This window comes from Styela clava, chromosome 14 (assembly GCF_964204865.1).
Source record: "Styela clava chromosome 14, kaStyClav1.hap1.2, whole genome shotgun sequence".
Lineage (NCBI taxonomy): Eukaryota > Metazoa > Chordata > Ascidiacea > Stolidobranchia > Styelidae > Styela > Styela clava.
In genome coordinates this window covers 4,509,858-4,636,207 of record NC_135263.1, presented here as the reverse complement: position 1 = coordinate 4,636,207, position 126,350 = coordinate 4,509,858, and the positions used below count along the sequence as shown (strand labels likewise).

General features: G+C 37.2%; 9 protein-coding genes across 11 annotated transcripts in view; 3 read left to right on the top strand and 6 right to left on the bottom strand.

Annotated features, from left to right (window-relative positions):
* LOC120341440 (elongation factor 1-beta-like) overlaps nt 1-6,386 on the top strand; it is a 6,828-nt gene extending 442 nt beyond the window's left edge. Inside the window, exons 2-7 of one of the 2 annotated variants that reach the window (XM_039409944.2) lie at nt 1,852-1,974; nt 2,657-2,709; nt 3,558-3,692; nt 4,846-4,971; nt 5,693-5,760; nt 6,231-6,386. In XM_039409944.2, coding sequence (XP_039265878.2) covers nt 1,852-1,974; nt 2,657-2,709; nt 3,558-3,692; nt 4,846-4,971; nt 5,693-5,760; nt 6,231-6,317 — 592 coding nt within the window. In that variant the 3' untranslated portion in view covers nt 6,318-6,386. The remainder of the gene's footprint in view (nt 1-1,851; nt 1,975-2,656; nt 2,710-3,557; nt 3,693-4,845; nt 4,972-5,692; nt 5,761-6,230) is intronic. The other variant, XM_078120027.1, reaches the window with a different exon arrangement.
* A 4,204-nt stretch (nt 6,387-10,590) lies between these two features.
* LOC120340788 (uncharacterized) lies at nt 10,591-23,473 on the bottom strand. The gene is made up of 8 exons (XM_039409150.2): nt 22,747-23,473; nt 20,285-20,425; nt 19,547-19,721; nt 18,391-18,475; nt 16,887-17,052; nt 14,339-14,546; nt 13,493-13,632; nt 10,591-11,086 (listed from the first exon to the last, which is right to left on the bottom strand). The coding sequence occupies exons 1-8, from the start codon at nt 23,343-23,345 to the stop codon at nt 10,945-10,947; spliced, it is 1,656 nt and encodes a 551-aa protein (XP_039265084.2). The 5' UTR covers nt 23,346-23,473; the 3' UTR covers nt 10,591-10,944.
* A 5,783-nt stretch (nt 23,474-29,256) lies between these two features.
* Nucleotides 29,257-41,975, bottom strand: LOC120341462 (uncharacterized). Of its 2 annotated transcripts, XM_039409970.2 has the most exons (9): nt 41,429-41,975; nt 39,459-39,602; nt 38,334-38,490; nt 37,416-37,524; nt 35,101-35,269; nt 33,762-33,836; nt 32,720-32,861; nt 32,145-32,287; nt 29,271-31,578 (listed from the first exon to the last, which is right to left on the bottom strand). In XM_039409970.2, the coding sequence occupies exons 1-9, from the start codon at nt 41,905-41,907 to the stop codon at nt 31,479-31,481; spliced, it is 1,518 nt and encodes a 505-aa protein (XP_039265904.2). In that variant the 5' UTR covers nt 41,908-41,975; the 3' UTR covers nt 29,271-31,478. The 2 variants fall into 2 exon arrangements, with proteins under 2 accessions (XP_039265905.2, XP_039265904.2); XM_039409971.2 differs by lacking the exon at nt 33,762-33,836 and having other exon boundaries at nt 29,257-31,578.
* Nucleotides 41,976-52,148: 10,173 nt separating this feature from the next.
* LOC120341613 (uncharacterized) lies at nt 52,149-70,314 on the bottom strand. Its single transcript, XM_039410150.2, has 8 exons — nt 69,761-70,314; nt 68,510-68,656; nt 66,756-66,924; nt 66,163-66,229; nt 64,344-64,509; nt 63,716-63,938; nt 62,742-62,884; nt 52,149-53,199 (listed from the first exon to the last, which is right to left on the bottom strand). Exons 1-8 carry the CDS (start codon nt 70,282-70,284, stop codon nt 53,103-53,105), a joined length of 1,536 nt encoding a protein of 511 aa, XP_039266084.2. The 5' UTR covers nt 70,285-70,314; the 3' UTR covers nt 52,149-53,102.
* On the top strand, nt 53,546-60,972 carry LOC120344401 (uncharacterized). Its single transcript, XM_039413608.2, has one exon. The coding sequence runs from the start codon at nt 54,309-54,311 to the stop codon at nt 60,504-60,506; it is 6,198 nt and encodes a 2,065-aa protein (XP_039269542.2). The 5' UTR covers nt 53,546-54,308; the 3' UTR covers nt 60,507-60,972.
* A 5,873-nt stretch (nt 70,315-76,187) lies between the features above and the next one.
* On the top strand, nt 76,188-88,296 carry LOC120341204 (uncharacterized). Its single transcript, XM_039409679.2, has 8 exons — nt 76,188-76,689; nt 79,137-79,280; nt 79,886-80,084; nt 81,450-81,543; nt 82,577-82,742; nt 83,796-84,006; nt 84,653-84,795; nt 86,185-88,296. Exons 1-8 carry the CDS (start codon nt 76,208-76,210, stop codon nt 86,372-86,374), a joined length of 1,629 nt encoding a protein of 542 aa, XP_039265613.2. The 5' UTR covers nt 76,188-76,207; the 3' UTR covers nt 86,375-88,296.
* A 287-nt stretch (nt 88,297-88,583) lies between these two features.
* On the bottom strand, nt 88,584-97,651 carry LOC120341205 (uncharacterized). The gene is made up of 8 exons (XM_078119939.1): nt 97,479-97,651; nt 96,588-96,731; nt 95,477-95,672; nt 94,423-94,522; nt 93,349-93,514; nt 91,822-92,032; nt 90,372-90,514; nt 88,584-90,020 (listed from the first exon to the last, which is right to left on the bottom strand). Exons 1-8 carry the CDS (start codon nt 97,514-97,516, stop codon nt 89,903-89,905), a joined length of 1,116 nt encoding a protein of 371 aa, XP_077976065.1. The 5' UTR covers nt 97,517-97,651; the 3' UTR covers nt 88,584-89,902.
* Nucleotides 97,652-99,846: 2,195 nt separating this feature from the next.
* LOC120341394 (uncharacterized) lies at nt 99,847-109,241 on the bottom strand. Its single transcript, XM_039409891.2, has 8 exons — nt 108,303-109,241; nt 107,544-107,693; nt 106,640-106,823; nt 105,123-105,222; nt 104,256-104,421; nt 102,900-103,119; nt 102,134-102,276; nt 99,847-101,267 (listed from the first exon to the last, which is right to left on the bottom strand). Exons 1-8 carry the CDS (start codon nt 108,821-108,823, stop codon nt 101,087-101,089), a joined length of 1,665 nt encoding a protein of 554 aa, XP_039265825.2. The 5' UTR covers nt 108,824-109,241; the 3' UTR covers nt 99,847-101,086.
* A 3,148-nt stretch (nt 109,242-112,389) lies between these two features.
* On the bottom strand, nt 112,390-124,327 carry LOC144432032 (contactin-associated protein 1-like). Its single transcript, XM_078120042.1, has 8 exons — nt 124,265-124,327; nt 120,825-120,903; nt 119,635-119,757; nt 118,772-118,900; nt 117,873-118,033; nt 116,837-116,966; nt 114,248-114,430; nt 112,390-112,820 (listed from the first exon to the last, which is right to left on the bottom strand). Exons 1-8 carry the CDS (start codon nt 124,325-124,327, stop codon nt 112,816-112,818), a joined length of 873 nt encoding a protein of 290 aa, XP_077976168.1. The 3' UTR covers nt 112,390-112,815.
* Between the last annotated feature and the right edge of the window lie 2,023 nt (nt 124,328-126,350).

Below are 126,350 nucleotides of genomic sequence, written 5' to 3'. Positions count from 1 at the left end.
AATTTACATTCCCTGCAAATTTCGGTTCAATTGGACTATTTTTACTATTGAAATAATCGATATTTCTTGCCATCTGACCGTTATCCTTCACTGCCCTAACTTCGGACAGTCATTTTCTTCACTGCGTAACCGCGACGCACAGAGAGAAAGAGGCTTCCGATGCGGATGACGTAATCACGTCGTTGCGTGAAGATAAGACGCTCGATCGTCGTCGTAACGTAACATTGACGTCACGACGAAAATGCATTATTTGAAACTTCCGTCGTCCTATGTTTACATCTTTCGTTCGTCATTTTCGATACTTCAGATGAGTATAATAACACGTTAGTCATTTTAATCAGGAAATGCATACGTAAATATATCTGATGCAAACCGTTTCAATCCACAATGAAGTATTTTAACGGGCTTCTATCGAAGTCTTTGAAGTATTAATATTTTTATTCTGCGCGGTTATCTTTATAAATGATAATTTATATCAAACACACGGAAAATCCGATTGTGAAGTTTAATTTAAAATTCAACTTAATCTTGTAAACATGTAGGTCCCGTTTATTTGTTGGAGATTAAATTTATTTTTAATTTCGAGTGAATAAAATTCACCCAGGCCTCAATAACTGTCATTTCGACTACTAATCATAAAATAATGGTCGAGTCAGTGCACTGTGCCATATGGACGTTGGAATTTCCATAGTTTTATATATTCGATTTTTAACGTCATCGATTAAGTGTGACATGTATTTTCATTAATGTAATTTTGGCATATATTCATACATGACCGAACAAAATACAAAAATATTACATTGGAACGCCGTCTTTATCTTAACGGAAATTGTCATATTGGCTCCGTTGTGTCTGGCGTCAAAATTCATTTCCGCGACGCAGTGTGACGTCGTGTCGGAAGTGAGCGAAAAATAATCTACGTGAGTTTGACGTAATTTTTGACGCTGCGTGAAATCTTAATATTCTTACGGAATTTATAATTCAGAATTTTAGGTTTTATTTAAATCTCGTACGACATCTTGCGATCACTCAAATGAATTATATACATTGTTGTCGCCCTCTACCGAATGATGGTATTTTGACGAGGATAGCTTCAGTAGGAGCGACGCTCTGCGCCGTTGAATGGCGGGCAGTCAATTTTCGGCAAAATTTCCGTTTTTTCACCAAAAAAATAAAAATGCAACATTAAAAAAGATGAGAATAGATGTAGATATAACAGCGCAACCTATAATAATTAAAATTACCAATATACGGCGCGTTTTAGCCAAGATATGGCCGTTCAAAAATTTTGTCCGAAGTTAGGAACTGTCCGAAGTTAGGCGCTTTTACGGTATTGCTGTATTGAGATTTTTTGAACTTTATTCAGTTATTGGACATTCATTTAAAACTTTTTCCTGCGTTTTATGATTTGTAATTAGTGTATGAGGAAGTAAAGGCCTCATGGGTTTGATACATCTGGAAACCTGTCTTGACCTAATTTAAAAACTGCTGGGGCTGCAGCTATCTTTTTATTTTCTGGCAGTTGAATTGTAATTAAATTTTGCAAGGTGGTATTACATTACCGGTATTGCCATTTAGTTTGGATCGAGTGAAGTAGATACCATACCGTAACTGCTTAAATAACGCCCAACTAAAATGTGATGTGAAATTTGCGCAAGACGGACTTTCATTTCTATAAAAAATTGAAAATCTGGGTTCTATTTTCACATCACATTTATGTTTGGCGTTATCGAAGTACTCACCGCATTTGTGTTTGCGGATATTCAAGCAGTTACGCTTACTTCACGAGACCCTTTAGTTTTTTACCAACATGTTCACACAGTAAAATAAGATATTTGTTTTAAATTTTAGGTATGTTCCATCACAAGGAGATGTTGCCATATTTGAAAGTATATCCGGCCCACCCAATGCCAAGCATGTTCATGCGTTACGTTGGTACAATCATGTTCTCTCATACAAATCACAATTTGGAAGGTTGGTAAAACAGTCAAAACTTTCTACTATAATCCATAAAACATTGGTTTTACTATCGTTCTCAGCATTTTATTAAAGAAGTCTTACATATGCCAAAAGTTTTGTTAATTAAATTTGATGGTCAATAGTTAAGTATTTTCAACCCGAAGTTTCTTGTAAGTTGAGACCGTAGCTTCGTTTGTAAAGTGTGCCTAACTATGATTATCCTGCTGCAGACACCTTAGGGCAATTTGGACCCCACTGAAAATCGAAGCGCATCTGGTCGGGATAATGGTATTATGATTGAAAGACTGGTGATTCTGTCAGATCACACCTCACTCCCCAGTGCACAGTGATGAAACCTATTTACAAAGCTTTTCATGCTGAGATAATAATTTGGATCGATAGGACTGAGTGCACAGCAACATAGGGTTGGTGTAGTGTTATACCCTCCCAAGTCTGAGAATCAAATAAAATTTTGTATTGTGCGGTCTACATACATCCAGCGGCAGTGTAAGTAGTTGGAATCCTGCACTCGCCCTTACATAGTGTGGTGGCAATGTTTGTTGATGCATCAAAATGATGTGAATGGATTGATAACTTGTAAACTAGCGGCTCGCACGGCGAGTTATCTCAATTGGATTAGATCCTATTTATGTTGATTCATCTTGATAAGGTAAAAAACAGTCACTTTTACTTTCAGCCTTCCTGGAGTGAAGAAACCAATTGCTGAATATGGAGGTGCTCAGGCTGCAGGTTTGAATATTATTATCTTATTATTTTTACATAAAAGTGCTTTCATATTATGCATACTTCATACATATCCTAAAAAATGACTTTAAATTTGTCCATGTTCAGAACTTAACATAAAATCATCTATTCGGTTGAAACGTTATTGTACATATCGTTGTGGCGTACCTCTTTGTATTGTATTGCATATTGCGCATCCGTGTCTTAGGCCAGTAAGGTCTTGAACATGTATCCCGTCTCTGTATATCGTTCAATTATTATGCAGATACTGTTATATTTTTGAGGCAAATAAACATACATACATACTAACGTTTATGTGCTCAAAAACCAGCTCATGTACCCCAAGTAGTAGTGATTTAATATTTCGTATTATAAAACCACTTTATAATTTGAAAAATACTTTTTTCCGATCATAACATTTTGAATGCCTTGCCCACTTTGTAGTAACCTCGAGATTTTAAACTCAAAAATTTGAGAAATAAAATAGTGAGCTCCCGTGGCTACGGCAGTAAATCGAATACCACCACTTTTGCTGCCGTAACCATGGCATGTCGGCTGTAATAGCAGGGCTGCCCCTGATGGTGATAAATATTGGGTAAGTTGGAACGCTTTTTCGTATGAATACAGTTTTGATGTATTTGGGGTTAGGTTGAGGTTTAAGTAAATATAATTAAAATATTGTACATGATTTTGTTAATATACCGCTAATAGTGCCATGAAACCATGGCAAGAGACGCTGCGGGGCGTTCGTGGCAGGAGCTGCCATGAAGTAGTAAGAACTACGCCTCCACTTTGGAATAATCTCGAGATTTTAAACTTTCAAAATTTGAGAAATAATTTTTTTTCAATCCTAGCCGCTGCTGATGACGACAGCGACGATGGTGATGATGATATTGATTTCTTCGGCTCCGACGACGAAGAAGAATTAGCCGAACAAAAGAGAATCAAAGAGGAAAGACTCAAGCAATATGCAGAAAAGAAAGCTAAAAGTATGTTTACTTTTTTATAGGACATTTACCATTCTGAACACAGTTTTGTGTAGGCAGTAGCTACTGACATATAACTACTATTTTTGTAACGATGAAATCTTTCGGGCTCGACATTTGTCAAAATTATGCTGTGGAGAATGATACAAGTCTATTCAGTTCTTTTATAACGTTTTCTTACCTTTCACTTCGAAAAAAGCACTGTCATTGACATGTAAAAATCCACCATCTTTAGAATGGCATGGAGTCTTACCCTTATTTCAATACATTTCCATAGCAGGAAAAGTGACTAATCTGAGGCTGACATAATCAGAAAAGAAATTTCGATAGCAGCAAAGAACCAATTCTCCCAATCTCGATAGAACCAATTTTTTTTTTAAATTTGAGTTTTGAATTCCTCCCCCAGTGCACAAGGATGAAACCTATGAACAAAGTAATTCATGCTGAGATAACTCTCTGGATCGATAGGACTGAGTGCATAAATAGATTTTTTTTTTCAAATTTACAAATTTTTTTGGCATGGGGCCACACTCTCTTTATTACTTATCGATCTCGTTCGGTAAGTATGTTGTTAGGTATTTGTTTGTTACTTATCGATCTTTAGATCGGTAAATATGTTGATAGGTATTTGTCTGTCTGTCTGTTAGATGCATGCGATATCTCACGAAGGCGAGGTTAAATCTGCTCCAAATTTTGCATGTGCAGTCATCCTATCTCGAACCAGAAGCTGTTGATTTTGGATGAATTATGTCATATAACCAGCGAGCGGGCCAAATCCGGCCTGCTGGGTAGTTCAATCTGGCCTGCCTGATGCTGCCACATCAGGCGCAAATACCTTGAACCAAATTTTGATGTTAATAACCTATGTAATACCAAAAGGAATTTGTTAAGATTGCGATTCAATTTAGTTCTGTCTTGAGGCTTAGTGTTTTCCACTTTTGCTTTTGTAACACTGTAAATATTTTTCATGAAATGTAACTTTTACGTCACACTGTCATGGCCCACCAGTCTAGGTGCGTAAATATTTTGGCTCCTGGTCCAAAAACCATGCTCATACCTGCAGTAGATTAACAGAGCAGAAGGTTGAGAAAGTCATGTGGACATCCCTGAGGCAGCCAAAGTATCAAACCCTAACATCCACTTATTGCTGTTACAGAACCTGGCCCAATCGCAAAATCCAACATTATTTTGGATGTGAAACCTTGGGATGATGAAACCGACATGAAAGAAATAGAGAGAAAAGTTCGGACTGTTGCAACAGACGGTCTTCTTTGGGGGGCTTGTAAGTTTTGTTAATTTTTTTTAAATCTTAATCTTTGGCGCGGCAGCGTCATCATGCTAAGTGTGAGGGATACGTTCGCCACCGCACCTCTGATTTTGAATAGCTTATAATTTGCGTGAAAATAGATATAACAATACTAATTGACTAAACAAAATCAGTAAAACCACACCGAATACAAATTACTATTTCTATATTTCTTCTGCAAAGAAAAAAAAAATCTTCTACTCCGGTTGGGAAACGCTGTCTGTAATAAGAGTTAAAAAGAATCGGTAACATAATGATGCTCTTATGAAAACTTGATTGGCGTTCCATTTTAATTAAATAAGCATCTATTATGGAAGTTATTTAAAAAAAAAACTTCCAAGAGTTGCAATTGTGAAAATTTGGACTTCAATAAACGGTACTTTTGTAGTATGTAGACTGTCTGTGTTAGCCAAGTGAATATACCCCCTGCCTATAGATTTCAATCCCTTTACACAACTTGATGTAAAGCAGGCAAACAAAATTAGTTACCTACATATTAGTACAAATACTTCTGGGAGTGCCCAGTAAACACCACACAATGCACATTGGTTAGGCTGAACAACACTGCATTTCCTGACTTTCGTTAAAATTCTCGCTTTTTAAATAAAAATGTGAAAAAAATGACCTCTCAGTCCAAACCAGGCTTTACAACTCCAGTGCTTGACTTTCTATTTTTTATCATAATTATTGTTTCCAGCTAAACTCGTACCTCTCGCGTATGGAATTCAGAAATTACAAATATCGTGTGTCGTTGAAGATGATAAGGTCTGTATTTTATGGAATAATACTTCTTTATACCTCACCATGGTTTAGCAATATTAACAACCTTTCTCTTTCCTCAGAGGGTCGGTTGCCCTTGAAGTCTTGCCTGCCCCCTTCCTATTATATTCTATGATTATTGTTTGTTTGTTTATTCTTACTGCATCATGTAATGAAATATTCGGGTATAAAATTAAAAAAACAAAGAAATAAATGTGAAAATAACCTTTTTTCAAAACCCATCAGCAGCAGATAGAAGTAATTTTGCAGCATTCATTTCTAGTAAATAAATCATTTGGCGGGATTGTTTCTGGAATAAAATATTCCATTTATGTATTTATCTTATTTTGATAAAGTAATTTGATAATGTTAGATCTTGCATGGGCCGGACCAAATCCGGCCTGTTGGGTTATTCAATCTGCCCAGCCTGATGCTGCCACAAGCAATGCAGAAAATTTTCTTATTTTTTTTTAAAGGTTTCAACGGATTTCTTGGAAGAAGAGATCACAGCTTTCGAGGATTTAGTGCAATCTGTCGATATTGCCGCCTTTAATAAAGTTTAATACCACAAATACTAGGATAAATCATGCTCTCATCATTCGCTGGCAAAATAAAGTTCTAAACCAAGTTCAGCTATTTGTTTTTTATGTTTTTCTTGTATAAGTTTTTGTTGATTCGGTTTACGGCAGAGTTTTTTTAAACTGGGTTTGACTGAACGTACTCTTGGACTTAGGGTGGAATTGTTCCTGTTGTTCGAAGAAAGGTTGTCAGAAGCGGTTGTATATCCTGGAATCTGTTTATTATTGTGCCTACTTATTATTCGGAAATAGTTGTACATCTTAAATATAGGAACTTACACAATCAAACAACTCGTAAAATAGCTTGTCAATAACTTACATTTAGATCCAGGTAGATTCGTACACTTGGTATGCTTCTCTAAGTTTTTAAGTGCTTTTTGCTTATGAGCACGAAATACATTTAGATGTTATGGCAAATCTTGGTGGTTTTAGGGTAAATGTTTGCTACCACGACACCTTATAATGCGGTGTTTCCCAACCCGAGTCCGCGGTCTCAAATGAGTCCGCGGAGCGTTTGAATGAGTCCGCAACGAGCCAGAAATTCACTGCGGTTTTTGCGAAATTTAGCTATCAGCCAAGATACGATTTATGTTAGAATTTACATGAAACATAAAAAGCAAGTTCATTCACATAAAATTAATCGAGTCAATAGTTATTGGTTACCGAGTAGGGCTGGGCATATATTCGAATATTCAACAATTAGAATGGCAATTTACAATTCAAAAATTTGGTGACGGCTCACTTGCGCGTCGCGTAATCAAACAACTGGATTTCACAACTCACTTGTGGATTTCCGACGAAAACACGCGTCAATAGATACATACCGAAAGTGGTGTTTCTCGCCAGTTCGAACAACGAGGAATAATTTTTTTCCTGGTAGGTGTCAATGATGGCAACTCAAATATTCTAAATTAAAAAGCGGCAATACAAAATACTTATAATAAAACGGAGATCACCATAAGTTTCATAATGATCCGCGACCGATTAAAAACGCTTTTTTAGACATTGCAAATCGCAAAATTTAGGGTGCTACCGTAGTATACTAACCAGGGCCTTTTCCCTTACGATTCGTTGCTCTACTGTCTCCATATCGGTACGTACAGTACTGGAGCGCCGTAAGTATTGTACGAAAAACTCATCAGATTTGTCGAATTTACAAAAATACCAATCAAAACATAATCGAGCACTTCACCACGCATTTTTGTGTCCACGATTTGTCACGATGTTTCCTGGGTAGTATTGCTTTCATCTAGTCAACACAATCGCAGATTAAAATGATCACAATTAAATTAACAAGAGAGCAACGCTCAAATATATGAACACGTGGACTAGAGCGAAGCAGGGTTTACCTTTGACGTTACCGGTACCGTACCCTCAAAAAGTTCCGGGTTTTCAGTCGCAAGAATTTTCACAGTCAGCCGTCACGCTTGGCGGATTAAAAACTGTGTTCCCATAATTAAAAATTAATACAGCGCAATTTTGGATGAAATATTAGATCTTATGGACCTTTCCCCGAGCATCGTTTTCCTTGTTTACTTCGTGACATTGGCCAATCAGCAAGATGCAAAAAGTGACGTAACAATGCCCCCTTTCGGCATCCGCTCAGACACTTTTCTCACTCAGACAGATTTTCAAGTATGGTTGTAAACATTACCTCGTTTTCGCGTTTTTGAACTCTATTCGTTAGTTTTCAGTTGTGTTTCGGAAACTTAAATATAAATCAGATAATTCAATGATCACTCTGTTTTCCTAGGAGTTTTAATTTGATTGTAGTAATAAAAATTAGTGTAGAAATAGCTGTGATAGACTAGCCTGAAATTCTTTACCGGTACTTTTAAAAAAAAGATTGTTGCATGCGATGAATCATAATGATGGTTTATAACACATACCCCATTTTACAGGCGCCAACTCGCAAAAGCACTCTTAAAATAGCCCCGAAAATTTTGCAATGGTAAAGTATAGGAAGAATTATCCGGGGGTCAAAGGTCGGGGAAAGGTCCATAAGATTCATAGAAAATTCAGTAATAAATGAAAGTAATAGCCTTCTGGCAAAATAATCAGCCTTGAACCACTGAAAATTCCAAAGCAATTGGTTCAGTATTTGAAGAGAAAAGCGATTTTTTTATGATAATAATGACCAAAGAAAATAACAACAACAAAATTTTGAAACGATGGTTATGGCCACTAAACGTGTCCAATAACAAAGCAAGGCGATAAATATGTATTTTTGATTTACTAATATACTTTAAATATATTTTAATAAGTACTAAATCAAGTTGAACTTTCTGGAAATTGATAGCAGATAGTAGGATTTTTCTAACGGCGTTAACGAATTCGCAAGATCGCAAAAAATATGTATCAAAACTAAATATAATCGGGCAATATATTCTCACATTAGTATGTTCGCAGATTGCCGTGGCATTTGAAAGAAGTAATGCTCCCATCTTGTCGCAAGTCGACGCAACCGCTAGTTACCATAAAATACAATTAAAGTAAAATAGAAAACATTTTAAATTGTCGTCGTTGTCATGGATTGAATATTGTGCGACAGAAAAGGCCCATTATACACTGAAACAGTCGACTCTTTTAACGAACGCGTGATTGCAGCGAATTTCCGATTTTGAAATTTATTAAATTTCTGTTGTGTTTGGTTTTATTGCTTCTTCACCCAGAATACGGTTGCAATAAACGCACCTGGAGTCCGCAAAGGTTTATGCCGTTAAGAAAATAGTCCGCGACCAAAAAAGGTTGGGAAACGCTGTTATAATGTAATAAAAAGGAGTTCAGTCTTGCGAGCAAGTCTAAGAAAGGGAGTGAGTGTATATAAATGAATAAAAAGTTAGGGTGTTTTTGAATTTCACTAAGTGCAAGATCTGCGGCCAGGAATTTTTCATTGGAAAGTTTTGCTTGAATTGTCCGTTTTGAACGAACTGAATAAGCGGCGGTAATTGTACAGTATTTTCAATAAGCGACGTTCATCATGGGCGATACACTGATGCCAAATCAGATTTGGAATGATGACCAGACGAAAGGTTCCGGTCTCTTCGTGGGCTAATAATAGAGTTCACGTTTCCATTTGGCGTGAATCAAAAAACTTGGGAGTTTATGCCCACCTAGCTATATATATCTGAAAATAATGTCGCTCTAAGGTTGTTAAATGTATATGGGAATCTTGGGAAAACCCGCCTATTGTCGCAAATTTGGGAATCTTGATAACAGCGAGGGGGAGGGGATTGCAAATCCCCTTTTAAATTGTAAAAAAAGCATCTTTCCTTATCATACATAGCTATTTTTGTAGCTTGAAATGCTTTTTAGACACTCAAGACATCATGGAAACACACGTTTTTCGGCGTTCGGCCGGGTGCGCTAGCTGTATCGATATAACCTGGCGAATATAAATCTCAGAAACCCCCTCCCTTCGCAAGTTTCTGACTACGCCCAGTGATGAGCTGGAAAAATCGTAACAACCGGAACGCACCTAATTCGTGTATGCAATATATATTTACAACACGACGCGGACGCTGCCAGAAATTTTTGTCTGTCCCAAGATAGAGCCGAAGAACTACAATGAAATATAATTCATTACCTGAAATATGTCTGTTTATAATTACAAGAATATTCATACCAATTCAATACAAATGTTATTATCAGAATGTAACAGGACAAATTTTCACGGGGTCAAAGGTCGGCGAAAATCCACTACATGTTACTGCTGTACTAACTAATTGTTTGCCGCAATGTAAAAAGAATTATGACGTAACAAAACGTAAGTAAATAACTGAGTTTAACGGAGAAACTAAACTTTCCATGACTTAATTTTATTTCAACAACAGGAACGCAAATGCAATAAAATGTCCAACAACCGGAACGCCGTTCCGGTGCTTTCCAGCTGCAGCTCATCACTGACTACGCCCTGGCCTGATAAATTCACGCTCATAGCAGACTGAGAAATATGGTGGACGAATATTTCGCCACTACATATTAAAAAACGGCAGACAAAATTTTGATTCTCCTATGTTAAACGTTTTTCAGGTTGGTTTTATTTCAATTCTGACTCGGTAATTATTTTTATTCTGGCTTAGGATAGTTATCTTCGCACTTGCTACAGCATCCTTACCTTATATGCATACGTACCCACCGGCACAAAAGCATGGAGGAAAGAGTCTTGTAGAAACCTAATTGGTGGCTTAAGCTAATTCGAAAAACAATCCCGACAAGAAACGTTGTCATGTTCGGCTGTGCAATACAATACAACAGATGAATGTTAAATCACAAAACTAAATTTATTCTCCAAAATTTGACAACATGTTTTTGATTAACGTACCAAGAAAATAAAAATTTATCATTTTAAATAAGAAAACGATTTTGGGCGCTCCAGAAGTGTGTGTACCAATATGGAGGTAACTAATTTCGTTCGCCAACTTTACATCAAGTTATGTAAAGTGACTGAAACTTATGGACAGGGTGTATTTTCACTTGGCCAACACAGACAGTCCCCAAACTCGTAATAGAACTAAAATAAGGAAAATCGGAATAAAATTATGGCCTAACCCTAACTTGGTTCACACACTACGGGGAGTACTCGATATTGCATCACAACGTAACCAAGTTATCAAACTTTGTTTTGTTGGTTCTTTTCCATAATTTTTCTGGTGAGTTGGAAAACGTCTTCGTCTTTATCAGCGTGAATGCTTGGTGTGAGATTGTGCCTCCTCCATTCTATGACATTGCTAGACCACGAGGATCGAGTTGATCTGTTGACAAAAACAAGTAATAGTTGAACCACATTTGTACAAGCTTGTATGCGCCCAGGATCTCCGCTGATAGTTGAAGCCCACACTAAAGCAACCGGTTACCATCCACAGAAACTCAAGGATCTATAATGACAGCGTAATAATGAGTGGGTTACCGAAACTGCCAGTTTATTCAGGCGCTGCGCGTTTCGTAGACATACCTGCTTGAGTTACACGCTGTGGGTAATAGGATATTGTTCACTAAAATCCCTAAGGCTTCTTCAGGTTATGGAGTATAACATTACTAAGGTGACAGAATAACCCACGTGAAAAATTTCATCCAGATTGATCCAGTCGTTTAGACGCTACATCTGAACAGACAAACAGAACGACTGAAAATAAGGGTCTCCTAGAGCGGAGATACAATAATTCGTTGCGGCCCAATGTTTTCGTCAGTTCATAAGCATAAGTAGTTTCAGATGGATAGCTGTGGCAGGGTTGGAAGTACAATCCAATTTTTAGATTGAACTGACTTCGAGTTGGCAAAAAGTTTGACAACTAATCTGATTACCGTTTAGTTTTGGGTTTAAAAATATCCGCCCGACTTTCACGAAACCACCATTTTGCTCGTTAGTTTTTGTTTAAACCAGCGTTTCCCAACCTTTTTTGGTCGCGGACTAATTTCTCACCGGCGAAAACCTTTGCGGACTCAAGGTGCGTTTTTTGCAACCGTACCAAACACAACGGAATTTGAACAAATTTCAAAATCGGAAATTCGCCACAAAAACGCGTCCGTTAAAAGAGCCGACTTTTTTATTGTATATTGTATATCCTTTTCTGTCGCACTATATGCAATCATGACAACGACGAGAATTTAAAATGTCTTTCTATTTTAAATGTGTTCGTGGTAACTCACGGTTGCGTCGACTTACGACAAGATTATAGCATTACTTCTTCAAAAGCGACAGCAATCAGCTAACATATTGCCCGATTATATTTAGATTTGATAAATATTTTTAGTGATTTTTCAAATTTGTTATCGTCGTTAGGAAAATCCTACTATCTGCTATGAATCAGAAAGTATAACTCAATTTAGTAGTTATTAAAAATATATTTAAAGTATATTAGTAAATGAAAAATACATATTCACCGCCTTGCTTTATTATTAATTTAATGGTGATCATTTTAATTTGCGGTTGTGTTGACGAAATAAAAGCAATACTAATCAGTAAATATCATGACAATCCGTGGACACAAGAATGCGTGGTAAAGTGCCCAATTATATTTGTTTTGATTCGTATTTTTGTGAATTGTGAGCTGTTCGTACAACGCTTACGGCGCTCCAGTACTGTACGTACCAATGTGGAGGACTAACGGAAAATGCCCCGGTAAATATACTACAGTATCACCCGAAACTTTGCGATTTACAATGTCTTAAGAAGCGTTTTTAATCGGTCGCGTACAATCATAAAACAAAAGTTAAGGTGTTCTCCGTTTTATTTTTAGTATTTTGTATTGCCGCTTTTCAATTCAGAAAATTTGGGTTGTCACCATTGACACCTACTAGAAAAAATTTATTTCTCGTTGTTCGAACTCGCGAGAAACACCACGCGTGTGATCGTGTTTTTGTCGGGAATTCGCAAGTGAGTTGTGAAATCCAATTGTTTTGACCTGTCGCGTCACCTGTTACCAAATTTTCGAATAGTGATTTGCTATTTTAATAGTCAAATATTCCAATATATACCCAGCCCTCCTCAGTAACTAGTAATAATTGACTTGATTAATGTTATGTGAATAAACTTGCTTTTTATGTTTTATGTGAATTTTAACGTTAATCGTAACTTGGCTGATAGTTAATTTTCGCAAAAACGTTTGCGGCCCGCAGTGAATTTCTGGCTCGTTGCGGACTTATTCAAACTCTTCGCGGACTCATTTGAGACCACGGACTCGGGTTGGGAAACACTGGTTTAAACTCACGACTCAAACTCCCCACATTTGGAAGTCTACTGAAGCCCGAGCATCGATTTTCTTGTTTTTTTTATACGTAACAATTACCAATCAGCAATAAGTCAACAACAACTTAACAATTGCAATTGGTGCAGTCGCTCAGACACTTCTTTCGCTAAGTAGATACTTTAGTCTCGAGCACGGTTGTAAACATTACGTTGTTTTCGTGGTTTTGCGTGTTATTTGTCAGTTTGCAGTTGTAGATGAAATACCTCAATCATTGTTATGCTTTCCGAGGTGCTCTAGTTTGGTCAAAAATTGAAAGACTAGCCTAAATTTAGCTTTTATTACCTGTAAGCGGCATATGGTTTAATGTTTTTAATACTAAAGATGATAGTTTTGAACGTCAGTTTGTAAGCGCCAAGTCTCAGGCGCGGAACCGTGCATTACAGCTTAGGCTGCTATTTGGTTGATACTTACCGTAGAAACACTGATCCTCTCGTACATATCTGCATTTCAATGGAGGATTCAATATCATCCAAATGCTCTTTGATGAAATTACATGAAGCGTATCTTTCTTTCAGAAAGCTTGTGAGATCAGGAATGTGGTAAACTAGAAACTATAAAGCAAACAAATATATGTTAAATTGGCGAATTTACATCAACTATAAATTGGACGTGAGAAAAACGGATGATGTGAGTAAGTATGCATACCATGAACGATGATCTGTTGTCTAGTAAGACTCTAGTTACCAGTCTGGGTAGGCAACCATACCAACTATCCAGGGTGACTTTCCTGGGGGAATTATAAAAATACTCTGCGATGTAGCTTGTCTGATTTTTCATACTACATGGAAGTTGCGCAACATGGTGAAAAAATTGGAGCTGCGAAAATGTTTTTATTCCGTATTACAACGGGCAAGTAATTCGTCAATGTACAGTTATTAAAAACCAAATAGCACCACATGTTCAAATATGAATTATTCGACACAACCTTATACAGCTGTTTATTTAGTTAAATGTCATTGTATGTATATGTGCATGTTAATTTGTTTTTCGATAAAAATATTTCGGACAAACTTATTAAAGCATACGTATGCACAATACCATACTGCCTTAAACAAAAGAAAAGTAAGGACAAGGGCGAGGTATACGAAACTGTTTGTACAAGGGAGCCCACAAGAGTAGACAGCATATATTAGTAAATACAACACAACACAAAGTACACTGTATAAAAACATAATAATGAAAATATAAAATTTTGTTACTGCTTCTCTGATCGAACTGCATTCACTTCTGAATGGGACAAATGCTGTAGTTGCCTACCTTTTTCTCGTTCAGTATTTTTTTCACTTCGGTTATAAACTCTATCTCGCTCGGTGGCGATGCGATATAAATATGTGTGATGCCGGGAACGGTGAATTTTACGTCGTCTAGTTTCAGAAGAACCGCTTGGGCGACATCTGGCGGCTGTATTAAAGCTGCTTCATTGCATAACTTCTTTCTTGACGACCCAGCTTGCAACTCACCACATCTAAAATGAGAATTAAAATGAGTGTAAAACGGAAAAGAAGTCGATGTGAGATGGGAAACCTATTACGGACGCCTAACATGTTAGGTTAGACACGCGGTTGGTTATGTTGTATGGCAGCGGTTTCCAAAATTTATGTTCGTGCGCCGCCAAATTATCATGGAAAAAACTCCCGGTTCTCTTGCACGAAAAACAGATTTGCTCAATTTTGTGATCGTTACTGTTTATTTTATGCTTTTTAAAGTTTTTAAACATGTAGACATAAAGAATAAAGGCAAAGTCAACAAAACAACATAAGGTTATAGGATTTACACTTATTTATCCAATATTCTAATGAGAGGTGTTCGACTGAGGCCCTGAACGCATCTTTTTAAAATAAAATGTTCCATCATACATTACTGTAGTTATGTTTAACATAATTCTGGTAATTTTCGGCGCGCACTCAGCAAATTGCTTCTTTGGGAACCGCTGCTGTATATTGAAAACACGTTGTATGAAAATATAAATGGAGTGGCGTATGCCACCTGAACGCGTTTAATATGTAGTCTTCATATTTCATATTTACGTTACTATTTGTCTATAGTCTAGAGCAGGGGTGTGCAAAGTGCGGCCCGCGGGCCAAATGCGGCCCGCGAGAGAAAAGTGTGCGGCCCGCGGAGAAGTGCCAATTTTGAATGATGTGCGGCCAGCTAAACTAGTTTTTAATTTAGTTTCATCTGGTTCCCTTTGCGTTGCATAGCTTATATTCGAGTCCAATTTATTATCAATGCCTATGACGTTACAACGTCCAAACAACGAAGCGAACAACGCGATTCACAAAGCTGTCACTTGCCGAGCAGCGAACATTTGAAAGGAAAATGCGGAGCAGACGCTAATGAATTTGTGGGAACTGGCAATTGAAGATTGGGCAACTGGAAAGCAGTTTAAAAAAAAAATAATATTAAGAGATATTATATATATTAAATATTAAAACCTAAATGAGTTTTGGTTCCAGCCTATCAGTTGATTTTGTTTAAATCTAATCTAGAATAGGATTTGACAGCAAAGTATTTGGAAATGAATCCTGGCGTACTATACCGAAAACATCTCAACTAAGATAACTTTCCACAGTTGGAAAAAGTCATGGCTTCAAATATGGCACTTTTCGGTTACATGTTTTTTTCTGAAAAATGAGCGTCATATCGAATTGCTAGCACTTGCATTTAAGCAAATTTGGATAAAAGTGGTCTGGAAAAGAATCCAGCAGCAAATTTCTCACTGAATTCGTTTAAATTGGGTGTGACAATATATTTGAATTACAGTTTTAAGAAATTTATGCGTTTTCTGCAAGGAACCCTAATGATGACGACATGAGATTAATAACAAAAGACACTATTTTGTGCCTGCAACTAATAGAAAGCGTATGTTAAATGAAGGTGCGGCCCGCGGTTTTACCCAGGTATTGATATTTGGCCCCCCTGCGAAAAAGGTTGCACACCCCTGGTCTAGAGTAGACCATGGGTATATATATAAATATATATACAAAAGAAAACCTGAAACTAGCAAAACGAAATGATTTTCAAAGTGTAGCAAGTTAATATGTTTGAATATACAGGGTGTTGAAAAAGTTACGCAAAATTAAGGTAAAAATTTTCGTCATTGCAATGTTGAAAATGTAATTGGTAAAAACGTCAGTCATGAAATGTTTATATGGCATTCCACCGTAACTCGATACTGTTAAAAATGTCAGTCGTTGAATGTTTTAAGTAGCATTTCATTTTAACTTCTGTTAATTTTGAGTTACTTTTTAACACCCTGTATCTAATACATACTCCCAGATATATATACTCCCTTGATATATACTCCCGGATTTGAATGAAAACGTGCTAGAGTGGAGGTGCCCAGATGATCAGAGATAAGGGCAATAAAAAAGAATTAACTTTTTATATTTGCGACCGTAGTGTCACGGGTTTTTAATGTCTCTGTTTGTGCAGTGGCAATATACTTGTATATTCCTCGGTTTGCTCTTTCCCCAAACTCTTGATTTGGCATTATTGGCCTACTCTGGACTTCAACCACACATGTGGTGTGAGATAAAAGAGTTTTCGTGCTCTCTTCTCGTCTGGAAAGGCTGGCCGTCGGTTGCTTTTTAGTTGTGCTTGCAATCATTATTTTGCTGTCTTAATCGTTTAAGTATAAAGTTGCCGTACAATAAACAATCAATCCGGAATTTTGACTCTCCTGATTCATTCAACACAGTGAACAAAACCAAACTGTGACACGTAGGTAACAGTGGCCTAAAGCTGGCCCTAGTATTTATATCGTGTTTTAAAAAGATTGCAAGTCTTAGAAAACGCTTCTCACCTTTTCATCCAGTCTTTTTTATCATATCTCCAGTGAACAGTGAGGAATTTCGCTCCACCAAATTTTGTTTTTATAAAATCCTCCGCTACACTACGAAGATATTTTGGGGCGGGCGTGTGACGTATTATCTCAGAAAACACATCAGTGTCGCTCATCGAATGAAGATCTTAAAAATTATGATGAAAAAATATGATAATTGAATCATAGCTTGGTGCCGTGTTTTCCGGAAAATAAAACTGGGCTTATTTTCGGGCGTAGCCTTTATTCTCATTTGTCAAAAAAGTAATAACAAAGTAGAGAACTACCAGATTTTAAAATTTACAAAATATGAAAACCGATATTCATTTACTTATAAATAAACACGTTTTTATTCCAAATAACTGCAAAACATATAGATTTTCAATCATTTAAAACGTGTAGGTGGGATTTCTTGCTATCGACTAGGTCAAAAAAAAATTCGCGTTATTGACTAGGTCTGAAATAGACAATTCTCTTGTATCACTACTATATTTACTGCAGTCGGTACAATTTGAAGCAAAGTCTCGAAAATTTTCGGAAATTTATATTTCGAGAGTGCTTGGAGCGAAAGGAAGTCTAGATAACTCTCTCTAGTAATCTCGCTCGCAAGGCGACTAATAAGACCGTTCGGTAGACAGCTATGTGGTGTGTCTCGCGTATTTGAACGGCGGGGAATAAACTTTTTCAATGGAGGTGTCAATAGTTGCTCAGATTGTCGGAGGGCATAGGGTTGAGGAAGGCTTATATGAAAATCATTTTTAAAATTCAGGCTAGTTCTTGTTTTCAGGCTAGGTCTTATTTTCGGGGAAACACGGTACATCTTGTTTTCGAATAAAATACCTAGGGTGTCGCTGCTCGATAACAAGTATTGTTATTTCGCGTCTTGCGTCACCCTGGAATGACATTTTTTTATTCTCTGCTACATTGTATGAACAGTGCGTATTTTCAGCTTTGTGTTAAAAGAAACTATTGACTATTCGGTACTCTCGTGGTGTGTGTACCAGGTTAGGGTTAAGGCATAATTTTATTCTGATTTTTCTTATCTTAGTTATATTACGAGTCCGGGACTGTCTGTGTTAGCCACGTGAATTTGGCTCATGCCCATAGGTTTCAGTCCCTTTAAACAACCAGATGTAAAATAGGCGAACAAAATTAGTTGCATCCATATTGGTACACACACTTCTGGAGCGCCGACTATTCATTCTCACCAATCATATAACTCACAAAGCACGACAGACTGAAAGCCACTGGTAAAAACTCTGATGTTTGCACGATAATTAAAAATACTGTCGAATGGCACATTGATGCACAATGACAATCGTCTGAATTTCTAGTAAGCACATGTAAATTTGGCGAAGTTTAAATCAGCACTAATAAGCTGGTTTAAAATCACTACTAATTAATCTCATCCTTGGTAGCCCCCCCCCCCCCCCCCCCTTTCTTCGATAATGTGAAATTGTTGCTTGCCTGATGAACACTTACTTACCTGCTTGTGTACGAATGTGGGTTGGCGATGCTTTCAATCTGATTTTCATGTTATAATACGGAAGTGCGTAAATTGCGCATCTGCCCTGTGTAAGAAAAACATAGTTGAGTTGGGCACAGCGGCTGGCACATCGTTCTAGGCCAGGGTTGGGCAACTACTTTTCTGAGTGGGCCAGTTACTGATAGTAGACTTAGTTACTGGGCCGGAAACTCAATATGAAATACTATGAATAAAAACAATTTATTTACAAGAGCTAGTCCAACAGATAGGCTAACGTTCATATCAGAAGCACAAAGTAACAAACAATCAAGGTCATTATGACGTTATTTTTATCGATAATTTCAACGGAAATTTATATTCATAAAAACTATAATCGTAAGTTCAGCAGACACAAGTGGGTTGAATGAAACACTTCAGTGTGCTGGATCCGGTCCGTCTGCCGTTATTTGCCCACGTCCGTATCTGGTAGGCGTTAAGCGCGGGGTAAATATGAGAATCCTATTCTGTTCTAGTTTTGCGATGGTCATTACGTGATTCAGGAGGAGATATATATATAAGGCATGACTCGTTCAACTGTTCGTTAAAATTTAGATTTTGCAACCTGCTTTTCTAATTCTTTCCATCGCCAATTTTTTTAATAATATATCTCTGAAAGTTTTAACGTGATTTACTGATTGCAAATTCCGCGTTGTCCCTACTTCGCGGTAGCAATGGATAGTTCCCCGACTCCTGATCCCAGAAAGGCTAAGTGTCTGAAAAGCTGTCTTAGCGAAATGTGCATCTCAAAGGCTACTAACATTTTAATTGTTATCACATCGGTGAGGTCCTAATGAGTAATCGCGTAGTGTGTGTACCAGGTTGGAGTTAGGCCATAATTTTATTCCAATTTTCCTTATTTGGATTCTATTATGAGTTCGGGGACTGTCTGTGTTAGACAAGTGAATATACCCCCCACCCATAGATTTCAGTTCCTTTACACAACTCGATGTAAAGTAGGCAAACAAAATTAGTTACCTCCATATTGGTACACACACCATGAGCGCCTCCTAATGATTAGCCAATGTCATGTAAGTAAATCAGGAAGTCAATGAGTGGGCTTATGACCTGCTTCATTTTGCATTTAATTGAAAACGGTCTTTGGAACAATATTATTTACCTTGGAATTGAATATTGCCTGAATCTCTTTCTCCTTGTGTCCAAAATACGTTGTCGCTTTATTTTCCGGTTCTTTCGGGACTAAATTCAGTTTCGGTTCTTTCGGATTGTTGCTGTAAGAAAACCGGACTCCGGTTAGCGACTCCATTTCTGGAATTCGCTTTTTTGAATAATGCCTGAAATGAAAAGATTTCTGAGTCAGACCTTTTAAGATTCAGATATTTATTTTTGTCGTGCAACACCAGTTAACGATAGGAAAGAATAAAAAGAATGTAACAAACTACAAAACGGATATCGGCTTGTTGCAGTGGACGAGGGTTCGCGAAAGACTCAAAGAGGATTCAAGGGCTTATATTTATTTTAGTATTAATTTCAATTTTTCAATCAAAACTTTTTTGGTTTTAGGTTTCTTGCAAAGCTATTTGTTCAAAACTTGGGAGTTTGTCTGTTTGTCACATATTCTTCATATTCCCAATTGTATTTTATCAGTTATTTCATGCATAGCCCGGACATAAATGTTATTATTGTACTTTGAGGGTTGAGAAAGGGGGGAAGATCAAAAAAGATCGGGGGACTCTTGAGTCAACAAAATGATGTTTCACATGACTAGTTTAAACAACTTTGGGCAGCAGATTTTTATTTGACAACACATTGTCAGCCTAGTAAACACAATACCGAAATACTTTCTGATTCGGGATTTGTTTTCTACTATGAATACAATATATTCTGCAAGCTTTACCGTAATCTTAGGATGACATCAGCTTGGTTTCCACAAGCAGTCCTGAATTGTTGCATTGTGACACAGGAAATAAAACTACAGAGCGTGACGAAATCAACACGATGTGCCGGATGGATAGTAGTGCTCCCTTCCTCTCGTTGACTTGAAAAAAAAATACGACGAGATTAAGCGGCTTAGCGGATAAAGCGTTGGAATCAACTGTGTTGGCATTGCTGGTTACGTATTTCAGGTTTGAATCCCATATCCGCCACCTCACCAAGGGTGTAAATAAATTGGTTAGCAATGCCGAACTCTCCGAAAATAGTATAGTACCGTGTTTCCCCGAATATAAGAATAAGACCAAAAATAAGACCGGGTATTATTTCAATTTTCTTACGAAAAATAACACTAGTGATTATTTTTGGGGATGTCTCTTATTATCATTTATGAAAAAAACAAAATTACAAAGTAGTGAATTACGAGATTTTTAAAAATATAAAAAATAAAACCGATTTCCATTTACTTATGAATCACACGTTTTTATTTATTTATTTTTTATTAAATCCGCGCTATCGACTAGGTCTTATTTTCGGGGAAACACGGTATGACTAGATATCAGTGGATACCTGTGCACGGCTTTGTTTGGAGCGAAAGGCTGGAACGAGTGTCGAATAATAAAGAGGGCGCTCCGGAAGTATCCGTACCAAGATGACAATGATTGTGTGGTGGGTTCATGGTTCATTCAACAATTAAAATTTCTTGCAGTGAAAATGTTGTTTATGTAATTAAGGTAGAAAAATACGTCGCCCCGGAAGTGTGTGTACCAATATGGAGGTAACTAGTTTTGTTCGAGTTGTGTAAAGGGACTGAAACCCAGGCTCGTCCATGGGACATATTTTCGGTCCCATTCCCATCCCATAGCAATTATGTCTCATCCCATCCCATCCCATGGGATACCCATTGGAATAAAATTTGATTAAAATTGTTAAATTTAAGTTTAGCGTCCACTAAATAAGACTACTACATGCAAGAAGAGACATGCAAAACAAAACAATTTACGGACTTGATTAAATTTATATTCATAACTATTATACATATGTCCATCAGCCCCCTCACGAAATATATTGTTAGTGCTGAATATATTTCGCTTTTTATTCCTAACAAGAGAGCTATGCTCAAATATATGGACACGAAGTCCATAACAAAATGTTTTACCATCATTTTCCCCAAAATCATCGTGTCCCATGTGTCCCATGGGAAATACAAATGTGTGCTGCCGAGCCTGCTGAATCCTATGGGCAGGTGCAGGGGCGTAGCAAGGAATTTTCAAAGGGGGGGGGGTTCTGAAATTTAAGTTTGTACGAAATGTCGCACAACCTGAAAATAGTATGTGTGCCCGGTTAGGGTTCAGGTTGTGCGTCATCTTGGCACGAATACTTTCAATGCACCGAAATTTGTAATTGCCAAGTTTGACAGCAACAGGTGGGCCGGTGGCCGCAAAACGCGAGTTTCTAAGAGAACTGATGTTCTAAAAATTGCTATGTGTGATGTTTCTAGAAATCGAAACTGAATATGTCAGGATTTGCCAGGAATAAGGGCATCAAATGGAAATTGCGGACTGGATGGATGTTTCCCCGAGCATCGACTTCCTTGTTTACTTCGGGACATTGGGGGGTGGGGGGATGTTGGGGGGGGGGGTGTTGTGGCGGGGGTTTCGGTTAAGATGGTTAAGATATATTGAAAACTGACTTCATACCGAAAATGAAAATACAACGGGACAATATTCGGTAATAAAATTTTCCACTATGCCAACCTTTCCTAACAAGAGTTCTATCCCAGGAAGGAATTTCGTCATTCTTAGGAATAAACATTGTATTTGCTGTGGCATTACTAATATCCACAAATTATAAACTATTAGAACTGTACAAAAGCGAGAGTGATACTCCCTACTTGCACATAAGACTAGCTACGAATTCTATAAGTATCGATCCACTAACGAAGATTTCAGGCATAACAAAATGGGAAGTAAGGAATTTAACAAAAAAGGTTTGAGAAACACTGCACTATGAATTTAAAATGATGTAGGCGCGTCGGTGTGGCACATCGTGCTAAGCGTTAGGAATACGCTCGCCACCGCATCTCTGATTACTCTGCGTGGCTTTGCATGTTCGAATCCCATGCGGGTATGGTTATGTGCGAGAGGATTGCTGGACTCCTCGCCGCCGTAGTGTGTTTCACGTAATCGCTGGTCGGTTACGACTTCCTCCACCATAAATGCTTCCGAAAACAGATAACTGGCTGACTAATCCCATACCCGATCTGAACTGGTAACCGGATGAGAGGCCGTGATTCGCTATATAATTAGACTATCGGCTTATCGGCTTAAAAATATGTTAATCCTATCCTATCTTAAAGCGTTTTTGGGAAAGCTTAAAAAGGTAAAGCGCTAACGCGATTATTGTTAGAAAAAACTAAAATCCAACCTGTCAGTACGATGTTTGATGAATCGCGGAATCACAAGAGTTCTATTCAATCTGATCGCAACATAAATTGATTCCCTGAATCCTATCAATTGGTTGTTCGGTCCTCTCATTAAAATCGGAAACAAAAATCGATCCGGATTTAACCGGATAGTAGTTTTTTCAAAAACCGGTTTTATGGTTGATGTGGCGTGAGTGAACTTCTCTGAATGTATCTCTTCGTTTGACATTTTCATGGTCTCATATCCATCGTCAGAATTCTTGAAAACTTCCGAAAACGGATTCAGCTCACATATTTCGTCAGTTACTTTCCAGTTTTGAGCGTTTTCTAATTTTAGTGGAGGCTTTTCAATTTTTTCTTCTTTTTTAATTTCAATATCTTCAATCTTATTTGTACTTATAATTTTTGGTTCTTTCGAAATTATTTTTCTTGGACCAAATAGTTTTTCGATAGCAGCGTTTTCTTTCTCACTTTTTCCTCTCAATGAGCGAAAAGTGTCTTGCAACTGTATCCGATATCGCATAAATAAAAGTAAAACTCCAAAGAGAACCAGGAAAATGGTGGCACCGTTTCTTCTCATCATCCTTTTATTTATAATCATTGTTTAATTAGACAACTTAGCAATATTTTTTGGTTTGAGCTCCGTATTTTTCGCATTGAGACACTTTGCACAATGTTCATCCGAAATTCATATACAGTCTACATATTAATTACAACGGAACTGTTGAAAAAGAATAAACTTTGCCTATTTTGAACAATATATTTACACGATCGTCTTCAAGTTAACCCGTCTCTCGTTCCTATCACTAGAGTCTGAACGACATTTTTCCATTGCTACGTTGTCTTGCAAAGTCACATCTTCAAGTCTCCCGCCAATCGACATTTACTGATGTATATAGTTTCAATAAATGAGATGAGTTTTCATTACTTCTGCGTGAGCTGACGTTGCGCTGTGCAAATAGTCTTAAAATAATTCAGTGTACAGGCCAAGGAACCTATGGTTTATTACTGCCAGTCTCCGAACTAAATACCATATACTTCTACTTTCAAATCATCGTCTTTCAAATATATTCTCCAATCATGTACAAAATAGGTAAACAACACATTATTCCACTATACATTTCATGAGCTATTGGTAAATTATAACAATACAATAGGAAATCGTTTAAAACTTCAAACTTTTCATATATATAGTATACAGACTCACAATACGGCGTTTTATACCTGCAACAAGATTAAGTTGCCTTCTAACATAAATACGATCCTATCTTCCTGTCAATAACCTTTTTTAATATATTCTCCATACATAAATTGCCCCTATATTACATAGTTCGACTGTAACATAATACACAAAGTATGCAACAATGTTTTAACTCAGACTCAATTATGCTTTGCTACGGTCTTAAACGCTGCGGATAATTCTAACCGTCTGCAATATAAAAAAGTAGTAAATTGAACTAAAAATTATTTGTAATTGAACTACAAATATTCGCGTAGTAGCAATCTTAGTCTCTGTTACTTAAAGCTTGGTTTAAAGAAACACAGTCTATACGTAAATAAATTGGCAGCTTCCTGGCTTTGGTTGTAATTTTCATAGTATGTTACAACATTACGTTGAAATTGTAATAATTTTACAATCTTTTATTATTGCCGATGCTTAGAAGAGCCTCAGGCGTAGGTATGCGCTATTGTGGCTTTAATATCATATTATATCACAATTGTAAATGAAGAGTCATCCTTGTCACAGTTAAGCTACATACTGAGGGTTGCCAGATCCAATACGACAAATTTCATTATTATGCAGATAGTCATGGCAAAGTTGTTTTCCATATTTAGGCAAAATTCGAAATATACTTGACATAATGTATCACAAACTCCAGATTGGTTTGGAACAGCTGTTTTTCGAATTTTTTTTTTCCTTTCAATCCAAAATATAACCACATCTTCCATACGATTATGCGTCCGTTGTAGGGCCTAAGTGTTTATTAGTGATTTATATTTTTCTTTTCAACTTTTTATTTTTGCACCGAACTCACTTGTCAATCCAACTACAGTGTTTGCCAGTCTTACCTTTTCCTTTCTTACCCACCTAAAGTTCCAAGTCATTCATCTGCTTTAGACACCAGAGCAGTGGTTTTCAAACACCAAAGCACAGAGGAAGTTCTTTGAAAATTTTTCAAATTCATATATTGTAAATTTATATTTGTAAACAGTTTTATTTATTACGAGTGCACTTTCAGGGCCGGCCATGCGGGACCACATGTGAAACAGATTACGTGGGGTGCTGGGTAGAGTAAAAGAAGGTCTTCAGGATTGCGGGCATACTGCGGCCGCATATGTTGCATAGGAACAATGGCAGCATTGTGCACCCTATTGCGACTCTTATCTTTTCTCCAAATTTCCCTGACTAGGTTTTTGTCATTTTTATTAGAGTCAGAAAGCTGATTCATGTAAAAAACTTGTAACGAACGAAGAAGCGGACGATTTCTTAACGGACGATTTAAGACTGAACCCCTTGCTATTCATTCACGAACACTCTATTTTTAGTGCTCTGAGTTTAGTGTCCAAGTTGGTATAATGTTGGAATGTAAACCGGTTTACTTAACCTGGCCTTCCCGGCTGCAACAATGAATAATTGCGATAAGCGTCATTAAAATGTCGCACTCGTAATGCACTTCTCTCACACTTCTATACTTGTATGAATCATGTTATGAAGTGGAATTCGTGCTATGTTCTGGATTTTAAAATAAAGATATTATTTTAGCAGAAGGTTACAAGTAAATGTAATAGCCATCGGCGAAAATAATAAATTTATTTTAACCCAGAACAAGCAAGAATTCTTTTTCCTAATTAGCTCACCTTAACCCCTTGTCCCACAATATAAACCTACTCTGACTTGGAAAAGTAGGGTAGATGGGACACGACGTTTGAGACACCGATTGCGATGTCATAATGACAAAGAATTGAGTCAAAGATATTTGTTTTTCACATCACTTTTATTTCGATATGCTTTTTTGCTTCGAATAAGCTAATACGGTGCAATGTACATGATATGGAAATATGACAACTCATGTGATCCATCATCTCTCTTTCTCTCTTTCTTTGGTTGACTTTACGATCTTTATTGAAAATTCGTTACCCTCGCCAGGAACCTAATACACGACAGGTACAGGCAACATACCCAAACAGTTCCTCTCCGCATTCATGAAATGGTCCTCGATTTTCCGAGTGAGTGTTAGCAAAGTCAGTTTACAATGCCGCGTTCCTAAAGTTTGCACGGGGATTGAATAAAATAAATGGCTACTAATAAATAAACTATTAGCGCATAAGAAATGGGTTGTAACTTTTGTTTTAGTACCGTTTCCAGTTTCATTTAAGTGCACGAAACTCTGCTTTGTGCCGCGTGAAAATGCCGCGTCTAATTACCCTACAGAGAACCTATTTTCAAACATATCTACGTGGACTCATTTCCTCTCACATATTCTGTCTGCTTTCCTTGCAGTGCTGGATGGATTACGTAAAATAAGCACGTGCTTATGACACCAAGAAAAACGGGATACCACATCAATTTCTATGAACGATTTATAAATTGTTCAGTGTTTATTGATACAATTCGAATTGATCCGACAACACAGACCTAAATACTGGTCCGGTTGAAATAACATTCTGAAGTATCATCTTAAACCTCTCTATCAAAGTATGAAAACTGTATATAAAATCATGCAAGTTAAACGTAACTTAGCCCTCAATTAATGAATACTGATACTTACTTATTTATTTCCAGATATCATAGTACGCCAGTTTCCTCATTATTATATTATACACACCGGTCACTAAAGTCTTCAGTGCTTAAAGCCTGTAAAAAAAAATGATCCGGCTCTGTTTCCCTCAGTGACGACTATATTTTCGTGAAGTACGTTGAAATTTAGATCGGTTTGTTGCGTGTCCAAGCGAGCGCCCGTGGATGGCTTTCATTGACACGGTCTCTGTCATTCACCCAATATTCTCGCTAACAAACATGTCATCAAGTTAACTATTTATTTAACTATTTATACCTTCGGCCATTCTCTTTCAAACAACTGAATAAGATTCGGTGGTTGGCACTTCGGAATTCATGAGGAATGCTTGGCTTCTCGCAGTCGTATGGTGATTCACATAAAGCTAATCGATTACGCCTTTCTCCACTATGAAGCACATGCATCTGAAACATATAACTGATCAACTATTTTAATACCGATATGGACTAATAACCAGACGGGTGGCCTTACTATGTAATTAAGCCTTTTTATCGTCTTGGCTTTCTCCCGGGATAAATATAAAAAGCCTACCGTATCCTTACTCGTGTTAACTGTGCCCTGGACGTGGTCACATGTAGCGAAATAGTCAGTAGAATAACTGTGGATCGAACTTAACCATCGCATATTGCTTGCTTTAGCACATTCGCTAACCACTAATCTGCTGAAGCAAGCAATCTTGACAAATATAAATATACAGATACAGTAAGGTTGAGGGGTATTAAAATTGAATAATTAATTTGATTCTTCTTCTGTGGCTCGATTTATAATCGAACCCAACTCAAGGTTGAAAAAAATGGTGATCATGACTTTGGGCTGAGGAATATTTTGGCTGCGTGTCAGGAGTGTAAAATCCATCTATAAATAAATCAAATTTTGACAACGAAACCTTTTTAATCAACGGTTTTTACGACGACTTCGCTCGCAATGCTGAACACCTATACATATTCGCTCACCACTTGCAGCAAGCAATCTTGACGAATATAAATAAAAAGATACAGTAATGTTGACAGGTATTAAAAAGGAAAAATTAATTTGATAAAGGGTGACCACAATTTCTTCCTAAGAAATATTTTGACTGCGGCTCAGGAGTGAAAAAATATCACTACAACTACGAAATAATTGAATATTGACAACAAAAACTTTTTTATTCAAGACTGTTACAAAGGCTTCGTAAATCTAATGGCTTTCGACTTTCTCTAGAAGCTTTTCACTTTTTTTTTATCGGTACTCCCGAAGTATGTGAACCAAGATGGTGGACACAGAAACGTAGTATGTGTACCAGGTTAGGGTTACGCCATAATATCAGGTACAAATACTACGGGAGTCACTTGGCTAGTGCCCGAACTACTTGTACTTGAACTAAAATAAAGAAAATTGGAATAAACTTATGGCCTAACCCTAACCTGGAAGACATACTACGTTCCGTGTCCGCCATCTTGGTTCACATACTTCGGGAGTACCCCTTTTATCACCCTCGAGAGTCTGAAATTCGGACTCCTGGAAGTTTGAACTCCGTTTGGGGGGTTGAAGGACGGAACCCTTCCTTTTGAAAAGCATTTTTCTGGATTATACATAGCAATTTTCGTAGCTTGCAACGCTTTTCGAACCCTCAAGTCCCAAGTTTTCCTGCATCCGGCGGGACCCTCTAGCTCAGGGCTACTCAACTGGCGGACCGCGGTCCGAATCCGGACCTTTCGAGTATTGGATTTGGACCGCACCTTATTATTTATTTTGGATCATTAGCCCCACTTTTTGAATTTCCTATTATAAAATGACTTTCATAGTTTTGAATATATACGAAAAGAACTATAACACCATAATAAACAATTTTAATTTGCTACTAATCATTAGTCGGTCGAGGAAGTGCTCGTTTAAGGATGACGAAATATCACTTCTGGAAAGACCGGACCCAAATAATTTTGAAGTTTCGTTTGCGGACCTTCGATAAAAATAGTTGAGTAGCCCTGCTCTAGCTCATTAGTTCTCAAAGTGCTCCGTACGGAGCCCCAGGGCTCCGAGCGAGAAACCTAAGGGGCTCCGCGAGCTATTCGATTACTTATCAAAATACTGACATAGGTAATTTTAGTGTCCAAAGAAGCAATAACAGCATCGATAAATTTTGACAACCGTGGCGTCGGAATGCGGCAACGAGGCGGTAATTCAAATATGACATCATCTATAAACAGAAGCGTGGCCAGAATTTTTAAAAGGGAGGGTTCACAATTGGAATTGGAAATTCCCGCGCAACCTTCTCCGCGATTAGGCCACTCGTTAACGAAAAAAAGACTGTTTCAGTGGATAACGAGTTTTTTGATGCGTAAAATATTAAACCCATTGCCGATGTGAGCATTTAAAATGTCTTGTCATGAAATTTAATAGTGTTATCGTTACTCGCTTTTGAGTCGAGATTACTATTACAATTACTAAAATGAAACATTACGATTCTAAAATAACCTAATCTACTATAAATAGATTGGAATCGTATTTTTGCGATTCGTCAAATTTAAGTTGGTCTTTCAGCACCCAAGATTATTTTTAAGCAAGATATCTCCATTACAGAAATCCCAAGGTCGGCATTGAAATCTCAATGAGTAGAATTTACAATTGTGCAATCCATGACCGATGCGGGCATATTTAAAATGCCTTGATTATTGGCCTATTTGTGTTCAATGTAATTTTATTGCAATAAAATTGATTGATAAACTTTATATAACTCGGATTACCACGATGAAACGTCTGAAAATTAGACTCGAATGAATTCAAAATTTCGTCTGTGTCAAGTTTGCAAATACGATTCCGACTGCACCGCCCTGGTTTATGTAAATTGAAATAACACGCTAGGAATACGCATTGCCACTGCATCTCTAATTATCCTGTGTGGGTTCGCATCCCATGTGGAAATAGTTATGTGCGAGAGAATTTCTGAACTCCTCGCCGACGTAGGGTAGTTCACGTAACAGCTGGTCGGTTACGGCGCCCTCCGCCATAAAGGCTATGCTTCCGAAAACAATTTACTGGCTTACTAATCCCATACCGGTACCCGACCTGGACTGGTACCCGTACAAGGCCGTGGTTCGCTGTGTGATTAAGCCTTTTTATCGGCTTTCCCCTCCTCTGTATAAATATGTAAATCCTATTCTATCCTAAAACAAAAATTTAATATGGACTTAATTTTATTGCACATCAGCGACACCATGAAGCTACTTTTTGAAAGTAAATTGTTTTTGAATGAAGTTTATGAATAAAAATAAACAGAGTAATCATGTTATGAAATAGTCAATTCGTTAAAATTTTGAATATTTGAATTGCCATTCTGTCAAATGCATTAAACAAAATCAATTACTTTTATGCAGAAGAAGGTGCTAGAATATTTTATAAACATGCTAGTATTGAAGTCATAAAAAAGGATAAAATAATCTCTTTTCCTGAAATAAAAGTTATGCAATTCAAGAGTCTTGCTGCACAGGAACAGAAATGTAATGTTTCGTCTGACCAAAATCAGACTACCTCAGACAAGCAGCTTAAAACAATCAACAGTTACACCAATTGCTATTTCTAGGAAAGAGAATATTTCATTCTTATTTGTATTTTTAAGTATTATTGAAATCTTTTACAAACAACGCTACATACTGTCTGTATTTTTGACCGCGAATTGCTTTAAGGCATCTGCCAATTTTGTCACTCTAGAATTTAACCACGAGTAAAATAAAGAGAATGAATAAGAAGATAATTTTACACACAAATAAATGTAAAGTAAAAAGATGTTCTATCCAATCCAAGAGTTGTGCTGCACACTAACACAAATGTATTTTTGCAACGTTTCGTCCGACCAAAGTCAGACTTCCTCAGACATACATAGAATGGACCTCCAGAAGTATGTGCACCAAGATAGCGCACAACCTAAACATAGTGTGTGTACCAGGTTAGGGTTCAGGTTGTGCGCCATCTTGGTGCACATACTTCGGGAGCGCCCATAATTCAACTATCTGCTCAATCACAAGTTATTTTTTCACATTTCGACAAACATGACGATAACTGTTTATGTTGCCGTTTGAAGTCCAAAGCTTTTTTTAAAATTACAGTTGTTCGGTTTTTCCATAGTTTATATCCAGTTATAGACTTCACATTTTTACCCTGAGCAGTCTACTACAATTTGACTTCATATTACTTTGCCTTAACTATATATAAAAACTTTGGAATTTGAAATTCATTTTCAGTTTCAGCTGTTTTGTTCTTGTCCAAGCTTTTGTAAGCCTTGAATTTGTACTTCATCCACCGAATCCTCCCAAATGCAGTTTTAAGTATTCTGTGGCGTCTGCAGCTGCCGCAAAACCATGGCGGTATTTCCATGCCATGGCCGCTACGGCCAAACCTATGGCGACTGACTTTTTAGCTGCCACAAACCAATGACGAGCTGACATTACCGCGGCAGCAAATTAAAAACCAATGGCAGGTAAAATTTTGCTTCCGTTACCAAGGCGGGTGGGCCGTAAAAACAGGGCTGTTCCTTATGGTGACAAATATTGGGTAAGTTGGACCGTTTTTCTTATGGATGCAGTTTGGGTGGATTTGGGGTTAGGGTTTCAAGTAGATATAATTCCGCATAATCAATTGAAATCTGGTACAATATTTTGTGAATATACTGTTAATACTGATTACTGAATAGCGCTATAAAACCAGGGCAAGAGCTGCTGCGGTTTGTTCATGGCAGGAGCTGCCATGAAGTGCTAAGAACTGCGCCTCCTAATCCGAGCAATCTCAAAATACCACTACGATTCCGGTATATCTTCAAAAAACTTATCGAAAGAGACTGCACATATTCTTCTACATATCATAGTTGTTGGAAAAATATGTTCTTAACATCGATTTTCCGGTCAGTACATCACAGTGTAGCGCATAAATATTCCCGGTTTTTAGACTCCGGTCAGCACCGTATGTCAGCTGTACATTGGTTCATCATATTGACACAAAAGGTTCTTTGCGTCTGACGTCAGTCTCAAATGCTTCACGTTCAAAGACCAAGTTGACGTCGCTGAACTGTGAAAATGTAGATGTAACAATGTTATTGCGTATGTAGATGGATAAAACGAGAGAGATTTCCTCTCACAATGAATATACTGTATCTGTTGTTCACGAAGCAAATCGTTCACGTTGTTTATACTTAGGATTTCTCTCTCTCAAAAACCGGACCTGGAACTCCAGAAGTGTGTGTACCAATATGAAGGTAACTAATTTTGTTCAACTTTTTAACATCAATTTGTGTAAAGGGACTGACACCTATGGGCAGGGGATATATTCACTTGGCTAACACAGACTGTTCCTGAACTAAGTAGAACTAAAATCAGAATAAAATTATGGCCTAACCCATAACCTGGTACACACATTACGGGAGTATGCTTAAACTTGATAATTTGAAATATTGAGTGTTTGAAGATAGACAATATTGCTATAATTATAGTTGTTCAATATTTTTTAAAATCAAAACCTATTGGGATAAACTGAGTGTAAAAGGCTCCAAAAGGGCCCACGGGCCATAAATGGTTGGGAACCACTGCTCTAAAGAATTCATGTTATAAGTTTACTCGTTTAAGTCAAGTACATACCTCAAAAATACAATTCCCTTTGAACATATTTCCATTTCAGTTGTTGACAAAATATCGTTGAAATGCTTCATTATATTTCCACAAGAACCATGATGTTCAGTTATAAAAGCTTCAAGATCAGGAGAAGAAAGAGTGTTGAATTTCTATAAAGTCAAATAAAAGAAACTTTATTTAAAATGCCATGGTTGTTAACATTGATGATATTTTCGATAAGAATTTTTTGAAAATATTGGCAACGCTGTCTATATTTTCCTGTGCAGCATCACGTCTTTCGTTAAGTTTCATTGATCTAGATTTTGTTTATCTCTGATCTGTGAAAGCGGTGTGGGTGGCTTTGTTCATCAGATGTAATCGTGGCCATTCAAGGATATTCAGGATGTAAGGCCTTATCTTTACGCTAGTTACCATGTACCATGTAGGCCGGCAAGATGAAATCTAACAAATATTTTCAATTTTAATTAGCTTCACACTCCCTCAAAAAAGTTGTATACGCGATCTATACGTTGTCTGCGTTATCTATGCATATTTATATAGCCAACAATAAAATTCGAAAATAAAATTCAAAATCTACACACGTGACTCTCGAACAATATTCTTGAAGTGTTTGCAATCTTCTCTCTCTCAGATGGCGGTGATGCTATGTATATATCTCGTACGTTGGTCTCGTTTCGAATTGATAATATCTTTTTGAGTACGATGTCTGCAATGTCACTTCCGCTGAGAAACAATATCTTAGTTTAGTGAGCAGACATGTAATATTTAACGTAGAGAAAGATGGAGGCACGACAAAATTATACTTAGTTGCCGTGTTTTACTGAAAATAAAACAGGGTCGTATTTTATTTTCCTTTTGAAACATAACGCTAGAGCTTATTTTTGAGAAGATGTTTTTTATTTTCATTTATCAAAAACAAAATTACAAAGTACAGGATTACGAGATTTTCAAATATACAAAATATGAAAATCGATATCTATTCATTTACTTATAAATAACACGTTTTTTAAAATTCAGACTAGGTCTTATTTTCGGGGAAACATGGTAGTTAGTAACCAGTTTACCTTCGGTTAAGGAAGTAGAACCTTGGTTTGAGCAATCGTACAAAAATACATCATCAAATAATATTTCCAGAGTGAATATTCAAACACCTTTTATAAAATTTATTGTTGGTTCCTATGAACCATTATTAGGCAGTCTCTGCATTTAATGGTCTCTGTGTATGGATTGTCATCGTTGAAGGTATGTAGGATATATCAAAAATATCTTCCACGCCGGTGTGGCGCATCGTGCTATGCGTGCCACCGCACCTCTGATTACCCTGTGTGGGTTCGCAGGTTCGAATCCCGTGAGGGGATAGTCATGTGCGAGGGGTTTGCTGCGAGAAATTCTGATGTTTTCGAGGAGAACATATTACTTCGTTTAAATTCTGTTTAAGGTATCCAATACTATTAGGATACTTATTCATGAACAAATAATACAAACAACATACATGCATTAATATAAATTCTTAGATCTGTGTGGCAACTTGCGGAACCCTTGAACTGTAGCGACTGAATCTTAGGGTTTCACAGAAACCAGGTTGGAAAGACAACTGCCTTTCTATTATATAGGTATGCTCACCTTACTCCCAATGTCTTTTCACAAAATTTTTTTCGGGCTTTCGACAAATTTCCTTTTTTCAAATCAAATCTGCACCTGTTATTAGATACGTTTGAACCGTTTTAATTGTGCGGATCCAATGGTGATTTGTTGGTGAATATGTTGCGTCGTGCTTTAAAGGTTTTGACTTGTAACGTTTTGTTTTGACTTTAACTTGACTTTTGACGGTGTAATTAATTGATATGTCGAAGCAGAAGTAATATACAAGATAACTAACAGAAATATTGAATCTTTATCTTCTGGAGACAATTTTCACCTTCAAGTACCGTAACTTTGAAATCGATTAGTTACGAAGAAAAGAGAATTTTCCAACAAAACGTCCCCTCAACAACAACGATTTAGCAAAACTGTCACTACGTGTGCATTCAAAATTGTAGACAGTCGCTTAGTCAAAAGCCTTATTCAAAGTGTCTACACCTGACATGGACACACCGTTGAGTAATTTAATCTGGTCCGCCTGATGCTGCCACAACCAAACTAAAACCAAATTTTGATGTTTCAGCTAAAAAATAGCTCAAGGAATTTGTTGAGATTGCGATTAAATTTAGTTTGGGCACGAGGCTTATTGCTTTGCACTTTTGCTTTTGCAACGCTTCATAATAATAAAATATAACTTTTTACGTCACACGTAAATGGTCCGCCAGTCTGGGAGGACAAAATTTATTTCCCCTGGTCCGAAAACCTTGCTCATCTCACACCAAAGTGTGAACATTGAAAAATAAAATAAAAATAGAGAGGTATTTCATTTCGACTAACTATTGGGAGTTCAATACAAAGTTGACTTCGACACCAACCAACACCGAACACAAGTCAACAAAAAATTGGTCCAAGAAAACTTGCTATTGACTAATTTACTCTATTTTTGACCATAATTTTAAAAAAGGCTTGAAAATACTATATTTGATCCAACTCGATTGAAATTTATGTCTCACTGTAATCGCTGCATAATTGCATTTCTTAAAAAGTGCTGAAATTTTTTCCCGTGCTGACTACGCCTATGGTGCCCAATAAGAGATCCCTATTCCGCTCAAAGTCTTAGTATCTTTAGTACTCCCGAAGTATGTAAACCAAGATGGCGGACACAGGAACGAAGTATGTGTTTACTAGGTTAAGGTTAAGCCATAATTTCAAGTACAAATACTTCGGGAGTCACTTGGCTAGTACCCGAACTCGTAATAGAATTAAAATAAGAAAAATTGGAATAAAATTATGGCCTAATCCTAACCTGGTACACATACTACGTTACGCTGTTCGCCATCGCTCCCGTATCTTATATAAAAAAAGTTTAACTTCGTTTTACCTATTCATAAAGTCGAGTTCTTCGTATCTCCAATGAACACTAATGAATGGCCGCCCTTTGAATATAGATTTTGAAATATATTCTTTTGCCATGTTTGCAATGTACGTTGGATTTCTCGTGAGTTTTATAATTTCTTTCATCAGCAACACGTCAGGAGAATCTTCAAGATCTGTGATATATTAAAGAACACATTGAAACGTGGTGGACTCATGGAACCAGTTGTTGTGGGACAATATTCGCTTTCTCATTAACGACTAGACCACCGTTTCTCAGCAAGTGGGCCATGACCCACTACTGGCCACAGGAACTATTGATAGGCCACAGACCTATTGAAAATGACTAGAGTTGTTGATAAATTGAATTAAATTTGACGATAGTAGCGATAAAGTTGACGATAAATTTGACGGACGGAAAAAACACGTTGAAAATACATGGATGGAACGTAAATATCCAAATTAAAGAAATGTAAATATCCAATATAAGGCAGGCAAGATTAAATCTGACGAATATTTTTGTATTTAATAAGCTTCAAGACCCCTCAAAAAAGTGCTCATATGGGGCGCGCCCCACCGTTTGAGAGCGACTGTTCTAGAGACTGTAACTTCTATATTGATTATGAATTTCATTTGGACTCTCTTAAGTTCATTGTCTTGACCAAAATTATGCTTGATGTGAAAATGTGTCAACACTTGTGTAATCGGTTAATTTCGAAAGCTGGTTCTCGAGGAACGGCCTGTATATGCATGATGTCAATGTTTGGGTAACGCAATTTCTTTTCCATGTATTTGTGGTTTGCTCACTTGTAAGAGTCGCAATGGGTGATGGGAGACCGCAGGACTTGGACCGGAAAATCGACTTAACAAGTCCAGCTCATTAACTTAAATAAGCTCTCATGGTCAAACCATCAAGCTGCTTGTTGCGTAGATATTATTCAAAGCAAAGGCGCGAGCCGTATGTGGTAAACTAGTATACCCTCAGATCTATTTCATTTTATAATTAGGTTTATTTATTTCAACTAAATACACAGTGTAAAACTGTGTCGCGAGAGACCTCGTAAGATCTTCGAGCAGCGACACCCACGATGCTGATTCAACTTAATGAATAAATTTAGTTGATGCAAATGCTTCTAATTATTATTAATCTATAAGACATTAGAAAACGAGACACCAAAACAATTTAATAATATATGTCTATACCAAATTTGAAAAACACAAGTAAGTTAGTATTCTTTTCGTTAGTTAGTAGTCTGTAAGTAAGTTAGCTTAACAATCATATCCAAGAAAGTACTATTAAAGGATTGGTTAATTGCGATAATGTAACGTTGTTAAATATTATCACATTTCACAAAGATTACAAATTGAATTGAAGCGAAGACTCGCTATTACCTTGTCTAGGGCAATTTCAAAATTTGAGTAGTAAATATTTCTTTTATAGTGTGTACGTTCGGAGCAAAACGTGTAACAAATTCATAACAAAAACTCCTAAACTAGTGGTTCCCAACATTTTCCGTTAAATTCTTCCCTTTGCCTATTTTGGAACCTTCATCCTTTCCTTACTATGGATAGAAACTACTTGATTTATTTGATATGGATCGTTAGCTGATGTTATGCGCGAGTCGCATTCCCAGTTTTGTACAATTTAGGGCTTTTAGAAGTATGTGTACCAATATGAATGTGACTAATTTTGTTCGCCTACTTTACATCAAGTTGTGTAAATGGACGGAAACCTATAGGCAGGGGTATATTCACTTGGCTTACACAGACAGTCCCCGAACTCGTAATAGAACTGAAATATAGGAAAAAGGAATAAAATTATGGCCTAACTTTAACCTGGTACACACACTACGGGAGTACCCAATTTAGTAGGTCATGATGTGTGTATGAATAAGCAGCCTATTATAGTTATAATGATATAAAGAATAGTAGACAGCAAATACAAAGCAGAATACCTCAACAAGAACGACAAAATTCATCCTTGGAGAGAAAATTTTCCCCGTTTGGGAAACGTTGTATTACCGTGTTTCCCCGAAAATAGGACCTAGCCTGACAAATGAATTTTAAAAATATTTTTAATATGAACCCTCCCCTTAAAATAAGACCCAGTCGATGTCAACGTGTTATTTATAGGTAAATGAATATCGGCTTTCATATTTTTCATATTTGAAAACCACTACTTTGTAATTTTGCTTCCGATTAATGTAAATAAAACATCCCCCTAAAAATAAGCCCTAGTGCTATTTTTCGGAAGAAAATTGAAACAAGACCCTGTCTTATTTTCGACAAAACACGGTAATTAAATGATTCAGAATCACTTACTAACTAAAGATTGACTGAATTTGTATTTTTTGTTTTTTCCTTTTTTCTCCGTCTTACTCGCTCTAATCCTCAAATTGAAAAGAGGGTATGGAAAAACCAAACATCGAGCCTGAACGAAAAAGAAAAACATTTTTGAAACCTACTAATAACTCACTAAAACCTAGTAAAAAGTGGGCGTTTAAGAGGCGTGAACTAATTTTCTTAAATGAGTTGTGAAAAGAGAGGCGAAACACATAACATATTAATTGAAAGGGATAAATTTATTGTCAGTGTGAACTCGGCACTGTCGATGTAGCCGCTGGGCTTGAATATTCTCGACTGTTTTGGTTGAGGTTTTGCGAGGTGTTTTCCAACTCCAATTAAAACCATTAATACGTAAGAATCTTCGAATCTTCCGTAGAGAGCCCATGCCACTAATTCTAAAATATGAGATTTGAGAAAAACACCTCTGCTACGTTTTAGAATAAGAAAATTAGTAATTAACCAGTTAGAGTTCGTGTTAGGAAATAATCAATGCGTTACTATTAATTTCATCTAGTTAGTTATGTATCTCAGGGTTGTGCAACCTTTAGTACATGATGGCTAGATAGAAATAACTGGATAAAACCGCGCGACGTATCTTTTTTAACATAGGGTATCTAGTAGAAATTTAATCTTGTGACATGGTATATATAGATAATATAGTGGAATCAGGTATAGGCTACGCAATGAAAATGGATTGGAATTGCTCGTACGTACCATATTAAATTAAAAACTCGTGTCGCGGACCGCACATCATTCAAAATCGTCACTTCTCCGCGGGCCGCACAACTTTTTCTTGAAAGTCGCATTTGGCCCGCGGGCCGCTGGTTGCACACCCCTGATGTCTCGCATCCCATGTTAAGATAATTTATACATTTTATTCAATGGTATACTTACGTCAGTTTCAAAAATTTCATTAATTTCGTCGGTCACAATGTAATTTTGCATCTTTCCCTTTGGAATAGCAACGCTTTGACTCAAATACTCCCCATCTCGAGGTAATGGCATTCGCATATATTTTTCCTGTATTTTGAGATCTTCCTTCGAATAGTTTCTGAAATAAAAGGGCGATTTATTATTCATCGATTGGGTTTCTGCGGGATTAACTACTTATCATTTTTCTCTGCTTTTGCGCTAGTGGATCCGTATGTGTATAATGCAAGGATGTTGTATCAAGAGTGAAGATAACTATCCTGAGTGAAGGTCATTCTTCCTCAGACATACCTAATTGTGCGCTCCAGAAGTATGTGTACCAATATGGAAGTAACTAATTTTGTTCGCCTACATTACATCAAGTTGTGTAAAGGGACTGAAATCTATGTGAGATAGTATATTCATTTGGCTAACACAGACAATCCCCGAACTCGTATTATAACTAAAATGAGGAAAATCGGAATAAAATTATGGCCTAACGGCCCTAACCTGGTACACATACTACGGGAGTACCCATTATACAATTATAGTATACCGAAATATATTTATGTTAGTGTGCAGCAAGACTCTTTAAGCACTTGAACATTTTTGTTTTACGTTGTTCGCTAAAAACAAATTACGAACTTATAACACCGGCTAAGTGAACATATTGCATTTTCTGTACTAAATTCTGGAATTGAGACCCCAATAACAATATACCCTATTCCCGACATCCCTGCGAACATGGGATATATCCGTGACTAGAGTAATGTCGGCTATTGCTTTAGGTCGACGGTCCTCAGAAGACATAATGACAATTGGGGTTAACAACTATTTTTTGAAACACAACTAAAAACTGAGAAATAACGTGCAAAACTACCAAAAAGAAGCAATGTTATAACAACGCTTGAATATCTGTTTGAGCGGCGAAAGGAGCATCTGAGTGGCGGCATAAATTTTAATTGTTACGTCATTGTTAATTTATTGCTGATTTGTAATTGTTACGAAAATAAACAGGGAAATCGATGCGCGAGGAAACAAACATCCATTGCGAAATAAACTACGACAAGAAATAACTAAGCTGTATTAAAGACACGTAAAACACGAAACCTCATTTGTATAACGGCATCCACTTTAAATCCACATGTTTCTGCAAATTGGTCAATGGTAATACAGGATGCGAATTTGGAGAAGTTCTCAACGTCAAGTCTATGGCTCGGATGAATATAGGTGTTTCGATGTCCGGTCGCTTGACTGAAATAAAAAACAAAATGGATTTGTGAGGCTTTAGAAAGAATTATGTACAACTAATTAATTATGAATCATATAATATGAATTTGTCCATCTCTGTGGAAAAGGGCATGTAAAGAACCCATACAGTTGCAGAGTACTGCCACAGTTATTTGAAGGGTGAAGTCACGTTTATTTTTTTCAATCAGTAAAACAAATCGGCGCTCGAGAACGTGGGTGTACGTGTATACCAATATGGAGGTAACTAATTTTGTTCGCCTACTTTACATCAAGTTGTGTAAAGGGACTGAAACCTATGGGCAGGGGGTATATTCACTTGGCTAACACTAAAGTCCCTGAACTCGTAATAGAACTAAAATAGGGAAAATGAATATAAAATTATGGCCCAACCCTAACCTGGTACACACACTTCTAAAGTACCGAAAATCATACACAAATTTCGAGATAATGATGATTACACAGTTTTACTGCGAAGAGTAGCCGAGGGAACCATAGCTGGTCACCTAACAGCGACACTGTATCAGTATCAGTAATTTATTTTTTCCACCATTTGAAAATACGCAAGGTCCATATACAGAATAAAATAAAAGAAGAATAGCATTTCAGGGTGGAGGGAAACGCTGAAAAACCCAAACACTGTGATATTTTTTCTATTTAAAAAGATACGTAAATATATATTAATACCCTTGTACATATATGCACAGATACACACGCGTTCACATTCACACACTGCATAGATTAAGAGATTTCAATAACAATTATGCAAAACTTAACTACATAGGAACATACACATACAAACACTAATTTATTAAAATTATGCAAACGCAGATGGGCACACACAAACATTAAAGAAGTAATAATGCTCATCACACACACACTTACACGTGGGTTTTTAAGACTTTAGAACCAATTAATAAATATTTGAATGAGTGGAAGCACTTACACACAAACACATGAATGTGTGAGGCATTAGAACCAATTTAAAAATATTTAAATGAATAGGAGCACCATAGCTCACACACAAACACACACACAAATGTCATATGCTTCAGTAACAATTTGATTAATCAATTTGACTACCTAAACAAGTATGCAAAAATGCGGATACTCCCGTAGAGTGTGTACCAAGTTAGGGTTAGGCCATAATATTATTTCGATTTTCTGTATTCAAGTTCTATTACGAGTTCGGGGACTGTCTATGTTAGCCAAGTGATCATACCCCCTCCATAGGTTTCAGTCCCTTTACGCAACTTGATGTGAAGTTGGGGAACATAATTAGGTACTTTCATACTGGTACACATACTTCTAGAGCTCCCGCCAAAATGCGTGTGCACACACATTCAACCATTTGTTACAATTCATCAAAAATAATTATATGGGAACACACACACTGTACGTCATCAATCTTCTAAAAGTAAGAATCATATGCCTCCCATTTTATTGATAGGATTTACATATTTATCCCGGAAGAGAGGAAAGTCGATAAGGCGGCTTATTCATATGGCGAACCACGTCCTCTCTTCCGATCACCAGTCCATGTCCGATATGAGATTAGTTAGCCAGGTGTTTGTTTACGGAAGCATGGACTTGATAGTGGAGGAAGCCGTAACCGACCAGCGATTACGTGAACCACCTTACGCCGGCGCGGAGTCCAGCAATCGTCTCGCACATAATCATCCCCGCATGGGATTCGAACCTGTGAACCCACGCAGGGTAACCAGAGTTGCGGTGGCAATCTTATTCTTAACGCTTAGCACCATGCGCCACACCGATCATATGTCTCCCATTTTATGACATGCCACTAAATTGAAATCTGATGCTATAATTACCTGTCAGTAAAATGCTTGAAGAACTTGGGCATCACAATCGTCCTATTTAATTTAATAGCAATAAACAAGGCTTCTCTCAGTTCATACATCTGGTTATTAGGTCCACCTCGTGGTATAACCAATAAATATTTCTCCGGATTGAGTCTCATTTTTGGGTTTATCCATAAGGGTTGTATATTTCTCGGTGTCGCTGATTTTTGTTTGCTGTTTAACCCATTCCATTCTGTAATTGCACCTTCGTAGACGTTGAGTTTTGTCCGAGGGTATAGTTGTTTATAAGGACAATTTTCATTGCCTTTTATATTGTTATTGGTGTAACGTAATATAGCAGGTAAAACGACTTCTGCCATTTTTGGTCCAATGTGATATATCGCCATATTTCGTCCATTTGTGCAGAATTGTGCAATACAAATCATCGTGATCACAGTGCAAAGACAGAGCAAGACGTGGATATATTTCTTTCGCCGCATGTTGTTCATATTTGTATTTTTATAGATACAGTAATCTATATTCTATTTTAAGACTATGCTTTATTTTCATAATATCACCTGAAAATGAATAAATGTTTTTAAATTAGCTCAAATGTTTTTTAATTAACCAGCTTTGGTTCCCCGCGACCTCCATTCCCCGATAAATCTGTGTAATTATCATTTTCTCGTAATTTGTGTTCGATTGATTTATTTTCTTTACTGGTTGGAAAAAATAAACTTGACTTGACTTAGACCAACGTCAATGAGAAGTCTAACACAGTCTTGGAGAAGCTCGATTCATTGACTCGACTCGATTTTAACCCGAGTCATCATCCATCAAAGACTCGGAATGTTTCGAGTCATCTAAATCAGGGGTGCGCAATCTTTAATAGAGGAGGGCCAGATGCAAATAAATGAGTGAAACCGCGGTACCGGTAACTGGTGTTATAGTAGGTATAATGGGACTCGCATCGCTTGTGTTACTACATTTATGAGTTGTACGTGTCTATATATTTGAGCATAGCTCTCTTGTTTCAATAAAACTTTATTACAGCCAATATGTCTCCCTGTAGCAAGCTACCGGAGCGCGGACAAGCAATATATACATATAAAACGTAATTTGATATAAAGTATGCGCGACCACGACAATACCGTTATCTGATACCATAATAGGCCAGTCCGTCACCATTACATATTTTTGCGATTTTATCTCCGAAAGGTGCAAACTAAAAAATGAGCCGACGAATTGCGCAATTTTTGCAGCTCTGCTTTAAGAATATGTTCGAATAATCCCAAAATGTATGCACACTGTTTCAACCAATTCTATCATTGTATTTACAATGTAAGCAAAATGATTAAGGGTCCCTCTAGCCATTGACAGTCTTGAATACAAACAATTTCACCCTATAGCTTTACGATATCCAATATTGTTTTATATTATTTGTTAAGGTTAACATTGTTTGTATAAATTAAATATATACCCCCCCCTCCCCTCTTTTTGTATAATTTGAGGGCTAAAATCTCGGCTTGTTTATTCATTCCTTTTTTACCAAATCATATTTCCCTCGATTGCGAAACATTTTTGAAGTTTCATTTTAACCGCAATTTTATTATCTGTCTCAGGGATAAACCTAAACATCACTCTATCTTTTTGTATACTCTATACCAGGGCTACTCAACTGGCGCACCGCGGTCCGAATCCGGACCTTTCGACCATTTAATTTGGACCGCGTCTGCTTGTTTATTTTGGCATCATAAGAATCGTTTTAGTTTTAGATGATTTTGATACAACTTAAATACACAGCTTACAGTTTGTCGTACTGGTACCGATGTGCGACATTTGTGTCCATATTTGCGAGTCATTCATTGCTCTTGTATTTAATTTATTATTGCATTTGAAGTTTCGTTTATTTAATGAAATAAATTTTTTGTAATGTCTGGACCCCAGTAATTTTGAAGTTTCGTAAACGGACCTTTGGTGAAAATAGTTGAGTAACCCTGCTCTATACCATGGGTGTGCAGGAATTTTTAACGGAGGTCCATATATCCAACTTCAGACATCTATCCGAACCACACAAGAAATTTAGCGGAAAAGACAAGAGAATGCGGCTATTGCTCAGTCTCGCAGTGATAAATGCACCGGGAAAAACAGCAAAAGATTCAACGCAGCGACAAGAGAAAACACGTGAGTGCCCTCACAAGCATAAACTGTCGAATTAAGATTTTATGCTTGATAGGGAAAAATCTGTTGACAAGGACTACACTAAATAAATGGCTTGACTCTCAGCTCATGAGCGGCCGCCTGCAACTATTCTATCATTAGTTCATTCTGCGCTTAGGTGAACCTGCGAGGCGAATACGGTTAAATCCAGCTCACTTAATATATACGTATATAAAATCGAAACGTCGGCAAATCACATCGTTTTGGCAACGCCGATTACGCTGTATATATCCTTAACATGAACAGCTTAGAACAATAAAACGGCATTGACTCATAACTTCTGATAATATCCTATTTAACATTTGCCCAATATTTGTTTCTCATTAGTTCCAAACTTTCATTTTCTTCTCATCTTATTCATATTATTTACGTCATAAACGTTAATCATTTTCATTGTCACGTAAGAAGTAAAATCTTGTTAATCCAGTGTTAGATGTTTTAAACTAGAACCGTGTTATTATTTTGCCATAGTTATATTTTATGTGCTTAGGGAATGTGTATTTGAAGCCTGCGCTTTAATTATTATACTAACCATAGAACCGATTCGGAAATAGATTTTGCGGTCACGGAAAAGTTCTAAATTTATCACTGATTCGTTTAACAAATTCAACCTAATTTCAAATTTAGCCTCACCTAGGGTGTAATAAAGTAAGTAGGCGATGCTGAATGGGAAAGATTCAGTTTCTTTAAATGGTATTCCCGTAGTGTGTGTACCATGTTAAGGTTAGGCCATAATTTCATTCTGATTTTTCCTATTTTAGTTCTATTACGAGTTTGGGGACTGTCTGTGTTAGCCAATTGAATACTCCCCCTGCCAATAGGCTTCAGTCCCTTTACACAACTTGATGTAAAGTAGGCGAACAAAATTAGTTACCTCAATATTGGTACACATACTACTGGAACGCCCTTTAAATATTAGTAGCTACTTACAATTGCTAGATATCTGTGGAAGCGTCTACATTCTACATGGACTTATCGGGCGAATAAACCTGGTCTAAAAATACCAACTAAACCGTGAAACACTTGTGCCTATACAAATTTGGTACGTAAAGTTTTTTCAAGCTTTTTTCAGATAAAAAAATATGTTTCCACAAACGATTGCTATGTGCAATTTTAATCAATCAAACATTTTTTTTGTCTTTTCCATATGAACGAATCAATTAAAAATTTAGAAGTAAACCTCAGGGGAAGTTTAACTCCGAATGACATAAATGACATACGCAAAAACTTGATAACCACGTTAATTTTATTAATCTACTCTAGGTGGATAGATCTAAATTTTAGAAATACTTGATTCTACTAGATCGGTTGCCCATTAACTTTTTCATGTAAAGTAAAAACTACAAGAAAAACAAAAAAATTCTTTTCGGAAAGATGGACACTTCCACTTTGATAATTAAAAATGAAAATTGACATTCAGTATCAAAAACAGCACCATTATTCATTGTTACTACAGTCAAAGTTTAACTAATTTATTACTAACTCTAGCAATTTTTAAAATTTCTGTGATGCATCTGAAAATGTTTCTTTGGTCCAGAGGCGGGCCATGGCCCCCTCGTTGAGGACCAATTTTATACAAATTTGGTACTTTTTTAAGCTTTTTTCAATTGAAAATATTTTTCTAAAAACGATTGCTGTGCGCAATTTCAATCAATCAAACATTTATTTCGGCTCTTCTTAATTAACAAAGCACATAATGACCCACTTACGAATTCAAAAGTAATCGGGTTGTAACCCTCAGGGCCAGCTTGACCAAGAATGACCTTAGAAACGTAAGCGATTGCTAATAAAAAGCGTAGACAAAATCTTGGTGACCGCGTTAATTTTACAATAATCTGCCTCAAGCAAATCTTCAATGTCATAGCGATCTCGAAATAATTGTAAAGTTACTTTTGACTCATTGCACATCGGTTGTCAAATTTTACAAATACCTCTCTCATCAAAAGTGCGTACTAATGACTACCAGACTACAAATAACAGGCTTTTAAACTACGGTATATAACTTTTTTACTAAATATTTGCTGAGTTTAAAACAGCATTGTTCACGTGCTAGATCGGTGGTGTGCAAATTGGCCCGTGGGAAATGCGCCCACAAAAAAAAATTGTGCTGCTCACGGAAAAGTGCCAATTTTGATTGATGTGCGGTCCTCGAAACGATTTTTTAATTTAGTTTAATCTGGTACATGCGAGTGATTCCAATCACTTCGCGTTACAAACCCTATACCCGAGTCCGTTAAATATTGATGCCTATGACGTTACAACTCTTTTTTGTGCCTGCAACTACTAGAAAGCATATGTTAAATATAGTTAAGACCGCGGTTTCTTACAATTATTTGTATCTGGCCCGCCTGTATTGAAAGTTGCATGATAAAGAAAAAGAAAGATAAAGAATTCTTAACTTTTATTCTCTCATTTACCTTTTTTGAAATTATAAAAAATGTACCCGCTTTAACAATATTTTTTTCTATTTAGCTTTACCTAATTCAAGATTCACGCTAACCGATGTTCGCTTGCGCGAATACATCATTTTTTAACAGCCGCTTGGAATCAACCTTCAGAGCTAACTCTTGCGTTCCAAAAGTGTGTGTACCAATATGGAGGTGACTAATTTTGTTCGTCTACTTTACATCAAGTTGTGCAAAGGGACGGAAGCCTATGTGCAGGGGGTAATTTCACTTGGCTAACACAGACAGTTACCGAACTCGTAATACAACTAAAATAAGAACAATTTCAATAAAATTATGGCCTAACCCTAACATGGTACACACACTACGGGAGTACCCTAATCCAAAACAATATTCTCAAACCTTATGTAACTCTGGAAACTACTCAAGATAATTACTGATCTTAACAAACTAGCTTTCTCTACAATTACTCGGGTCGGCCTGAATCAGATATAAGCAACACCTGATAAATATATAGGCTGTCCATAAAATCCATGAAATTGCAAAGGGAATTTATCGATACCATATTATATTGTTTTAGTTCTCACAGATGTATTAAATGAAGTAAAAATACCTAAACAATTACTGATTAAAAAGCCACAAAAAATGGTTAAGATATATCGAGAACTGACTTTATAACAAAATTAAAATTGTAAAGAAACTTTACGTATACCCTGTACAATACATGTATTAGCTCTAGAATTACCACATTCTTCCAATTCGCTTACGAGACCAACTGAGCTAAGTTTCCCTTAAACTGTTGAAGCTGGTATCACGCTATAATCCTTCCCATCACATCCTCGCAAAAGAGCGATCTAAAACACGCTGTTGAATAATAGATATCCAATTTAATGTTATTTTAACTGTTACGAGATTTTTATCTGGCGGAATAAATTACATCGAAATGCCCGCGGCGTTTTACCAGTTGATATGCGTAACCTCGATCATAAAACCACGTCCTAATAACTGGTTTGTCGTATGTTCAATATTGACATGAGTTCGAATCCTAGGCGGTTCGTTGAAATCTTTTGCCGTCTACTTTGTCATACGAAGTTCAATGATAAAATAAATGTAATTTTCGGCAGTTTTTGCAGGTGTTAGTTTGTAATGAGCCTGATTCCAAACAATAATGTTAAATACCATATCGTCACGCTAATAACCGAATTGCGTAAGTCATTTTTAGCAGTTTTGAGAAAAACGTAAAAAACTTCCTAATGAAATTGTTATGCCATTGGGAGTCAATAATTTGCCATGGTTCAATTTTTTGATCGTAGCTGGATTTAAGTTAATTTGTATGACGCAGTCAAGTGACGTCATAATAGCGCACTGTGACTTAGGCAGAAATGTGTCTATGACTTTGGGACATACGCAATTTTGCAACTTTACTATATGCACCAGTCCGGGAAACTAAACATTCCAAAAACGAATGTAATTTTCAGCATCTACAATGTCTAATCCCAAAAATAGCTAATCAGTTTCAATTACATTATTTTTTATGTTTAAGAATATATATTTCAATAATATAACACGTTCTGCACACCCACCGAAATAAGACTAAGATTAAATATAAAGAGTAAAACAGCAATGCACCCAATATAAAAGCCAACCAAGGTGAATTGGACTCGGACAGTGAATATCATAAGTGCACGCCTTCCTATACTGTAGTATGGTGACCGTACATTTGAACCCATGTGTATATTCGCGGGTTCAATCTATATGCGGGTGCTAAACCCATGGGTTAGGGTTAGTATGGGTTCAAATATCCGTAAAACAACAAAAATTTCCATAGGTGCAATAGTATGCCGGTGCAATCGTCGTGGGTTCAAATGTACCTGGGTTCAAATGTAATGGAACCCTGTAGTGTGAATTTAAATTAATACGCGCTAAGCTAGAATCCGAGATGCAAAAACTCGAAAATACTTAGCGGAGGTTATTTTGCCTTTGTGACATCACAATAGTCCTGCGGTAACACTGATAATTCATTATGACGAAACAATTGCATAAAAGTGCATGTCATACTAAATCTCCATTTTTATGGATTTCGGAATTCTTAAAATAAAATCTGAGTTAACAGACAGTTGCGCAGCATTACATAAATACCTATTTTATAAAAAACTCAAAATCGCTAAAAGCCCTCGGTTATTAGCGTGACGATATGTAAAAATATTGTATGTTCATGAATTCCTAAAATTTTGATCGGTAGCAAATATAGTTTGTTGTCCCCTACAGTAGTATTATGAAGTAAAAACTTTAATAAATAAACTGAATATTAAGTCTTTGCATTCAGATAACTCGATTCACTTTGAGTGGTGACTACAATCCAACTGGAATCGAGGTGCAGACATGGGCCTTCTAAAAACTGCTAATTAACGGAATATTTATCGCGGCTTCGTTCATCTATATTTAGGGTTACCATATTTTTGTGACTTCAAATCGGGACGCCTCGGAAGACAACGACCCCTTAGCTGTGATTTTAAAACTTCACATTTTCCGATTTTACTACAGAGGCCTACATTCAAAGCTGTCTCGGCTGTCTTTATTGACCATATTGTTATTGAAATTTCACGCGCATATTCTCTGTCCAAATATCGGGTTCAGTTCGAAAAATAGGAAGGAATTGACGTTAACGATACCTGTACAAATAATTCGAATTTAGACTAATTAGTATTGGTTTTACATGCGATACGTCTGCTATCAACGGGAATCAGCGGGAAACGAACGCATTCACCTTCAGTAAGTAGGCTAGCACTGCGCTACACAGAAACAACAGTAACGAGAACATGTTTGTGTATTATGCTGGGAAAGCGGGACTTTTGGCTGACTTATCGGGACGGCGGGACAAAACGCTGAAAAGCGGGACTGTCTTGCCCAAAGCGGGACGTATGGTAAGCCCATCTATATTACACACTTGACAAAAAACTTTTTGCCGTTTTTAAGTACCATATTTTGAAATTATCATTTGTTAAGTGTTTTAAGAGTCTTGCTGCACACTGCACACTAACACAAATATATTTTTGTAACGTTTCGTCTGACCAAGGTCAGACTTCTTCAGACATACATAGTCCAACTATAACAGGAAGACCATTGAAGGATGGAAGACTCTTGAATCACTTAGGTTCGGTATATTTACTCTTGCTACAGCATCCTTACATTATATCCAGCGACACAAAAGAATAGATGAAGTAGTTAGTCTCGCAGAAACCAAATCATTATCATTTGCTTACTCCAACTTCCACGTGCAAAAGTTGTGTTTTTATACTCGAAATTCCATCTATATTGCACACTCAACAAAGAATTTTTTGCTGTTTTGAAGTACCATATTTTGAATTTGTTTACTGTAATTTTCTTGCGACAAAGTTTGCTTTGTTTTTTGCCGTGTGATTGATTTCTCAGACTAAATTGACACAATCTCCCTTGAAATCGCCCAGACAAATCATGAAACATTCGCACGAGACCGCAGACCATCTAGAAACATGATACAAGGTTGTCGTTGAGACACGGTTGTTAATTCAAATTATTGCTTCGGACAAAACTCATTATGAATCGAAAACTAAATTTACGTAAGAAGATACTACTTAAAGAGCTGGAGTCTTTCCGGTTTGAAATTGCATCCCTAATGCACGCATTATAGCATATTGGGTTGATTTAACTAACTTTAGTTAATTAACAGTTGGACGTGTTTCAAATCAAGATTATCCTAATCTTACTCGAACATCAAAATCAGAAACCAAGCTAAAGTAATAAATCGCGACAATTAGGCAATCTGTTGGCTACAATGACATCAGCGTCCTGCCCTTTGGATAACAAAACAAGTTTGTAAAAAAACACTTATTAGGAGAGGGATCCACTGGGCCAACAAACGATTGAGAGACGAATTACTTAATTAAATTCGGCATGCGTGCAGTGTAACTTGGATTTTGTCTGCTAAATGCTTTGGAACTGTTCATCTATATTTGTGAATATATCCCATTTCAATACATGTATTCGGAACTATAAATATTCAGTGTCAGCGTCAGATAAACAACATCTCAGCTAACAATCACAGAACTTTTTAGCGACCTAAACCAAAATCTTTGTAGAAGTTGGAGAGAATTTTTTAAATTTATTCTTGGCGCCAGTCAAATTACTATATTAAAATTTCAATAAAACAAAGCGATAGTTTGTTTAAATTTGTATCTATTATTAATTGCAGTAAAAACATAGCATACAATAAGAACAAAAAATGGGTTAATATCCCTCCCTGATTTTTTTATTTTGTTAGGACACCTGGGGATACAGCTGAATTCTTTTTGGAAAAGGTATTACTAGATTTTCGATATATTTTTGCTAGATTTCAATGATAAATATAAATTGTTTGGGCACTCGCGTAGTGTGTGTACCAGATTAGGGTTGGGCCATAATTTTTTTTTCCGATTTTCTTTATTTTAGTTCTATTACGAGTTCGGGAAGTGTCTGTATTAGCCAAGTGAACATATCCCCTGCACATAGGTTTAAATCCCTTCACACAACTTGATGTAAAGTAGGCGAACAAAATTACCTCCACATTGGTACATACACTTCTCGAGCGATAATTTGTGTATTGCTAATATTCATGAGGTATCATTTAAGCTACAAAATTTGCCTTGGGCAATGGAATGCGGAATGACTGTATTTAATGAGAGCGTTAAACCTCTTGCGGGTTCCCCATAGTCCGGATATATCAACTGTTAGTCATTTTGAAGTGCTGTGATAAAAAACATGTTGGTGTGAGGCTTCGGAATTGGTTACGTGGTTAGTTATAGCAAAAGGAATTCTCGCAAACAACAAAAGCCTGGTTGATCCGCCATGCCAGACTATTATAAATTTAGAAATCGTCGGAAATGACGTGAAAACAAAAAAAAACGAAAAAAGAAACGACTCCAATGGAAACGGTTTTAGAATTAGTGGTTGTTGAGTAAACGCTTTTCTGAAAAACTAATAGACAGATTGATTCGGAGTACTGGCTAAATGGCCTTTACTCATATTTTTCTTTGGTCCTTCAGTTCTCGATATTCTACACAAAATTATGCTGTTTTCAACCCTCAGGCATACTGTTATATGACATCTAATACGTAACTTAATATGGCATCTGGTACAATTATTTTTAACATTTGAATTCTGTTGACATTGCGTAGTCATTTGACCGTCGTTCCCTCATATTTAAGAATTAGTCTCTTATTCTTTCATCGTCAGGGAACCTCCATGAATGTCAATTTCATTTTACAAAATTGATTTTGTGATTTAAAAAAACCTGTTAGCGAATAGCCTCATGCGTAAAAATGTTAACTTGCATAAATCTTGTATAAAGCTCGAGTTCCGAACCCCAGACCTTCCGAATACCTTGTCGCGCCTGTGGCTTTATCGGACGACTGCTGAATCCCTGTGTGTTCTGTTGGATTGATTTTTGAATAAGTTTTATCTTTTATTTTACAATTATCATCAACGTTGTTTTAACTTATGAAGTTGTAGACCAGTCGTTTTCGAACGTTATGGCTCGCGGCCTCTTTCGGAGGCTTTCAGCACTCATGGCCCCCCTGTTTATCATTCCAGTTGTATTAATAGTGTTGTTTTGATTGGTAGATTCTAAGTCCCACCCCCATGTTCAAACAATTCATTCTCAGCAAAGTAAAAACACCCTCTGAAATAACCCTATCCAGTAATGAAACTAGGAAGAACGGTGAGTTTTCTTGTAACCTGAAAAGTAAAATCAGTTTTGCTTTTATCATTGTGGTCCCACTCCAACTGCTCTGTGGCTCCCTTGGTGGGGGATAGACGTGGTAATTCGAAATTTGAACCAATAATTCGAATCCGTCTACTTTGAAAATGAGCCCAAAGCGGTCGATAGAAAACAATTGTCGAGTTCCACAATGCTTGTGAGCAGAGCCAGCCTCTGGCCATTGCCACATATGTGATCGCAGTGGTGCGTAAACAGCTGCGCCGGAGAAAAGCGATTTTATCTCAACATCAGCAAGTACAATTCGCCTCCAATATACGTATGTATATTTCTTCCCCCTTATTATAAATTGACTTCAAATAATTATTCAAGAAAACAACATTCGATATTTTAAAATGTTCATTTTTTATTTAATTGATAAAAATTGTTTCTTTTTTACATCAGTAGTATGAATGTAATGACGCTTGTGTAAAACACAAAATTCACCATTAAACACTGCAACACAAAAAAAGTTTTCACCATTTCTCTCGATTTTGCAAACTGTTGCATATATGTTATATATCAGACTCCGTTTCCTTAATGTTTCCAAACTCAAAATTATGATCTTTTGAAACAGAAATGCAAAATTAATCATTGCATAGACGGTGACACAAAAACATAGTTAAAGGTTTTACTACTTCTCACGTTTTGATTTTGAAATCCTCCTTCACCAAGAAACCGCAGTAGTGCTGTTAAGTATATACATAACCAAATTAATTGCTGTGCACTTCATTTTCAAACTCAAAAAAATTCGCTTTTCTACCACAAAAATGCAAAGTTTACGTATCGTGAAAATCAAAAATTCGAACTGGCATAAAGCTAACGAAAAAAATCGTTGAATAGCGTATTTTAAATTTGGTAAAATTGCAAGCGAGGAAAACCGGTTGCGCAATACAATGACTCCGCACTGCCATGTAGCGGCTCAACAATCTCAGCACTGGGACTACAATCAAACAGTCCAGGTCAGGGTTTCCCAAACTTTTTTCAAAGTGGACCCCAATATGTGAATTTTTTTTGGCTTTTTGGCGGATCCTCTTCCTATGTCGTTTCAATTTCTGTGCCTAACCATTTTAATTGCTTTCTGACAGCAATGAAAAGATGAGATGGCTTTTTGATCGAATACAATCAATAAAGATCGTTGCGGACCCCTGGGCAGTCATCACAGACTCTCAGGGGTCCGCGGGGCATAGTTTGAAAAACCCCGATCCAGGCCATATAAAATGAAACAATTCTTGAACAATTAATGCTTTTCAAGCTGTTGAGAAAAACTAAGAAGTGTGAGTGTTCATCTATGAGTCTCGCTGTTTTGTTAGAATACATTTTCATCGTATTTAGGAAATACTCCAGCATCGTTGTTTATTGTTCTTGAAAAACGAACATTTGAAGACCACGTTGATCGTGCGGAACTGAAACAAAAAAGGCAGAGTGATCAGAAATTTAATTTTTCCATCATACTAAAATTACACTTTGTAGGAATAATATAATGATAAACGTAAAAACTGCATTCCAGGGTGAAGGGAGGCGCGTAGAACCTATACTACTGGTTAAAGAACATCAGCGACACTCGAAGATAGGATTTACATATTTATCCCGGGCGAGAGGAAAATCGTAAGACGGCTTAATCATATTGTAATGGACGCAGGTCGCATTTTGGTAGTTCTTGTTTATTTCTTTATCGTATTCGAGAGAGTGGGAATAGTAGCTATGTCGCAATATGTTTGTCTTGCACGCTATTGGCTGAGGCAATCGACCGACGACGACTCTTGTCCTATAGTTAGTTTCTTGTATTGCTCTCGGTTCTGCGTGAGCGGAGACGAGCTGTGATGGTGCAATCTGCAGTCATATGCTTTGCCGGTGTTTTAGGATTTAGTTGAGTGTGTTTTGTAGTTAGTAGATTTTGCTATGTTTATAATGTAGCTAGGGAATCATTATGTTAGGATATAGGATAGTCAGGGATTTATTGTGTATTAATGTTTACTAATTATTCTGTATTTTATTTAGTTATTTAATCCCGGAATCTATCAATATTTGTAATCAAACTCAGACTCTGACACAAACCCAGTGCTCAGTGTGTTAATCACAAACTCATACAAACTCTGTGCGTGTATTATTGAAATTCAAACTTTAGTTGAGCCACAAACTCTATGTGCATTGTGAATGTTGTTGCCGTATTCTGTCGTGATTTCAAGCGGAATATTACAACAAAGTTCTTTCAATTCGTGTGATCTTCTGAGGTGTTGGGTTCAAAAGTTCAAGACTGTGAGTGGGGACTTAATGTTACGAGTTTGCATTGCAAATTGTAGGAGAACCGGGACGTGGTACTTGACAGTGGTTGGGTATAAACGTAGCGCAGTTTGAGTCTCCAATTCCGGGCGTTACACAATTTCTAATAAAGATTCGTCTCCTACGTTTTACGTAGAGAATTTCAAATACATAGTTATTCTACAATTTCGAAGAATAATTGCATTCTATCGTGGACAATTTCATAACGGAATAAAGCTATTCATATTGCGAGATGTCTGATGAAGATGGTATTGTTTCTGAACTGCGAATGAAAAAGAAAAGATCTCGTGCGGGATATGAAAGCCACTTTACAAAGCTTCTGAAAACCATTGAGGATCTAATGCTGGACCCACAGAAATACAAAGAGGTTGTGGGTGCAAAAGAAGCTGTGGATGCTGCATTTGAGAACTGTATTAATGCTTGTGAAGACTTTCGAAATTCTGTCAATACCGGTCTGGAGATGGACAAGCTTGAGTTTGAAGAAGCGACTGTAAAGTGTGATGAAATTTTCAGAAAGAAAGCGGTATGTGATAAATTATATGGTGAATATTTGCAGCGATACAATGCTGCCGCCAGCAAAAATAACTCTGTGTCTAGTAAATCAAGAAAAACAAGTGTTGCTTCTCATAGAAGTAAATCTTCAAATAAATCATCTGTGAGATCATCAGTAGCTGCCAGAGCTCGTTTGGATGCCAAGCTAGCTGATCTTCAAGCTAAACGTGAACGTGAACAAGCTACTTTGGAAAAGGAGAAATTGAACATTGAAAAAAGAGCTTTGGATGCGGAATATCTTGCAGATGAAGCGAAATTGATAGCTGAGAGTTTCGAAGAAACTGAAGGATCTATCATGAGTTCTAATTTGGATAGCAATCAATTGGAGTATACAAGTTGTGCCTCTGAAAACTTGGTCAGTGGGATAGAGCCATTGACAAAACCTAAATTTGTGAACATTTATGATCCTAAATCTAATGTGCCTTTTGTAAAGACTGAACCCTCATCATTTGAGTTGCAGCCGATTCCTGAAAGAAAAATAGAGAACATTCCTATATCAAGTCCTGCTGTGGTTTCCCCTGTAAAGACAAACTTTTCTGATGTTCGTGTGCCATTGATGACGTCAACATTGACTAATGCTATAAACATGTCCAATCCTGGACTGCAGAGATCGTCCGAAGTTCCTGTCACATCGTTTGTACAATCTGGACATTGTGTTTACAATCCGGTAATGAGTGGCATGCCGGTGTCGAGTTATGCCCCGGCCACAGGTGGTGTGTCGGTGGCGAGCCAATTCCCAGTCACGAGTGGCGTGTCTGGAATGGGTGAATATCATCGTGTGAGCAGTGTTCCTGTCCAGAATGTCTACGGTTCGAGTGTAGCAGTGACATCTTTGAGCTCTCCTGCAATTCCTGTGTATCCGGTGGTTCCTACATGTCCAGCATCAATGGGTGAACATCTGAAAGTTGATCTACCTGAGTTCGACGGTGATCCACTGAGGTATCCAGAGTTTCTGAGTGAATTTACAGCAGCAGTGGATGTGGAAAATATTCCAGCAAATCGTAAGCTTATTATTCTTTTAAAATGTACGAAGGGCATTGCCAGAGAGGCAATTCGGTCATGTGTAATTACTAAACCATGGGAAAGGGGTTACAAGCGGGCCCTAGACATTCTCAATGAGAGGTTTGGCAAAAAACATATGATTATAGATTCCTTTATGAAAGAATTGATTGAAGGAAAACCTCTTCGTGATAATAACTCTGCTGACTTGCATAAGTTAGTAACATTAATGGATAATTGTGAGATTGTTTTTGACCAATGGGATTGTATGGATAATCTTAATAATAGTGTTAATTTGAAAAAGATTTTTTCCAGGTTGCCTGAAGATTTGCAGTCTGGCTATGCTAAGATTGCAAGCGGCATTTATGAGGTGGGGAGGGAACCAATGTTTTCCGATTTAAAGGATTATGTTATGCAAATTGCTCGTGGTGCTTCTACCATGTATGGGGAGATTGTCTGTTCGAATAGGGAACAGAAAAAGTCGAGAAGTCCTAAACGAGGGACTGTTCCCAAGACTAGGGATAGGGTGTCCTCCTTTGTGACCGATTCCAATGCTATACCTAGTAGGGGGGCCATTGCAAAGTTTGATTGTCCTTTTTGTGGGTCAGGTAATCAACATCCATTATGGAAATGCCTGAAGTTTAAGAAAATGACTCCTAAAGAAAGATCATTGTGGGTGGGCAGAAATGAATTGTGTTATAATTGCCTTTTGAGTGGTCACAAAGCAAATGAGTGTACCCGCAATGTGTTATGCAATGTTGATGGATGTGGCAAAAAGCACAATGTGCTGCTGCATTTCCCACCTCGGCAAAAGCCGGGTGGTTCTACTAATCCTGTAAGTTCTTGTTCAGGAAAAGAGACGAGTGCTCCGGTCAGTGGGGCCGGTGAGAAAGCTACATGTGGAGCAACTTCCTGTAGCGTGGAGGCTACGGGAGGGGTTGGGAATGTTAGACTCAAAGTGTTGCCAGTCACGGTCAGGGGTAAGGCCATAGGAGGTAGGGAGATATCAACCTATGCCCTGTTAGACCCGGGATCTACGGTGTCCCTTTGTACTAGTGGGCTCATGAGGGAGCTAGGTATAAGTGGGGTTAAAACCAATTTTTCTGTGCAGACTGTGACTGGTCATAAAATCCAAGAGGGGTTTGAGGTAGCGTTGACTGCAACGGGTGCAGGCAACTCCCTAGTGCTGGATAGAGTTCTAACTGTTGAGCGTTTGCCAAACTTAAAATCGAGTATTCCCAGTGTGCGTGATACTGAATTGTATTCACATTTTTCCCATGTTGATATTTCTGATAATACGGATAGGGAGGTCAAGCTTCTTATAGGCTCAAATGTCCCAGATGCCCATGATGTGTTAGAGGTTAAACGCGGGAAAAGGGGACAGCCCAGAGCGGTGAAAACCTTGTTGGGGTGGACACTGTTTGGCCCAGAGAGTGTTTCTAATTGTGATAATAATTTTGTGAATTTTATTCATTGTGATGATAATATTTTACATCGCCAATTGTGTCAAATTTATGAGCATGATTTTAATGATAATGCATGTGAATCTGCATCCTCACTGTCTGTTGAAGACAAGCGGGCATTGTCTATCATGGAAAAAACTGTTTGTAAAGTTAATGGACATTATGAAGTGGGACTCCCATGGAAGAATAAAGAGGTAAAACTTCCTAATAATCGTACCATGGTTGAGAAACAATTAATGTACCAAAGGAGAAAATTTATTCGAGACCCAGAATTGTTTGAGTGTTATAAGAGCGTGATAAATGATTACTTGGACAATGGGTATGCGAGAAAAATACCTAATGATGAATTGGTGACTAGTGACAAAACTTTTTATTTGGGGCATCATAGTACGAAACAATCAAAATTCCGTGTAGTTTTCAATGGGGCCGGAACTTTTCGTGGGGTTTCCTTAAACGATAATTTATTACAAGGACCAGATTATGCGAATAATTTGGCTGGAGTTCTCTTGAGATTTCGACAAGAAAGAATTGGTGTGATGGCAGATATCAAGGCTATGTTCCATCAGGTGAGAGTGAGGCCAGAAGATTGTGACTCGCTTCGGTTTTTGTGGTGGCCGAATGATGATTTGTCATCTCAAGCAAGTGACTATTCCATGTTGGTACACATATTTGGAAGCCGTTCAAGTCCATCAGTTGCAGGTTTCGCCTTGAGGAAATGTGCTTCAGATAATGAGCCGGGTGTTGAACAATCGGTAGTTGATACTGTGCTGAAGAATTTTTATGTTGACGATTTGTTGAAATCCTTAGCAAAGAGTGGTGACGCTATAAACTTGGTTAAGCAATTGTCTGTTCTACTGGAAAGTGGTGGATTCCATCTGACGAAATTTATCAGCAATTGTCGAGAGGTGCTTGAGCAAATTCCAGAAAGTGAGCGAGCAAAGACTTTGGTGAATTTGGATCTTGATAATCTACCGGTGGAACGAGCCCTGGGGTTATATTGGGATACTGATTTGGATAAATTCGTGACCAAGGTGAATGTGAAAGACAAACCAACTACAAGACGGGGTATGCTTTCTACCATGAGCCAGATATTTGATCCGATTGGATTTCTGCAGCCATTTATTTTGCCTATGAAGAAAATTCTGCAGAAATTATGTAAACAAGATTTGGGGTGGGACGATGAAATTCCTGATGGTGAAAAGGCTTGCTGGATGAACTGGTTGCAAGATTTACCGCATCTGGAAAGTGTTTCTATTCCTCGTTGTTTGAAATCATCAGATATGAATGACCCTAGTGAAATTCAAATGCATATTTTTTGTGATGCAAGTGAAACCGGATATGGATGTGCATGCTATATGCGAATGTTGAACAAGTCTGATGGAACCGTGCATTGCAGTTTTGTTATGGGAAAGTCAAGAGTGACACCTTCAAAACCAGTGACTATACCAAGGCTAGAGTTGACTGCGGCAGTGGTAGCAGTGAAGTTGGGTCAGTTTGTGAAGACTCAGCTGGAGTACAAAATTGATAGAGTAATTTATTGGACCGACTCAATGTCAGTGTTGCAGTATATCACTAATACGACAAGACGCTTTCATACTTTTGTGGCGAATCGTCTTGCTGTTATTCATGAGGGATCAGAGCCTTCGCAGTGGAGACATATTGACACGAAATGTAACCCGGCTGATATTGCATCTCGAGGTTTGAAACCGTATCAGTTGGACAAGGCAAAGATTTGGTTTGAGGGACCTGTTTTTTTGATGAGAGAAGAAAGCCTATGGCCAAAATCAAAACCTATTCGTGGCATATTAAATAATGACCCTGAATTGAAGCAAGATTTATCTGTGTATTGTGTCAGAGATAACTTGAAGGAAAATCCAATCAAGCATTTGCTTTCGAGATACTCTACTTTGGAGAAACTTCAGAGATCGACAGCTTGGCTTTTGAGATATCGATCTTATCTCAGATGGAAGGTGGCTAAATCTCGAGGTGATGGAGATGTCGGTCAGCTGAAAACAGGACATTTTGAGATTTGTGAATTACACTGTGCAATTGATTGCATAGTAAGATTTGTGCAAAGAGAGCAGTTTGGAAAACAAATCGATGCTTTGCATAATCATTCATCTTTGGAAGAAAAGATTGTCAGGACGCCAAAGAAGTCATTATCAAGAAATGAGCAGATGAGATCAATACAGAAACTGAATCCTATTGTTGTGGATGGGATCTTGAGAGTTGGTGGTCGTCTTGATCGTTCACATTTGCCATTGGAAAGTAGATATCCAGTAATTTTGCCGAGTGATAGTTATGTTACTAATTTGGTGATTGACATGTATCATGAAAGAGAAGGTCACAGTGGTACTTTGCATGTTTTATCTGCAATTCGTGAGAAATTTTGGATTATTAAGGGACATGCAACTGTGCGTCGAAGATTGAGCAAATGTTTTACTTGCTGTCGATGGAACTCTAAGGTGGGGGAGCAAGTGATGGCACCGTTACCAAAGGTTCGAGTGACACCTAGTGATCATGCCTTTATGGAAACTGCCTGTGATTATTTTGGACCAATATTAGTGAAGAGAGGCAGGAGTGAGGAGAAAAGATATGGATGTATGTTCAGTTGTATGGCCACACGAGCGGTTCATATCGAGATTGCTAAGTCACTGGATACTTCATCGTTCATAAATGTGTTTCAGAGATTTATAAACAGACGTGGACGACCAAGGAAAATGTACAGTGATAATGGAACAAACTTCATTGGTGCTGAGAGAGAACTTCGTGAAGGGATTCAAAATTGGAATCAAAATCAAATTTCTAAAGTTATGCAACAGCAAAACATTGAATGGTGTTTTTCTGTACCTTTGGCTTCACATACAAATGGAGCATGGGAAAGAATGATAAGATCTTTTCGAAAATTGATGAGAGCAATTGCTGGGGAGAGATTATTAGATGATGATGCTCTGCATACATTTACAACACAGTGTGAAAGCATTTTAAATGGGAGACCAATTTGTCCGATTGGAGATAGCCCGGATGATCTCGCAACTTTGAGTCCTAATATGTTGTTACTTGGTAGGCCTAATCCGAATCTACCTCCTGATCAATTCATGAAAGCAGATGGATATAAGAAGTCGTGGCGCCAGGTACAATTAATGACAGATTGTTTCTGGAAGAGGTGGTTGAAAGAATATTTGCCAACATTGCAGTTGAGGCAAAAGTGGCACAAGCCTGTGAGAAACTTTGCCATTGGAGATATTGTTCTCATTGTGGATGAAAAGACTAAGAGAGGATTCTGGCCGAAAGGGTTAATCGAGGAAGTATTTCCTGATTCAGATGGGCATGTCCGCAGTGTACGTGTGAGGACTGCGGATTCTTGTTACATGCGAGACATTCGTAAATTGTGTTTGTTAGAGGGAGTTGTGTAATTTTTGTATATATTGTTTTTCATGTTTTCATTTCGTGAAAATGAGACATGCGTCCTTTTGGTGGTCGGTAATAACCGTGGGATGTAGACGGTTCTTAGGGGCCGGTGTAATGGACGCAGGTCGCATTTTGGTAGTTCTTGTTTATTTCTTTATCGTATTCGAGAGAGTGGGAATAGTAGCTATGTCGCAATATGTTTGTCTTGCACGCTATTGGCTGAGGCAATCGACCGACGACGACTCTTGTTCTATAGTTAGTTTCTTGTATTGCTCTCGGTTCTGCGTGAGCGGAGACGAGCTGTGATGGTGCAATCTGCAGTCATATGCTTTGCCGGTGTTTTAGGATTTAGTTGAGTGTGTTTTGTAGTTAGTAGATTTTGCTATGTTTATAATGTAGCTAGGGAATCATTATGTTAGGATATAGGATAGTCAGGGATTTATTGTGTATTAATGTTTACTAATTATTCTGTATTTTATTTAGTTATTTAATCCCGGAATCTATCAATATTTGTAATCAAACTCAGACTCTGACACAAACCCAGTGCTCAGTGTGTTAATCACAAACTCATACAAACTCTGTGCGTGTATTATTGAAATTCAAACTTTAGTTGAGCCACAAACTCTATGTGCATTGTGAATGTTGTTGCCGTATTCTGTCGTGATTTCAAGCGGAATATTACAACAAAGTTCTTTCAATTCGTGTGATCTTCTGAGGTGTTGGGTTCAAAAGTTCAAGACTGTGAGTGGGGACTTAATGTTACGAGTTTGCATTGCAAATTGTAGGAGAACCGGGACGTGGTACTTGACAGTGGTTGGGTATAAACGTAGCGCAGTTTGAGTCTCCAATTCCGGGCGTTACACATATAGCAAAACACGGCCCCTCTTCCGGTTACCAGTCCATGTCGGGTATGGGATTATTTAGCCCGCGAAACCACGCAGGGTAATCAGAGGTGCGGTTGTGAGCGTATTTCTAACGCATAGCACGTGTCACACCGCCGAGACAGATATAAAGAAAAATGATAAAAATAAAATACCGCCACTTGAGATTGTATATAATTTTACATGGGTACCAATATATTGTTTTTAGATTAAGATAGTAAAGCAGATTTTGATATGGCGTACATATTAGGTGGAATCCAGGGTCTTTCCTAATTTACGATAGATGTAAAACTTTAGGAAACATCTTACATTAGGCATATAGCGTAGCGTGCACCGGAAATTTTGGTTATTTATCTTAAAATTATGACATGTGGTTTTTACTTCGCACAAGTTAGCTATTAGGGCATTGTGACGTCATAAGCATATTAAATAATAAGACTTGGGTATAGCAATTGCAACGCAAAGGGATTAGAATTGCTCGCACCTACCAGATTAAACGAAAAATAAAAACTCGTTTCGCGGGCCGCACACCATGCAAAACTGGCACTTCTCAGCGGATCGCATAAATATACCTCGTGGTCGCATTTGGCCCGCGGGCCGCAGGTTGCACACTTCTGGTTTAAAGGGTAAAAATATCTCGGCTTTAATATCTATGTGCAACACCTCGCCTAGGTAGATTTAAATTGAGTAGGCGATGCCGATCCTGGGCGATTACGGTCGTAAAATAGAATTTCGCTTTTCTGATCCTGAAATCATTTTTATTTTGTTTTATCACTTATATATAAACCCTGAAAGGCGGATAAAAATGCCGTACATTAGTCATAGTCATAGTCAAATTTATTTTTTCCCGTTCAGTAAAAAATAACATACGAAATAAACAAAATACAAAACACATTTTCACTGGGGAAGGGAAGTCGCGGGGAACCAGGAATGGTTATCGAGCAGCGAAACCCAAGGTTCAATATCTAACTTAAATATTTAAGGAAATTACGTTTTTAGGAAATTACATTATTGGAAATAAAAATAGCTCAATATAGTTGATTAATTCCAGTGAAAACCGGGGATTCCACAGTTATTCGCTGGCCTCGTCATAATATAATACACGGTAATTGCTAGTGATAATCTCTAATAATCGATGTCAGTTGGCTAATTTGCAAAATCTACATTGTGTGTACCATTACTATTAGTGATTTAGAAACTCTACTCCCCAATCTGTTGATTTAGATGTTAGTATCGCTGCTCAAAAAACAGTTTTCCCAGCGGCTTCCCCACCCCAAATTTTTCCTAATTTTTTGCATGATTTTTGACTTTTTATTGGTTGGGAAAAAAATAAACTTGACTTGAATCTTTACTTCTCACCTTAGAAATACGATTCCGCGCCCACAGATTTCCATCTCAATAGTAGAAAGAATATCATTAAGATGTTTTTGAATTACTGAACATGACTGATATTTTTCTTCCATATATTTTTCAAGATCGGTCGATGACGTCACTTGCCAGTTCTAGATCAATAAAATAATATAAAATACTTATTTGGTGACATCATTAATATATGTGACTCGGCGACCAATGGATGATTTCTCCATCTTTGACTTCCTTGTTTACTTCCGTAACAATGGCTAATAGGCAAGACGTCAACGAAAACGTAACAGTGAGAAATTTAAACTGCGCTGAGACTCCGTTTTCACTCTGACCATTTTTCAGTCCTTTTTTATTGCAGCTGCTTGAACAATTTTTATATAAAATGGGTATTTTGACGATATATTCAGGACGCACGACTGTTGCTCAAAGTAGGCATCAAAACCCGTTTTGGTAAAGTTTAATATTAGTTTTTCGAGGCTGCGTGCGGTGGGAGGTATTTTTGTCGATATCGGAAGTGAAGAGTAATCGTATTTTCAAATTTCCTCCAAATTCTAGAGTTGGAGACGTAATTTTTAATTATTAGATAACAATTTTTTAGCTGAACTCGAGACAGGCTTGCTTGAAGCAGACAAAATTTGTTATCTTAGAGTCAAGAGTCAGCCTTAAAATCAATTATTTTTATCCAAGGGCCGGATCACAGCATCAGATTCCGAAATTTTATCAAGGTACACACGGATGTCGTTTCGGAGATTTTTAAATGGCTCGAAGTCGGCTGTCAGATCTCGCACAGTTGGCAATATGTACAAAATAGTTATAGATAAATAAACCTCTCGGAAGTAAATTGTGTTTTTTTCTAGGGGGAAAATAGGTAATACGGATTCAGTTTCATGCAAGGCCTTGTTCAGAGTGCGGGTGTGGCAAACTTTATTAAAATTGAGAAAAACAAAAATTTATAAAACGTTCGTGTTTACCCTTTTTAGCTTGAGTATTCCTGAAACCTCTGCAACGATATTTCTAACGTTATAAGGTGAAGCAATGTAGACATCAGTAACATCAATTTCATCCAGGAGGGAATCAATTTTATTTTCAATTCTGCTTGCTAATCCATCTGCTTTCATATTGATAGCGTTTTGGCAGAATTCGAGTCTTTTGTCCCCACGCGGATTTTTTGAATTCTCAATGTCGTTACGACACCTGTAGAAAAGTGAGAAATAAATCTAAATATCTTTGCTGACCATGTGAAGTGTAGACGCGTAATCGGCGTGGAAGCTAATGATATGACAGCAATGAATTTCATCATTTAATGAAATTTGTCCAATCAATGAGTGACGTTTACTATCTTCGACCAAATGGACGAGCCTCATAGTAAACGCATTGATTTGAGTCGTGCCAACGGTTCTCCCTTAGTGTATGTACCAGCTAAAGGTTAGGCCATAATTTTATTCCGATTTTCCTTATTTTAGTTAGATTTAGAATTTTAATTAAAACAAAAGTATTCTCAGTTTAACCGCAAAGCTTAAGGAAAATCGGAATAAAATTATGGCCTAACCCTAACGGGAGTACCCGTGTAACACCTCATTGAAAATATGCATCATTTACCTTTTCAAATAATCTCCTTCGTTATAACGCCAATGGACGGTTAAAAAATTCCTGTTTCTCATAGTGGAATTGACAAATTGTTCTGCAATCTTGGAAATATATTCCGGGTGTTGTGTGTGCTTAATAACAAGCTTCATTAAATCGGAATCCTTTTGTTTTCCGGGATCTGTGGAAAATATGAAACAAAAATTAATATCAAACAGTGTTAAAATATTGTATGATAAACTCACAGTTTTTTTGCTTTAGTTTAATAACCGGGTTACGAATGCGGATCCCCTAAATCAGGGTGTGCAACCTTTAATACAGGAGGGCCAGATATAAATAATTGGGTGAAACCGTGGGCCGCACCTTAACATAGACTAGCTAGTGATTGTATGCACAAAAAATTGGGTTATTGATCTTGTGACATGCGTTGTTTGCACAAGCTAGCTGTTAGGACATTGTACAATCATAGGCATAGATGATAATAAGGACTCAAGTATAGACTTCGCAACACAAAGGGATTTGAATTAAACTAAAACATCCCATCCCGCACCCACCCAGCCGCACATCATTCAAAATTAGCACTTCCCCGCGGGCCGCACAGTTTTACTTTAAGGACGCATTTGGGCCGCAGGTTGCACACCCTTGTCTTAATTTATTTTAATTCCTGGGAACGCTTGTACACCGATTTTTATAAAACTAAGTGCTCAGGTAAACCTCCTTGCTTTGCGGCACCGATGCGCGACTTTTGTGTCCATATATTTGAGCACTGCTCTATTGTTATTTCTATAAAATTTATTGTTCATTACTACTTTTGATACAACTTGCTTGAATTTTTCATAGTTTTACTGGCCCATGAATACACAATTTTATAGTTAATCATCACTATATCATCCATCGATAGTAAAAAGCTGTAATCTACGAACCCTATACTTCAACAACATATCAATGCTGCGCAAAATTGTTTCATTCCAACTCTGGTTTCGACAACCTCCTTATCCCGCCACTCCCTAATCAAATTTTTAAAATATTTTCAATTAGCATTTGTCACCTAACCAAGATGGCTTGAAAGGCCATTGAAGGCTTGTTTGAATTGTATTATTGTCTTCTATACGCAAGAGGTTGCTAATGGACCGCTCCATGTACGAAATTTTGCGTACGTGAGAAAATTCATCGACGATAGTAAACAAACATTCGAACCTCTCTCCTTTATGGCCGTTGAACCGTTACTTATGATAACGTCACTCTCTCGCAAGCGTAATAGTCGTTTCGCTGTTTGTTTTCCTAACAAAATGATATTACAGGCAATGGTGTAGCGCAAACAGCTGCCGAGTAACGAAGCGGTATATTTGTGAAGTCAACGCAGTTCAACGCAGTTCTTGTTTGTTTATTATTTTGCGGGTAATTATTAGTGCGTGTTTACGCGAGGAAAATGAGCGCTCCGGCCGCGCAAATTACTTTCTTTCAAGTAATAACGTATTCCTTTGTATGTTTCTTAGCTTTCATATATTTACAGATATAAAACTCGTAAAATTGGAAATATGCCAAAAAGGAGTGACGCACAACCCGGGTGCAAAAACACTCGGACAAGCCTATATGCCTATATCGTGCTTGAAAAAGGCGCGGAAATGTCTTATTGGTTTTGTTTTGAGTTAAGTCCATAATAAGACGTGTACATAAAGAATGTTAACTCTTACTGACCAATCATATTAGAGCCATATTTATATTTATAATAAGTTTCATCCCGGAATAACAGGGTTTTAAATAACTTTGAAAACAGCGAAATTAAGTCTTCTGATTCAACAGTCACATTATATCACTCCCCCAAATCACTCACCTTCGTAATTTTTGTCAATTCTGATATCAAGTTCAAAGAGAGGTCTGGGATGTATCAGACAACGAGCCTGGAGTAGAGATTTAGTTAATTTAATTTCTACTAAATGAAAACAAAACTTAATTAGACATAAATGAAGTAATCACAACTCAGCTATATTAGCATTCCCTCATATTGGCCAATTTTGTCATCGTATAGGAAAGGGTACTCCCGTACTATGTGTGCCAGGTTGAGGGTTAGGCTATAATTTTATTTATTTACTTATTTTAGTTATATTACGAGTTCGGGGACTATCTGTGTTAGACAAGTGAATATACCCCCTGTCCATATATTTCGATTCCTTAACACAACTCGATGTGAAGTAGGCAAACAAAATTAGTTAACTCAATACTGGTACACATACTTCTAGAGCGCCCTTGTAGGCATGGGAAAATTAACAACAACAACATAAACAAGAAAAAAAAAGTTAGCAAAATGATCTATAGAAACCACTTCGTTTTAAGGAATGTTGGAACTGTATAGGAATGTTGTACGTTTATGAATTGATTTACCCCCCTCTCCCCCCGGGAAAAAAAAACCCCACCCAAATAACTTACCGGGGTAGATAGTTTCTCCGTTAACGTTGATGTGTTTAGTTTTCCTGAAGATAGTTTATTCGGAACAAAATGAACTTCGTTTCTGACAGATTCCTCTGTTGCCAGATTACTGGTTATTTGCATCCCAAATTCTCCTTCTAATTGAGCGATTCCTTTTGCATCGATCGATCTGGAGAATGGAAGGGCAAGTAGAATTATCAAATTTGATCATTCCTTTCAGTAAAAGCGTTTTCATGCGGAACGGAATTTTTTCTGCTGTTTTCTGGCGCTCCAGAAATGTGTGTACCAATATGGAGGGAATTAATTTTGTTCGCCTACTTTACATTAAGTCGGGTCAAGGGACTGCAACCTATGGACAGGGGGTATATTCACTTGGCTAACACAGACAGTCCCGAACTCGTAAGAGAACTAAAATAAGGAAAATCGGAATAAAATTATGGCCTATCCCTAACCTAGTATACACACTACGGAAGTACCGTTTTTCTGAAGAACAGAAGTCATAGGTAACCAAAATTTTTGTAATACCACAAAAAAAAATAGGGAAAAAAGCTTAAATACAGGGTGGCCATAAAGTAGCGCATCAAGATAAATATTAAAATTCCAAAGATACAAAAAATTTGGAATCATTCTAGCTTGATACATAGACTTCTCTGATTCATCATGTCAACATTCTAAAATTAGAATGAGTCACCTTGACTATTGACGTACATCAGCGTCATACCGTGTTTCCCCGAAAATAAGACCTAGCCTGAATTTGTAAATTGATTTTAAGCAATATAAGTCCTTCTTAAAATGAAACCTAGTTGATAGAGGCAAACTTTTTAATGAAAACTTGTTATTTATAAGTAAATGGATATCGGTTTTCATATTTTGTATATTTGAAAATATCGTAATTCTCTAATTTGTAATTTTGTTTACGATAAATGGAAATGAAAGACATCCCTCCAAAATAAGCCCTAGTGTTATTTTTCGAGTGGAAATTAAAATAGGACCCAGTATTATTTTCGGAGAAACACGGTAGTAGTGTGTTATTGTTGGTTTTATCTTATTGCACGACATTATGGACACCCTGTATACGGAGAGAAAAGTCGGCATCGCTTCCGTTACGGGAAGACTGACCACAAGGTTTTCTCAACAAGCGTTACCAGACGTTGGTTTTATCTTATTGCACGACATTATGGACACCCTGTATACGGAGACAAAAGTCGGCATCGCTTCGGTCACGGGAAGACTGACCACAAGGTTTTCTCAACAAGCGTTACCAGATAAGTTTTCACCTTGAAGTAAAATATAACAGTAAAATTTTGAATAAAATATCGCGTCTCATTGAACTCAAGAGAAATTAAACAAATAAAGTAAAGTCTTTCTGGCATCTTACTCTATTTTAAAGCACTAAAACTTTGAGAACCATAGATTTTTCTCATTTTAGTTCTAATATGAGTTCATGGACTGTCTGTGTTAGCCAAGTGAACCACTTTCCTATGGCCTGGTATCAGTCCCTATACACAACTTGATGTAAAGTAGGCGAACAAAATTAGTTACCTTCATATTGGTACACACACTTGTGAAGCGCCAAGCGTTTTTTACAACAATAACTACAACAATTTAACATATAAAACGATCTATAGGTCCACCCCGTTTCCAAAAAAAAATGTGCAACAATGCGAGGAAAAACGGTGTTCCTATATAATACAAGCGTTAATACAAGCATTTTCGAATAACTGCATTCATTAATAAACATAAAAACATTTTACCTTATATTTGTAATTGCATCTACTTTATGTCCGCATGCTTCTTGGAATTGATCTAACGTAATGCAGGAAATGAATTTGCAAAGAATCTCAATGTTCACTCGATGACCAGGGTAAATGTAACTTAATCCTCTTGATGCTGTCACTTGGCTGAAAAGGGTAACACTTTTTTTATCCGTGTGTCAATAAACTTCAAAAACTTTAGTTACATTACATGTAAAATGTACTACATCATAGTTTTTTGAACGTATTGACTTGAACTGACTAGAACAGTAGTCAACCTTTTCTCTTCCGTTGCCCATTTTCGTGGCACAAAAATTTAGTTGTCCAGTACCTTTTTTTAATGCAAGGGAAAAACTACACTAAAAAACGAAGGCTTTTCGCAAACGTGGACACTTTCACTTCATTGATTAAAATAAAAATTACCCCTCAGTAGCAGAAAACAGCATCATCATTCATTGCTACTATAAACAAAATTAACTATAGTGACACGAATAGAACTAGCAATTTTTAAAAGATCTGCGGCTCACTTAAAAAAAATTTCCGTGGCCCACTGGTTGAAAACCGATGGCTTAAGTCTATTGTCAGTGGGTATTTACCATCGCGTAATTCATCGCTTTGATGCTTCAAAGTAACTTTTGGAATTTCAGTTGACGCCCGTAACTTCGCTCAGAAATGAGTAAGTGCGCATGAATTTGCTTTGGGCAAATGTTCATATGAAATAAAAACAAAGAATATTTATAAATATTTATATTGACTAGGGTTCATAGATGGCGAGCTTGCGATAAGATTGGGAAACGAGAACTTCTCCAAACAGTTCTCCCGTTTCATAATTTTGCAAATTATTTCAGGATTTTGTTGAGGAGAGTGGGGACTTCGTTATATAATGTCATATTTGTATTTAACACAATATGAAAATGGTAATAGTAACGTGACGTCATAATATTTGTTTCTAGTTGCGTGGGGGATAAGGCCCAATGCCAAATCTCTCTCTCTCTCTCTCGGTATACCATTAAATACTGTTGATATTGTATCATTTTTTCAAAATGTGACATAATTAGTACGCCAGGCTTCATATTATGATGTCTTATTTTGTATCTGAAAAAAGATGCAGACGGTAAAGAAAATGTGACATCATATTCACTCGTTTCTAGTCGCGAGGAGAGAGGGGGAAAGGGTCATGACATAATAACCCACTGGCCAGTGTATACTGATGATTCTATTTTATTAGTAAAAAAATGTATCACGACTCACGTGTCTGTGAAATGCTTAAAAAATTTCGGAATCACGATCGTTCGATTCAGTTTTATCGCTGTGAATAAGGAATCCTGAAAACCGATAATTTGATTGTTCGGTCCTCCAACTAAAACCGGTAAAAAGAATTTATCCGGGATAAGTTGGAACATTGATTTATCGTAAATCGGTTTGACCAATTTTGTTGGAGTCAAAAAACCTTTTTCGTGAGTTAAAAAAGAGTCCTGCCGTGGTAATTCGTACAAATTTGGTTCGAGTTTTTCCACTTCCCAACCTACATCACATAAATGTAATCCTTTTACTGGCGTTGTAATATTAAACTGGTTTTCATATTGTCTATTCAACATAACTTTCAGTTTATTCGAAGCTAAATTATAAAAGTTCCCGGTGCTACTGTCTGTAGTTCCATGCCACGAGTCCCAAAACGCTTTTGAATATGTTAGGCACACAATTGTGAATCCATACAGTAATATATGTAGAGGCGAAGAGCACACTCTTGTCTTTGTATTTTCTTGTTGTTGCATACTTGTTTTAGGATTTTATTGCTAAGTATTATGTTACTATACTATATTAAAAAAATATATTTTCAATTCGAACCTCGACTGCATTGAAAGATATTGAATTACTGAGTTTCAAGCGGTGTTTGATAAAATTCTCTAAACGCCGAGGCTGAAGTCAAGTCAGGACCACAAGCCATCTATGTCTAGAATCAAGTTCGGGTCCCGTGAAATTTCAAAATCCGAGAACCAAGTCAAATCGAATCGTTTTTTTGCTATTTCAAAAACGAATAATTTTCTTTGAATACCGAGTCAGGTCTAATCGGTTGTTATACCAGTCCGAGTCGAATCCTTTCGCTGAGTTCATCTCGGGTCGAGTCAGTGACTCGAGTTTTCCAAACATTGGTTTATAGTAGGGGATAACTAGCGGTGAAGGCATTGGGCCAGTCTCACATGTTCTGTGACTCACGAACAAAGGAAGTTAAGAAACGGAAATTTCCCGTTTTCTAGGGTTTGAACCTCATCTTTACGGAGTTAACTTGCAGTATTACGGTATCGAAAACTGGAAATCGCTATGTTCACCACCCCAACCTAATGTGTAATGAATCGGATAGGCAATGCCAAACCAAAATGTAATCAGGAACATAGTAACTCGTTAAGCGGTAGAAGTACTCTGACTATTCGTCTCCTTGTTGCCTTGTCTGTTATTACAAACAATATAGAATATTATATCTGGACGTAAGTCTACACTTCCCCACCTCATCAAATCGTGTCACCACCTCAATATTATCATATTCTACAACAGCTGTTCTCAAAGGTTCCATTACATTTGAACCTACGTACATTTGAACCCATGACAACTCCACCTGTATGCTATTGCACCTATGGAATTTTTTTTGTTCCACGGATAGTTAAACCCATACTAACCCTAACCCATGGGTTTTAGCACCCGCATATAGATTAAACCCGTGGATATACGCATGGGTTCAAATGTACGGTATTTTTTTGGGCAGGCGTGAAGCTAAATAGAAAAAAAAAAAATAATGTTAGATTTGACCTTGCCCACCTTTTTTTGGATATTTACATTTCTTTATTTTGGATATTTAAGTTCCAATCACGCATTTTCACCGTGTATTTAATAAAACATACTTTCGCTTCACTATCTGTTTTTTGTGTCTTATTGTTAGCTAGATATTTTTGAGGTGGGGCGCGAGACTTAATCTAAAAAGGTCTCTAAAACTATGACAACCACTGTTCACTACTGTTCTATAAGATATAATTTTACAGCGTTTTCACACTTTCACCTCACACATGTCTCTTTACATGCAGCCAATTATGTGTAGGGGGGACTATTTTTGTAAGAACCGATATTCTTTCGATTATTACACTCAGACTAAATGAAGTGAGGGTCTCGGGGGCTGAACTGGAACTTTCACCTGCAAAGCCAACACTGTTAGGTCTAGCACGCTAATCACTAAGCAATCTCGCCCATCTAAAAAACCTAAAACCCTCTAGATACATTTCGAAATGCGGTACTACCGTAGTGTGTGTACCAGGTTAGGGCCGAATTTTATACCGATTTTCCTTATTTTAGTTCAATTACGAGTTCGGGGACTGCCTGTGTTAGCCAAGTGTGTATACTCTCTGCCCATAGGTTTCAGTCCCTTTACACAACTTGATGTAAAGTGAGCGAACAAAATTAGTTACCTCCATATTGGTACACATCACTTCTGGAACGCCCGTAATGCAAACTAACAAGCCGGAGAGATAATTTTTTTTAAATACACCTTTAGTGCTTTTGCTCTCCTCCCTTGCTATCAGAAGCCTCAGCTTTCAGTTAGTTATAAATGATAAAAAAGGAGACATAATATGGGAACCAGACTATTATTTGATATAGAAATCAAATTAGGTAATTATATGGTTTTTGAACGCAGTTTTGTCGCAAAATTAATTTTAAAATATCATGTTGTTCTTTGAACTGTATCATAATGAATTGAGCGCAATATATGATCAAGCCATGCCACTGCTCGAAATAGCAGCCACAATATAAAACATGTATGAACATGCATACTCAACGATGAAATTCTGAAAATGGGGAATAGGAAATGTACTGACGATAATCACTTATAATTATAAGGACGACTCTTTACGTACGTATCTTATGCGTAAGCTCACTATTGGAAAGTTGAAGTAAATATGACCTGATATTTACATGTTAATTTGATATCCAAATATTGATCGCAATAAAATATTTCAACAGTTTGTATTGTGCATTAGGTAATTTAATTGATTGGCAAACGGGAGGCCCGTAATTGTCGCAGTCATATTCAATTTGCAGCAGTTCAGTCCTAAAATGGAAAACGTCTAGTGCTACTATGCACGGGTGAGCAAGGTTTTTGGGCCAGGGGCCAAAAATTTCGCCCACCTAGATTGCCGGGCCATATAAGTGTGACGTAAAAAGTTACATTGTATAAACTATATTTACAGTGTTACAAAAGCATAAGTGGAAAACAATGCCAAAACTGAATTTTGATCGCAATCTCAACAAATTCCTTGAAATTTGGTTTTAGTTTGGCTGTGGCAGCATCGGGCGGGCCAGATTGAATCAACCAACGGACCAGATTTGGCCTGTTGGCCGTGGTTCGCTCATGTCAGACTATAGGGTGAGGTGTATTGCTGCATTTTCCACATGTTTCAATTAGTGATTTAAATCAGGGCTTTTTAAATTTAAATCAAACCTGCGGCGCGCGAGACAAATGCGGCACACAAAGAAAAATGTGCGGCCTGCGGAGAAGTCCCAATTTTCAATGGTGCGTGGCCCTGGAAACGAGTAATTTCGTATAATCTGACACGCGCGAGTAATTTCAATTTCTTGCGTTGCGAAGTCCATACCTGAGCTTGTGCAAAGTCATTAACGCATGTAATAGAATCAATAACCTAAATATGTGCTTGCAACTACTAGAAAGCCTATGTTAAGCAAAAAAAGCGGCCCGCGGTTTTACTTAGTTATTTGTATCTGGCCCTCCTGATTTAAAGGTTGCACACCCCTGTTTTAAATGAATGGCCTTCTCCATAGAGGGACATTAACTGCCATATAGATAGCATGATAAGGATGATTATATGTTCTCAATCGCAATTTGAATGATTTCTTCTCCATAGAAGGCTTTTGTACCATCATTTTGCCATCGATTTGTCTGGGGGCGGAGGATTAATAAGAAAATAGCAGTTATACGTGACCAATCATATTTATATGCCCGAAGGCTAAAATTTCTCTCGACTTTTGATTAAAAATAATTATATAAAATATCAAAGAAATTTTTTTAAGCGATGACGCGAATTGAACGGAAATAACTTTGTCGAGATCGAAGAATTAAATTGCCGACAGACGTTGTGCAGTTATGCAGATGCGAACACAGATAAAGAGGTTTGTTGAGCATAGCAGCGGGATAATATGTCGGAATAAATCGTCCATTTTGTCATTTTCTAGGGAAGAACTACAGAAACATAACTTTACATTCTGTGCAGTTTACTAACGTTGTTTAGTTTATGTTACCGCAATATCGATTTATCGATACATTAAAAATGGTACTCCTGTAGTATGTGCTATATCAAGTTAGAGTCAGCGGTTCAAAGCGGTATTGATCTAATTTATTTCTTTTTGGGAAGATACTAGCCACCTCAGCGTACGAAAAACATAATTATTTCGGTACTCCCGAAGTATGCGCATCAAGATGTCGCACAACCTGAACCCTAACCTGGTACACAACCTGAATTCAGGTTGGGCGCCATCTTGGTGCGCATACTTCAAGAGGTCCATTATTTCAATACGTCAATGCTTTCCGAAACATTACTTCTGTAGTATATGTACCACGGCAAATACGGATCAGGGTTAGGCCATAATTTTACTCCGATTTTCCTAAGAATTCCGGTTGAACTGAGAATATTTAGTTCTATTACGAGTTCGGAGACTGTCTGTGTTAGCCAAGTGAATATACCCCCTGCCCATAGGTTTCAGTCCCTTTATACAACTTGATGTAAAGTAGGCATTCAAAATTAGTTCCCTCCATATTGGTACACACACTTCTAGGGCGCCCAATTTAGTTAGATTAAAGTGCTTAAGTACACTGATTGTCGTTAGTTCTTGATTTGAGAGTACTACAGTTGATGGTATAATACTAGCCAACTTTCATTTTATCATTTGCCTCTTGGGAAATTTCAAAAGTAAAGTTAACCTCTAAGCATTAATTAATTCCCAAGCATTCCGGTTGAACTGAGAATATTTGGTTCTATTACGAGCTCGGGGACTGTCTGTGTTAGCCAAGTGAATTTACCCCTGCCCATAGGATTCAGTCCCTTTACCTCTATATTAGTAGATACACTTCAGGAGCGCCCCAAAATGTGTGTCGTTTATAGTGCGATCGTGCATTGCCAATTATGAACATTTGACACTTTTTATCAAAGTTCAACAATTGTTTTTTTGTGATTGTTATCGCCCTATGAATTACGACCACAGAAATATAAAATGTGCTTCAGGCATAGATAATAATCTTACGTAGTGAGACTAAACTCAATTAAACGTCCAATGAACCCAATAACCTGAAATATCAAAATGCCAGCTTACAATTGAGATTTTAACGAGTGTTAAAGATTTTAAGTATAATGAACTAAATCGCGTCGGGACTGATAGGAAGGAAATCACAATGTCTTCGAAAGAACTAAGTTTTTGGAAAAAACTATATTTTTGGTTCGGCTGGTTAGACTATCTACGTTAGTACATCTTGGCAAGGTTGTGGTGACATTAGCCTAGGAAAAACACAATTATTTTATTACGTTGGTCCTTTCCGTACTGTGTGTTGTTTCTATTATGATCGTGCATCGCCAGGTATGATTGTATCAGGTTAGGGTTAGGACATAATTTCAGGTACAAATACTACAGGAGTCACTTGGCTAGTCACCGAATTCGTAATAGAACTAAAATAAGGAAAATTGGAATAAAATTATGGCCTAACTCTAACCTGGTACACATACCACGTTCCGGTGTCTACCATATTGGTTCACATACTTCGGGAGTACCACATTTGAGCAAGGCTGTAGTGTCCTTAGCCTACAAGAACATTTTTATTTTATAAGGTTAGTGCTTTCCGTACTGTATGTGGTTTGTAGTACGATGGTGCATCGCCAAATAATGCTTGAAACATTATTTGTCACTTATTATTAAAGTTTAATAATTTTTTTTTGTGGTTGTTATCGCCTTATGGATTGAGACCACAGAAATACTAAATGTGCTTCAGGCATAGATAATCTTCTTACGTAGCGAGGTCACGTCATTATAGCTTTTCATTGGAAACCAATAACCTGGAGGTATCAAAATAACAGCTGGCTTCTTAATCTTCTTAGAATTGCAAGTTAAGAACTGCTGTTGGAAGTTATTTAAATAAGTTCTAATCTGATTAATCTTGTAGCAACCTGAGCACTTTACAGTCATGATTTGAGAGATTTGTGATTAAACCAATTTTTTTGTTTTGTGACATCTTCTTTTCTCCTCAGAGAAAGGATGAAGTAAATCTTTTGCCAACAGCATCTATGCACTTCAGCCGAGATAGAAAATTCGGTACTCCCTTAGTATGTGTACCATGTTAGGGTTGGGCTATAATTTTATTCTGATTTTCCTTATTTTATTTCCATGACGAGTTTGGGGACTGTCTGTGTTAGCCAAGTGTGTATACCCCCTGCCCATAGGTTTCAGTTCCGTTACACAACTCGATGTGAAGTAGGCGAACAAAATTAGTTACCTCCATGTTGATACACACACTTCTAAAGCACCGAAAATGCCGTGTATAAAAACAATTTTCCGACAGTTTTAAATAAAGAAAGAATATTTATGTAATTGTTGTTTTTGACAAATGTAATAACTGAATTCTAATTTTCAGATACTAACTTAATATCAGATATGAGCCAAACAACGATGTGCCTCAAGGGGGCGCAATGTGGAGTGATAGGAGTTGTTATGACAACGATTTTTATATGTACGATATTCTCCGGAAGAATGGATAACAGCTCGACATCAGATTTCCACAATAAATTTGATTTGATGCAAAAATCAACGAAACGGAAAAATTCGGAGCTCAAAATGAATGGAAATATTGATAAATGCAAATTAAAATGGAAAAACTCGAAAGTTAACAAAACAGCTTATGAAACTCTTTACGATGGCACTGCAATTTATCACAAAAACTATTTGACTTTGCCAAAATCGGTGAAACCGTTATATCCTGATCCGGTTATACGATTAAATCCGGATAAATTTTTACTTCCTATACCACATAACGGTCCGAACAACCAATTAATTGGACTAAGAGAAGCAACGTTTGTTGCAATAAGACTCAACAGAACGATGGTAATACCAAGATTCTTCAAACACTTTTCAGACGGGTAGGTCCTTTGTCTAACGTGTTAGATTTAACTATACTGAAAATTTAGGGTTCAAACCAACCTTCATGCATCCAACTTGGCAATTCTCATTGGGCAATTTGGCATTAGGTGACTCCAATTATAATCAGCTCGACGATATCTTTTGAGGAATATTTTCCTATATTCCTAGTATATAAAACTCTTGTTGACTAATTCGGTATCCAATTCGGCAATACTCATAAAATTATTAATTTGATGCCGCAAAAGAATTTATTCATTGTTTATTTTTATTCGTTATGTCTCGATGATTGCATGAGTGTGTGTGTGTATGTGTGTGCGTGGGTGCCTTAATTAGTTTTTATATTTTTGGGTGAGCGAACACGTACTACTTCTTTTATCAATACCTTTCCATCTAAAGTCTGTACGCTTCAAACCTCACTTAAGGTTTTGTTCGCTCTCCCGATTCTATAATCAGTTATTTTCTTCTTTTGTTTTATCTATTATTTCATCGTCTAAGCCGATTATGTAGTCGAAATAAACTTATACTTATATCGAGGACCAGGGGGTTCACACGGGTCATGCGAACCCATTCTTGGAATTTAGGGACGGGTTCGAGCAAACCCCGTGAATTCCACCATGGCTACGACCTCAATCATATAATTTGTAATATTTTGTAGGTAATAACGAATCGAAAATATTCCGATTCTTTATAAATGATATTTCTGTGTATAGCAGTGGCTTTAGTGTAGGATTTTATTCTGACATGAACAAACTACGACCCGTGGGCCAAATCCGGCCTGTTGGGTGATTCAATCTGGCCCACCTAATGCTACCACAGCCAAACTAAAACCAAATTTTGAGGTTTTAGATGAAAACAGCTGTTCATAAAGTGTAACTTTTTACGTCACACTTAGGTCCACACTTGCCCACCCCTGACTCTAATTAGAAGTGAAAGGCATCGTCCAAAAATAGAATAAATTACAAAGAGTCGGTTAACCCATTAAATCACGACTTGCCGACCGCTGACATTCTAGCCCGCATACCTATTATACTTAATTACAACATACTAATTATCCAATTGATTATTGCTCTTGGAGGCCGCCATCACCTAAGATGTGATTGATGCGGTTGAACTAATCTAAAACTAATCATAACCAAGCGTGGTAGAAACCGATTCTGTCAGACCAGGGTCGTCCAACCTTTTTGGCCGAAGGGCCACATGTAGTTTACTAATAAGTGCGCGGGCCACTTAACATGGTAATTATATTTTAATTTTGGTACACTGACTACAGGATGGAGGAAAAAACAAACAATACCCTCACGCCAAATTTCACAATTATTAGAACAATAAAATCTGTTGTTTTCCAACTATTAATAGGCCGCCATCAGTGGTTATTCCCGAAAGTTCTGCCAAAGACAAGCCAAGACGCTCGATCATTTTTATCACAGCAACAAACAAATCAATGCCCATAGTCGTGCCCTCCTCAATTGGGATTGGGCTGGGATTGGGCCTCAATTGGGCTGCGAGCTCTTCGGTAATTTCAAAATTAACTCCCCGCATGATGAGCTGTAGACATGATGTCAGTGCTTTCGTCAAGCGCCAAGGAATACGAATAAAACTTTCCCGCTCTTGCAAAGTTTCTGCTATAGAATTCCCCAGCTCTTCAACGCGACGAGAACCGTCTGTCTTGATAGGCTTATTTTTGCAAACGCCTTTTTTTATTTCCGGACAGAAAACATTGGCAACCCGAACAATACGATGCTTAACGAATTCTCAATTTGAGAATGTCTTCGATTGTTTTGCGATTATTTCTGCCTCGAAGTAGAACGCTTTTATGTATGTATATATTATGGATTTTAGGTATGTATATAGCGACTTCTATACCTTTATGTATCGATATCTCCTCCCATTTGGTTTCGATTCAAAATGCCACTCGGGGCTCGTTTGGAATGGCTGGCAAAGCGCATTTCAAAGAAAAAACAAATCGTTTGTTTCACATCTTTGCATACTTTCATCACTCGAATATTAGGTAATTCAATTTTATTTTTATCCAATTCTTAAAAATACAGCGCGGGCCACTCGAAATTCTTCCGCGGGTCACATATGGCCCGCGAACCACTGGTAGGACGACCCTGTGTTAGGCTATTTAGCGCCGAGTTTTCTGCAAAATTGGTGGACAAGCGCGCTGGAAAGAAATATTCCCAATACAGCAAATTTTGACTGAAACACCTGGTCTGTAGGTCTTAGAGTGTCCATGAATTTTCTTCACAATTTCAATTTTGTTATGAAGTCAGTTCTCAATATATATTAACCAGATTTGTTGTTTTTTGATCAGTAATTGTTCGAGTATTTTTCCTCATTCAATACATCTGTGAGGACGAAAGCAATATATGGTATCGATAAATTCCCGATAAATTCAATGTCAAACCAAAGCGATTCGTAATGGCGATTCTTTTTCTCTATTTAGTTCAGTGACGTCACGCAAAAGATGGTTTATATTTCCTGGACATCGGATAGATATAGAACGATACTGTAAATTCGTCTCATGCGTCACGATCGAGCAATTCCAAGAAGCCTGTGGTCGTCAACTTGATGCGGTCGTATTTTTGCAGTAAGTACTTTTTAATCAAAGTAACTAGGTTTATTTTTAAACCGGAATTTTTGTATTTTGACCACTCGTTCTTGTATGTTGTAAGCATATTTCGATCACAACGTCCACAACTTTAAAGCCCGATTAAAAAGTGCCGCACTCATATTCTACGTCACAGGGTGAGCTTGCACATGTATGTATGTATGTTTGTTTGCCTCAAAATGCAACAGTATCTGCATAATATTTAAACAGTGTGAAAGAGATGGGGTACATGATCAAGACCTTACTGGCCTACAACACGAATTTGCGACATGCACCCTTAACAAGTATAACTGCAGTTTAGGACTGCTGCGCTATATTAGGACAATAGACATGAAATAGGCTATACAAATAAAAGTACAGTACTTTTATGTCGTGTCTTCAAACTATTTTTTCCTGATTTTCAGTGAGGTGTGATGACTTATGTGTGTGTGTGTTTTCCATTTGTTCAAAATAATTGTCCTATATATTGCCGATTCACAAAAAAATCAAATCGCTTGAATATTTGATTCGAAATATATGGAATATCCGATAATATAATAATATTCAATCAGTTTCCAATTTATTTTTTAATTTATATTCCACAGACATACCACCGAAAATAATCTAAAGGGCTGGGAAAGGTATACAGGAATGAGATTCCGACGAAAAGTTGAAGGTTATCAATCCGGAAAAAATGACCCGGAAGAAGCCAATGTCGATTTCATACCAGATTTCCCAGTTCCTGGAGGTAGAAAATATAGGAAGTTCTTCGCGAAGGAAATTAAAGGTTTATTTGAATCAGAAGTGGGTATTTTACACCAATAAAAGAATAGTTTTAAGAATATTGTTGTCGTTTCAACCCCGGCCAAGTTGGCAAGAATTAAACAATACTTATAATTGGATAATTGTGTCACGCGTTTTACGTCTCCTTATCTTTAACGCGATCTACTTCGCTAAAATGAGAAGTTCACAATGTTCAACAGCGAATATATTAAAATAATACAATCCAACTAACTTTACACATGTATACAATACTATTCAAACTGACAATCTCAAACTAAATATCAGAAGTCGACTATCTGGTCAAGTCCATGCTTCCGAAAACTTATACCTGGCTAACTAATCCCATACCCGACATGGGCTGGTAACCGTACATGAGGCCGTGGTTTGCTATATAATTAAGTCGTCGGTTTTCCTCTCCCCCAGGATAAATATCTAAATCCTATTCTACCTGGGTTTAAGGCGAACCAGACAACTATGCGCTCTTTTTCACGCCCAAAGAAATCAATTAGAACAATTATACACTTAATTAAATTAAACTGCGAATAACGACAAAAAATGGAAGGGAAAAATAGGAAATCTTATCGCAATTGTAACATAAGTTCGCCTCAACTTACTGACTTTTCCAAACAGCAAATGGCTGTGTATACACGGTGACTTGCAGAGAGATTTGTTTGAAACGAACTCTTGTTGGGCACGAAACTCTATACAATGTTTTAGTATTATGTTGTTGTGATTGCTATTAAAATTCATTTTCTTGTTGTTATTATGAAATCGCTTTCCCTTTTCAACAGTGTATGCTAAAGTTGTTGCGGTTGGAAAGCTCATAGTTGGACTGCGGGCGAGCTGTACCAATTGCTATTTTAAGTAGTTAAAGATTGTTGCTGTCGCTAGAATGCTATTATTATTTTTTGGTCAACAACTTCTGTGGACTTTATGGGATCTTTTTTTCGTTTCGACGTTTGTGTGTTGATATCAACAAAATTTAAAGATTAAATTAATTGTAACGGTTACGGGACCGCATGTCAGTGGATATCGAAAGTAGGAAGGAGGTTTTCTTAAAGGGAAACGGTAGACTACGATAACGATACTGTAAAAGACGTGACTCGTATTTCAAGTCAAGTTGAAACTTGAAGCATGAATTGTGGCCACAAGACATGGAAAAACTGAAACAGTACGGGTACCATTACCGGTACCCTGATGGCGGCACTGGTGAGTTAGGGTAGCTGTTCCACAGTTTCGGCAACGTTCAAGATAACATTTTCGGGAAATTGTGGATAAAAAAAAAATCTTTTTGACTTTGTGTCCATATATTTGAGCATAGTTCTCTTTTTTATAATTAAACTTTCTTGCCACTTAAAATATTCCGATATTTTCAATTCATTACAGGCAAGATGCGTTGTCTACCCAGACCCACTATATAACCTTCATCTGAGGAAACCTCGCAAACGCAAGATTTCAGAACTTGTCAAAAACCTAGAAGGTGAGTCAGTACTTAGTCAGTCAGTAGTTTGTTTTGTCTCAAAATAAACATAAACGTGATACAAACAAAAACTAAGGAAAAACACGATAATGGCTCTTATTTCACGCTGAAGGGTGACGCAAAAAAACAATGTTGGTTGTAGAGCAGCGACACCTGTAAAAAAAGTATAACTTTGACACAGGTAGAATAGAAAAAAGCCGAACAAACTAACAAATATATGTAATTAAAGCGATGAATGTTTGAAAAATCAAATCCGTGAGAATAAAAAGCTCTTCCCAAAACACACTCTCTCAAATTGTTTGTTGGTCTTTTTCCATTACTGTCTGTTTGTCTATCCCTTTATTTCTCTTTTTATCTTTAGGATAGGATAGGATTTTCATATTTGTCCTGGGGGAGAAGAATGCCGGTAAGACGGCTTACATATATGACAAACCACGGCCTCTCGTCTGGTTAGATATTTGTTTTTGGAAGCAAATACTTGATGATGGAGAAAGCCGCAACCGACCGGTTACGCGAACCACTCTACGGCGGCGAGAAGTCCAGCACATTACTATTCCCGATTGGGATTCTAATCTACGAACATACACGGGGTAATCAGAGGTGCGGTGGCGAGCGTAGTCCTAACGCTTAGCGGGATGCTTTTTCAGAATAAGAGGTTTTCCCGGAACACACCTAATCTCCCCACTTGTCTCTTTCTGCATATCGGTTTCCCCTCCCCCACTGCCTGTTGTCTACCCTTTCTCTATCTCTCTATCGTTAAATGAGCTTTAACCAAAACACTCCAGGGTCACCCTCTCTCTATCTCTCTCTCTTGTTGATTTTATTTATATTATGTATATCTGAAGACTAGTATTTGCCCAAAAAATTAAGCCCACTTTCTGTCACCCACTTCCACTGTCTGTCTCTTCAAGTCTACTATCTTTATTTCGCTCATCTGTCTCCTTTCTCACATTCTCTCTTTATTCTGCCTCTCTCACTCTCCCTCGTTTCTTACTTATCTGACTGATTAGCAAATTTCTTTGTTATTTCACAGACTTTAAAAGGCTCACCGACTACCAGTTGTCTCTCTCAATAGCTGTGGCTTTGGGAAGTCCGGAGTATATCAAAAATATTTCTAAAGATTTTATCTCCAACAAGTTAAAAAATCGGCCTTTTGTCAGCGTGCATTGGAGATATAATGAGGAAGATTTTATGAGAAGGTAGGAGAGGGTGGAATAGTCTTAAATATTGATGAAATGAACCATGGATTCTCGTTTGCTTACCTGTTCAAAAGAAGCGTGAGAATTATATAATATATTGGGCGCTTCTGTAGCGTGGTGTGTATTGCTATGTGTCGCCTACCCAGACAAAGTCCAAGATATACGGTGTTTGGGCCGGGGTATCGCGTAGTTTCATACCACAATAACTTCTAGTAGGCGTGGCGTAACAATTTTATGCATATTTCTTTCCTAACCCCCATCTGACTACACCATCCAAAAATTACGTCACCTCGACGTCACGGTGACTCAAACTCAAACTTGCAAACCCACGCAGAGTAATTAGAGGTGCGGTGGCGAGCATATTCCTGACGCTTAGCACAATGATCCGCACCGCCGCGCCAAATAAACGGAAGAATGCCATAACGCGCAGTCGATTACCCATAATCGAGCGAGCAATTTCTCTCGTTTTCTCGTTGCAACGATCCCGATATGAGAGAGATCGCTGGCGTTAGGGAGTTCGTTATCGTCGGTGCAGATGACATTCAGGGGGATCGTAGCCATACTTTGACAATCTATATGACGTGATTGTGACGTGGTAGTGACGTAATTTAGGAATGACATAGTCAGGTGGGGAATAACATATACAAAAATATTTATGTCAAATCCACTAAAAAGTTACTGTGGTAAGAAACTAGAAACTACACGAGACCCTAAAACTGTTCGTAGGGGGTGCGGAAGCGCAAATTGTTGAGTTTGCACAACGGAAACGACTGCAAAGTAATCTGCGTGTTTTTCTGAGGTGCTGGGCATGGGGTTAGTTAGTTACTTGTTTTTGGAAGCATGGACTTGGTGGTAGAGGAAGCCGTTACCGAACAGCGGTTACGTGAACCACTCTGCGGCGGCGAGGAGTCCAGCAATCCTCTCGCACATTATCATCCCCGCATGGGATTCGAACCCACGCTGAGTAATCAGAGGGCGAGCGCTTAGCAAGATGAGCCACACCGCCGTGCCAAAAAACTTCAAATTAATATTTTTTTAATTCCTTTCATCCAGGTGTCAGCAAAACGTCTCAAATAATGAACTTAAGAAGAAACTTTGTCAGAATGCAATGCGCGTCAAACCGGAGCATATAGCACAAGCAATTGGAATAAAAATTTCAGATCTGAGTCGGAAAAAAATAAATATAAGCGATGTCTATATCGCCTCACCTCCGAGCGAACGAAAGTTGGTGGCAAAAGTCGCAAAATTATTGTTCGAAAAACAAGTAAGAATCATTTTTTTTAATTAGCAGACACAATAGAAAGAATATAGCAGGCCGTTCAAATGTCAATTGTGACCATATATTCGTCGGTATTTTTAACCTACTGGCCACATATTTAATCATATTCCTGACCTTCTGTCGATATAGCATCCCTGTAACCTTTTACAGAGGAAGGTATACAAATTGCAGTTGCGACCATAAACCGATTCCTCATTCTAACTGTTCAGTGTTCTCCCAAGCATGCGTTAATATATGTGGTTTAAGGCTTGGGCGTTAGAATTAGTTAGATTAAATTCTACGAATCCCATGCCCGCCATCTTGCCAATTTGTAACTAATTTTAAGGCTGGCGCTCCAGAATTATGTGCACCAATATGGAAGTAACTTATTATGTTCGCCCACTTTACATCAAGTTGTATCAAGGGACCGAAGCCTATGAGCAGGGGGTATGTTGACTTGTCTAACATGGACAGTATATTCAAACATATAATTCATATATACTGTATTTATGGTAGATTGCCGTAATAAACTAGGAGAAATGAGAAAAGATTTGCAAAATTATCTTCTTTTTATTCCAATCATTAGTTCTCTGCAAAAATGGCGTCTGTTCGGTCCTTGTTTGCTGTAACCTGAGTTTATCTTTATATCTAGGGTTGGCTGACATTTTCCTCTCTCGATTTGGATGAATTCATGAAGGCAAAGTACGATTCATGTGAAATATTAAAGTTACATTTTGAAGACATTGTTTCGACAATTGAGATGGAGATCTGTGGACTCGGGGTATCTTTTCTAGGGTAAATTTGTCATGATTAAGGTTGGGCATTTTCGAATACCTTGAGATTACCGAATCGAATCGAATATTTTTTCCGAATCGAATCTCGAAAACTTGGGAATATATAATTGTAATCGACTTTTTTATTGTAATTGGTCCTCCCAACAAATGAATTACTGAAGACATAAAATTCATATCTCAGATAGATTTCTGAGCGCTCACGCACAGTATCAAACATGTTTTATCAATAACTCATTACAGAAAATAGTCATATATCAGAATTATGTTGAAAAAATATGACTTCTATCAAAAAAAATTGGTGTATTCACCTCGATCCTGGACGGAAAGAAATAAAAAGATGTCGGCGATTCGAAATTTGCTCTGAACCGATTCGAATAATTTACTATTCGATTTGATTCGACTATTCGGTTTGGTTCGAAATTAAATTTGCACGTTTTAAGTCGTGGGTCGAATATTGAATCGATGTATGGCTTGTGCACTGATTTTGGCGCAGTGCTATGTACAAGTCCCGGGCCCCAGCGCTACGAAAGTATTCGTACCAAGATGACGCATAACCTGAACCCTAAGCTGGCACACATACTATGTTCAGGTTGTGCACTATCTTGGTGCACCCTAAGTCCTAGATGCCGAGATACGAGTCGAATCGATCCATGGATCATTCAAGTCTTGATTTCTAGTAAATTTTGAAAAATCACGTCATCAGCTGTAGTCGAATCGCTGGCGCTCTCGAAGTATCTGTACCAAAATGGCGCACAACCTGATAAATCTAACCTGGTACACATACTATGTTCGGGTTGTGCACCATCTTGGTGCCCCCCCAAGATAAGAGTCGAATCGAGTCATGGATCATTCAAGTCTTGATTTCTAGTAAATTTTAAAATTCACGTTATCATCTGTAGTCGAATCACTGGCGCTCTCGAAGTATGTGTACCAAAATGGCGCACAACCTGATAAATCTAACCCGGTACACATACTATGTTCAGGTTGTGCGCCATCCTAGTACACATACTTTGGGAGCACCGAATCGCAGCAGTTTCGTTTACAGGTCGAGCCTGACTGAGTCTCATTGCCACTAATAACATTGCAACCAATTTTCTAAAAATATGGTAATAATTTACAAAGGCTTCTTGTATTTAAATACGTGTTACAAAATGAATAGGAAATCAATTTGTAGTTTTGACTTTTAGTTCGTTAGTATGTATAGACATATATTATGTCGGGGGTCATTTAAAATTCACATTTCAAACATGCATGTATCCCGTCTTTTGCGGTATGTCGTTACCAGGATTGACTCTTCGTACGGAGAGTGTAACAACATGGATTGCGCGGGAGACAACTTTTTAATCACAATGTATATTGCAATGCCCACCCAATGTTCTTTTGTTTTTAGATCTGCCCGTTCATCATGGACAACTAGCGTCCAACTTGCTCGGAGAACATCTTCAAACATAGGCCTTCGACCTGGGTCTGATGGAGACATATTTTCAATGTCAGTTTCAGCTATGCAGGGAATGCTAATGGAGAATGAAAATATTATGGATCGGGATATGGCGCAAAAAAGCAAAAAAATGACCAAATAGAAGAAAAATAAAGGGAATTTGGCAAAATGACCTAAATGCTGAGCACTAAACTGTGTTGGCAGCATAGGATCGAGATTTTGGTCCCTTGTCAGTAACAATATTACAGTTATGTGCGTAAGTCTTAGGGCAGCTGTTCTCAACCACTTACTGACCGCGTACGACTTACAAATACCCTTTTTTGAGAGTCGGGAACAATGGCACAAGTAATGGCTGTATGGGGGGATTTTATGTGGCACAACAACATTTGTGACGTAACACGCAAAACGGACAAGGGCGATCTCTTAAAATAAGTTTGGTAGCACTATAAACCCCGTTCAGCGAATACATACAGTATGGAAAATAAAGGGAAAGCGTTGCAGGCCTATTTTTGTCAACTCAAAGTTTCATTGTTGCAATAATTCCAAGCTGCTCGCGTACCACCTAAAACGCTTTCGCATATCTCAGGTTAAAAGCCACTGTGTCTCAGGGTGACTCACGTAAACTTCATTATCAAGTCTCTGCATTTGAAAACACATAACTGCTTAACTATTCCCATATGTGACATAGACTGCAAGCAACACAAGAGGCCGTGGTTTGCCATATATGATATATGAAGTTGATTTATCGGCTATTCCCAGTTCAGCAGTTATCTTATGACTACTCCCATTTTACGTGTTTTACGCAGTACAGCTTCTTCTTTCTTTCTATCTCAAAAACAAAGTGCAATAAATGTGTTATATATGCCAGGTTAAAATGGATTTATAGACGTAAGGGACTTCGAGATAAAACCTTGTTCAAAGCCAAGACGCAATCAGCAAATCACTAGCCACGTAAAATTTATTTTTACTCAGAACAGGCGTAGTGATGTTGGTGCCTGTGCGACTATTCAACTATGAACTATACCAGGGTGGTCCAGGATTGGCAGCTCCGCGGGCCACAAAATTACTTTTGCATTGTTCGCGGGCTACAATAGTGCCAAGAACTTCGCTCATTTAACTTCGCCAGTTGCCTCAGTAAGCCATAACACTAGTCAATTCAGTGACATTAGTGATGCAACAATATGCCCAACGAATTTTTGGTTCATTTTATGACGAAAAAACAAAAATTGCGATTTTTTTATTCTTCTTCAAATGCGACGCGGGCCACAGATAATGAAGTTGCGGGCGACATGTGGCCCGCGGGCTTGGGTTTGGACCCGCCTGAACTATACCAAGATTCAGGGGCGCTCAAGAAGTATGTGACCCAAAATGGCGGACAACGGAACATAGTATGTGTACCAGGTTAGGCCATAATTTTAGGTACAAATACTACGGGAGTCACTTGGCTAGTCGCCAAACTCGTAGTAGAACTAAAATAAGGAAAATTGGAATAAAATTATGGCCTAACTCTAACCTGGTACACATATTACGCTTCGGTGTCCGCCATCTTGGTTCACATACTACAGGAGTACCGATTAATAAAGGTATCTTTATTTTACGAGCGTGTACAGAATAAATACACTGACTTGTATATAATTATAATGGTCAAATTTAGAGGGAGGAGAGGAATTCTCAAATATATAGACGCGAAAGCTATAACAAAATATTTTACTCACAATTTCCACTAAATCATTTCCTGAACGTAGCTGGAACTATGGAAGAATTACCTGTACCGATCCCAAGAATATTCTAACTTTCCCGTGCCCTGTGCCGATGATGATTCGTGCATCTAGTGCCAACGTGAATCGAAACATTAAATTATTCGAATCACAGCTGTAGTATCGATTTTTTTGCAGTATAGGCAGTCTACCGCAATTTATCAAAAAACATTTTTGAGATCGAGATCCCTGATTTCAGTTATGGAATCGCAGCACGACGCGCAATTTTTAATTTTGGTGGCGTCATTATCCAAAAATTCAAAGTGAAAAACATATCGTTATCTACACTGACGTGTTCAAATATATATATACGCGATCTGGTCAACAGGAAATAGATTTTATCAAAAAGCTCATGTGCCTATTATAGTGCAAAGATTTATTTCTTTTTGTTCTAAAACGCATTGTGAACACATGGAGGGATGTCTATTGCGTCTGTATCCTTCTATATCCTGTAAAATAAGACTCGAGCTTTTCAGGCGGTTTGGCCATAATCCAGTCCGTGGAATTTGGAGTATAGATTTATTGCCACAAAACAAAGTCAACACTATTATAAACCTAATGCAATAACGAAAACATTTCATCAGTAATAACAGTGATTGATAATTGCTTTGTGCGGGTCGATGAAGAGGGATTTTTTTCATCCTGTCTGACTCCTGACCCCTAGCAATTCGGAATCACGACTTCAACTACGACTCTGGACTTCAGGGTAACAAAATTTAGAGTACATTAGCTTTTTCTGATCAAATTATATTTTATGACCCAAATTTTAATAAATTAAAAACTCCAACACTGACTTCAGGAAAATATGAAAATTCGACTCCAGTTCGGACTCCAATACAACCAGGCAACATAAAATTTCCTTTCAAATTTGCATCCTTTGTTTTATTTATTTAAATTGATTAAACAATTTTTTTCGAGTTGATCCAGATGTTTATCTAAGATGACAAGCATTTTCATTTGATTCTGCTTACCGTCCAACTGGGCCTCATATTAAATTGTTAGGGGGTGATTACTAGTTGTTCAACGAGCACTGCATTTATTCTAAGTATTTCTGGTCAACCAGCTCAAACAGTTTTTTCTATACTTTGCTCAATATGTATTGTAATTTTGAAAGTTGCACAGTATTATATCCATTTTATAGCTGTAATATAAAATACGTATACGAAATAACGAAAAAAAAACGAATAAACAGTAAATTCAAGCAAACAATAAACAATTTGTACATTCATATTTTTCTTTTTTCTTTTTTTATCGTGAATTCACTCTCTATTTCAAATAAATAAATATTTACGTTATGTATTACACAGGGTGTGTATAATAATGATGATAACACTTGGACTTATGTTTGCGTATAATTTCGCCCAAAAGTTAATCTAGGACGCTTTGTACAAACCTAGGTCTTGCGAAGATGGGGCCTGATCGATGAGATTAGTCTCGCTTTTCATATCAACTTAGCACCTTAAACTCGTTTCAAGCAACTCCCTATCTGGAAAGACGTTTTGTGACTTTAGTTTCGTAAAATTTTTAGTTCCATTCTCAGGCGTGAGCCATGTGAGTAACCAAAAGCAAGAAATAAGCAATTTATTCAAGTAAATAAACTGGCAGTATTTTGATCACTTTTGGGGTTTTCCGACTGCGACCCGCAATAACTTCTCAAAAAAATCAATCCTTCAATCTCGCAACCTTGGACCACTCTGGCTAACTCTCTTTATGACACCCTAGTTCTGGTGACTGACATAAGGTTTGGAATCGAAAATTTTGACCTTCGGTGTAATTCAGTCAACAAGACTATTTGCTGGGCAATATCTTTGGTTCTTATGTGCGAGATTAAATTATCGATTAGTTCTTCATTCCCTTGCTATCTCTCCCTCTTTCTTTACCATATTTACGTTCTCAATCTTTTTTTACATTCTCTATCTTGTTGAAATTGATAGCATGAATATATCCCCGTCGAATTCTGGTCGTATGTTCGCGTCTGTAGACGTACTTCGAGCAAGATTGACACTATTAGTCCACGTGGAGCGAGCAGAACTGAAAAAAATGAAAAGTATTTGATAAATCAAATTTTTGGGCAGAGTTTTGTCTTTGATGTTGATTTTGGATTGAGTGAACATTTTGTTAGGAATAATCCAAAAAATTGGATAGTATAATTGGCGCACAAGAAGTGTGTGTACCAATATGGAGGTAACTAATTTTTTCCCCCTCTTCACATCAAGTAGTGTAAAGGTTCTGAAACCTATGGGCATGGAGTATAATCACTTGGCTAACACAGACAGCCCCCGAACTCGTAATAGAACTAAAAAAGGTCAAATCAGAAAATTGACTAGAGTCATGTCAAGAATTGAGTCGTTCGTGTCTATAACAAAATCATAACAAACTTACCCGAGAAAAGCGGACCCAAGTCCACAGATCTCCATCTCAGTTGTCGAAACAATGTCTTCAAAATGTAACTTTAATATTTCACATGAATCGTACTTTGCCTTCATGAATTCATCCAAATCGAGAGACGAAAATGTCAACCAACCCTGGATAAAAACAATACCAAGTAAATTAGTTACTTCAATCAGATGGTCAATGACTTTCTTTTTTGATTGTAGAGTTTGTTGATATTGTTCCCTAGCCTAAACTATGCGCGTGCTAAGACTGCGCTTTTTTTTCAACTGTCCCTTGCCAAGTTATTAGTAATTAAAAAACGTAAAAAATCTTGGTTGTTTATTATATTTTTTGGTCCAAACAACAACGGTAAAATCGATATTAAAAATTCCAGTGAAAGTTAGTATGATAACAAAAGACTTAACCTAGTTTGAGACAGATGCTTATATTTACAGTTGAGATGCGAGCCCCAAGAGATCCCCTGGTTAAATGAAAATCCAGAAAATGCCTCCAAAAATCGAAACACGTCACTCGACCAATTAACGGTCGACCGTTATATATAATCTTCAGTGTCAACATCTAATTGGTCGCTTGCGTATGAGCATTGCTCAGGATTTATTTGAACCTTTTGAATCGTTTCCCTTAATTCTTGTTGATGTTGTTATTAGAGTGATTGTTGTTGTTGACAAAAACGCTTTTCGCCACAACTAGGGGACTAATCGACTTCACGTTTGCAGTACTCAAAGAAGTTTTTTAATACTTCATTTTATTACTGACTTGAGGATCAGGTGGTTAAAAAGTATTGGATTTCACTATGCTGACATCGCAGGTGACAATTCTCGATTGTAATCCCATGCCCACCTCTCATGAAGGGTGTAATGAAATGGGTAGGTAATTTCGAACCGGTAAGTTCATTTCCGGTAAGTACCATTTCCGGTTCCTTAATTCTAAATTGCACGGACATGATTCTGGCTAATCTTTTTAACAAACCACTTAAAAGTAGGCTTACCATACGTCCCGGAATTTCGGTTCCAGATATACGGTAAGCCTACCTAAAAGGCTCGTTCCTTATACACGGTACGTTTTAATCCAAGTGGAAACAAATCTTTGTATTATAATAAGTACACATGCATTTAGGAAAATAAATTGAGGGCTTATCTTGGTCCACCTCAACCTATGCGGCCGCAGTGGGAACCTACGATTCTATAGACGCTTATTCTAATTATTATCACAAAATGCACCGATGGATCCATTTGTTGTTATTATGTTGTTGTTGGTATTCTATCTATACAAACGTACTCTGTCGGGTGAAGACTTTATATATTTACTTCCAATCTATATTAGGCCCCCACCCAGCAGAGTACACTTAAATAGAGCCGTGTTCGCATTAAAAGACATATAAAATACGCCATAGAAAATCAAACAATGCTATACTGTTAAAGTTGAAATAAAAGCTCACGTGCTTATCGTATAGCAATTTTGCGACTCCGGCCACCACCGATCTCTCGCTTGGCGGTGAAGCGATGTAAATATCTTTTATATTCAAATGATTTCGTCTCAGGTCTGAAATCTTCTTTTCAATAGTCTGTGCTATATTCCCAGGTTTTATGCGCATTACATTTTTGCAAAGCATCCTTTTAAAATCATCGTTCTTTGGGGAGTCACGACACCTAAAAAAGTGGCAAAATTTTGTATTAGGCAAAAATGCAATATTTTCAACCTTAAAGCATGGCATTTCGTACATTTTTGTGTCCCCTACACCAACTTTTCGAACCTGAATTTTGCTGTGGTACACATTCTTCTCGACTTTTATTCGTTACAGTAGGACGCTAAGAAATGAAGGATTTGGTAGTGACATTATAAAGATGCAAACTTACATTTCCCAAAACGATCCCGAAATACTTAATACTCCCGTCACTCATTGTGAAAATGAATTTAAGATTTAATACATTAACGTTAGATTTACACACAATGCAATACAGATCAAACGGTTTTAAATCTTTTGACGAATCATAAGATATCGCTCAAACTGGAGATACCTTTCACGGCACACTAATGCGTCATGGCTCACAGTTTGAGAAGTTCTGGACTAGAGTTCGCATAGCTGACCCAACCACAAACTATTGGCGAACTGTTTACGGGGGCATATACGGATTAGGGTTATGCCATAAGTTTATTCCGATTTCCTTAAGCTTGCCGGTTGAAATGAGAGTATTTTAATTCTGTTACGAGTTCGGGACTAGCTGTGTTAGCCAAGTGAATATACCCCTGTCCATAGATTTCAGACCACTTGATGTAAAGTATGAGATCAAAATTAGTTACCTCCATATTGGTACACACACTTCTGGAGCGCCTAATTCAGTTATGTTAAAGCGCCGAGTTACAATGGTTGTCGTTAGTTCTTGATTTGAGGGTAATACAGTTGACGGTATAATAATATTAGCCAACTTTCATTTTATCAGTTGCCTCTTGGGAAATTTCAAAAGTAAAATTAACCCTCACTTCTCTCGCATCTCTTTGCGATATTTTCACTTCTATTTTCAAAGTCCAAAGAACACAAAAGGTATGTTGATATAGAAGTTCGGATGTATACTCCTGGGATTGGGTACTCCCGTAGTATGTGTACCAAGATGGCAAACAGCGGAACATAGTATGTGCACCAGGTAAAGGTTAGGCCTTACTTTTTTTCCGATTTTCCTTATTTTAGTTCTATCACAAGTTCGGGTACTGTCTGTGTTAGCCAAGTGAATATATCCTCTAGGTTTCAGTCCTTTTATATAACTTGATGTAAAACAGGCGAACAAAATTAGTCCCCTCCGTATTGGTACACATACTTCTGGAGCGCCTAATTTAGTTAGGTCAAATTGACGAGGTAAAAATTCCCCTGAGGCAAGTCATTAAATACCAATGAGTATATTCAATCTTGGTCGAGTGGCAAAGAAGCTCATGTAAGGTGTTAGGCAATTGTGGTAATTGAACAACCTACCTCGTCATGAAATCTCTTTTATTAAATCTCCAATGAACGCTGACAAAAGGGCGACTTTTCAGTTTACTCGAGACAAAATTTCCAGCAATATTTTTGATGTATTCCGGACTTCCTGAAGCCTCTGATATTGATAGATACAACTGGTAGTCGGTGAATCTGCCAATGTCTGTGAAATAAACGAGAAAATTACTATTAGGTGAGGTGCAACACGTTTTAATTTAAATTCTGTACGTTTTAAACTTTTTTTGATATAGTTGAAAATGTCTACAAATATGCTCTTCAATATTTACTGATATGCAATACGCAATTGTGCCTCTTTTTGATTTTAGTAGATGTGAGCATTACAGTGGTTGACAAATACTTTGCTGGGAGTTGAGTATTCATTACATGGTACTCCTGAAGTATGCGCACCAAGATGTCGCACAACTTGAAATCTAACCTGGTGCACAACTTGAGTTCAGGTTGTGCGCCATCTTAGTGCACATACTTTAGGAGGTCCCATTACATATCAGTAAGCTGTAATCAGCAATTTATTTTTCCACCAATGCTAAAACTACGTAACGCACATATATATATATATATACAGTGTAGAGAAAATGAGAATAGCATTTCAGTGCGAAGGGAGATGCGAAAAAAACGGTACTATCGTAGTGTGTGTACCAGGTTATTGGGTTGGGGCATAATTTCATTAATTTTTCTTTTTCAGTTCTATTACGAGTATGGGGACTGTCTGAGTTAGCCAAGTGAATATATCCCCTGCCCATAGGTTTCAATTCCCTTACACAACTTGATGTAAAGTAGGCGAACAAAATTTGTTACCTCCATACTGGTACACACACGTCTGGAGCGTTGAAAACCCAATACTGGTTGTCGAACAAAGCGCGAGCGCGCATTATTAGGCGAACAAATTGGGTACATTTCAGAGAAAAATAAAAACGGCACAATGCCTCAAAAACTTCAAAATGTTGTCAGGATTTTTAACGCTCCTCAACATTGTGAGTTGGAGACGGTGTCTGTGTTTCGATAATGTAACTATTTTACAATAAATGTAAAATGTATGCAATGTGATTTTACCTTTTTGATTGGTCACCAGTTCCACATGATTCAGGTTGTCGTCTTGAGATTCTGATATGTTGAGGTTGTATAAGGATTTGGGATAAAGAACACATCTTGCCTGCAACAAGATAAGAATATGATAAGATTTGTCGCGGGGTAAGGAAAGCCGATAATACGGCCAAATCATATGGCGAACCACGGCCCCTTGTCCAGTTATCAGATCATGTCGGGTATGGAATTAGTTAGCCAGTTGTTTGTTTTCGGAGGCATGGACTTGATGGTTGAGGATGCCGTAACCGACCAGCGTATACATGAACCCACTTTACGGCGGCGAGGAGTCCAGCAATCTTCTCGCACATGACTATCCCCACATGGGATTCGAACCTGCGAACCCACGCAGGGTAATCAGAGGTGCGGTGGCGAGCTTATTACAAACGTCTAACGCACGATGCGCCACACCGCCGGGCCCAGCAATATAATATTTCAATTATTTTCACACTGTGTGTTGCGACGTACTAATTTCAAGTGGGACCCATAGACAGGGGAGTGCCAAACATTTCTTCTGCTTGGGCAAGTTTCTGATAATGATGTCTCTTATACCTAACTTCAAAAATAATTCGGGGGTTAAACAAATTATAAATGTTGTTATAAATGAGAATGAATGCAGTAAATATCAATTTAGAGTGAAATGTCTGTAATAATAATAAGTAAATCATCAAACTAAGCACCAAAATCACCCCTATAACGTGCTTCTCAGTGCAGCTACCTCTATGCCCCATACCCATAGACAACCCCCAAGTATAGAAATCGTGAAAAATATTCGACGATTATCAGAATGCTCTCGCTAAATTAACAAAAAAGTACAAAAAATTATGTTTTAATAATTTATGTTCCAATCCTCAAATAAATTGTTTAAAATATGGCTTCGAAGCAATAAACGCATCTCGCAGCATTTAGGATTTCTTCTTCCGCGCCCTTTTTTATACCGCGATTATTCAAGCCTTTCGTCTAGAACTGGAATGGTTTTAGCCATCGAGAAAGTAAGTCAAAGTATTTGTGAAATCGTACTCACATCTGAGTTCAACAAAGTTTTTATTTCATCGGGTTTGAACTTCCGGAATTTCCCGCCACCAGGGATTGGAAAATCTGGAATAACATTGACATTGATATTTTCCGGGTCATTTCTGGGGTGTTGATTTTTGACCTTCGATAACAATTTCATTCCCGAATAACTCTCCCATTGTCTAATATCTGATTTTTTGCTTCTCCTGTAAAAAATAAAAGTGCTGTTAGAATTTCAGGTATAGGGGTCGTACTCCACCAACGGTATAGAGCTGCGGTAAGCGAAAATATGAAAACTCTATTACAACATAAATAAGCTTGTTTCAACGTCAGGGCACGATTTACAATGGTAAGAGAAACTTGGACACAAAATGGTACCCTTGCTCAATTAGAGACTTTCGAATACAAGGGTTTAATACGATGCAAGCAAACGCATAATGATGTAATATTGCGACCATATAAGGAAAAGGTTCCTGTCTCCAATCCTTCTAAGTTACATTACTCAAAGAAAAACTGAACTATTTCTCCTGGATTCATGATTGTAAACTCGCGGTGCGATTGATGGTACGATGGCAAATAGTTTCTTGCGCGTAGCCCGGTAGGCCGTGCCCTATTTTTACATATTTCTGGTGCGCAAGTTTGTTCAATTTATAAACTGAGAGAAAGAGAGAGAGAGAGAGACTTTATTTTTTCGTGAACCAAAATAAAATAACAGTCATCGTAATAATAAAAGTAATAACATGTAATAAATTAGTTTGGTATGAACAGGAGAGAGTGATACGACCAGACGGTCAGCAAATTCAACTCTCCATTCACGCTATTATGTTCACTGAGTGGTCATCAGTGAGGCCAATAGGTCTAGCTATAAACCAGAAGTCAAAATGTATAATAAAATTATAAAAGGCTTTCAAGTCCTACACTTTTTTTCACGCAAATTGTTTTCTGTTTCGCATTTTTAAGGTTGGGTCGAAGTCAATTTTTTGTCAGCTAGAGCTGAAATTTAAATATTTTCAAACACGGAGTCGGTTTTCCATATGGCCCGGGGTTAGTTCCGGAGTCGGATCTAACTTTCGGCAACTTGTATTTTAGTATATGAGAGGTAATTAGAGTAGTAATCTTACTGTAAATGGACCATAGCATCAAGTTGACGGCCACAGGCTTCTTGAAATTGTTCGATTGTGACGCAGGAGATAAATCTACAGTATTTCTCAATGTCTAACCGATGTCCAGGAAATATATATTCTGTCTTGTGTCCCTCCACCGAACTAAAAGAAAAGTAACAAGAGAATAATGCTCAAATTTGTGGACACGAAAGCTCAAACAATGTCGTACCGGTATCAAACCATTTGCATTACCGGTAGTCAGACCACCATATCGCTGTGTACAATTGCATAACCGCCACATGGTGCGCTTTTTTTAATTTTGTTGACGTCATCACACAAAACTTTAAATTAAAAACGAATACCATGAAGCGTGCCCATAGAAATTTTTGAAATAAATAAAAGTAATAGCTTTCTAAAGACAACAATAATCTTTAACCACCAAAAATTTGAAGCAATTGGTCGAGTGGCTGAAGAGACAACAACAACAAGATAATAACTACAAAACGATACATAGGTCCATTTCGTGTCCAGAAATTTGTGAATGTTGCAAACATGGATTAGTAAGTTAGTTACAGAGGTCGAATAACGCTTAGTGATATCATTATTAAATAATTTCAGTGTCAAATATTTTCCAATTTTCATTGTTTCGATCAACCGATTTAACAAAATACGAACGATTTTTTTTTTTTTTTTTGTAATATAAGTGTATAACACTCTAATAATTAGTCTTTACACACATAGTCATCTAATAACTGTGAATCCTATGAATAACAGTGAATTTGGTGATGGGGACTAACTTAGATGACCGTATGGTCGTATCTCTACCTCAAGTCTTCACCAAAAAATCAATAAATCTCTCTCTCTCTCTCTCTCTTTGCTATCGGGTTAACATAATAAAGTAAGGCCAACCTGTCTGAAAAGTGTTTGAAGAATCTTGGTATAACCATTGTTCTGTTGAGTTTTATTGCGACAAACGTTGCTTCTCTTACTCCGGTTATTTGGTTATTCGGACCGTTATATGGAATAGGGAGTAAAAATTTATCTGGATTCAATCGAATAGCCGGATCCGGATATAATGGCTCCACCGAATAGTTTTTCCGATGAATTGCAGCGATGTCGTAAAGAGTTTCATAAGCTGTTTTGTTGACTTTCGAGTTTTTCCATTTTAATTTGCATTTATCAATATTTCCATTGATTTCAATCTCTGAATTTTTCCGTTTGATTGATTTTTGCATAATAATAGAACTATCCTTCAAAGCCGATGTCAAGGTTGTATTCATTTTTCCGGAGTACATCGTACACACATAAAACGTCGCTAAAACGACTCCTATCACCACACCTTGTGACGCCCTAAGACATAGCCTATTTTGACCCATTTCTGATATCGAAAAAAGTATCTGAAAAAGTATTTGAATCAAGTCAAGTTTATTTTATCCAATCAGCAAAAAATAATCGCATACAAACATTCAGAAAAAGAGAGATAATCAAACAATTTTACTTGGGAAGAGAAGTCGCGAGCAAATTGGCTTTTTTAGAAGTGTGCATTATCTTGGTAGCCCTCAGCTTAAGCGATACCCGGAAAGTCGCCCTCGACTTCGGAAAGATTGGTGATTCCTGATAATATTCAATGTTTACAAAAACTAGAGTGCGATCTGCCCTTATCACCATCTAATGATGCATTATATAGGGTGGAGAAAATTTTTCAAACTTCTATTCATTATTACAAAAATTACATTTTACAAAGTTTTGAAAGGCATATATTATATTACACAAAATATTACAGTAATCGAATAAAACCTAAAACGTATCAACCTAACACAATCTAGAATCAAAATAAATAGAAACGTATTGAAAAAGAAATGAGTATATACCCAAGCATTTTATTCGTGATTTCATCTGACTACCAAATTTTCTGCTTTTCCAGCGACCACTCTGTGTATTTAATAAGAGAAAGCAACAGCGTTTCAATCTTACTGCGCAAAAAAGAAGAGTTTGAGAATATGCGATGACGAAATATATCACCCCAGTGGAACGGAATTATCTTCAAATTTTATGATTTTCCGAAAATCGCACCTTTGTAATAAGTTCTAACATCCTAAGTTAAAAATGTACATAAGGCATCCTTACAAATGAAAACTAAAACTGACTTTGTAACTCAGAAAAAGTGATGTGTCAGAACAAAATATGATTTTACTGAAAAAAGGAGATTTTCATTTCGACCTGTGGGCGCACAGAAAAAACGAAATGACGGCAATTCAAAATTGCCTTCTGAACTGATTTGAATAATTTAATGTTCGATTCGATATTTGATTCGAAGCTCTCAGTCCACAGACAGAAGATCAAGAAACATCCATTACCGCATTACCGAGAAATGTAACATAAGCTGACTGCTCTGATGTATCAAAAAAGGTTGTTGGCCACTGGAATATGCAAAACCTAATCGACGCCACTTCTATTTGAATCCGAAGCTGAACATCAATACACCTAACCCGACTGTTTAAAATACCTGAAATAACTTTGTAACCTGACCTTATACTAAGCTATACGAAGTGAAAGTAAATAAAACACGTATTACCTCTCGAATGAGCCGAAGTATTAAACAGTTCATTTACAACGCACCGACGCTCAAGGGCAAAAGTGTATAGTTGTAATTACTAAATTACAAATATGCTGTCTGGCACGGGGAACTGGATTTAGCCTATAAGAGGCATCAGTCGCACCAGAAGTTATGTTTACCAATATGGAGGTAACTAATTTTGTTCGCTTATTTTACATCAAGTTGTGTAAAGGGACTGAAACCTATGGGCAGGGGATATATTTACTTGGCTAACACAGATAGTCCCAAACTCGTAAAAAAATGAAATGAGGAAAATCAGAATACAATTATGGCCTAACTCTAACCTGGTACACATACTACAGGACTACCCTTTTGTGAATTTACCCCCATTACCGAAATCAGAACTTCTTATTCAACAACTTCCTAATTAACATATCATTGCAAAATGGTAAGAATATGAGTGTATCATATATGCAATAAAGCATTACATAGAGTTTATGTAATAGACTTTAATTAGGAAAATGAAATGAAAATTCGCGAACCCTTTCTTTGAATGTCGTCATAATCATTGAACCCGTTCTTTAAATGTCGTCATAATCATCGAACTCGTTCTTGTCTGTTTTAGTTCCGCATGTTTTTTTGAAATGAAATAACCAGATGTAACCGGTTATTGAAATTTCGAATCCCGTAACTGCCTCACTCGAGATAAACATTACAGACCAGCGTTTAATCTTTTTATTATTAAATATATAATAGATACACATTTATATAAAATAGACAAAATATTAAATAGAAAAGTAAAAATGTCGTTCGAGAAACAGTACTAATCAATCAAGGCAGGCTCTGTTGACATGGCTGGTATGACCTGCGCAAATATTTTATAGCATACTTGCTGATACATAATGACGCAGATAAACCCGTAAGAAGAATAGATTTATCTTTGGCGGCAAAGCATATTATTCAAAAGTTGTGTGTTACCAAACAATTTCAATTTACAATTTTCTACCTATATTATTTTTAAGACAAGGCCGTTATCTATATATAATACATATACAGGGTGGGAAAAAAGTTTCGTCAGGGCAAAGTAACTGTTAAAAATCGTTAGTCGCGAAATGTTCAAATGCCATTTAACCGTAGGTCAATACTGTTAAAAAGTCGTTAAATGTTTTAAATAGCATTTGTGTTACTTTTTTAACACTCTGTAGCTCAATACGACACTTGTTAACAAATTTTTATTTGAACAAGACCATGTATAAGCAAATACTGATCCTTGAGAAGCTAATATTTTTGGAAGGATCGGAATCAGCATTGTCTAACTTAGTGATTTCCAACCTTTGTCGCTGAATTTCTTGCTTATTTCAGAGTGTTTTATTCGGCGCTCCAGAAGTGTGTGTACCAACATGGAGGTAACTAATTTTGTTCGCCTAGTTACATCAAGTTGTATATAGGGACTGAAACCTATTGGCATGTGGTATATTAACTTGGCTAACGCAGACAGTACCCGAACTCGTAATAGAATAAAAATAAAGAAAATCGGAATGAAGTTATGGCCTAACCCTAACCCGACACACATACTGCGGGACTATTTTTTATTCTTCCTCGCTGTGCATAAAAAGTACCTAATTTATACAATCTTCAATTGATCATTATTCCACCTCCACTCTAGTGTAAATAGTTTATATATACCGTGTGTATAAATGAGTATTATAGTAATATTAATAAAATTAGCAATACTACGACGAATACAAATTCCTTCTCAAGAGCAAAATTTTTGAAACCTAAATGCATTGAAATTTCATTTCCAATTTTATGTGTCTATTTTTACTTGTCAATAAAGTTTGTTTTTGAAAATTTGTTAAATCGCGCGAACGAAGCCATATCAGATGGCGCTTATACAGCTTTGCCTCGTTGCCGCTCAAAGAGGGTCTTGCATGAAAAGCGACGCCGAACCGAGGGATGATTAGGTTCCATATTCATGTCGCGACATATCTCGTTGTTTCTTCATCAATCGTTTAGTTCTTTTCTCTCTCATTTCCACAGAAGATAAAAATATATCACCGTCGAATTCTGGCAACGCCATTTGAAATTGTGACGTCAGCCTCATACTTTTGACATTATCCGTCCAAGAAGAGCGGGCGGACCTACAAAATTGTATTTGAACACATGATTAAAATTATAATAAGAGAGTGATGCTCAAACATATAGACACGAGGGCAAAACAAAATTTTTTTTATCATCAATTCCCCGAAAACTATAAGCGGTACGGAAACTTACCAGTACCGTATACGCAGTCCTGTTACTCGATCGCGGAAACGTTTATACAGCGAAATTTTGGATGAAATATCAGATCTCATAAGGGTTTATGGAAAATTTAGGAATAAATAAATAGCCTTCTAGCATAAAGTACAATCTTTAACCACTGAAAATTTGAAAGCAACTGATCCAATAGTTAAAGAGAAAGACGATTTTTCATAACGACAGGGAGTAACGCAAAGAACATTTTAGTGGTTACTCGTATGTTTTCTCAGGAATGAGCCACCTTTACATTTGAGTGAGTGCGCGTGACTTCGAGCTTTGTAAACAAACTTCTATCGAAAATACCGAAGGACGTTAACTTTCCAATAATTTCATGTTATAAAAATTGTCTTTGTTGATTTTTAATTGCGATATCATTCTAAGTTTTTAATTCAAACTATCGCGTCTCAGTAGCGTTAAATCCCTTGTAATTATTTTGGTTAACTAATTATTTAGTAGCATCCGGAGTTGACTCCGTACACAATCTAAAGCAATCCCCAAAATACAAGACTGCGAGTACATATTTATATTCGATTTCTAACATAATATTAGTTAATTAATTAGGTGAATCCGGAGTCGACTTTGTACACATCTTGAACTTACCCCCAAAAGGCAAGACTGTGAGTACATATTTTCATTCTGGTTTTTAACATAATATTAGTTAATTATTCAGTGGCATCCAGAGTCGACTCCGTACACAGCTTAAACTTACCCCAAGAATACAAGACTCCGAGTACATATTTCCATTTCAGTTGTTGACATAATATCATTGAAATGCCTTTCCAATGATGGACATGAGTTATATCGAACCTTCATAAACTCTTCCACATCGACGGACGAAAACGTCGTCATGCCCTGAATCAATGAATTATAAGGAATTTTAGAAATATAATCTGAAAAAGAGAGGAAACCCGCGATACGACAGATCGTCTGATTACTACTACGGCTGGCTATTTCGAATCGAATAGTAAATTATTCGAAATGGTTCATGCAAAATTTCGACGCCATCTTGCTTTTTCGTGCGCCGACGATCGGTGATTTCAGAATCAATCGAAAATTTTTATCGAATCCAATCTCGAATACTCGGGAGATCCGTAATTGCATGTGACTTTTTCATTGCTATGGGCACAGACGCTCAGACAATCTGCTGAACGTTCACACACAATAAGAAACAATTTTTATCGATAACTCACTAGGAAGAAAATAGTCATATGTCAGACGGCACTGTTGAATTATGGCTTGAATAAAAATAAATTGTGGAATTTACCTCTACCTTTAGAAAACAGAAAAAAAAATGGCGGCGATTTTATATGTTTGTCTGAAGTGATTCGAACAATTTGCTATTCAATTCGTAATGCCCAGCTCGAGTGGTTGATGATCCTATATCAATATTTCCAAACACTCAGATTTACCTAAAAATGGTCGAATTAACTAATACCCAAGTCAAATCATATAAATGACTACCCAATAACTTTTACCTGTCTGTCAAAAAGAATTTTCGCCACGCCCTCTATGATTTTTCTTTCGCTAGGTGGCGCAGCAAAATACAAGTGAGGGTTGTGTTGTAATTTTCCCTCTTTTCGGAGCGATATTATCTTATCTTCTATCGCCATCGCGATATCAGTAGGTTTGATAAGCAAAGCGTTTCTGCATAAAGTCAGCTTCATTTCGTTTGCGTGGGTGATATCAATTTGACATCTGAAAATAGATACTTGCTTTTAAGATATGAATGGATTATTAGAGGTTTATTATTGTTCATCACCATGGTTTCCAACAACTGTAGTGAAGCGGAACCCCAACGAGACATTCTGAAAGCAGCGGTTTTCAAAATTTTAAGCCGGCATTTCTTTCTAGAATTTGTCAAGTCTAACGACTCACCCCCAAAATAACTAGCTAATAACAAGCTACAAATAACAGATAGTAAGGCGGAAGTGTGTCTTATTCAAAGAACCCGTTGAAAATATGTAGTTAGAACGTAAATAATGAATTAAATGTAAATATCCAAAATAAGGCGGACAAGATCATATTCAAAAAATAATTTTATCTGATATTAGCTTCGCGCCCCTCAAAGAATTGTCTACGCCCCCACCCCCATGTGAGGCACGCCCCCCCCCCCCCGTTTGAGAACCACTGCTCTCGAGGAACTCCTGTGCAATAGTTTAATTATCTGAATTGTATAAACTATACATGTAAATTTCTATAACTTGATACAACGGTTAGTTTAATTTCAACTTAATTTCAGCCTAAAATATTTAGAGACTATCAATTGTTAAAATACCAAGAGAGCAATGCTCAAATATATGGACACGTTAACCAGAGCAAATCAGTTTTTACCCTTGACGCTACCGGTACCCTCAAAAAATTCCCGAGTTTCGCGTAGCAAGAATTTAAAAAATTAAACTGGACAGCCAGTGTTCTCATGGATAAAATAATACAGCGAATCATATATCTTGCACGAAATACCAGATTTCATACGAAATTTAGAAATAAAAAAAAGTAACAGCCTTCTGGCAAAAAATTCCATCTTTAACCACTGAAAATTTCAAAGCATTTGGTCGAGTAATCGAAGAGAAAAGCGACTTCTTAATACCTAGGTCAAAGAAAAAGAACAACAACAACAAAACAACAACAAAAATATCAAAACGATCGTTATGTCCACTAACGTTTTTATTAATAATGTTTTTTTTATGTTCAAGAATCTCAGCCACCATTAAAAATCGACACTATCATAGCGAATGGGAACAGCAACTGTGATCCCTTTATGCGGTCCTTGGCAGAAAAGATTTTTCGAATGCACCCCGGCAAAAAAACTTTGCCCATCCCTATTGGTTTACCTTTTCATGAAATCATCCTTGTTATATCTCCAATGGACGCTAATGAACTGTTTTTTCCCCATTTCCAATGAGATAAATGACTTCGCGATTCGTGAGATATATTCAGGACTTCTCGAATAATATGACAATGAAAGCCATAATCTCGTGTCTGAGCTCGTTTGTAAATCTAAAAATGGGAATGATATAATGACCAAATTGATTCAATCAGGATAGGAATTTCATGGTAATCCCAGAGAGAGAGGAAAGCCTATAATGACGCCTAATCATGTGGGGAAGCACAGCCTCTGGTTTGGTTTCCAGTCCAAGAAATGTGTAAACATAGCCTGGTTGACTCTAGATGCGTGCCAAACTTTTCTGTTGATCATGGCCAGTTTCCGATAATGATGCCCAATAAACCTAACTTCAAAAATAAACAAACTAAGATGTTATTATACATGATATTGAATAATTAAAAGGTCAGGAAGGAGTGAAATGTTTGTAATATTGTTCTATATCACGCATTGACCAGACGAGCATATTGGCGGGAAAGGATAGTCAGCCATTGCTACAATTAGTCACAGTAGGACAAGACTATACACGTAATGTCAACTTTTCTTGAATAAAAACACGTCAAGAAAAACACGTGTAATAACGCCAACTCTGCCAGCTTGTACCTGCTGCCCCCTACGGTCTGCTGCCCGGGGAGTTTGACCCATTTGGTTCTTCCCTTAGGCCCGCCCCTAAGTTAACGAAACAGACTTTTTATTTTAGCTATTCACTCTGACTCCGCGCACTCACACACACGACCCCAAGATAATATAAACAAATGAAACAATAGGAATAGAAAATTCTAGTCCCGTCACAATTACCAAAATATAAATAGCAAACCTGTCTTAGAAGAAATCAAACGTCCTTTGCCTTTGTTTTTCAAGTCAAGTCTCGCAAATTGTAGATTGTAGAGAGGTCTGGGATAAATAACGCATCTTTTCTGCGCGAAGAAAGTATATGTAAAAACCAAGCTATTTGTAAATGTTTTACAAATCTCACCATTAATGTATCATTTGTTTAAATACCAGGTAAACAACAGCCAGGGTCATGGAAACGAAGGTCACACGTCGGCACCGGTCATACCTCAACTGAGCACCCAGTATGCTGATAGCATCGGCAGACAATAAAGACGGTCAAGCGGAATGATATAAAAGTGTTCCGCTTCAGATTGAAGAAAAAGCAAAAGTTTGGGATGAAATGTGGCATCTCATATGACTTAGGGAAAATTAATAAAAACTAGTGAAAGCGTTCTGGCGGCTTCCACTATCTTCAAGGAATGGAAAATTGAAATCGGTTTAGGCTGTTGGGCGATAGATGCTTCCAGTCACTTCTTTCCGGTTTTCTTGTTGGCCTTTACCTTATTACATACGTTGCACAGGAACCTCTCACGTAACTATACCAACTCAAACTCAAGAAAATATTTGGCTAAACGATACACAGTGATACCTCGGTAGTCAAACATGATTCGTTCCGTATTGGTGTTGGACTGTTACTTATCTGTTTGAGTACGGAAACTTTTTTCCCAATAAGTAATAATGGTAAATATTTTAATACGTTCTCACGCATTCCACAATATTAGCAAAACGTTTACCTAAACAACACTAAGTGTTTATATGTGTACATAATAAATAAAAATATAAAATAATTTTATCGGTTACTGTATACGTTCAAGCAAATACTCATAGTACTTCATTTTGGCTTTCGTGTCCAAATTTTATTTGAGCTTCGCTTTTTTATTGAATGGTCAAGACTAAGAGGCAGCCGACATTCGCGGTTCGGGGGACGTCATCTCACTCGGCGGCGCGTTCGGGTGTAAGAACACCGAATTTCGGTTCGGTTCGGTTTTTTGGTCGACTACCGAATAGGGCTGGACATTTCGAACCGATTATTCGAGTCGAATAGTAAATTATTCGAATCGGTTCAAAGCAAAATTTCGAAATGCGCCATCTTGTTTTTTTCCTTTTCGCCAATGGCCGAGATGTACTCCTCATTTTTTTTTATCGAGGCCATATTTTTCCAACGCATTTCAGACATTTTCGGTAGTGCGTTATTGATTTAATTAACGTGTTTCTTATTGTGTGTGGATAATATGTCTGAGTGATGTATTCTACGTTTTCAGTTTTTCATTTGTTGAAAGGACCAATTACAATAAACTTTCGCATACAAATATATATATATCTCCCAAGTATTCGAGATTCGATTCGATTCGAAAAAAAAGTTCGATTCGATTCTAAAATCATCATGTATTCGAAAATGTCCAGCCCTGCTACCGAATTGTTTGGATATCTATTTGTTCGACTACCGAGGTTTCATTGTATATTTACACTTCATGTGGGCCTACAATAATAATTACTTACATTGGTACTAAATAACTCTGGAATCTCATCGGGTCGAAATTTCCGAAATTTAAATCCAGGATCAATTGGTTTCCGTGGGACGAGCTTAACTCCGTTTGATTTTTGTGCACCCGAAATATCCTGATTTAAAATTCTCATACCAATGATTGACTCAAATTTCTTCAAATCGGCTTCACTGTAGCGACTGCAATATAACAAGACAGTTTGATGATTAATGCAAAGCAGGTATACGCGGACGGTATTTCGCATGAGGCAGTCTTTGTGGCATATTGTGCTTATCTTTTGCTCTTGGTGAAAGTTGTGAAATTTCCTTACAACGTCATACAAAATTTTGATTCACATTATTTAAAACAGCCAAACTATGGATTGGTAAAAATAGTAATAATGAAATTATATTTATGTATAAGTCAGCGTCTTATTCTGTATACAAAAAACTTGTAAAGTGATGTTACCTTTATCGTATATTTTTGCTTAGGTACACGGTATTTTTTTTTTTTTTTCATTTTTTTTCTAAGTCTCAATTTAAAAAATAATATATTTTTCTCAAACCGGATTACCTCTTTCGCATAGAGATTTATAGACTCATAATTTAAAGACTCATCGCTTTCGCAGAATAATCGACCGCCAGTCGGCCACTGTTTTATTCACAATTCAAGTGCATGCATCTGGAACTATCTAACTGTTTAAATGCAGGGCGATCCTTATACCCCTGCCATCTATGTAACCACAGATGGACCCGCACTTCTATAGGCCCCGCGGTAATTCTAGCTGTAGATTGTTAAATTCAAACATTATAACCCAACATATTCTGCTTTATTGAGCCCGGTGCACTAAACACTTAACTTCTGTAATCGTTTTATTTTGTCCTCAAAATTTTACGTACATTTACGTTCTTACCACGTACCTTAGATGCATTACAGCATCGATTTGGTATTCACATGTTTGTTGGAATTCTTCCATTGATATGCAACTCATAAATCGACAAAAATCTTTGACTTCTAACCGATGTCCGGGATAAATGAATGTCATGGTACCGACGCCGCTTCCAATTTGACTTTAAAAAATAAAAGAGCAAAAAAATTACACAATGTATTTTATTTGGCATTCGATTCGAATAATAGTAGAAGCATCCAACGATATCTAACCATATGTAAGAAGCTAATTTTTTTGAATGGAACCGGATTCTTTCCGATTAGGCATTGCCTACTCATTTTATGATACTCCCGTAGTCTGTGTACCCGGTTGGGGTTAAGCCATAATTTTCTTCTGATTTTCCTTATTTTAGTTCTATTACGAGTTCGGGGACCGTATGTGTTAGCCATTTGAATATACCCCCAACCCATAGGTTTCAGTCCCTTTACACAACTTGATGTAAAAAAGGCAAACAAAATTAGTTACCTCAATATTGGTACACATACTTCTGGAGTGCCCATTCTATTGCACCCTTGGTGAGTTAATATTAAGAATGAATACTCAGCAGCAAATACAAAGTTAAATTCGCCCCGAGAAAGACAAGAATTTATTTCCGGTGAAGAAACTCATCTTCAATCGGGAAACGTGGGCTTAATAAAAGGCAAAGGGCTTACATGAAAACAGTAAAATCGGAAGCTTGATTTGAACTGAAAAAGTTAATTTTACAAAAAAATAGGCATTTGTCACCAACCTGTCGCTAATATGCTTGAAAAATTTTGGAATAACCAAAGTCCGGTTCAATTTTATTGCTACAAGAGCAGCTTCTCGAAGTCCAATAATTTGATTGTTGGGTCCATTCGCCAAAATTGGGAGGAGAAATTTATCCGGACGCAACCGGATAACCGGATTTTGATTTATAGACTTTATTGAGTCTCGATCCGGTATTATAATTCTCTCTTGTAATTCCCTAGGAGTGTACATACTTCTTTCATAAAAGTCGACATCCAGATTTTTAGAAGTCAATTTTAATTGACAGCCGGTGAATGGAGTAATATTGCCGTCGTCAGCAAGTTTATTCTTTTCTAACCGAGAATTCTTGCTTGCTATATCATTAGATGTCTTTCGCGAATAACTTGTATCCTCGAGGGAACGTCTAGTCACGTTTGTTGTTGTTTGTAGCAGAAAAAATAAGGCAGCAAAAGATGCCAAAGATATCATGTATGATTTACGTCGCTTAGACGGGTGTTGATCTCGAAATCGAATCCCGTACATTATGTGTTCAAATGCTATGTAACGAGACAGAAAAATGTAGTGTATTTTTTAGTAATAATTCGGTACGAAGTGTACCTATGGATCGGTCTGCTCAATTCTTACTCTTTTCATAACAAATGGATTAATCGATTATAAACTATGAGAACTTATAAACAAACAGAGCCACAGAACAGAGGAACATGGGAAAAATTCAACCCGCGGGCCAAATCCGTCCGTTTGGCAATTCAATCTAGCCCGCCTGATGCTGCCACAACCAAACTGAAATTTTGATGTTTTAGCTATAAATAGCTCAAGGAATTGAGATTGCGATTAAATTTAGTTTTCGCACGAGGCATATTGTTTTCCACCTTTGCTTTGTAATACCGTGAATATTGTTCCTAGAAGTGACTTTTTACGTGACACTTACATAGCCCGCCAGACTAAATAGGCAAAATGTTTGGCCCCTCGTTCGATAACCTTCCCCCCCCCCCCCTGCTCTAGAAGAGTAGTGCCCTTTTTCTGAGTTATGCGGGACTCAATAATTCATCAAAAAAAAATTCTAATTAATTTAGGTAAAAGAAACTATTTATATTTTATCGCGTTTAAACGTCTTAGCCACGCTTCTTCGATCTTCTTAGTAAACTCGGCGCTCATCTAAGCACCGGCACCGACGTATACCCATATTATATATTTTCATATATTTAGACTTGCTACCTTGTTAAATAACTGTAATCTAGCCCAGGGGTGTCCAACCTGCGGTCCGTGGGCCAAAGGCGGCCTACAAGGAAGAATTGTGTGGCCCGTGAAACAAGTTTTTAATGTAGTTTAATCTGGTACGTGTGAGTAATTCCAAGCCTATACCAGAGTCTAATTTTTTGTTATCTATGCCCATGGCGTTACAATGGTCTAACATCTATATTATGCGAAGCGAACAACACATGTCATAAAATCGATAACCAAATTTTTTGTGCTTGCAACTACTAGAGAGCCTATGTCAAATAAAGTAGCGGCCCGCGGTTTCAACCAGTTATTTGTATTTGGCCCTTCTGTATTAAAGGTTGCACACCCCTGCTTTATAGCTTGGCTAATTTGAGAATATTTGCATGCTTTCATTGTTTCTTATAAGTGCCTACTATTGTTCTATATCGACATCTTTTCTCTCGAGGTAATTTCAAAACTGTGTTTCATCTTTTCGCAAGACTTATACCAGATTCAGTTCGGAATCCATCCTACTTTTCAGATTTTGAATGTAATGAACTGCCTCCTGTATTAGAGGTTACACACCACTGACGAAGCCTATACTACCTTCCTACTGGCGGAATTTACTTTTTACGCACATCCAGCTATTGTACAAAACGCGCTATTCCTTCACATCTAAGCATAATAGGAAGTGTAGCTCTTGATATTTGAGTAGCTCGGCCGTAGCTTCACTCATAGATAATTCTTTTCAATTTTCGAGTGAGTTCTCGTTACCTTGCTTTGATGCAATTATTCTTAAAAAAAGGAGTATCTACATATACCATTCAGCGCGCTGGTGCTTGCGACCCTTCTTCCATCGTACCGTTTTCGAAACGTTGCTTTGAAAAAAAAAGGTGACTGAACCTCAAAAATCTGATTTTTCCATTAGCTTCCTATATAGAAAGCATTGAGATTGAAAAAAAAACTCGAGTACTCGAACTCGAATGCCGTACATTATATATTTAAGTATTATGTGACGATCCACAGAAATATAGTGTATATTCAATTTTAACTCGAAACGTACCCATGGATCGTTTTTCTGAATTCTTATTCTTTTTCCACAACTACGATTACTTTCAGCAAGATGATTGGAGCTATGTAAAACACATAACGCGACATTGGCCGGTTTTTGTAATCCTTCTCTCGGTACTCTTTATTTCCCTTCAAAATCTCAGCACATAACTTTGAAAAACGTTCAAAATTTTTCATTCCCAGTATAGCTACCTATAAAGTCATTGGGATTGCAGAACTTTTTAGTACTGGTATATTTTTCGCCCATTATTGAGCTCAGGCGTCTCAAACAACTTAAACTAACTGAGCTTCGAGTAATTAGTTTTCAGCTGAGGCTTTTCTTTTAGAAACGATAATTCAACTGAAGTAGAATATTGTTCTTACTATAAAACTGAACTGCTAACTCCAATAGGCACTAGAAGTAATCTATTACCTGTAATCCAGAGTTGATAACTTGAGCGGATCTGAGTACAAACTTTGACCCTGGGGGCATAATTTGTTGGGGATCTCATATCGCGAAAATCCTTTATTGATTGTAACGATCGTTAGAAGTTGCCAAAGGCGGTAATTAAATATCATTTCTATTAGTTTATTTGGGGAGGCACACGTTCAGGTTCACTCGATTAAAGGGCGCTCCATAAGTATGTGTACTAATATGGAGGTAACTAATTTTGTTCGTCTACTTTACATCAAGTTGTGTAAACGGACTGAAGTCTATGCGCAGGGTGTATATTCACTTGGCTAACACAGACAGTCCCCGAACTCGAAATAGAACTAAAATAGAGACATATAAATAAAATTCGGAAAAACCCTAACAGGGTACACACACTACGGGAGTACTAAATTTTCTTATAAATTACAAATCACCACCCCCAACAGATCAAATCTTGTCAGGAATATAAAATAGGTTCATGACATGAGGTCCGCTCGAAAACCAAATCGCGTTTTAATCGGGGCTGTGGAATCTGTCGGCTTAACATGATTTTATTGGTACTGAAACTAGAGTCGTGTTTTCAAGTTCAAGAGTCTGAATTTCATATTCCAAAAGTGTGAGATAGTATTTAGATATTTACTAACTATTAAACCTTGAAGGCCCCCTTCTTTCCTCTGAGTCAAAATATACTTCAGTAATAGGTCTGGAGTCCGATGTAAAATTTCCCAGACTCAACGCTCCAGAAGTGTGTGTAATAATATGGGGGTAAATAATTTTGTTTTCCTACTTTACATCAAGTTGTGTAAAGGGACCGAAACCCATGGGCTTGACTTGACATATTCACTTGACTCACACAGACAGTCCCCTAACTCGTAATAGAACTAAAATAGGGAAAATCGGAACAAAATTATGGCCTGACCCTAACCTGGTACACACTCTACGGAAGTACCCAATTTTTATGTGACAAACGATTGCGCAAATTCTGCAATATATAACTCAAATTTGGAGTTATTTTGTCAATATGGGTCTGGTCTAGGAATTCACTGGGTGAGGATGCTATAGAACTACGTGGGCCCCTCTAATTAATATGTTACTTAAAGTTCATCCCTTTTCTCGAAAATATAAAAATAAGTAAAACGAATTTTATGATATGAACTAATTTATTATTTAGGCTGCAGTATCATTTGGCACGCTCATGGTTTACTTGAAAACCAACTAAATTAAAGTTTGCACCGGGGCTTCAAATTCTAAGTTTGTCATTTACTTGTATCAGAATGATATTTACAAATTGCAGGGGATTTGTATTTCAGTGCCCTAGTTATGGACGCTTCGAAATGGAGGGACCAACCAAGCGGTGGGCCACGAAAGCGTTCAATGGCGGTGGTCCCAACAAACCGGTGTCACGAAAGAGTTCAATGGGGGTTCCAACCAATCGGTGGGTCGCGAAAGGGTTCAAGAGGGGGCGCGGTAAAATATTGTTTGGCATTAACTTATATTAAAATAAAATATCGACCAAATTCGAAATATTTGGAACCAATGCTGAGACCCGTCACTATCACAAAAATAGAGCCAAGGTTCGATCTTATGTGCGAAAATATGCGAGCACATCGGTATTATAAAATAAAGATATTGTCTATTTTATTGTTCTTCATCAAATAGTTTCTGTATTATTAAATTTTACTGTATTTCAGTGCCTCTTTCGATTGTTTTTTGGCATGATTGGAATTAAATGACTGAGAGCTGTCTCTTGTGGTTTCTTTGAAGATGTAAATTTCTGATTGCTGATGCATGAATATATGAGAGAAAGCAATTCCTCAATTCTTCAACGAGCTTAGGCTGCAAAAATTAATGAAGTATTACAAATGTAGCAACACACTCGTATGATATAATGTTAGAATAAATGATTTTCACATTTATCCCAAGGGAAAGGGAAGCCGATAACACGACTTAGTGCCATATGGGGTTACGCCACCTACCAGTCCAAATCGAGTTTAAGATTTGTTAGCTAAGTTTTGTTTCAGAGGCATCAACCTAATTGGTTAAAGGAGCTTTAATCGAACGGGGTTACGTTAAACACCCTACGACTACGAGGAGTTCAGCAATCATCTAGCACAGGAGTGTGCAACCTGCGGCCCGCGTGCCAAATGGGGCCCAGAATAAAAAAATGTGCGACCCGCGGAGAGGTGCGAATTTTGAATGGGTGCGTGCTTTTCAATTTAGTTTTCAATTTAGTTCAATCTGGTACGGGCGAGTAATCCCAATCCCTTTTGTTGCAAAGTCTATAACTGTATCCAATTTATTATCTATACCTATGACATTGCAATGCCCTAACGGCTAGCTTGTGAGAAGCAAACAACGCCTGTCATAAGATATGTTAAATTAAGGTGCGGCCCGCGGCTTTACCCAGTTATTTGTATCTGGCCCTCCTGTATTAAAGGTTGCACGCCTCATCCTCCGGGATGCTAACCTAGGAGCCTTAGTTTAAGCTTGTTCAGGTTAGCAAGCATAGAATAACGAAATCAATAAGATAAACGGCCAAATTCCAATTTGATTGTCTCAGAAAAAAAAAATCATTCTCAAAGCAGTAACGGGAAAGACAAATGCTATTTGCCCTTTTCACAACTCAAATGACTTGTATTGAGGATGCTTGTAGCAAGGCTTACTCGAAAATGAAATGTGCCAGTTGCCAGTTAGGGTTAAGCGTTTCAGGCGGGAAATCTCTATTTCAAACCACTGCCACTTTACTAAATAGGCTGGGTATTTAAAACTCCTCATAATAAATGAGTAACTGCAGTTCTTGTAAAAGATGTGTTTCTGGAGTTTTGTGTGTCTAAATCTAACTATATGGCTGATTACGGTTAATCGCTCGATGGGGAAGAACCAATCTGGGCTATTGACTAAAAAACGACTAAAATTTAAGCTAGTTATCCCTGAACGGCAATTCTAGCATGGCTCGCATATGAAAACCACTCACTTGATTTTCAGTCTGGGTTTTGTACATAAGGTGTGGATGGCTTGGGTCAGCCAAAAAAAAATTCCAAAACCCATTATAGCATGCGTTGATTAACTTTTCATTATCTTGGAGGTGAGAGCTGGAGTTTGAGTAACAATATTCTAAACCGCGGCCAGAATCGGCATATTGCCTATTCAGTAATTTTAGGACTCCACAGTTATGGAATCTGAGGTGCGATGCGAGTATGTACTAGTTGATTAAGCCGAGTGTTGCGATTGTACTAACTGCTTGTAAAAATGGAGAAACTTACCTTCACCCCAGCATTCAAGCTTGCCAAGTGTGTGCCATACAAATTCATTAGACTGATTCAAATCACCGAATCTGAGCTCTTTCACAGGTAATTTTGTCTTATCAGTGAGATAGCCTTCATCTGTGCCCTGAGTTCCACTGCCTGCGTCGCAATTACATTTATACTTGTTGTTAATGCAGGTGCCTGGAATTACAACACATAGTCTGGTTTTATCTTTGTAGTGAATATTTTAATTGAATTGTATTATCAGACCAACATAACGTCCTAGCAACAGATAGATAACTTAAATCTCATTCCTAATAGTAAATAAAACAAATGGTCTAAATTCGGTAAATTTCATCTAAATTTCAAAAAAGCTTCATAAATTTTTTTCACTAAACTAATTTAATCACTTGTTCATTCAGTGGTAACCTACCAGGGTTCACGTGAACCAAGGGCCGGCAACCAACTTGCCTAATGTTTAAACATGTTCATGGTTGCCATCTTGTGCCATATTTGGGAAACGCGAAACAACGAAAATGGGTTAGGAGGATGGGTTTTGAACTTAAATCTATATGCTACCTAAATATATAACCATATTAAGAATAAAAAAATATCTAATGCTGTAAATTTGACCACAAACACAACGTAGAACCATTTTTGGTCATCTTTTCGAAGATTTCTTAGTGTTACGTCAATTTGACGCTGTAAAATGTCTCCATAACAATCCTACAATGTCAATTGTTCTTCTAGTACAGCTTGGAACTGAGGAGTAGGGCATTAATGAGCTTGACGAACGAAAATTGTTAACCAGAAAATAGAAGGGGCCATTGAAGCGAAGTTGAGTCGGCCGGTCATTTCGACGAATAAATACAAATTTTCATCTGTGACGTGATAAGGAATGCCATTGTCAAATGGTTAATTATGACGATCAGAATGAACAACTTACTTCAGAAGCAACTCGGAACCGGTATACTTGTCTTCAAGGACAATTTAATGTGCTATAAATGTAATTTGGCAATAATGGAAGAATATCAACGTGTTAGGCTAAGATTCTACTTAAAAACGCGACCTTCAAAATTTCCTACCTAAAATATTAGTGAAAATAGTAAGTACCGGTATGTTTCAATGATTGTGTGCCAACTTCTCATAAGGCGCCGTGTTAGATGGCCGAGAACAATAGGCAAAAGATGGCGTCCATTGTCGGAGCGTTGCCTCGCTTTTGAACCTACAAACCCATGCAGTGTAATAAGAGGTGCGGTGGCGGGCGCATATGGCATCCAGTGTAGGTGTACGCACCTTAACACATGGCACGATGCCTCACATCGCCGAGCGATTAACATTGTCTCTAGAGTAGACTCTAGAGCAGCGTTTCCCAAACTTTTTCGGCCACGGAACACTTACACTTTTCATCTTGCCTCGCGGAACACCAAAAAATGAAAGGGTAAAATTGATCACAAAAACGGTGTAATGTAGCGGTTCCCAATGGGTTCTCGTGGCGAGTTGCCAAATGCGCTGCCAAAACTAACAGAATTGTGTTGAACATGCCTAAAATATGATTGAATATTTTACATATTGCATTTATTATAAATGTTTTATTGTTTCTTAATTTAAATGCTGTGTATATGGATCAATTCATTCATTTTACCAGGCTATGTCGTTTACTTCCCATTACGTAGTGTTTGCCTCTACTGTTACGTCTAATGGAGATAGAAGTACTTGCCGCAATTTTGTGAGCTGCAGAACTGCGGTTTTTTTATCTACTAAATAGAGCAAAAATGAGTAATTTTTTCAGCATTTCAAGTAAAACCAGGCAGGGATGGAGGAAGAATTGACCTTTTGCCTTTATTCTTTAATTTGACCTAATTGTTTGCCTATAGCAAATCAAAAGGATTTTTCTAAACTTGAAAATGAACTTAACAGTCAACAAGCTTGGCCGACGGTTAACGTAAATGCTACTACGCCGCCCAAGTAGTCCACTTTAGGCCGATGGTGACATGATATCGAACGGTCAATTGGCCGACAACTTCACGTTCCATTTTAGATGTAGTTTTTATTATTTTTCCACGGAACACTTCGAAGACGCTCGCAGAACGCTAGTGTTCCGCGGAACACAGTTTGGGAAACGCTGCTCTAGAGAGATCAGTTTGAAAAAACATTTTTAAAAACGGTTATCGGAGAACAATTTGAATAAGAAAATTGGTCTGATGGCGGTTAAGAATTTTATAAAACTGATATTCGTCTATTTTTTAATCGATTGGATTAAAATAAATTAAAAATACGTACACGTATTTTGCTTGTAGGGCTAAAAGTTCAAATTTCACGCAATTTAAAATCAATTAATGACGTCATAATAATGCAGTTTACATAAAAGTGACAGGCCTGTTGTGACGGTGACGGTGTCATTGTCAAAGAAAGGCCTCACAAATGGCGTACCCGGGAGCCACTCGTGGTCTAAATCCGGCGCCCGATATAAGACGTACAATTTTAGAGGTTTTCAACCAAGCATGACTTTGCCAGTTCGCTTCATTCAAATCCACAACAACAATAAAAAATTTTACTACATTGGTCAGCAGCAAATTATCTTTTATTTAGATGAATTCAACTAACCGGTCTCTCCACAAGCACAATAATCATCTCTCCTCGAAGTTGATCCTCCCCAATAACGCATTCTTTCTCCATCTCTGGAAACCCCCCAAGCATAGCCCCAATACAAAAATAGGGTTTGAACACATCTTGCCTAAAGAAATATGGTTGCGATAGTAGTATGCTCATGTTATTGTATCTTACAAATCACATCGTTTCTGAATCATTTCGAACCCGACTGGAATTATTCAACTTCGTGCTTTATTTGTATATCATTGTTAGTTTATAAAGCAGCCAATACACGATGAAAATGTTATTTCGGCGGTGAAGGACTGTTTAAGGAATGCCGTCTTGGCGGTTGTCGCGTCATGCCATCGCACTTCTGATCACCCTGCATAGGTTTTGCATATTCGAATTTTTTGTGGCATAATTATGTTCGAGAGGATTGCTGAAATCCTCGATTTCGCGAGGGGGTTCTCGCAACCGCTGGTTGGTTCTATCAAGTCCATGCATCTGAAACAAATGACTTGTTAACTATTCCCGTACTTATCATGGACTAGTAACCGGATGATAGGCCGTGTTGGCGTGTTCCCCCTATTAGATGATAATCAACTTCAAATCTTCATATACCGATTCTAAAATTTGCTTCAGCATGATTTGATTTGTGCGCGTGATAGAGTTTTCTTGAAAGGATTTTTAAAATCTATCTATTCTTGTATTTCGGAGTGCAAAGTCAGTTGTTTTTGGGAAAGATTTTAAATTATTGGGTAACAGTTAGCCTAAAGTCCTAAACTATTTGAATCACCACTTTGCTCGGGCTATAACTTCTTAGCGCTATTGCTCTTATCGCTCCTGTGTGGTTTCATGGAAACACACAGTTAGAAGTTTTAGCCAAAAATGCAGTGTTGTGCAAACGTAGTCCAAAGACCAATCTCGTGAAATTTAATTCTCGCAAAGCTCAATTTTCTCGCATTCACTCCATTTGTCAAAATAGCGTAAACTTTTTATTCCGATATGCAAAAGTAGATCATTAAATTAAAATATATTAAATAGCTCTCACTTTTATAAATTGCCTGCATTCACGTGATTGTTCGATAATTCCGATAATTTGCTCTCGATTCAAATTGTATCTCGGAATCCAGGAATAGCAGCCCATATCCCCACAAATGTTTTGAGTTGACTTTATTTCCTCCATTTCAGCATGTCGAATTTCGGTGATTGCTGAAATATAGGATAAGATTTTCATATTTATTTCGGGGGAGGGAAAGGTGATAAGTCTCAATTATATAGCGTGTGACGACTCTCGCCTGTTTACCAGTCCGTGTCGAGTATGAGATTGTTTAAAAAGGTATTTGTTCCAGATGTGAACCACCCTACGCAGTGAGAAGTCCAGCAATCATCTGGGAAATAAATATCCCCAACGACATACCCTGCGTCGGTTCACAGCTTGTGCATCTATATTCTCTAGGAAAGTGGTTTTGAACTTTCATTCTATAACGCAAAAACAAATTAAATCTAAAAGACAGAAGACTGTACCATACACTAAATATTTATATTTTAATAGTTGGGAATTTTTATCTAATTTGGTGATGAATCGAAAATTTTGAGAGCAGATTTTGCTTATATTTCAGAATTTTATAATTCGAAAAATAAATAAAAACATCTCAGAAAGCAGAGTAAAAGCATTGTGGGCGCAAATTAGGAAAATGAGAGTTGTTTCAAATGATTCACGGCATCCTTTTTTTGAACTTTTTAAGCAAAAATTTTCAAGGGTGAACTTTTATTGTCTGAGAATAGACCTTTGGATCACTTGAAAAAATTATGATGACAAAAGCCAATGATTTCACATGGCAAGGAATATAGTGGTGTTGAAAACTTTTACCGATTCAATGTTTTTTTTTCAATGTTATGAGTCAGAGTTGAATCAAACGAATGATTATAAATTAGACCTAACCATACCTTTTCCACTTGAAAAATCACAATAAACTTTAAATGTAGTCAGATCTATGAGCGAAATTAATGTGTAAAATCCAGATGTTATGGTTGTGTTACGCTGCCTCAGTTCATGACAGGTTGTGGATACATTGCCTGAAAAGTAAATAATATGTGTAATATGATCAATACTGCGTGAAAGAATAATCTTTAATTTTTTAAAATCAACCTATTAGTTTTGGTCAAACTGCATCTATTATCGGGCGCTGCAAAGGTCAGTTTGTTTAGATAATTTTTCTTACTTTCGACAATAAAATTAGTAGCTCTATTTTTTTCAAATCAAATTCAAAAAAATGGCTAATTTATTGGGTTTCGGCCCGAAGAATATCTGTGATATTAGTATACTTAATAAACCATAAAATATCATCTTACTACAACTTATTTCCTGAATGGAAGCTGCTTGATTCCTTCTCGTTAAAAAGTTACCAATTTCGCCCAGGTTAAATCGCACACCTCGTTTCAGAAGTCCATTACAAGTTGTTACACCTGGCTGAAACCAAGATGCATTGGGAAATAATGATGAATATTATTCAGTGTTATATGAACGTGTGGAGTTATAGAGTCCAATTTACGTTAGTGCAATGCTGAAATTTATAGTAACGAAGGTCGCCCATAGTTTTAGCTTAGGCGAATATATGGGCGAACAAGCTTGACGAAATGAACATATTCCCTTTTAGTTATAATAAATCAGCCAAATTTTTGGATGAAATATTGGGTTTCATAAGATTAAATAGGAGAGCGAAAAATACTGTTCCTTCTTGAAATATACCACGTTTTTGAATTCATTTATATTCACCTTAGAATTATATTTCTATCTACGTGTCACCTACCTTCGTAAACGCGAAAATCACAATAAACGTAACTGGGCAGATTACTGCCTTCAGACCGGATCAGATAGTAACCAGGTTCCGTGAGTCCGTGTACCTCCTTCAGTTCTTCACAACCTTTAGCGCCTGGATATTAAATGAATAGACTTTGTTAGAATAAGGTTGGAAAGACGCCTAGTCACACTTGTCCTTCCATTCTATGCATCTGTAACGGTAATGTATTCTCATAACCCCATATAGATAGGGTTAGCATATTTTTTTGACTTCAAAGCGGGACGCCTCCTGTAACTTTACAGTTTCCGATTTTACTACATAGGCCTAGATTTAAGCCATCCGGGCTGTCTTCATTGACCATATTGTCATCGAGAGTTCATGCACATATTTTCTGTCTAAATGTCGGGTTCAGTTCGAAAAATAGAAAGGAATAGACGCTAACGATACAAATGATCCGAATTTAGATTTTTTTTATGTACAGCAAAAGAAATAAAGAATAATGAAATAGTCTGCCGTTTTCGAGCATTGAGAATTTACTTATTCGCCCAAGCATGCTTTTCTGTAGATAACACCTTTAAAAAAACGTTGTTTAATGTTACATTCACGTGAACATCCGAACAGGACCAATTAAAATTGATTTTACATGTGATTTGTTACAGTAGGCTAGTGTTGCGCTACACAGCAACAACAGAAACGAGAACATGTCCGTGTATTGTGGTGGATGGCTGAACGCAAAAGCGGGACTTTTGGCTGACTTGTCGAGACGGCGGGACATGACGCTAAAAAGCGGGACGTAAGGTAAGCCTACATATGGATAGCCTGCAACTAACGTATTTCACGCGAAGTTAATAAATTTATGACATCATACATCAATGGATGACAATTTCTGTTATGACGTCACAGAGATTATTTTGTAACTTATGACGTCAAAATTAACATAGAGTTTTTGTTTACTCTGGGTGATAATGAAAATTATTTCCAATTCCCATTTCAGTTGATTGGCGTTATCCTATTAGCCTAACATTGTTAATTAGCTCTCAAGCGTTCGGAGCGAACGTACTGTTGCACCACTGATCCCTGTGTTATTTCAACGGTGCATTGTTAATATTCGAAATTATGAAATGCAGAAAACCGAATACCTTCAGAATACAAATTACTACAGAATACTAAAGTAGACAAGACTTCATCCTTTTACCTACCAAGCATTTTCATTATTTTTGTTTGCAGTTTTGTAACATTCACTTCTGGGCCTGTCTCCCCTTTGACACCTTTCATTCCCTTTAAAATAGGAAACAATTATAATAATTTAATAAAAGAAACAAAGGGCAGAAGGGGCGATTGGCGGGAAGATGAGGAGAAAAGAATGGCCGAGTAATGACCAGAGTGGTCTGGCAGTCACGGAAGAACTTGTCAGCGATTGCTCGATGTCATAATACGCCTTCGCTGATACATGAAATGTATAATGGCGTCATAAATGGATTTGCAAACTGCTTGAAACACGAAATTTTAGTCAGGGTAAGAGTAGAATGTATAATAAGTTGAGTTTGAAAGCACTTTAAGAGACTAGATGCTGTGATATCAAACCCGACGTCATATTACCCGTTTGTAGTCGCGAGAGGGAGGGGATCCATGAACCAATTAATAAATAAATTTATCATTCATTTTTTTTAAATCAGCCGGTATGAGATAAAAAAAGATCCGATAATGGTAGAATATATAATGACCTAAAAAAACTCAAGTTTTTCAAATATAAACAAATTCATTTATTTATCCTTCTTTGATTATTTAACCTTCCAAACGTAAAATAAATGAGAAAAAAATTATTAGCTTGATTGAAGAATTAAATAAGTATCATGTTCGAAAATTCGAAACCCTTTATATTTTGGGACAGATCTCTGAAATTTAAAAATAAATCATATATGAATGTCTATTCGATCGAATGTCGAGTCTAATGGTAATAGACTTGCCTAATGGTAAATACGGCACTGGCCCCAAGGTTCGTCCGAAACCGAAAATTTGTGTCTGCGGGGATTTGAAATAGAGCTGTGCAGTCGAGAGTCGAGTTTAGACATGTTTTCACCGGAGCCGAAGTGGTAAATGGGAATTATTTTGAATTCCTATTGAGTTGCAATTTCACACTTTTAATAGTAATAATAGAAATCAAAATAGAAACCAAAATAACAGAAACTAAAAAAAAAAAATAGACTCTCTCAACGGTTTATCCCTGACATGGGAAAACCACGCCCCGCGTACCAAATCTGGCCCGTTGTGTAATTCAATCTTGCTCGCCTGATGCTGCCATAATCAAACTAATTCCAAATTTTAATGTTTTATCTAAAAAATAGCTCAAGGAATTTGTTGAGATCGTGATTAAATCTAGCACTAAATCGACACAAGACTTATTGTTTTATACTTTTACGTTTGTAACACTGTAAATATTGTTCATAAAATGTATCGTTTTACGTCACAATTACATAGCCCGCCAGTCCAGGTAGGCAAACTTTTGACCCCTGGTCAAAAACCTTGCCACCCGTGCCATGTTTAAGCTAAAAATAGCTCAATAAATTTGTTGAGTTTGTGATTAAAACTAGTTTTGACTCGAGGCTTATTGTTTTCTACTTTTAATTTTGTAACACTGTGGATATTCTATCCAATTAAAGAGTCCAGCTGCACACTAACACAAATGTATTTCTTTAACGTTTCGTCCGACCAGAGTCAGACTTTCTCAGACAAGCAGTTTACAACAATGGCAAGATAAATAAATTTGAAATCTCAAATCAAGTATGACGTAACAATGCATAAACATTTAATTTGCATTCAGTCGTAGAAGTAATGATGGAAAAATTAGAACCACAAATATCAGTGAGGCTTATTTCAGATGTGATTAAAAAAATTTATTATTGCAATTAAGAAAATGATGGGTAACTAAATGTAATTAAGATTATGAGCACTTAGAAAACCTGGTTACATGAGGAAGTAAACCAACAGAACATCTGAGAAGTATTACAAAAAGGAAATATGATTTAGTATGAAGGTATGCCGCGGATTGAAAATCCCCGTGTCCGGAAAATACGCCGCAGGAAATTTCGCCGTAGGAAATCTCGTCGCATGAAATTTCGCCACATTGGAAAATTCGCCGCATGAAAATTCGCGGCACGAGCATTTTGCTGTAAAACAATTATTTGTGATAAAAACTGTTAGGTTTAGGGTTAGGGTATACTCTTGAAGCGAACACTTTTTACTGCGATACAACGTCGTCCAAACGTTTTGCATGGGTTATTCCTTGACCCTACCCTGATAGCAAGAAAAGTATTCAAAAATGTGAAATTAAATTAACCTTTTTCCGATAGCTGTAATAGTCAAAGTACTATTAAGGGTTAATCTTTCTAATCTTTCGCTGTCTAGTTTATTCTGTATACTAATAAGGACAGCTTTGGGAACAAACGTAACGTAGTCCTAGTTATTTTTGACGATTTGAGTTTTCGATAAAAGCTATTTCAACTCGGGTTCCACTAATCAAGACTAAATTGAATAAAACGGTCAAAAGATAGTAACTTTGGCTGATGTTTCAGAATATATCACTCATTTTAACCCTACCGATACGGTTCATTGCGTTAATGCACTTTTCAAGGTCATAGAATGAGATCAAAGTGAAAGAATACTGAGCCCAAAATTATTAAAATCAAGATCAAATGTAAGAATATCGAGGTTAATCCTACACATGAAAAGGCAAGAAAACATAATATTGCCAAACAGGACAGCTATGCTGAAATATATGAACACGAAAAAGCCTTCTAGCTTTTCAGCATTCTAACGTAAAATACAATCTTATTACCAACTGAAAATTTCAAAGCAATTGGTCCAGTAGTTAAAGAGAATTTCACAAGAAGTAGAAGAAGAAGAAGAAAAATACCAAGAAGAACAATAACGACAACATAATACCAGAATGATTCATAGGTAGACTTGATAAATACTAAAATTGGGCGTGGCCCAATTAAAAAGTTTGAGAACGACTGTTCTAGACTAGAGTATATTCGTAACTTTAGTGATTCGCGGCTCAAACTGCTTGGCCCCAGGGTGCGCGTTTCACGTGGGAAAAGATTCCGCTGTTCGAATGTTACGTTTCCAATAGTTCAAGCGTGCGTGTGACTTTAACTGAATAAAGTATCTCACGATGGCGGAATGCATCACATTGAAATTCGATATATTCATTGGAGAATGGACTATTTGTTATTTTAGTTGGTTTTGTGGTTAAGTTTTTATTAAGTGATTGTGTTTTGATTGCGGTAAGGAGAGGGGAAAGACCCGGGTTCGAGTCCTGGTTCGTTTGAATATCGAAAAAATGGTAGAATTTTGAAACCGGGAGATTCGTAATTTCCCCTACAAACTGTATTCCAGTTAACGGTTTTCCGGTTGTCAACAAAATCGACTGCAAGGCAATGAGTTACTACTATTCTTGCAAAAGCAAGTCATTCAGAACGTAAATAATCATCCCGAAATCAAGCAAATTTGATTTTTCGACATTTTGCCGGTAATCTGATTGTTCCGTTATCACAAAACAACCGTTTCTCAAATGATTGTTTAATGGAAGCGTCAAGAGAAAAGCAGATAAGTTTATGACCCGAATGGGACATCTTACCACTGTATGTGGTTTAGCTCCTTCGGAAAGCCTTTTTGGACACGGAATAAACCTATGGATCATTTTGTATTCTCGTCTGATTCTGTTAGGAAAAATATCTTTTCTGTTTGAATACTGTACCAATTACATAAATTCTGTACCAATTTTCAGTGGTTGAAGCCTCCCTTTCCCCAACATTTATCTGCTTGAAGCGGTGGTACGCCAATTCGATGCTGTAACTCTTAAGCGTCTTTGAGAAGTGTACTGCTATCTCTTTCCCATTTATTAATTTCAAAATTTTTTGGGGATTTCAAGAGATTTGTTTTCTTGCTATTCGCGACGTCGCTGCTATTTATGTTCTATCGTATAAAAACACCGGGACAACAAAGGAATTAAGTAAATGTGGGTTTTGCAAGTTTAGTCGGTAATCTGATTGTTCCGTTATCAAGAAGTCTCCTCTTTTCAAATAATCAACGGAAAGGCGGACAAGTTTGTACCCGAATAAAACGTCACTGCTGTTCACGGTGCTCCTTAAGTATGCGTATCAAGATGGCGGAACGTAGTATATGTACCAGGTTAAGGTTAGGCCATAATTTTAGATACAAATACTACGGAAGTCACCTGGATAGTCCCGGATCTTGTGATAGAACTAAATTAAGGAAAATTGGAATAAGATTATGGCTTAACCCCAACCTGATACACATACTACGTATTGGTGTCCGCAATCTTGGTACGCATACTTCGGGAGTATCCTATTCACTACTATATGTTCAAGTTTTGTATCAACAACGGCTGGTAACAAATCGCTTCTGTTTTTATAATTTGATCAAATCTCTTAAGAAAACGTCGCTGCGCTTTGATATTTATAATCGAGGCCGCTAACAAAATTTCAACGAATGAAAAAATTACTTTGTTTGTTTAATGATCGAAAATATTTTAGACGCGGTGACAAAGTGGTTAGAGTACCGGTTCTCAACCGGTGGACCACGGGCTACCTCTGGGCCACAGAAACATTTTCAGGCGAGCAACCTATTAAAAGTTGCTTGAGTTTTTAATAAATTAGTTAAATTTTGATTGTAGTGGAAATGAATGACGTTGGTGTTTTTATAAACTGAGTGGTAAATTTACATTAAAAAAATCGGAGGTGTCTATTCATGCAAAAATATTTTTTTGTTTTCCCCTTTGCATCAGAAAGTTAATGGGCCACTGAATTTTTGCGCAACAAAACTGGGCCACGAAAGATAAAATGTTGACAGCCACTGGGTTAGAGCAAGGTTTTCAACAATTTGATGCTTCTACAAAATAGTCCGGCAACGCGATCTTTGTTCAGAGCAAAAAAAAGCGATTTTCTAATCCCAGTACAATTACAAAATCTTTAAACTCAAACACGAGCTTTCAGATTTCCAAAGCAATTAGAGTGAATCTTAAGAAAAACCGCTACACCGAAATTGTTACAAAAAATCCGCCAACGAATAGAAATTGTTTCAAAAAAAAAAAAAAACGCTAACCAATAGAAATTGTTCCGAAAAACCGATAACCAGAAGAAATTGTTACGAAAAAACCTCTAACCAATAGAAATTGTTACGATAAAACCGCTAATCATATCACGGGAATACCAAAATTAATGCAAATTATAGAATGCAAAATTGAACATCGAGGCTTCTGCCTACCTTCCCTAATGATATATCCGGCCCTGCAAGGAGTCAAAAATTTGGTAAGTCCGGTCGGGAGGCGTTTTTTAGCAGCCCGGAGGTGAGAGGAAGGAAAGTTTTTCTTTATTTTTTCTTGTTGTCCTCTCATTATCTCTCTTCAGTGCATTCCTTCGTGATAGTTATATATTTATTTTATTAAATAATCTGCACAGTAGCCTCAATTATGTATACTGCCGCAACTACTGGTATTCAGTAGTTGTGTCTCATTTAGTTACTTTTTATACTAACCTGCATCAGCTAGGTGTCGCTGCTCGAAGACCTTTATAGGTCCCTCGCGACTCCAGTCACACAATCAACATGATCAGTATATTTCGTTTGTTGTAACAGTTTTCTATATGCTTGTTTTTTGTGTTGACAAATAAAAGATTGATTGATAGATTGAATGATATTTTTGC

What these genes read in the sequence shown, in the direction of transcription:
- LOC120340788 (XM_039409150.2), bottom strand. Translation starts at nt 23,345, where the DNA reads ATGATTATAAATAAAAGGATGATGAGAAGAAACGGTGCCACCATTTTC. An exon ending in ATCAAACATCGTACTGACAG is followed by an intron (nt 20,426 to 22,746) that starts GTTGGATTTTAG and finishes TTTTTTTTCAAG; the next exon opens with TCAACGAGAGGAAGGGAGCA. An exon ending in GATGTCATCCTAAGATTACG is followed by an intron (nt 19,722 to 20,284) that starts GTAAAGCTTGCA and finishes TTTTCATTTCAG; the next exon opens with GCATTATTCAAAAAAGCGAA.
- LOC120341462 (XM_039409970.2), bottom strand. Translation starts at nt 41,907, where the DNA reads ATGAACAACATGCGGCGAAAGAAATATATCCACGTCTTGCTCTGTCTT. An exon ending in ATGAAATTTTTGAAACTGAC is followed by an intron (nt 37,525 to 38,333) that starts GTAAGTATACCA and finishes TTTTTCGTTCAG; the next exon opens with GCTCGATGTTTGGTTTTTCC. An exon ending in ATTCAGTCAATCTTTAGTTA is followed by an intron (nt 35,270 to 37,415) that starts GTAAGTGATTCT and finishes AATATATCACAG; the next exon opens with ATCTTGAAGATTCTCCTGAC.
- LOC120344401 (XM_039413608.2), top strand. Translation starts at nt 54,309, where the DNA reads ATGTCTGATGAAGATGGTATTGTTTCTGAACTGCGAATGAAAAAGAAA.
- LOC120341613 (XM_039410150.2), bottom strand. Translation starts at nt 70,284, where the DNA reads ATGCAACAACAAGAAAATACAAAGACAAGAGTGTGCTCTTCGCCTCTA. An exon ending in GATGCAATTACAAATATAAG is followed by an intron (nt 66,925 to 68,509) that starts GTAAAATGTTTT and finishes TCCATTCTCCAG; the next exon opens with ATCGATCGATGCAAAAGGAA. An exon ending in CGCGGAATCGTATTTCTAAG is followed by an intron (nt 53,200 to 62,741) that starts GTGAGAAGTAAA and finishes TTTTTGTTTCAG; the next exon opens with TTCCGCACGATCAACGTGGT.
- LOC120341204 (XM_039409679.2), top strand. Translation starts at nt 76,208, where the DNA reads ATGAGCCAAACAACGATGTGCCTCAAGGGGGCGCAATGTGGAGTGATA. An exon ending in AATTATTGTTCGAAAAACAA is followed by an intron (nt 84,007 to 84,652) that starts GTAAGAATCATT and finishes CTTTATATCTAG; the next exon opens with GGTTGGCTGACATTTTCCTC. An exon ending in CTCGGGGTATCTTTTCTAGG is followed by an intron (nt 84,796 to 86,184) that starts GTAAATTTGTCA and finishes TTTTGTTTTTAG; the next exon opens with ATCTGCCCGTTCATCATGGA.
- LOC120341205 (XM_078119939.1), bottom strand. Translation starts at nt 97,516, where the DNA reads ATGGTTATACCAAGATTCTTCAAACACTTTTCAGACAG. An exon ending in TTCAAACACTTTTCAGACAG is followed by an intron (nt 96,732 to 97,478) that starts GTTGGCCTTACT and finishes CTTTTCTTTTAG; the next exon opens with TTCGGTGGAGGGACACAAGA. An exon ending in AAAAGAGATTTCATGACGAG is followed by an intron (nt 92,033 to 93,348) that starts GTAGGTTGTTCA and finishes CCACTTTTTTAG; the next exon opens with GTGTCGTGACTCCCCAAAGA.
- LOC120341394 (XM_039409891.2), bottom strand. Translation starts at nt 108,823, where the DNA reads ATGTACGGGATTCGATTTCGAGATCAACACCCGTCTAAGCGACGTAAA. An exon ending in TTCAAGCATATTAGCGACAG is followed by an intron (nt 107,694 to 108,302) that starts GTTGGTGACAAA and finishes TATTTTTTAAAG; the next exon opens with TCAAATTGGAAGCGGCGTCG. An exon ending in GATGCTGTAATGCATCTAAG is followed by an intron (nt 106,824 to 107,543) that starts GTACGTGGTAAG and finishes GTTATATTGCAG; the next exon opens with TCGCTACAGTGAAGCCGATT.
- LOC144432032 (XM_078120042.1), bottom strand. Translation starts at nt 124,327, where the DNA reads ATGATCCATAGGTTTATTCCGTGTCCAAAAAGGCTTTCCGAAGGAGCT. An exon ending in TGATTTTCGCGTTTACGAAG is followed by an intron (nt 118,901 to 119,634) that starts GTAGGTGACACG and finishes TTTACTTTTCAG; the next exon opens with GCAATGTATCCACAACCTGT. An exon ending in TTGTGCTTGTGGAGAGACCG is followed by an intron (nt 114,431 to 116,836) that starts GTTAGTTGAATT and finishes TTGTAATTCCAG; the next exon opens with GCACCTGCATTAACAACAAG.